This window comes from Grus americana, chromosome 13 (assembly GCF_028858705.1).
Source record: "Grus americana isolate bGruAme1 chromosome 13, bGruAme1.mat, whole genome shotgun sequence".
In the NCBI taxonomy this organism is placed as follows: domain Eukaryota; kingdom Metazoa; phylum Chordata; class Aves; order Gruiformes; family Gruidae; genus Grus; species Grus americana.
In genome coordinates, this window is record NC_072864.1 from 3,676,407 (window position 1) to 3,820,585 (window position 144,179).

The 144,179-nt window shown below is 42.5% G+C and overlaps 3 protein-coding genes and 1 long non-coding RNA gene across 8 annotated transcripts; 1 reads left to right on the top strand and 3 right to left on the bottom strand.

The window, feature by feature from the left end:
- Positions 1-23,327: 23,327 nt before the first annotated feature.
- LOC129212442 (uncharacterized) lies at positions 23,328-34,246 on the bottom strand. The gene is made up of 11 exons (XM_054841018.1): positions 33,773-34,246; positions 31,459-31,593; positions 30,086-30,210; positions 29,700-29,768; positions 29,120-29,233; positions 28,307-28,422; positions 27,971-28,026; positions 26,449-26,501; positions 25,665-25,792; positions 24,987-25,143; positions 23,328-23,856 (listed from the first exon to the last, which is right to left on the bottom strand). Exons 1-11 carry the CDS (start codon positions 33,977-33,979, stop codon positions 23,754-23,756), a joined length of 1,263 nt encoding a protein of 420 aa, XP_054696993.1. The 5' UTR covers positions 33,980-34,246; the 3' UTR covers positions 23,328-23,753.
- Positions 34,247-38,851: 4,605 nt separating this feature from the next.
- Positions 38,852-62,020, top strand: ZDHHC7 (zinc finger DHHC-type palmitoyltransferase 7). 2 transcript variants are annotated; one of them, XM_054840572.1, is made up of 9 exons: positions 38,852-39,040; positions 41,343-41,419; positions 45,277-45,362; positions 48,227-48,549; positions 51,328-51,452; positions 56,711-56,807; positions 57,285-57,366; positions 58,601-58,731; positions 59,784-62,020. In XM_054840572.1, the coding sequence occupies exons 4-9, from the start codon at positions 48,244-48,246 to the stop codon at positions 59,958-59,960; spliced, it is 918 nt and encodes a 305-aa protein (XP_054696547.1). In that variant the 5' UTR covers positions 38,852-39,040; positions 41,343-41,419; positions 45,277-45,362; positions 48,227-48,243; the 3' UTR covers positions 59,961-62,020. The 2 variants fall into 2 exon arrangements, with proteins under 2 accessions (XP_054696547.1, XP_054696546.1); XM_054840571.1 differs by lacking the exon at positions 41,343-41,419.
- Positions 62,021-63,574: 1,554 nt separating this feature from the next.
- LOC129212407 (hepatocyte nuclear factor 4-beta-like) lies at positions 63,575-89,477 on the bottom strand. 4 transcript variants are annotated; one of them, XM_054840957.1, is made up of 10 exons: positions 89,274-89,471; positions 82,567-82,771; positions 80,580-80,674; positions 72,643-72,749; positions 71,380-71,535; positions 70,741-70,828; positions 69,768-69,920; positions 67,807-68,043; positions 67,024-67,137; positions 63,575-65,797 (listed from the first exon to the last, which is right to left on the bottom strand). In XM_054840957.1, exons 1-10 carry the CDS (start codon positions 89,386-89,388, stop codon positions 65,733-65,735), a joined length of 1,335 nt encoding a protein of 444 aa, XP_054696932.1. In that variant the 5' UTR covers positions 89,389-89,471; the 3' UTR covers positions 63,575-65,732. The 4 variants fall into 4 exon arrangements, with proteins under 4 accessions (XP_054696932.1, XP_054696930.1, XP_054696934.1 ...); XM_054840955.1 differs by having other exon boundaries at positions 63,575-66,008; XM_054840959.1 differs by having other exon boundaries at positions 63,576-65,797; positions 82,567-82,738; positions 89,274-89,477.
- An 862-nt stretch (positions 89,478-90,339) lies between these two features.
- Positions 90,340-101,083, bottom strand: LOC129212459 (uncharacterized). The gene is made up of 4 exons (XR_008579174.1): positions 100,967-101,083; positions 97,902-98,013; positions 92,950-93,115; positions 90,340-90,587 (listed from the first exon to the last, which is right to left on the bottom strand). It is a non-coding gene; the product is annotated as an uncharacterized LOC129212459 (long non-coding RNA).
- Between the last annotated feature and the right edge of the window lie 43,096 nt (positions 101,084-144,179).

The window sequence follows — 144,179 nt, forward strand, 5'->3', positions numbered from 1 at the left end:
TCTACTCCACTAAACATCAAGGTAGGATGGGTAGGTAGGAGGATTCGTTATTTCTCATCCACAAATGCACCTTAAAAAAAAAAAAGTAAAAGAAAAGAGTTATGCAACTTTAGTCTGAGTAGTTAATTGTTTAAGGAAACAGAGTTTCCTCCAAGACTGATAAATACCATAGGCTATTTCAAACAACTGATAGTAAATCAAAGAGAAGTGTTGTTACATTATACAATGAAATCAAAGTGATTTGCAGAACTCTAAATGTTTCTTCATTGCCCTTAATCCTATGCCATTAAAGTAATGAGGAACTCTGATAAGGTTTTCAGACAGTGACAAGGGAACTGGAAAATTATAGGCATTTTTATTTAAAGCATTTTCTCTCAGTTCTTTTGGTTTAAAATATAATGAAATATTGTAAATACTTTTATGAAGAAAACCCCTGTAAATGAACCTAAAACTAAACTTTGTCAAAATTTGAGAACAGGATCGAGTCATGCTGCTGTCCTGGATAAAAAAAATGAGTATTTTATATCTTAGTATGCTTTTTGCATGGTAGAAATTCAGAATATGTAAAAAACCCAAGCCATTACTATTCAGTGGCACAGAAAACACATTCAAAATGTAGATAACTAAAAACTAGTTTTTCGTAACCCGTATAGAGAAGACAAGTGAATGAGTTACTTCTTTCCTTAAATCACCGATGCTGTGTGGGCTTTTGGCACAATCCATAATACAAACATATGTTACACTAGATCTCTGTCATATATAGACATGTACAGAATGACTTGTAAAGGTATGAAATAGTTAATACACGTAGTGGATGTGCTAGGATAGAGATCGTACCTATCTTTATATAGTCTAATCACGTGTGCTGTCATAGTGGGAATAAATACACGTTGTGCGCACTTTATGCTACAGACTTAATGACATCTGTACTGCATTTTCATCTATATGATTATACACACACGTGTACAGAGACACGGAAAGAAATTCCAACCATCAGGCATGACTCTACTTTCCTTTTTTCATGAAGCTGGGCTTACTTCCTTGCTTACTTTCTGGTTCAGTTCAGGCTTTGCCAACTCCTCGGAGATTTTCATGATAATTTTTTATTTTCTCCATCAAATCAAAGTGGGGCCGCACGTGTGATTAGGTCTGAGCATCTCCTCTGCACGCAGCAAGAGGGGACCGCGAACAAACCCTTGCGACTATTTACCGGCAGCAAAACGCCGCCTGGGCAGACCTTAATCTGGATAGTTTATAAAACGTCACGCTCCCCAATGCGGGGAACACTGCTTTAATTCTTCTGAACTGGATTAAAAGAAACATATGCTAATAGAGGGGTTGCTGTTAGTGCAGCTGCTGTATACAACCCCGCGTAGCAGTGACAGAAAAGCCATAACTCACTGCTACTAGTGAGCTTTCCGCTATTTATTTATTGAGTTCAGCCAACAGACTTCTAAGTGATTTAGATGTTCCTCTAGATAAAAACAGTATAGTAGTCAGGATTTTTTACAAATCTAGCATTGCATCAGCAACGGAAAGGGACCAGGCGGGAGGGCAGAGAGGGGGAAATGACCTGGGTGTAAATGGGTGCAGTTTAGTCTTTCTGCTGACCAGCATTAGCAAAGACCAGGAGGTTTTACTGCTCTTCAGGCATGTCTTTTATTTGTTTTCAGTACAGCAAAAGAGACAGCATATGTACAAAGGGACGGAGTAGCAGACTAGTGGAATGGCGACAGTTCTACGAGATGCCAAGTAAAAAGAAAAGTAATAAATGGCAAGAATCAAAACAGGGGAGGCTCTGGGGAAAGGAAAAAAAAAATCAATTACTAAAGGGAATAAAAATGTCACTGTCAGAGGATGACAGGAATTCCTAATATAAGAGATTTAGCAGTGAAGGACAGATTCTTTTTTTTTTTTTTTAACTTAGAGGCAAAATATATGTTAACTCTGACGAGCATTTTTGAACTTCGAACTCTCTGACCTTTAAAGCCTCCAAAATAAACCCTGGCCGACTCTGAAGAAATGGCAACAAACAGCAGAGTCGGTCCCTTGGGTGGCTTTGGCCACGCATCCGTGACATCGTTTGGCTGTGTCCAGCACCACCGCGGTGGCAGCGGCTCCTGCGGACAGACAGATAGACAGCGGCCAAACTCTGCTCCTGCACCCCAGCCTCCAACCGGAGTTACCCGGTGGATTTTTCCAGGATTATCCCAGCATTACAGCAGCGGGTGAAAGAATTAGGCTGGGGAGACAGACTGCTAGTATCTCTGCTTTACAATGGGTACCAGAAAAGTCACGTTTTGCCCCAGTTTGTACCTTTCCTCTCTCCTCCAGTTTGCCCGAGTGAGGTTACAGCACAGTGTTAATCACAGAATAATTTATGCCAAGGTATAAAACACCCAGAGCCATTTTACATTAGTGAGACCTTTAAATCCAGCCCAGCTGAATAAAAGCTGTTTTCTATCACTCCGCAAGCCACTGTGGGCCTCACAGGGATAAAAACATCACCCCTTTTAGCCCAGTTTTAGCAAGTTTCTGGGAACAAATGAGACCATCCACAGTGGTTTGCACTGATCCAAATATTTTCGGAGCATATTTATCTAGAGATGTTTAATTAGCACATGAGCGCAGCTCAGCCTTCACGTGGTAATGGGAGCTTATCATCCCCAGAACCCTAAATGACAGAGATCGTCCTTAAACCTTAACTTTTGCAAAAAGCTCAGTACAAGCAAAGGCAAGAGAGGAAATCACGAGAAGCAAACCCCTCACCTTCTTCTGCACTGATCTTGGTGGAGCAATTTTGCATTGAGTGAGAAAGAGGAAATCTGTGTTTACAACATCTCCCGAGCTTAACCGCTCCCTCCCTACCTGCGCCGTGCCCTCATACAGTATAAAATAGTGCCATCTACTGACATTGCATTCGAACACTCTCCCCAGACGGTTGAAACAACTCCTGTGTACTCAGCACGAGACCTTGAAAGCTGATTTTTCTCTCCCTTCATCATTGTATTAACCCTCTAACCGGGGTACGCTGCTCAGATGGTACCAAAGCAGCCGTGAGCTGATACTAGAATAAAATATACTAGTGCTAGCAGGACTGTGGCAAGGGATTGAACCTACTGGTGTCAATCTAGAGGACCTAATAAGGCGGCAAAGATATTGTTCAGGTCTGGATTTTCCTCTGCATAACGCAGGAAGGTGTAATGGGGAATGCAAGGATGGTTAGTTATCTTCAGCAATGCTCAGAAGCTCCCACGGAAAAGGCACGTTGTTGTGCGAGGTGCGCGTGAAATCCCTCGTCTCGTTATTTAAGACGAGAGGAAACACCTGAAAGGAAGGACCAGAGACAAGGCGATGTGGCTTGCGGCAGTAACATGAGAGCGGCCACCGGTGTCTTAAATATGGGGGGAAAAAAAGCCTTTTTGGGAGCTGCACACCTGCGCAGGAGGATGTGTCATCTCCTGCCATCCGCTGTCAGTTAAGGCACGTTAGAGAAAGTTACTTCATAGAGTTAACATCTCCCAGATAGGTTAAAAAAAAAATAGGAAAGGGAGCGTGATTTCGCTGGTTTGGAGATCTGTGGTTAGAACTGGTCAGTGTTGGTATTCTGATAACACCAAAGTCACTGGGTAAAAATGAGATCAGCCCCAAAGGTAGAAATACTCTGCATACTTTCACGTTACTCATAATGTCTCTACACCCAAATGCCAATCATGAGAGGAAAAACAATGCGCCACGTGCATACCTAATACTGCTGAGGAGGGTTTATTTTAAGATATACGCATAACCCAGGTTTTCGAAGCATATAAACTGCATAGAAAACCTGTCCACATCTCAGGACTACCTTGATTTGGGAAAAACTCAGGCTTGCAGCACCTACAGTAGCTCGTCCCAGAGGGTGGGGTCCCAGTTCCCAACAGAGTTCCTTAAATCCGACATTTCCCGCATCTCCCCGTGCTGGGCGAGGTGCACCCCACGCCTGCTGGCACGTGGTCCTCCTGCAAGCCATCTACGTTACTGCTCCTTCATCCTCCCACCCATCTAATTGCAACAGGCTTTGGCTCCTTGTCCAGAAGTCCCCGAGTGACAAATGAATCTGTGTAACTTTCCATTTACCAGCCTCCTCGAAGAGGATATGCAAGCGCTTGATTACAGCACGTTATCAGATACCAGCACTGGGATTTTTCCCCTCTCCTGTTGTTTTTACGATGACGATAAGTTGTTACAATCTTTATTTTACAAGACAGCACTCACTGGCCAGGCCGACTGAGCGGGGTCACTGATTGCCGTGACTTCCCTGCAGGTATAAAGGCTGGTGATTTATGGCAGGGGAAATTCATATTAACCATAAATATCTTAATAACTAGCCATCTGGGAGAGAGAGCGGGCTATGCATCCAGCACAGACTAATTGCTGTTTAATGGGCAGCATCTACAGCACTCTGTAAAACAATGCTCTTGGCAGCGGGTGTTGCAGAGGTTATAGAAAGGGCTTTTAATCTGCAAGAGGAAATATGCCACAGTGGTGCCGACTGCTGCTCTCGGCTCAGCCCTGCTAGCCTGTGTCCCACAAGAGCTGATTATCTTGTATTAAACAAAGAGATACGTTCTCCCACCCCTGACCAACAACAGGACCCAAAACACCCAGCCAGAGCTGGGGCTGTGCGGCCACCCTCCAGCTCCCATGTGCCCAAAAGGGGACTCGCACCTCCCAACCTCAGGATGAGGATTGTAACCTCAGCTAAAGGCTCGCCAATATTTTGGGTCTCCTTCATCCAGGAAGGCTTACAGGTAGTCTGCTGCTAAGCTGGTAGGGGAGGTGGAAGGTGGACACTGGGACACCATGGTTTTCTACACGAGCTTCCTGCACAGTAAGATGGGAGGTCTGGAGACCTCTCAGCTCTGTGTGACCACCCTGTGGGCCCCATGTCCAAAAAGAGCTGCTTCTCGCCAGCTCACCCATTGCTATTTTGTTCTTTACCCAGAAGAGACCGCTCTTTGGAGCAATGCCTTCCCCCAGATATCGACCTCCCTGCTCCTCTCTTAACTCAGACTTCAAAGGAACCGAATCCCTGTGGCACTTTCACTGCAGGCAGAGATAAATGAGTCTGAGGATAGTTCTCATTTTTTTAACGTAAAAGCCGTAGCTTTTGGTTCACAGGGTCTCTTTCAACCCATAGGGAGGTTTCATCTGCATCGCATCCTCCACAAAGGTCTAAGCCAAAGGACCTCCTCAGGGTTTACACCCAACTAAGGTATGAATGAAAATAAAATGACTGCGATGGAACCCATCACTCTGCCTAGATGTAGGATCATTCAGAGTTTCTTTGAGATCAGCTGAGGTCTGGCGGGAAACACTGCTCGTGTATTAAGTATGTCTCCTGCCTTTCTATTCGGGATCATTGTTGTGAGAGAGTTCTGCGCAGGAGTGAGTGATGAGGAGCCACAAAAATAGTTCAAAGATCTGGTCATTTCCCTTTTTAGCCTCACGATTTGATGGAGTGTAGCTGAAAACATTATTAAAGTACTGTACTGTTTTAGCAAAAGTCTTCAAAGTTCCCTGGACCAAGAGGAAAATAGCTTTCCACCAATCTTCCCTTTCCTCGCTTCCGATGAATTTAAAAGCAAGAGCTATGAAATACTTGTTATGAAATTTTTTGGACTTCCAAATAAATTTAAGGTTCTGGAAATTGTCTACAAAAAGATTGTTTAGGTTACCTATGGTACATGAATAGTAGACACTGAAATAACTACATCCCAGGGTGACTGGAAAAGTCCCTATACAGGAAAAAAAGAGAAAAAAGAGTGTATCCCTGGAGAGCAGACCATGCCCTGCGAGGCATTCACGGTGCATCAGGTTTCTTTGCACTAATGGTCAAAGCAAGATGTCACCAAGGCATAAAGCAGTTCGTGAAACACTTGTGAAAGGTGACAAATGCCCCATCGTGCTGTATTTATTTCGCAGCCCTGCAGCTAGTTTCTGCTGCTCAGAGCTGTCCTGGGGCCGGGCAGGCTCCTCAAACATGTCGGAGCAATAAACCTGGGCTGCAGATGCTGCTTTACGGGACACTCGCATACGCCCAACAAATCCCTTCTGAGAAGTACAGAAAGTGTGGAGGTGTTGCTCCTCCTTCTCCATGCCTCTCTTTTTTTTGGTACTTGTCACTCCGTTCTCACTCAATGCTTTCACTTTGAGCATTGGTATCGACAGACCACTGTGCTGGCTGCAGATAATTTTTGTTGTTTAGGTGTTTAAATCCTCTCACAGTCTCCTCGGCATCAGCCAGAAGACTTTAACATGTCAGAACCTGATAGGAAAATTGCCGCATTCATCACCACGACATACAGAACCAGCCTCTTCCACAACCACCTGGAAAAATAAAGCCCAGATCCAATCTGCTCAGCACAAGTCAGCGTTTCCTGCAGAGATATTAACGCCTCATGTTGCAGAGTGAAACTCTGGCACACGGGATGATGGCAGATGCTGCCACACCTCAATGCTGCCTTTCATGGACTAAAACGCAGCTTTTTCAACTTTTCTGGATTCAGGATGCAATGCAAAACCTCACCAAGCTCTGACTTCTCCAAGTGAGGTGACTTGTCTATACTGAAGGTCAGTTACTGGCGTGAACAACCGCTCCCCTCAAAGCCATTTATTGGAAGTGAACACATCACTTCCCTATTTAGATGATCAAACTGGAAATGGCTCCAGTGCAGTTGCGTATTTGCCTTTTGGAAGCACTGCTAGAACACCAAGAACAGAATCAAATCACCTGACGTGCGCAGGTGAAACATGCTTCTGCACCACAGCGCACACACTCATGGGCCAGGAATCAAAAGGGCGGTGAAATCACACAGCTTCGTGTCACGACTTTTTGGCTCGGCACTCCTAGACACCAGGGAGGATGTGTGGTCCCACCCGGCTATAAAACCGCAGTGGTATCTGTGCCTGGGAGGTGCTGTGATTGATGTCACACCCTGCCACGGTGCATCGCTGGGAGCGCTGGGTAGAGGACACACAGCAGTGGCACCTTGGATCCACCTCGTACCTAAAGCCTGGATGAAAACCCAGTAAAGCACAGCAATGGGCATGACCTGCACGTTAGCAAGTACGTCCTCGTCGTTTTTCGCTTTACAAAGCTACCACAGACCCGGCATCGAGCTGAGAGGAGAGGAAGTCAGTGCTGCCCGGGAATGCACAGCCTGTTTGGGGCTTCAATCCTCTGTCACCTGTCCCCCTCCTGCCTCCCTCCAGGCTGACCTTCTCCTTCCCCTCTCCAAAGGCCACAGACGACCTCCAAGAGGCAGGTTTAGGCTCCAGCATTTGGAAAAACCTGATTTCTGAGTTGTCTTCAGCTGCACATTTCCCAGTTCTTACTGGGGGCAGGGGATCCCACAAGGCAGAGGCACATCTAGACCATCATGTGTTAGCAGTGTCCTCTTGGTCAGTTTTGGTTTTAAACACTGAGATAACACATGCATTTTTGCACTGTAACATCTGAAATGGAGGTGGAGAAGGTAGGGTTTGCGGAGAGAAGAAACGGATTTCATAAGACCAAGCGAGGAGAGGTGAGGCTCCAGCTGTGTTGACTGTGAGCTCCATCTGGGAGATGGACTGAGTGCCACCATAGCTGAGTTTACTCCACAGAAACACTGAATTTTCTCATCTCCGTTATAGTTTTGCAGTGGGACAGCTGATGTTTAACCCAAGGGATTGGAAAACCAACGACACCATCTTTCCCAGCCAAGACAAAGACTGTGAGGTGGAGGTTTACCAAGCTGTTGTTGTTAGGCGTCCTTCCAAATCTACGTCTCAGTAGATCTGGAGGCTGCTTTTCAGCACGTTGCCTGAAGTTACAGCACACCCAGCTATCTTCACCAGCTTTTCCTCTGTCCTGCAATCAATGCACAGCAAATGCATGAGGCAATGCCATGTCCGCGCAGGGTGCCCGGTGCTGTGCATTAACCTTCTCCAAAAACCTCACCACAATTTGAGCAATTTGTAGCCCATACCTTGTTTTCTTCTTTGAAATAAATCTGATTTGAAGAATTTCTATGATAAATGAACAAGTAGATTCATGACATGGAGGGCAATCCCTAAGAGGAATGGAAAGAATACAGTTTGGCATTGAAATGCTGGGCAGTCGGTACATAAATTTCTCACAAGCATGAAGACAACTGGCAGGCAATGTCAAATGCATTAACACCTACCGTTGAGTGCAATTATTTCAGTCTGTTACCAGTCTCAGGGTTAATATGCATTTCAAAAACTCGGGGAGAAATCAAAGCCTGGGAGGTCTTTGCAAGCCATTTCAGGAGGCTGTAATATTTTTTTTTAAAAGGAAGAATTTAGAATTGCATAAACAATGCACCTTTTTCTACTAAAGAATGGAGCATTACACAGCATCAGCTTTAGCCAATAATCAAGTCATCTTTTGCATTTAAAAAAATCTTGAAATTCAAAATAATACGCACATTTCCAGGAAAAATACCCACAGTGAGTCTGAAACACTAATGGAGAAAGCTTCAGCAAAATGTCTCTTCACACACACGTTTTTCCCTTTCAACACAGTGTGTGGACTGTGATAAGACCCATTTGTGGATGCTTTACTCATGCAAATCACTCCTCTTCCCAAACAATATTATCCTCCGATACAGCCATCTCAGCTACTTATGACCACCAGGGACACCATGAGCAGCCAGCTCATGAAAATGCCTTCTTCCAAATAACAGCACGTAAAACACTTCAACAACAGCGGGAACAGGAAAACCTCAGTTGGTGGATGCAGGGAGGATTATCTACACTGAATATCCCCGCCGCAGGGAAGAGCTACTCTGCTGTTGGTGTTTTGCGCTAGTGTTTCACACCTGGAGATCAGCTATACTTAGCTATGGCAATGTGAAGCTCAGAGCAGGCTTTAAAACTCTTATGAGATGTAGGGTAGATATTTTGGAGTTTAGCTAGTGACCAGTTCAAAGCTGACACAGTTACAGCTAACTACACCATGGTCACATCCCAAGGACTTCTTCTGTGACTGTGATCTCAGAGAACTTGAGCATCCGTCTCTTGGAAACACAGAGAAATGCCCCGTGGAAATCCCATTTCCAATAAGATCTTTCTTCTCCTTGCATTGCTTGTATTGACATTTTGAGATTTTTAATGACTGGGAATATTTTCTGTCAGGTTGTAGTCAATCTCATAAGAGCATTCTGCCATTGCAGCTGGTGTGCAGGGAAGAGGGGCTAGATGCTCATCAGGTTCAGAAGGCAATGGAAAACATTTTGTTTTCTCAAAAAAAAAAAAAAAGGAAAATGGAGACTATCCTTAGCTCTGAAGGATGATAAGGATGATTTCTGAAGAAGTTTCTACTTAGAATTGACACAAGCCCCAGCAGGGATGGGAGCGGAGTACAGGAGCTCCAAGCAGCAGTTGAAACAGTATTTAATAAGCATGCACATAGGGGGAGAATGGCCAGTGGTCAGAGGAGACTATTGTTTTAAATAGGGGATTAAAGAAATTAATCTGCTTTGGTTTTCCTTTGTGAATTTGCAAAAAACACCCTGACACCTTTGTTGTAAGACACACTGCTCTTTGCCTTCTGCTCTAAAAACCACATTTTGTACTCATGAGGGAAAAATCCATCAATTCTCTAGCAGTGTTCCTGCACTTTGTCCTCTTGGAGTGAATAACCACAGAAAGGAACAGGAGAAATTTTTGTCATCCTGCAGGACTCTTACCTCAGTTTCTCCACTTCACTTCTGACACATCTCTGCCCTTCAGCATCTGCAGCCCCAGGGATGCCAGTCCAAGGCTGCAGCACCACCAGTTGCAAAAAGCTGTATTTATTATTCTCCACATAACTTAATTTCTCAATGCCGAACACAATTTTACACGGTTCACAGACCACTTTTCCAAATTCCAGTTTCATTGCTTTTTCTTTTTTCTCCCCAGCCTAGGACAGCAATCTGGCTGCACTTAAAACACTTCGCTTCCCATCTTTTATCCCTTAGAAGGGACTAGGGAGGTTTATTGCATGCTGTGATCTTATCACCAGCTACTCCAGTCCTTGGCAGGAAGCGGGGAGGGTGTTCGGGGCATCCCGCGGTGGCTGCAATTGCACCGTGGCATCCATGCAAGGGGACCCTTCCCACCGCGAGCTGCTGCAAAGTATGCCTGCACCTATATATATATATATATCTATCATCATATTTTCAAGTGATGTTGCCAGTTATTTCAGCTCCAAATGGTCACTGGAAGATTTTGATGGGATATTTATGAGGGCTTTAACCTACTCTGTCATAGTAATGGTGATGTTATACCACACGCTGAAAGCCCTTCCAGCTAAAGGCTGTCGGGCGCTCGTAGTGCTTATGGCAGCTACGGCAAAACGAAATTAATCTCCCTTTTAAGTTATCTGTGTCATTAATTGTCGGCATAGCCAGTGGGTTGGGTAGCCCTAACGTATCAGTCACCCATGAAATAGGTTTAATGTCTGAGGAGCAATGCTCAGAAAGGTAATAAAGCAATCTGAAAATTATCTTCTTTCAATGTGTTCAGCGCCTACCAGGATCTGTTTATGTGTGGGAGGATATAATTTCATGTTTTCCAGCGTACAAATTCACCAAGATTAAACACCATGAGCCAAACCCTTGTCTGACGGAAGCCAACTTCTGTGGGATAATGTTGATTTACACCTGCCCAGGAGCTAATCCTCTGAATCCAGCCAGAAAGCTTTCTCAGATCCTTGAGAAAAATAAAACTAACAACAGAGATTTGCTCTATTTAAAAAAAAAAAAAAAGGATAAATAGATTAAATGATATATGGGAGGAGAAAGAACTCTCCCATCCAAAATCAAAGCGTAAGGCAATAGCCAAAAAGAAACAGTATCGTTTAGGGGCAGATGAAAGAACATGTAAGTTCAGCATGATGTCATGGCTGTTTATGCAGTTAAATCGCTCTTTATCATACACCAGACACATAATGACTTTCTAAGGCTCCCACTGGACGGATGGTCCGTCTCTGTAATAAACGTTGACAAGTTTTATATAAAACTGTATATCATTTTCAATTCCCAGTGTAGCCATTTGAACCTGTGATTAATAACCTCGCAAATCTTATCTGTTTGAAAATAAGAGGAGCTGGGTTTGTTTCCTTCAGATTAGGGTTCAGGGCTTAACAACAGGAAAATAGCCTGCTGAGATCACTCTGGTTTTCATGGCACATAAAAGTAAAAACCAAGAAAATAGAATTTAAAAATACGCTAAACATTCATATCGCAAAACAAATAAGATACTTCACAAGTCGTGATAACATTGATTCATGAAGTCTGTAACCAAACAATTGTTTTATATCAGGCAGAGTAACTGTGAACGGAGAGATAGGCACTTGTACATTTAAATTAAAACACTAATTGGCCGATAAGATGTACCGCAAAACATAATATCTAGATTCAAACTCCTTGGTGGTTTGTCAAACTGAAATGAGAAATCTTTAAGCAAAGATAGAGAGCAAAATGGGGCAAGAATTTAGGATTCCAGATCCATGTTTGGTCTGGGTACAGCTGATATCCAGGATTGCAATAAAAGGGAGAAAAAAAAAAACAAAAAAAATAAATTAAACCCCCCCGCCACCAGATTGCTCCAGTCTTTCCCTGATGCCTGAAAAATACCCAGAATTTTGTTGCGAGAATATGCTGGTTTACAGTCAGTGCAAGGACAAGAAGAAATTAAAAAGTGGTGTTAAAATGACACAGGTGTAGGAGCTGAGCAGAGCAACCCGCTGAAAAGAAAAATTTCCTCTAAAATCCACTTAAAAATCCACTTAAAATCTGCTTAGAGCACAGTATTTAAAGCACAGTTTGGGAAAAGGAGAGCCAGCTCTGAACCTCAACAGCTTTATCCTCTTCTTCCCAATTCTGCCACTAGAGCTTTGCACCTACAACCAACGCCATGAAGGATGACGAAAAAATATTGCCGGGTCCTTTCCCCTGCAGAAAAATGGCAGAAGGGAATTAAAAAGGGAGCACCCAATCTGTGTTTTTCCCCCAGCAAAAATCAAAGCATTATTCAGCTGAAATACGTCCCGCTCGTTGGGTTTTCAGCTCTCCGGTACATCGAAATTTTCCTGTGAAATCAAGCGCTTCCTGCCAAGATTTTAATTTATTTTTGAAATGTAGCTTTCTGTCCAAAATTGTCAGCAGATTTTCTCTTAAAATAGCTTAGAGTTATTGCTATATTAAAAAGAAAAATTACTTTGTCTTTGACTTCCACACAGTGGGCTGCTCACAGAGGCTGGAGATAAGCACCGAGAACTGAGTGCACTCTTTAATTGTATCTCCTTAATATAAAACTTTTTGTCTGCCTTTAATTTTACGGCACTTTCATGCAAAGCCAGGGCGGTGAAGAAAACAGCCGATTCCCCTTATGCTTTTCGTTAAGTGAAAACATCAAGGGTCACCAATAATTCACCTAAGTGAGGAAAGGATGGAACTGGAAAATGAGGCGGATCATGGAAAAAATTGAATAATCTCTGGAGAAAAAGCAATTTATCCTTGCACTGGCAGATGGGTACAGACATGTGGATTTTCCTGTAACACTCGTCTCATAGGAGGCACTTCACAGGGTCTGGACCCAACCAGGTTAACGCATTTCTCAGGGGGAAATTTTGATTTTTTTTTTCATCTGTAAATAAAAATTCAATCACCGATTTATTTCTTGTTTAAGAGTGGTGGTTTTCAACCCTGGGACACCTCCTGCCAGCCTGAGAAATGCTCAGTAACCCCAGGTTTCTCTCTGGTTGATGGAAATTTTCTGCTTTGTGACAGAGGAAAAAATTGTCGATTAAAAATGGGGGGGAGTAAAAAAAATTCATGAATCTTGATAGGTTTTTAGGATGAGGAAAAAAAAGCACATTCAAAATAATTTCTAGTCAACAGTAAGTATATAGGAATAAAATTTAGTGTTGCTTTTTTAATTCTTCCTCCTGTAGCATCTATATTGTCTAACAAGTCAAAATATTAAGAAAAAAACCAATGCATTTTGGTCAAGAGCAATAAGGCAACTATGTGAATTTGAATGATTTTCACTGCCATATACCACTTCAGAATACAAAGATCATAACACAAAAATAAATTGCAGAACAACGCAAAGCGAGAAAGTAGATAAAAAATATTCAAAATATTATTTGCTTGATCACGATCATAGGACCGGAATCAGACTTTGCATCACCACGAACAGATAATAATATCACATTTGGGAAATAAATGCTACTTATCTCTAATGCAAACATGTAACATGAAGGAAACAAATGTGTTTGTCCACGAGAGGTCTCTAGAGCCTTGTATAATCACAGGATATTTCCGTGTATTCCTCTTCTCCTGCTTTGAAATGAGACGGATGTTTGGAGGCTCATGTCCCTTCACCAGCTCATGGGAACCCCCATGTGTGCCCCCCCTGGATCCGGTACATTTTGGTCTTCCTCAGCCAGGAGGAGGAGGAGGATGGATGGGGCATCTGCAGGAGGTATGGGCAAATGTCTCCAAAGTGAAGAACGAAGTAATTTGTGGCAGCAAGAGGTTGCATCCATGCTCTTCCCCTGGGCAGAAAAACCCATACATTAGCCCATGGCTTATGAGAACAGCTAAGGCAAAGAGCAAGTATTGCTTGCTTATCCCGTAGATAAACAGGGGAAAAGGTATTTTTCCTCATGAAAACATCTTATCTAGTACCGAGTCACTGGTCAGTCAACGGTGGCACTGAAGGCACTGCAAGCTGGGGGGAGGATGGGAAAAGTGTAGAGTCCTTTTTTGATAGTTTTAAGTGGAGACCTCTAATATGCTGGAGGATATTTGCAAAAGATGCTGTCTTAGCAAAAAGAGGTTACTTTAGCCATTTCTCTGCTGAAATAATGGGAATTCCCTACAAGATGTTGACCATTCTAGATTGTCAATGTTTTTAAGGGTTTGCACAACTTTACTATTGAAACATTAATACCGATTCTGACCTCCTCGCAAATATTTGTCCTATTCTTGCAGAATCGTTATAGGAAGTACATTTTGATTCAGAACATTCAGAAATCAAATAAAATTGCATTTTGGTTATACAATTACCAACTATTTCTGCTTTAGTCAATTACTGACCAGGAAACAAAAGAATTACCAGATGTTTACAGCACAAACACTTTTATATGTAAATCCCATTCCAAGGAGACTTTGTAGAACAAACATATTCTGAAAGTATTTATAGACGATAGTGGATGCATTTGGAGAATCTATTCTTACAATCACACAAGAAAAGATCCTGTTTCTTTCTGTTTGTCTAAACGATAAGTTGCAAATTGTCAGCCTGCCCCATCATTTACTTCCTGTGGGATATTGTTTCTTCAGTTTCACTAACTGCTCTTCTGAGTACAGGCAAGAACAAAATCCAACACACACACATATATATATATATATACACACACACCCCATTCCCACAAAATATATCTCCTTGCTGAAGAGCTGGAGCATTCTCAACACCCGGTGATTCCTCTTAACGCCCTGTGACCAAAGACTAAAGCAGAAGACGTATATTAAACAGCTCACTTAAAGACAGCAGAAGACTTTATTTTTGGTGCTCTTCAATTTTCTGTGTTGGTCACAGTGACTGGGATTCGCCGAGGGTACGAATGGAGAACACGAAGGGAAGACAGAAGCTGCAACATGCTGAATTAGCGCTGGTTTTACTACTTTTGAAAATCCCAGCAATCATTTTTGGCTTGGCCTCGGTAACTTTTAAGTCTCGTCAAAGGATGAGCAGAATTCTGCTCTAGGAGTTCTAAAGAGGAATAAAATAAGTCTTTACCTCTTCTAACACACATTTCACCAAATCCCTGTTGGCTGGCATACGCAGGGCATAAATCTCCATAGCTAATACCTTAGCATTTTCTTCCTTGAAAATCTTTTCGCTTGCTTCCTTTACCAAAAATGGAAACAAATCCCTGAAAGATAAACACTGTGTGCCTGAGAGCGGCACCCCCACCCAGCCCTGGGCGAGTGGGGTCTCGGAGTCGGATCTCGGCGCAGACTTCCTCAGATCACAGCCCCGTGGAGCCTTCGTGAAGACGGCGGCCCCCAGAAGATCTGGGCTTTGAACAATGAATGCCTTAAGTGTGGTTTTCAACTTTTTTTTTTTTTTTTTTTTCTGATTTGTGGACCATTAAAAATGTTCCAGCGGGGATACAGGATACCCTTTAAAATATGGAGATTTCTGTGTAGCATATGTGAACTCTTCTTCCTTACTCCCCTTTCATGGAGCCCCAGGGAGCTGCTGGAAACGCCGGCCCTGGGAGATCAAACAAGCTCAGGCTCTGTGAATCAGACAGGGGAAACAAATTCAAGAGACAAGGTCCTCCCGGAAACACCCTCTGGAGTCGTTTGAGAAGACAAATTGGAAGTGCAAGTCCCAGCAGACTGAAGGGGGAGAGACAGCAAAACCATCCCGAACTCATGAAAGAAGACGGCAGCAACGTGAAGAGAGCAGAGGTGGCCAGGGTGATGCTTTCTGCTGGGACTGCATCGCCGGTAGATGCAGAGGAGCTTTCCACCAGGAGTGACTGTGCTGTGTTAACACAGCTCCGGCGAAGGTGGAAGGGAATGGGCACGTCCGGCTGCTTTCCTGCTCCCAGCACACGTTCGTCCATGCACTTGTACAAAATTGCTCAGGGTCTTTGCTCCTCAGTCATTGAAATATTGCTAAATAATGCTAACAAATAGCATTTAAATCGGATGTCTGGTGTGAGTGAGGAAGGATTTAAATAAAATGCGGAAAAGAATCTCCATGTAATGATTCGATATTTTTTCCTTGAGACAGAGTCGGTCAAGCCCATTTAAAAGAAGGTGCGGAAGCACAGCTCATCAATGAAGCTGAGAAAGCCTGAGGCAGAAAGAGATGGTTAGCAGTGGGTCTTCATCATCCAGCTTATACCAGTTACAGAAGAGCCTCAAACATCAGCAGAGCTTCTCTGTGCTCCAGCATTTCCCAAATGTCACATGAGCCTTTGAAGGGCTTAGTGTTGGCCAAAATCAGGATCCAAGAGCTGAAACCAAACTCCATAACCACTTCCCACAGCAGAAACATTTAGTATTATGGTTATATCAGGACTGGCTTGTCCATGGGAAACTACCATGTTTTGGAGATCATAAGTGTGAATGCAGATCCTGAGTCTTCTTGTGAACATCACTCCACACCTGTTTGTTGTGTGTAGAGCTGGATTTCTTCTGCATGCTTTGCCGCTATGCCCTTTTCTCTCTGAGACAAATCTAAAAACATGGAAATAATGTTTTATCCGCAGTTCATTAAGGTGAGGGATAACTGAGCTAATCATTACTCATTTCAGTGCTTTCCCATCATTTCCAGAATACCAAATTATCCAGGAACAAGGTGCTCCACTACATATCCAGATAATGCTAACTGTGCTGCTTGAGCTGATCCAGTCATCACTACAAAACCCAAAGACTAGCAGTGATTTAAAGGAAGAACCTTGGTACTATCATCACTATATTCATAATGTATATTAAAACTGAGGATTCTTCATAGCCTTTGGATTCTTCACAGTCCAATGCAACGATTTCCAACCGAGAACATGCAACGCAACTTCTGTAAAAATATTTCATCATTCTTTGCAGTCACAGTTTTAACTATTTTACTGGGGGTGATTACACAGCATTTATGTGATGCAACACACGTCAGGTATCTACAGCGGGTGCTACCTTGTTCCGTTCATGAGTTTGACTGTGTTTTGTTTCTTTTGCAGACCTTCCCCCCCTTCTTCATCTTGCCTTCTCCACGTCCCAACCCAAAATGCGTAAAGGCTGCTGTAGGTCTGGGCAGAGCTCACAACAGGCTGCGAGGGCATATGGGAAGCTGCGACGAATGTAAAGTAAACTCTGGGGTTAACATTTAAAGAATGCTGCTATAGAACTGGCCGGACGATTTCTTCCCCAGAGTTTTCCCATGGGTAGAAGACAGACCATAGCTCTTCCTTCCCATGAAAGGCACTTTGATCTCCCTTGATGAAATGCTTTATGTATTTTGGGAGTTTAGTGTAATTGGCTCTGATGGCTCAAGGCTCTTCCCCATCCCCAAAACTTCTCTGTGTCGGTATTTGTTCTGAAAGTCTCACACAGCACACGGCTGTACTAAGCGCACCACAGATCAAGAGGAGCATATTTATGGCTTTGGGAAAAGCTCATTACTGATCATTTCAAATACTCCTTCTTCATTATGAAAAGTGTTTTGTGTGGCTGTTTTGTCTTCATGGGAGTCAAACCCCATGTCATCAGAAAGCTGCCTGACATGTACAATTATGAATTGCTCAACAGCGGCTGTAGAAGAACGCAGTCATGTCTGATGGGACTTAGATATTGTTAGATATTTGGACTAAACATTAGGTCACCCCTCCTATCACAGTTGAGGGGTGCCAGCCCAGCAAAGCAGTGGGGTGATACCACGGCTCCTGCGAGGAGAGCGGGTCGGGAGAGCAGAACATTTCTCATCAGCGCTGAGATGCACAGCTACATCTTACATCGGCATTTACTCCGAGTGACTCTTATTTTCTCACCTCTCTGTGAGTTATGACACTTATTCACAACTATTGTTTTGGTGTGGAGAGTATGGTAAACAGGGCTGTATCTGAAAAGTCACTTATTTTGTTAATCTAATAGAGGAAGGAAAACATTCCTGGCATTATGGTTTTATCAGCTTATAAACATGTGGTAGAAGCCTACATGCCTTAGAATAACAGCAGAAACAAGACTGGGAAAGGAAACATTGAGATCTGGATGCTTTAGTAAAGACAACCAGCAGCACAACGTATTGTGTAACCTCAGAGCTTTTCCCACTCCTCATCTCTGCAAAAGGCTATTAAATATTCGTAAACTGGGGGCCTGGAATTAATTTTTTTAATCCTTATCAACTGATTAGCTAGCACTTACTCGAAGGACATTTAGGATTGACAACAAAAGCAACAAGCAATGGAATTTCCTGTGCTTCATCCGAAAGGAAGGTTTAAAAATTTAATCAAGATCTATCAAGTGTGCATAATTTGGGTTGTTTTGCAGAAGGAAAAAATTGCAATTTCCAAGGAAAAGGGATGACAGGACTAAAAAACATCATTGTCTCCTTGCCTGAATAGTTACGACTTTCCTGGCCTTAAGAGCAGAGAAAAAAATATGAATAGCATTTTTGACCTACGCAAGGGTGTAAGTCGGGTCGCAGATGTCCTCTGTTTGTAGATGTATACGCAATATTGGCTGATGTCACCACAGACGTGTGCTTGGCACCATGCCTTCAGCCATGACATTGCTCTTGGCCCTGCCCTGGCATCGCGGCTCACTGGGCTTTCTGGGCAGGCCAATTTTTATCATTTTTTATCGGCGTTCATCTGCATAGTCCTGTCCGGATGTGTGGTATCCCATCCCCCTTGCCATGGGACCTGACCAAACCTGGCCTCGATCAACTTAGATTTTATGATGAAATTCCTTCTGAAAGAGATAATCACCATTTTCTCTTGCACCCAGATATCAGCATATTTAGCTGCCCACAACAGCACTTCCTCTGCACTGGATGCAAAATGCAGAATGCAGATCTGTCCCTTCAAGGTGCAAACAGGGTGAGACCAAAGGCCTTTCATCCTTTTCCCACCCTTTTCATCCTCTCATCCAAAAGCCTCCTGACACATGGAAATTTGCTGGGTTTGGTGAACAAACTCAAATGACAGTCATATGAGGGTTGAAACCAAGGCAGCATCTGTGCTGAGGTTTATTTGCTTATGAAAGTATCCATGTTTGGTGGTTAAAGGCACCACCTTAAGGCTACTGTAATTATCCAGTGCTGTTTTCTGCTTGTGTGGGTGTTTTTTTCACCAATGGTGGAGTTCATGCTTTGGTGGAGATTGGCTAAGACCCCCTTTCAGCCCTATTTAGAAAAGTTGAACTGTAAAGGGATATGGCCAGTTATTTATCCTTTCAATTTAAAACTTCTAATTAGCGTTTTATAAAGCCAGTTTTATGGGGTAAGCTCTCTCCGTGCTGCAGAAAGTTCCTCCATAATCATAGGAGCACAAAGGCTAGAAATTTACAACATGTTGTAGGAAAAAAAAAGGCAAACAGATGACAATTAAAAAAACCCCAGAAAACCAAGAAGATGCTTCAAGCCAATGGGACAGGTGGGAAAACTAAGGTCAGCTCTCAAGCAGAAGGAAAAAATGAGGCCATAGTGTCAGCTGAGGTCATGGGGCCCAGATATGCCAGAGGTGGTCACGTGCAAAACAAATCTCCACCTTGTTGGGTCCCTCCAACGAATACTACCAGAAAAGACAGTCTGTAGAGGTAAAACTTCACTCCCCCATGCCCCAGACCTCCAGGGCTGGCATAGCCATGGGCTGCACCCAGACCCTCACTCCTGTCAACATCTTCTTGCTCAAATGGCATCTGATGGACCTCCTTCTGCAAATCACATTTCCAACGCCTATAGCAACCAGAAGTCCCTCACCAGTCTCCAGGGCTGTGACAAGGACTTCAGCCATGAACCATTCCCAGTTTATTGTGCACAGGGCCATTTCTAAGTTACTTTGACCAAAGCATTTGGGGTCAGCACTTAAGACATGCTGTCCCATGCACAGCAACCAAGTGATGTAGGAAGACACTCCAGAAGAACATGGCATTCCTACTTTCCCCTCTATATCTTTCCTGGAAAACATGATAAATATGTGAGTGAAGATGCTGGGACATGTCAGATATGCATCTCCACCCCTCTGCTGCGGATTAAAAAAAAAAAAAAGTCATTCACCACTCAGCATATTTGGAAAGTCTTTTGTGCATGGAGCAGACACCTCCAGACGTCTCCATCGGTGACGTTATTTATAAGTGGACCAAACAGCTTGTTAGGCTAATTGCTCCTGGAGGGATTTAACTCTACTGAGAAAGCTTGAACAGGGCTCAACTGTTCCAGAGCATTAGCTGCCACTCCTCTCTTTGATTTACATCCCTTGTAAAATTTTATGGCCAGATTAGAATGAACTTCACTTGCACTGTGTTTTCAGTCAGGGTTTTTTGGGTTGGGTTTTTTGGGGTTTTTGGCATTGTTTTTTGGGTTTTTTTGGTGGGTTTTTTTTTGTTTTGTTTTGTTTTTTGTGCTGAATAAGACCAAAAATCAATGCTGTAACTAATTACAGCCTCAACCAGGAAATGAAAATACCTCAAAATGGGGGGGGGGGACACACCCAAAAAGCCCCCCAGAAAAGATCTCTTTGGAGGCCCTTCTTCAGACACCTGAGCTCTGTGTCAAAGTATGTTAGGAGAGCAGCAACAATAAAAAAGCCACAGTTTATGGAAGAGCAATTTTGGATGGGGAAAGACCGATGTGGCTTTTTACGGTAAACAAGAGGGAGCGTGAGGTGGTTGGCGTTCCAGTAAATGGGAGAAGGGAGTGGGTGATTATCAGTTATTTTCTCTGGAATGTCTTTGAGTCATTTGATTGCTGAGCTCCTTCTTATGGAGGGAAAAGTCTACTTTTCAAACAATTGGTTGCTTTGCAGAGATAATTCGGCTATATAGTGCATTTTTTTGATAAATTACAGAACTCCCTGGGCTGCGTTTTGCTTCACCAACTGTAAAGCTAGGACATAAATCCAAACAGAAAAAAAGATTTTTTTTTTCTTCCTTTCTTTCTGCCAGTGAAATACAATGCCGCTGAAAATGGTCTTTATATCTATACTATGAATACATGAAAGATTGCACAAAGGAAGGAGAATAAATAAGCCCAGTAAAATATTTACCGTTCTAGACATCAGTAGCCAAGACCAGATTGATGGGAAATGCTTAGTTTGGGGCTGACAGCCTTTAAATGACCTCTTTACAAGTGCCTGAATCTTGACATTCAACATGCACGTGAGCTCCAGTGGGACGTGCAAGTATTTTGTGCAAGTATTTTGCCGTGTCAGGCGCTGGCCCATTGACAGCAGCAGGAATTACAGGTGTTCAGTTCCTCCCAGACGTGCAAAACGCAGATGCTGGAAAGCAGCTCATCCCGACAAGGCTCCAGCTGCCTCCCTTCATGCCAGACGAGAGCAGATCATATGCTACATTTCATTTCTGGCCAGGACTTACCTCCATTTACTGCTTTTTTTGCTCAAAATTAATGCTTTTGGGCTGCAGAAGCATTTCCCAAGATGGATTTTTCCACCGAGGAAGGAGCCGCAAGAGAAGGACCACTTCATACAGTCAAAGCGTGGAGCTTGGTAGATTTATTTTAAATTAAATAAGTTATTCCATGTGTCCTGGACACAAGCTTACTATAAACTAATTTGAAATCCAGGGAGAAAACCCCCGACAGTCAATTTTTCAGTCCTTCAAGCTGAAATACCGTACCAGTAGTTCATCACCTGGCAAATAAACCTGCCAGCTCAAAACTGTATTAATCATTTTCTGTACCCTGCTTGAACTTTTCCAAACTGAACTCAGGAGTGCTCTAATTCTCCATCCACTGGTACCAAAGGAAACAAGTAAAGAGCGCAAAAGGGGAGCGATGAAGGCTGCGTCATCCCCTTCTGCCTCCTCCACTGTGGGGACGTGAACTTGAGACTACGAGTCGAGGGAGATACCGGCCGTTTGCCCCGCAGTATCCCTAGCTGTATCCCAGTTTCTGTGAGTCAGAAACAGCCAGACCAAGAGATCTTCCTTGATGGGATGGATTTTTAATTTTTGACCTCGACGGAATTTTTTTTACACCAATTTTCTCAAACTATCATTCCAGAGTAATAATTAACAATTTTTCTCATTATCTACATTCTCTGACACCTCCAAAGACCTCGCTTGATTACGTGCCTGTATTCCTTCTTCTAAATGTTAATGTTTTAGTCTTTAAGAAAAGAAAAAAAAAAAACAAAAAGGGAAGAGATGACAAAAACTCCACCAAAAAAAAAAAAAGAGGAACAGATGTTCCTGAGATCGTAGCAATACAAGCCACATACTTTGTAGGAACAAACTGTGATGTGTAACAGTTATATTTCTAACCTTTCTAAAATTACCTATTTGACTGATTTCTTATGTGTAAAAAGAGGCATAAGGTCTTCCCTTCTGTCAAAGTACGATTGTCTCGAGTAATTTAGAAGCTCGTTGTTTCGGTGCATTGAAACTTCCAGTGCACAGACAGATTTAAGACATCTTTAAGTTTGTGCAAGACTCACAAGAATGTGTTTTAATACCACTGTAACTAGAGAAGTTTTTATAGGAGAAGTCCGGCTAAAATCCAAAGCTCTGAATCAATGACTATCCCAAAAGAAATGCAATCATCAGTCTGCTTCGCACATACAGCTGATGGTTTGGGGTGCAAGGAGGGGCACGGCACTTGCACCCTAAATCCGTGCGTTCAGCGGGGTACAGCTCAGATGCACAAATGCAGAATGGGGACAATGTTATAAATTAGGGAGCGGGAATCTCTCCACCCTACTGCACAGCTGTGGAAGAGGCTGCTGATAAAATCAGCCTGTTGCATCGTATCAGGCTGTTGCTTGCATCACCCCAGCCTTGTTCATAATGCGTCCCAAATTTCAACATGCAGTTGTTGCTGTCATATATATAGGCTGAATAATTTTACATTCACGCACCTATTCTGCATATAATGCTGTTACAGTAATAAGTGTAAGAGCTAGCTCAGAAAAGAGAAAGTCCCTAAAGTCTATTAAATTCTCCTCCAGTGTCCACCTAAGCAGAGATTATAAACATATACATATGCACCCAGATTTCACTACTTTCTTAAATGGGGTGGAGGTACCACTGTAACATATCCTTACGATGCTCCCAGCAGTTGCATTGCATTGCTGCCTGATATAGAGAACGAGGCATCCTTCCTTAATTCCTTCTGTCCAGATCTTCCACAGTTATTTTTTCTTGACATATCGTTAAGTAAGCATAATTTTCAGTACTTAATGGCAAGATGCATCTAAGTAGGGAATAAACTGTAGGTTACCTTGGGCCAGCAACTATCAGGGACTAACAGGGATGTTGTGATGCATACGGCATCTAAGTTCAAGTGAATGATGAGAAATTCAGATTGTCTTCTAAATCAGACTACCAGTCCCTGGCTTCCCTTCAGACAAGGGGAAAATGTGTTTGTATCACTTATTTCATTGGCCGCTAATGCTATTCCTAGAGGACACCTCATTTAGACGTGCTTTGTCCTGCTTCTGCCAGTTCAGCTCTCATACGGTCATAGGCAGGACTATCAAATCAGTGTAGTTTCCTGTAATAGCTTTTTCCCGTGTTTTAATGACTGTAACAACCAGAGGGTTCAGAAAGATAGTGCTTTTATTTCAAAAACAAATATGAAAGAACAGAAGAACTGCTAAATTGGGTCAGAGATCCACGTAGCCCAGTATCCTGGTCTCCACGGTGGGGAGTAGCTGGCAGTTTAGGAAAAATACCAAAAGACAGAGCGTGGAGCAATCCTTCCGAGCACACCCTTCCTGCGATCAGCTGTTCAGAGGTTTCCTTTAAATTGCCTCCAGACCACCATGGTTAGCAGACCACTAAGAGCTGCACAACTAAAAATGTATCTATATCTCATTTCTCTCCAAGTCCTTTCATACCCTCGACCTCCACAGCATCCTGCGACAATGAGTTCCACACACAAAACTGTGCCTTGTGCAGAGAATAACTTTTTTTTTTTTGGAAAGCTGCTGCTTGCTAACATCACTGGGACAAGCTTGCAAACGCTCACCGGGGAGAGCCATTGGTCGCAGGGCGCCAGGAGGAAAGGTCAGGTCCTTCGGCTTTTGAACCAAGCTGCAAATTTGGAACCAGCCGGGCAGTTTCGTCCCTGCAAGAAGAGCAGCGATGCTGAGCTGGCGTTCTGCGGCGAGGGGGAAGAACCAGCCACCCACCCTTTAATTTCTAACCCGGGTTTGATCTGGAAGCAGATATGAGATGTGAGCCTACGGGAATTTTGTCAGCATTGCCCAGTTAAGCCTTCCTGGGGCAGATCTAGAAACGTCCAGGACTGTCTGGACTTGCAGAGGGTGCCTTGTTTGGGTTTTAGCGGAGATTTTCCGTGCTGGGTCATTTCCTCCACTGTGCAGGTTTTGACAGCGGGTGAAGGGAGTGGAGCAGGTACTTGGCAGCGGCTACAGGACAAGGTTTTCATATTCAACCAGTGGGCGTTTGGCTGTTCAGTGGCCTATTTTACGTGCTTTAAATGTCTCTGGTTTTCAGAAGAAGCTGAGCTCTCAATCTCCTGAAAGTCATCTATGGCATTTCCTCTGACAGCCAAGAATTAGTGTTTATTTTAAAAAGCAAGCTAAATGTAAAAAAACAAACTTGCCTCTTTTTCATGAGAGAAAAGACTCAATAGGGAAAAGGCCCCAGTAAAAGACTGTGATAATCATGTGGCAGGAGAAACAGCAATTTGCTGAGAAGCACATATTTTGTCGATATAATCCTTTCCCCTAGAAGAGGCATTCCTGTACTGATTTTCTGATCATTTATCTGTTCTGTGCTCTAGTCTGACAATTACTTGTGTGAGCAAATTTCACGCTGTAAATGGTTAGCCTGCTGTTTGGGGTACAGGATTCATTAGTTTTATAATCTGATAGATTGTCTAAATAGGACAACCTCCAGAATGGACCATCCACCAACTCATAAATCTATACGGAGACCTATTAAAAACCCCCTACATAAACATATATAAGAACCAACTGAACAAGTGCCCATGGTTTGTCTGCATGCATGAAGTGCTTGCACAATAACTCTTTTTCAAATTATATACATCATGTTTGTCAAGTTAACAAACACATTACGCATTAAATGAACAACATTTCTTTACATCAGATAAAACATCTGTGCGTTTATGCTTCAAATATCTATGGAGCTGTAGCCACACAGGTCAATATAGGAGTATAGGGTTTCTACACCTTTTCTTGCCTGTAATTATTTTGCCTGTAATTATTTTACCTGTAATAAAATTCAACCACGCCCCAGCCTTGCGTTAGCCCGTTCAGTTGGAAATTCGCAATGCACTCATGGAAAACGCCGCTGCCAGTCAGGCCATTATACACCACGGGGCAAGCCTGCTTATCCAGCGTTGCAGAAACATCAAAGTACTTGCCACCTTTGATAAGAGTAAAAAAGGAAGAATGTCTCCAACTTTTGATGGGATTTTATCTCAGAAATTCCCAAGATCTATTATTTTTCCATATGGTTTCTTCTTATGCTTTTCTAAAGAGCAATAGTTTTCCTGTCTGCTTTGTAAGTTAAGTAAAATCTTTGATCGAGGTGTATTTCCAGAGCAGCTGAATCTGCCTCACAACATATGAAAAAAGCACCCAAAAAAGTGAAAATCACATCATTTATCTGGATTAGCATAAGCAACAGTCACCACAAATAGAAACGGTAACTCTGACAGAGCTGCCTGTGGCCCTGATCCTGCAGAGGACATGCACCCCGTTTCACCCACGACACCCCACACATATGCCTTGACTTAAGCACAGGAGTAAATCTCCCAGGGTGTAAGATGGTGCATTTAGCTTTTAAATTTGCTCCAAGGATCACACGGAATTTCACCGAATAGTCTAAATTAACTGCATGCCAAAAAAGCTGAAGGCAGATACAGTCGGGCTACATTTAGCTTACCAGCGGTAAAACGCACTCCATATTCATCCTTGATGACACCATCATCAGCCATCTCGGCCAGCGAGGTGTTGGACCACTCAATGCCAGCCTTCCTCCCATCGGGGAAAAAGACATAACCTACGGTGAGGCTGAAAGGGAAAGAAATGGAGCTGAATTAAAGTTCAACTAAAGCACAAAGGGACCAGCACATTGGTCTTCAAGGGGAGCTCAACGCTGAGCATGGCCTTCATCCCTGGAAAGCAGCAGGAATAAATTAAAAAAAAAGGTTATATTGGGGGATATTACAAATGCTGAGCAGGGGAAGCCATGCATGTGGGAAAGATGAGGCTTCCAGGACGGATTGTGGTGGGCAGGTGGGATGGAGAGGTGGTTTGGTCCCACTTGGTCAGAGGGCCATGAACGCTGGTCTGTAAGGTTCTGGATGCAGAGAGCACCAGTCAGCAAGGCAGGGCTCCCTGCCTAATGCCCCGTCACAGACGGACACACCTTCTGAAATAGCTGGAAGTGCTCCATTTGTACCTCTAAATCATCTAGACAGACAGGCAGCTGTGTCAGCCAAACAGTAATTGAATGGGAAGGAAGTAATTGAAGGTAAAAGCTGTCCTTGTGATTACTTGCAAATGGAAAACTGAGCGAAAACAGGGAGTGGAAAGCAAGAGGGTGTGGATGGAAATGGGGCTATATAGGTTCAAAGGAAGGATGTGCATATAGGCATCCTGCAGAGCAGCTTCTGCCACCTTTAAGACGTGTGGTTTTAGGAGCATAAACTTCCTTGGTTACTTACTTAGTTGTGGTAGCTGGCATATTAATAACTGTTAAATGTGCCGCAGTCCCATCCTGTAAGAGAGTGATAAAGGAAAAGCAGTCTAATTTGTGTGGACTCATTTGCGTGGGTCATACACTGACTTGACCGAGAAGACATTGGATACAACTCAGGTTACGCAGTGTGCTATGACTTTACACTTTTAAATCTTCTCAATACGCCTTCCACGAAAATCTGGCTGCAAGTGAGAGTCCAGGAATATAAACCCGACACATTAAGGACAAATTACAGACATTAAGGACAACAGAAAGTCCACAGCGAACAGATATAAGAGGAGGAGGGAAATGATATACGCAGAGATGTCAGCTAGTCATGTCCATAACTGATGGGCAACCTATCAAAGTTGGCCCTGCTTTGGCCAGACATCTCTTCTAACCTATATTATTCTACGCCTGAGAGCAGCATACAGGAAAAATGTTAAATAAGGAACTGGAATCTCGTGGTTTTATTCATTTCTCTTCCATCCTTGAGTCTGAATGCCTTCGTGCTCCACTTGGGCTGCTCTAAGGCAAATATAAGCCTATGCTGAGACGTTACATATGTATAGAGACTCGGGATGTGAGGACTCCAAACTCCAATTAGTGATAAACTTTAATTCCTTCTTATCAAACAGTCAGATGGCTTTTAATTGGGAGAGGAAAAGCCACAGTTATTTTGAACTATGAAGAAAAGGGAGAGGTTGCTACCTGATTATACACATTGCAGTGCAAAAGCACAGTCTTATTAAAAGGGACACAGGCATACGTTAAATCACAGCAGCTCCTGGATCTGCACATATGTGGGATTTTTGTGTGTGTTTTTGTGCTGGCCAACAAATATCCGGGAAAATAACTTTTATTCTGGATTCAGTCTTAACTCCTGTAACGTTGCCTATAACAGGGAGTTCAGATTTCTTCACGCCTGTGTGGGCAAAGGAAATGCTTTTTCAGGAGCATCTGCTTGGGTTGCATGCCAGCTCCTAACGCCACCGTTCAGTGTTTCCCCAGGCTGCGTGCTCCCAGCAGCCACAGCGCTGACGCTCCTCCAGCACAGCCACAACAGCAAGGCACAGACTTAGAGCTCAGCACAGGCAGAAATATTTGCTGACTGCTGTCATGAAGGCTTAGGACGCCTTCAAACACCTCGGGCTCTCAATTAGTGTGAATCAGCACTGCATCAACCCCATCGAGCGCTGAGTATTTGCGGCAGCTGAGAATCGGTCCTGTAAAGCTGCCTATCTATTTTTTTTTTCTTTAAAAAAACCCCAAACCAAACAGTTTCAAGTTACCAAAACAACTTTCGGTTCAACCAGTGTGGCAAAATCTCAGTTTTTACACGCACAGCTCTGCTTTTGAGAGCCGCTCCCAACACCGATATGTGCACTTCTGATTGCACACCGTGGATGCTCCCAGTGCCTTATTTCTGGATACTTAAACATGACCAACAAGTTCACAAACACTTCCAATTTCGTGGTTAAGTAGCACATTGCCATGTTAATACCTACTTCAAAGTGTGCCAAAATCATGACATAACGGTAAATCTCAGACCAGTTCCGGATACCTGCAAAAAAGAAGAAAATCACCCAACTTAAAGCTCACCATTGCCGGAAGACATGAACTAATAGTACCTGATTTGACGAATCAAATATGCGGTAATTGATAACATGGTAAGCATATGCACGTCCCCCAAAACAGTAATGGAATTTCCTCCAAAATGTCTTAACTTCATGCCCAGTCATGAAATTGGTTATTTTTTAGAGATAATCTTTAGTCCCACTGTCCTGCCAGTACCAGCTACAGTGAAGGCAGCCAAGTGAGTGAATTGTTTCTGGTGCTGTTACCGTAAGAGTGGCTCCGAATGCCTTTGAGGAAAAGTTTGGTTTTCTCATGATTTTCTATTTCAATTTCTCCAACGGACTGGCCCCACTGCTCATGTCGGAAATGTTGTTCCCTTTGTCTGGGAGAAAGAAAAGAGTGAATCGACAGGCAAAATCAACAAGGTAAAATCAAGGCGGCCCCAATGCCAATCTGATAGACTTACATCCCAAAATGAAGGAGAGATTTCAGAGTGTCTGGATCACGGCTTTTACACATTAGCCGCCACTTTTACATTTCCCAGTTATTGCCACATAATGTCTATGAGACACCTGAGAATGAAAGAGCAGCAAATTCCCACCCTGATAGACTATAAAAATGCCATTTGTTTGAAAAAATGCTGTACTACCAAACTGTTGCTGCTTAGAAGTCAGCAGGTACCACCAAAGACAACACACTGTTGGTATACGTATTTTCTACTTGTATTTAGACAACACACTATTGATACTCGTAGTTTCTTCCCATATTTTCAGCTCTCCGAAGCTTGTGTAGTAATTAAAACACCAACTTTAGCCCTCCTTTCACATGATTATATTTGATCCTTTGCTTAGATATACCTGCACCATTGACTTTTTTTAGCAATGAAAAAAGACAGAGTAAGAAATATTCCTAATGCTCACGGTTTTAGAGACTAAAACCCTCCACGCACACATCAGGAAGATCATGTCTGTGTGCAGGACCCACCTTCTAAAATCACCTATAATAACACACAACAGACCCTGAAGAGATCTGTAGAAAAATCACTATTAATCCTAGAAGAAATTAATCTCGCCTCTCACTTTCTGACCCTTTGGAAGAACTCGATGGTCCACGGTTCCTGGGCAAAAGCACGTGCAAATGTGCTGGGGTGACTGTCGACACTGAAGTTAAAGACATCTGTGAAGTTCTCCCAACTAGGAAAAGAGGGGGGAAAAAAAAAAAAGACATTATTTGCTTTCAGGTCATACTAGGCCAAGTTGTGCACTTGCTACTCTGACAATGGCAATCTTTGTGTTTATCATTACTGGAAAATTCTGATTTTTGTCTTTTTAAATATGTTAACTACTTTTCAAGAAAGCAAACAAAAGGAAACTGAGAAGAGCAACAATGGCCTGCAAGGGTGAACAGATTACCTAGGAAGGGACGCTGGCAGGGCAGAGCATGCGGCTTTCTCTCCTGCAGTCTATTCAGAGGCACAAATGCAGCGTTACTCCAGAAAAGCTGCGCTACTTTGACAGCAAATCATTTTTTATCAGACAAAGAGAGTCCATAAACAGAAAGCAGAAGCAAGGGTTTCATGTGTTACCTTGTGCACATGACCCTTTGAAAACAGAAACCATGAATTCACTATACATCCCACAGCAAAAGTGAAACACTTACTGGAAAGAGAATTTAACTGGTACAAGTTCACCGTCCTCTTCACTCCACTGCTGTCGGTAAGGTCCTTTTCTGTAAGGCAAAGCACTATGATTTTGTATCGCTCCTAAACAAACAGCAAAATGTTTCTTACATGTTTGGAAATGGGTGCAATAGGAGACACTGCAGAAGAACGACGTTATTGTGTGCTAAGGTAGAACAGTAATGCTGTATTACAAACCTACACTGGACGCAGATATTGCCAGCTGTATTTTCATTCCATAAAAATCAATGCATGCTATTGTTAGCAAATAGCTTTTGGTTCAAGTTGGTTAAATATATTTCCAGGCGGTGTTCAAAAAGCTTTGGTCTCAAATGTAGATAAATGAATCTACAGAGTGCTGCAATACCTGAGTAATCCGTCGAAGCTTATTTTCCAGCGTGTTTGGGGCTCTAAGTATTCAATAGTGAGTCCTCCTCCACTCCAAATCTCTTCGGATTCATCACTCACCATCATGTTTGGATGCTGCGGGTGCTAAAAAGACATTTCAGGAAAACATTTGCTGAATTCAATTGTGAGGATGCAACATGGGTGAATTCCTGCTCCGATGGTCCTCTGCAGCAGGAACATGTGATTGAAATGGCTTTTCAGTTCTACGTGCTTCTGGTAATCAGATTATTAGAGAGGGAAAATTGCATCTAAACCACTTGAGCTATCAGATAACACGTTGTTGTTTCAGGTAATACAACTGAATCACTTGTGTGAAGGGCGGTGACTCCAAGAGCTCAGCTCCTTATGCCCGTGACTCTGCCAAGCTCATAGCCAAGCTGATGCAGGGCTTCGAGAGTAATTTGGTTTGGGACTGAATTTGCTGAAACTCTAATTGGGGAATTTCTGATGCATGCAAGCTCCCAAAGTCTTCAGCTGCTCTTTGAAATATGTGTCTTGTTTTCTAAAGCTGCCACCTTGCCAATAGAGAGCTTATGCCTGCTGCTGTAGGGGAGGATCTAAGAAGGTCCTGAACTCGGCTGGCAGTTCTAAGTAACAAAGCCACAAAGTAGTATCCTTGTACCAAATATTACTAGAAAACCAAGTAACCCACACCAATCTTCTTTTTTTTTTTTTTTTCCTGCAAATAGGGTGTCTCCTGCTTCTTCTGATCATGGCTACTGAGCAAAACAAAGTTGTGAGCACCAAAATAGTTGAGTGCAAAGGGATTTATGCCAGATCTTCCCTCCTTCTTTACTATGTAGGCAGCTATTAACAAAAAAAAACCCCCACGGGCAAAATATATGTTTAATACTGTTTTCTTCTTAGCAAGAATGAAGCACATATTAACTCCCTAAAAGCTTTCCTTTCTCTTTGAAAGAGGCAATTCCCCAATGGTTTTTATAGCATTCACTCATTAGAAAAGGGGAAAAAATCAACCGTAATCATGCAACGTAACTTATTAACCATGTGCTGCACATTATCAGAAACACTGAATGCTCAAATTCTTCCGAGGAGACTGACCAAGACATTTTTTAGAAGATACGCTGTATTTTGTGCACATTACGGGAAAAGGGGAATGAGTGTCAGATACCTACTCAAAAAATTAGACATAACCAGTAATCTGGCCAGTTCTACCACTGTTTTTAGACACAGTACCGATGTCTTACTGTTAAGACATTAATGTAGTGAAGATGCAGAGAACATTAATTTTTGCTTGGGATCCTAACATGGGTTCAGAATAGGAGTTATGCACCACTCTTGAATGTCATCCCACATCCACCACTTACTTACTTCAAACTGTCCTATTCCATCCACCCTCAGGAAGAGCCACATCTCACAGATCCCGTTAGGACGTTTGGCAAGACGAGCAATCACAAAGGTCTTGTTGGTCTCTGCAAAGCCGGTGAAGTAAACTGAATCAAGCGCCTAGGGAAAGGGAAATGGGTTTTCAGCTCCAGGTGGAGGCAGGAAGGGAGGAGGAGAAGGTGAGTAATTCTTCATTTTCCGTAGGTTTCTTCTCAGGAATCCAATTTTACTTTCACTTTTTATATTTAATAGCAGGCACCCCAGCGAGCAGCCAGAAAGTTTTGCTAGCAGCAGTGAAGCCTCATTTGTAAGACAGGACAGTGCATGCGCTCAGAAAATGACTGAGAACCACAACGTTTAGTCAATCTGGTGTACGATGTTCGCATCATTCATTGACACAAAAGCCGGACTCCTTTCTTGTTTGCCCGTTTTCTCACCAGGGCAGACACAGAAAGCAGAGAGGAAACAGCTGAGAAGCAGTTTTAGAGAGGGAATATAATTCTTACATGATAGCCGTGGACAAGGCAAAATACTATCCTGAATTAAGATAATTATTTTGCAAGGAGAAGTTACCTTGACCAAAATCCTAACAAAATGTATCCTCAAAAAGAGTGTCTGTGAGGGTGAAATTGAGCCACAGTCATGCTGTTTCCCCATCTAGCTCCAAACGGTATGTAGGACAACTTATACTTAGGGGAAACATAGAACCAAAAAGGAAAAATGAACAGAAAGAAAGTAAATCATAGGAAACTCAGTACTTTACTACCTTGATTAGCAGTTGGGCTGGCATAGGGCTAGTTAACAACTCAAATCTCAAGAACTATCAGGCACAGAAGTCCAGAAGTTCAAATTCAGATGCGCGTTTTGTGCAGAACTCACTCAAAGTGAAGTTTTAAAAGCTGGAACATGGAAATTAAGATTTATGTATGCATTTTTGGGCATGGATGAAGTTCTGCTTCTGAAAATTTCTCCATCATAAAATGCAAAAAAAACACTAAAATCAGATTATTATTGCCCTTATGCATACAGATAAGGGGGCAGTGCGAGGGCACAGAGTCTGGAAACACACGCAGAGTGAGCCTACTGGATGCAATGCAAAAATTCAGAGATATGATTTCTGGAGTATTTTCCAGATCCATTTTTAGACCTCCCTTGTAAGTGGTGCTCCAGTGCTGCTGCTTGGAGGAGCAGAGAGGAAATCACAGACCCCTTGGCTACATCTCAAACCACCCTGGATGTCAGTTTGATCTGGAAGATGGGGTCGCTCCTGCCCTATCGAATTTGGTCAAGATTGGCAAAACACTTCAAAACGCTCGAAGCAGCAGCTTAATTAGTAGAAAGGAAAAGCTAGAGAAAAGAGCTTCTTTTTTTAAAGGCTAAGCAGAAGCCCCAATGCATTTGTTAAATAATATGACTTCAGGATTCCCAGAAAGCTCCAGGAAATGTTAGCAAGAAGTTGATTTTTCACATAAAATGACTTAGGATCCAAAATCTCAGCTGGCATCTGCAAGCTGAACCGTGATGAGGCAAGGAAATCCTGTCTCATCAGCCTTTCTGCTTCCCGCTCTCACCGAATAATTCAGCAAAGCCCACCCAAATCTCCCTGTTAGGCACACTGAGTATTTTGACAGGACAGTACATGAACACAGGCAAGGTACAGGTTGTAGACAGAGAGTTTATGATTTATTAGGCAGACAAGTACACCTGGAAAACTCGATTCAATTCACCAAGTGTGCGAAAATAAAAGGCTTCCATGTCCCATAGTGTGTCTGCTTTTTCACACCCATTATCAGCTGGTCTGATTTGAGGCAATCCTTTTCCCTGCAAGGCGACATCCCCCCCCTGCCCTCCCTGTGATGTTTGCGGTGGGGGGGAAGGATGTGGGTCCTGAAGCTTCAGGGGCCAGGCAGTGGGGAGTGTCTTGCACCAAGATACAAGGGATGGGTGTTCTAAGGGATCCAGGGCTCAGGGGGTAAGGTGCTGGGGTGCACGGGATGCAGAGGGGTGCAAGACCCTAAGGGATGCGGGTGCTGCAGATGGAGGGGGGGTGGGTCCATGGGGGTATGGGTCCAAGGGGAACGGGTGTCATGGGGAATGTGGGTCCCAGGGGATGGGGCTTCCAGGGATTGGGACGTGGGGATGCTGAGGATAGGGGGACAGGGGAACAGGGGTGCCAGGTGTGCAGGGGGATGGGGGTGCCAGGGAGACGGGGGTGTCACGGAAGGGGATCCCGGGGAAGGGGCTGCTAGGGAAGGGGGTCCCACGATTAGGGGTGCCAGGGGGGCGGCGGGACACTCACGTGGGGGTCGGGGCGGAGCGGTCGCGGTCGCCGTGACTCCGCGGAACCTCCGCCGGCCGCCCGCGGCCTCCAGGCGCCGTGGAAAAGCAGGAGGCAGCCGAGGGCCCAGCGCTTCAGCGTGGCCCAGGCACCGGGGCCGGCCGCCCGCCGTGCCCCGAGCAGCGCCAGCAGCGCCGCCGCCAGCAGCGCCAGCAGCCCCAGCAGCATCGCGGCGCGGAGCGGGGAGCGGGGCGCTGCGCGGTGGCGGAGCGGGGAGCGGGGCGCGGTGCTGGGCGCTGGCTCCCGCCGCCGCCAAACCCCGCCTCGGGGCCGCTCACCGCCGTGTGCCGGGGCCGGTCGCGATCATTTCCGTGAGGGGCTTGTCCCGGCTGTCGGCGCTGAGGTCACTCTGGGAAGTTGCATTTGCTCCTTTTACTTTTTTATTTTTTTTTCTTTTTCTTTTTTTTTCCCGCCCCGAGAAAGGCGACCTCAGCGCGCGTTTCGCCCGGTTGTATGGAAGCGCTCACGGGGAAGTTCAGCAGCTCCCCTGCAGAGGCACGGCCAAGTTTCTAGGAAATTCACCCGGTTAAGTGCTGTGGTGCAGGAGAGGCGGGTTTTGGGGTCTCCTCCTTGGGGCTATCAGGGGGCTTTTCCCCGAGGTTGAAGGTTGTGGCTGTTTCCGTCTCTGATTCGGATCGCAGTTCCTGGTTTAGGTTTCTGACCCTGTTTTATTGGGCTCAGCGTTAAGTGGGTCCTCGGCTTGTTCCTGCTGCCAGCTACAGCCAACGGGTAGGGAAAAGCCACAAAAAAAAAAAAAAAAACCCAAAAAATCGCAGTGGGCATCCATCCCTTCAACATCTCTTGTAGGTACCATTTCTAGAACCTGTATTTTTGATGGCTTTTGGCTGGCTGCACAATAGATCTTTTTATTCCCTTTTGCAATTAGCAAGCATTTCATCTCGTTTGCCTACACTAAATTAAACCCAGTCTCTCAGGAGCAGTTCAAGTGTAGCTGATCTCCCTTTGGAGAAAGATGGGGTGCTCAGAACCCGTGCTTTCTTTTGCTTTCTGAGTGTTTTGGCTCCCTGTTAGCTCTGCAGACTTCTCAGACTTCCTGTTACTTGAAAAAGCATTTATTGTATGTTTTTATGCCTTTTCTCAATTGTGCCTCAATTTGGTTATAAAACCACCCCTGCTGTGGTTTGTGTTTAACGGATCAGTGCTTATGGCTCTTTCCATTTTCTTCTTTGAATGCAACTTGGTTTTAATAACCTCCTTGGCTCTGCTGTTTCTTTTTGCCCGTTATCTAGTCTTTTCTGATACTCATGTGCACTCACTCTGCCTCTGTGATCATATTTCTATCTATCCTTCAAAAGCCTTTAGTGCCTTAGATGTTCGTTTTACCCTCTTCTTAAAAAGCTTCCTTATTTTTACACAGTTCCCCTTTTCTGAGACCAGGCACAACTGTTCTGTATTGCTTTATTGCTATCCATGGACCACATCAAATCAACAGAACGGCAGGAACTAAAAAGCAGAAGGCACCGAAGATTAAGACAATGAGGTTTAGAAATTTATTTCTGTAAGTCGCCATTGCTGCAGTTAATATTCAGGGGGTACATCTTAAAGTTAACCACATTGCGTAGGCAGAGAGCCAGAGAGATAATAAGGTTATTTTCTTACTCCAGATTGTGTCGTGGAGGGACTGAAAATGGTCTAAAAATAGGAGATGTGTCACAGTGTTACCACCCTGCACCTGCAGCCCAGCAGACATGGTTCAGTGCAGAGAAAGGCGGCAAAGGAAATGGATTATGAAAACCAACTTTTATTTGCAGTTAAAATTTAAACACAGTATTGACACAAAACAATATTCAATGGGGGGAAATCCACATAGATGACAAACCTTTGGGACTTCACAAACATGCGCATAATTAAACCTGCAGCAGCTCTAGTCTGCTTGAGCTGTAAGGGCCTATGGCAAATGACATATTCTTGTACACTCTTCCTTTTTTTCCCAGTGTAATCCACGAGCAGCTTTACTGCCCTTTGCCAAACTGTTGGGAGTCCTTATACAAATCGTTTGAATTTCAATATTTGCATTTCTGAGGGCAGGATAAATGGGGCATGAATATTTCATATGTTCCTCTGACATGTGAAGTATTCAGAAACTCTCATAGCCTAAACAACGCATTGGTGAAGGTATTGTGGCTGTGTCTAAGGAATCTAAACCAGAGATAAGCTTCGTTCCTTCCTATGAAGGCAGGAAGCATGGAAACAATTTGCTTCATGCAGCATTATGTTTCAACATTTCTTCCGTAATTTGTTTGAGGACTTGAAGTTATCTCTGGCAAACAATTTATCTTGGCAGTATTGTTTGCTCTGGAAATGGGTTCCAAACCAGCAGGACTCGCAGAAGAACCAAAGTCCTGACATGTCTGGTAATGTTTTTAGCATGGCAAAAACAGTGCTGTGCATATTAAACCAAGTCTAAGATCTGCTCTGCACACTTTGCAAAAATGTGGGGAGGAAAATATTTAACTGATTTGTTTGTTTTTAAGTTCAGGAGGAAATGATGAACCTGCGACTGATGCATAGCACTAAAAATACAGAGAACAAAGCAAGCCAAATTTAAGAATATCTGGTTAGCATAAATTTGCTAACTTGCTCTTAAGCATCTGCCATATTGAACATCAAACTTCTCATGGCATAGTGAACACTTTAAACAGCTCTGCCTCTTTTAAATCCAGCTGCCTGGCAAAGGAAATCAGTATGTTAGGACTACATTCCATCAAGAACAATATTTTGGCACCCTCAGAAATCAAGGGCCTGCAAAATGAGGTTAAGTGTAGCTCTGAGGTCCTAACTGGTTCTCAAGGTCTTTGCTTTGCAGTGTGCACTGACTGTATTTGCTGTGCAAAGCTATCCAGTCTCTCCAGCAGTGTTTGAGCAGAAACCAAAGCCAAGAGGAGAAAAAAAAAAAAAAAAAGCCCCATGGCCTCTCCTGAGAGAACTGCAAATGTAACTGGATTTTCAGAACTACATCCGGAAATTATGGCTAGACTCACATCTGTAGTATGAAACCCAGACGTTCTTGTACTTCAGGAAAGCTCAGATCTGGGAGAGAATTTCCTGGTTTCAGCCTATATTTAAGCTACAGGTCATTATAGGTGATGTTTCTTTAAAAAATGACAGAAAACTGCCTCGTCTATACACCTTTTCTCCCTGCCTTTGCATCTGGAGCTACACTGTTTGCCAACGTCCTATGACTAACACAATTCCGGATGCCCCAGGGCTGCAGAATAAGCGATGCACCATCCAGTGGACAAATGCACTACTTACACCATGCTGACAAGTTACTAAACATCAGTTCCACTGAAATCGATTGCAAAACTTCTGCTGAATTAGAAGCTCTCACTGATAAAGCATGCGTGGGAACTGCTGAAGTATACAGCCTCCTGGGCAAGACAACATGCAGAATCCTGTCTAGTTGATACTGTTAAAAACACGCAACACAGTACGTAACTCTTTTGTGACTTCTGGGTAACTGTCATATAGCAGCCACCCTAAGATAAAAGCACAAGGAAGATGATACATTCCGGTTTTCTCAAGGGTTAAGCTCACTATAATAAGCACTGCACGCCCATAAGTATGTACCCCCCAAAAATGCTTTTCTTCATTTTGTTTTTATTCCTGGATAAATGGCATATTAGTTAATTTAAGAAAAAACATGGAGGCAGAAGGAAGTTTTAGACAAAGATCAGCTGTCATGATTTTGTGCCTACAGATGTTTACATACTTTCATTTGAATAGCAGAGACATTGGCATCGACTAATTTATTTTAGTACGTGAAACCCAGCTGTTGACAAATACAAGACTACACACACACAAAAGCTTCTCTGAAGTCCCTAATATTTCAGCTCAGAAGCAGAATAAAATAATAAAAACAAAAGTAGAAACATACAGATATGTGGGCAGCTGTATTTTAGTTGTACTTACCAATATACACAACCCCGTATGCACTTGCTGCCCATGTCCCACTAGATGGTGTTCATGCTACAAGAAAAAAACAGGATGCGGCAGTGTGCCCGAGCTGTCATAATTTGTTTGTTGTCCTTCAGCTTTTTTATGTGTTTTAAATGTATCCTCAGCTCACACACTGCAAGGTTTGCTATTTTGCATCTCACTTTTAAAGCTACTGGGTATATATTTTTCCTAAATGGAAAATTCTGAATGAGTGTCGTGCAGTCATTATTTCCATATAAAACAATTTGTCTAATTTAACTACTGCTGTTGAAGCCTAGGTTGACCAAATTTCATAAACGGCCACGGAACACGCTCTTGACTTAGGTGTCAAACCACCCTCCTGAGACTCCCTGAAGTAACTGCTACCCCCTGAAGGGGCTGTAACGAAATATCACCAGGAAAACATGTGCGGACATAAATCAAAAACCCTTCATGGAAGAACTGAAGTAACCCCCAATGGAGCTGTATTCAGTTATCGCAAGTGCAGGTAGACGTGCTGCTGCTGGATTGCAACGCTGCTGGCGGTGAAGACCGCAGAGGGATGGCAGCAGGACTGCACCTCGGGTGTCCGGTACCCCACGGAAGCAGTAACGCGATGGCTTTGGGCAGGCCCAGGGCTGTGCCTCACCCCAGCGACCTGGGTGCTGCCTGGGGAGCGTGGGGCAGAGGCCGCTGTCACCAGGCCCCACTTCTTCACTCTGCGACGGCTTGTGACCGAGGCGTCACCTCAGAAGGTGAATCCAATTTTATCCAGAAATCATGATTCTTTTGGAAATCTGAGAAGAAAAACGTCTAGCTGCAGCGGCCGGAGGGCGCACGGTTAGCGAACGTGGCGGAGCTCCCGCCTCCGGCGCTCAGGCCCTGGGCCCTCCGTGCTCGGCGCTGCACACCACCCGCGCCGCACGCATGCGCACCAACGGACCTTGCTCCGGCCGGACAGCCGGCGCCAAGGACGTCCCGCTGGGGACGCGCATGCGCACAGCGGGCCGCGCCCCCCCTCCGTTCGTGGGCGCTTGCGCAGCGCAGCTAGGGGGCGAGCCCCTCCCGACGCGGCGCCTGCGCAGTGCGGGGTACCCGGCTTCCGCCTCCTGCGGCGCTGCCCTTCCCGCTTCCGGGAGTCCTCGGCTCCGCGGAGCGCCCGGCGACGGGCACGGTGGCGGCGACGGTGGTCCAGCGGCGGGGGCTCGGGCTCGGCCCCGGCTCGCCCCACCGCGCCGCCGGCACGGCGCCGGCCGCAGCTCTGAGGGCAGCGGGGCCGCCGCCGCTGAGGTAAATCCACCCCCGTTCCCTCCCCGGGCCACCTTCCCCTCACGGAGCCGGTTCCCCTCAGGGCGTCCGCCGCCGCTCCCCCCTCGGCCCGGCCGCCGCGGGCCTTCCCTGCGCTTCTCCCGGTCCTCGCGGAGGCGGGGCCCCGCGGGGAAGGAGCGCGGTGTCCCGGTGAAGCCCCGGCGAAGGACGAGCGGCGAAGGTTAGCGGGGATCTGCCTCGTCTCCGGGGGCAGGTCAGGCTGGGGGCCGGGCGCCCCGTCAGTCCCCGCCGGTGTTCGGTGTCAGTTCTTAATGGGGTGTCTCAAGGTCTGGGCTGTGCTCCTGCCTCTTTTCGGGTTATTAAAAGAAAAAAAAAAATCCTAAAACTATTTGTCAGCAGCCATGGAAACAAGTGCATGGAAGTGTCCCTGTGCCCCAGCAGCACGGTTGTGTTGTAGAGTCTCAGCTGCCGCCGTGGGAAGCTGAAAGGGGAGGGAACAGCAACCATTTGTCACACCACGCTTTTGGGTAACGTCCTAGCACTTGCTCTAGGGAGTTTTGCTGATTTATGTGGTGCTAGTTTTCCTTGTTTCCAGGAGGGAAGAACGGCGCTTTAAGGAAGTGGGAATGCAAATAGCTCACACTCAGAAATGAGAGGGTAGATTCGTACAGCGTGTATGTGATCGGTGCCATAAAAAAAGGGCTGGGAAATCATTGGCTAATTTCTATACTACATATACAGTTGTATAATGGTATCAGGATGCTGAATTACAGTGATGTAACTGTTCGCTTTCCTGGAGACATACTTAGGTTGAAGTCAGTGTGACTGTTCACATTAACAGACTTAAATTAGATCTTTTGAAGTGGATGCTCCCAGACTTTGAAATGTTACAGATAAAGTAGAGCTGTACTGATTCGTTAGTAGATGAAACTGATGTAAAATTTTAGCGGTTTTAGATCAGAGTTAAATAGCTGAAAGCTCTTTGTGGCTAAAAAATTGATAATACTTTTCATCTTTCTAAAACTTTCTTGGTTTTGCTCTGAAGCAGTATATGTTGTATCGTATGTACCTGATGGATTTCTTTTTTATGCCTTTTATGAAGACATAGAACTTTTAAGGAAAGTAAATTGATAGAATTCTGTAGCAGTTGAAAGGCTGAAGATGAAAAAGATAGAGGAAATGTGAGGCTTTATATGTGTCTGATATGGGGAACCATTGAAACAAAAGGCTTTAACACTCCTTTAATTGGTATTGAAAATCGCTAGTGAAAATAGCTCAGCTTTGATCTACAACGTTACTTTTCGGAACCTGGAAGGAAGAATCATGTGTGGATATGGAAATAATAACTGACATAAAAATGTGCTTGCCAGCCTGATAATGCAGTGCAATCAGTAAATGATACGCAAGCTGTTTTTAATTGAGTGTGAGGATATAGCGTGTACTGATAAATGCAAAAATTAAAATAAAAAATTATACTCTAAAGGAGAATGTGATGCATCCAGTTGCCATTGGCAAAGGAGTAAAACTTTCAGTTCCCACATAACAGTACTGATACTGGTTTAAGCATCTAGCTTTTTGGAGTCTAATCTGAATTTGAGTTTGTGGCCCTATTCCAAAATAGGTAAGATATAGACCCCAGCCATTACTCACGTAGATTGTGTTCATGTCCTTCTCTCAGGTAGAGGTTATTCATTAATTCAGAAGTGTTCTGTCCTTGCTGTTGTAGCTCAGTGAACTCTTCATGTATCATCTAGTGTATATCTTTGCTGAGTGCCAGTGTCTCGTGAAATATATTTTGACTTCCCTATCTGTGGGGGAAAAAAATCTGTTTTCAAAAAGATACCTTGTTGAACATCTCAGATGTTATTTGATACTTATGGAAAAGTGACTTGGTATCACAAATCTATTAGGTTTATTGCTGATAGCAAAGCTCTTTAATACTTTTTACAAATACGTGTTCTGAAGACATGTATAGTTTTTTCTTTTATTTTGCATAGCTTGTTTTAACCTGAATTCCCATTGCTGGGTTTTGAGGATGTTTATAAAGATGCTACTGGAATAAAAACATAAGTAATTAGATGACCAGCTTCCCAGTAAGACATCCATATTTATGCTTTAGCACTTCTTCTATTTACCCTTTTTCTGAGATTATTTAGAAGAAGCATATCCCCTTTTCAGAGCTGAAAAACAATTCCAGTGTCGTCTTATGGCCTAGCACATGCTGTTTAGTAAGAGACTGGCATAAGGAGAATCATTACAATAGCTTAAAACTTGGCTGTGTAAATATGTACTTACTGAAGATTGTCTCTTGAATTTGTTGCAGGTGTTCGTGTGCAAATAACATCACATTATTTACGTGTTTCCACTGTAAAGTGTCACTGTATGCATGCAGTAAAGCAGGTATGGGGTCAGTACAAAGGAGAACTACAAGACACAAACAGGAAATTAATGAAATAAATATGGTACAAAATATATTAAGTTAGAGCAAAAGCAACAAGGATTGAGAGAGATGATGAGCTATGCCACTGAGGGTATGGGATAGATTTGGGGATAAGTAACAGTTCGGGGTTGTATCATGGGTTGCCATCACAACTTATTTCAGCTGTTCTTTTCCAAAGTTGTATGCACTGTGTTACATATGTCCCAGATTGTTGAAATTTGGCATATCTCTTTGTAATTACAGATAAAAAAAGTTGAGTCTGTCAGAGCTAAATTGGGAGCGTAGTTGATGGACTAGTTCTTCTGAATACTTGCTAATCTGGCAGTTCTTACAAGTGCTATAGTTGCTGAGAAAGTTCAGCCTTGAAGCCCTAGTACCTAGCAGAGTTTCCTTGTACAGAGCTAGGCTGTTGCTGGGGGCGAGCTAAAGGGTTTTCAGTACAGCTACTGGTTGTTGTAGTTACTGGAGTAGTTTTATTTGTTTGCTGTGAGGTTGTTTGCTAGACCAGTCACTGAGAAGTTGTTGAAACAAGCCACAGTTTATTTATTAAATGGGTTTGCAGTTTGGATTGCATGTATCTGTAATAAAAGGTAGGTTACTCACCTAAATTAGGTGTGATTATGTCTAGACGTTATCTGATGGATATTTGTCAGCAATGAATGGTCCAAGTTGCTTATGGAATTGGATGAAGTAGTAGATTTGCCCACTTGGTTTACATAAAATTTTTGTAGTTATTGAAATTGATCTTTACACTGTAACGTTTTAATGAGACAACAGTTCTGTGATTTTGATTTGCCATCAATGCTGTGCTTTCTAGGTAGGATTTAAATCTATTGTATGTAAGCAGTGCAGGATTGTTTTTCTAGTGTGCAATAGCTGTTTAGTGTCCTTAGAACTACTGATTTATCGGTACACAATCAGAAATTTTGAAATAAAAGTATTCTTTTTACTGCGTTGTAACTGAAATATGAGGAATCTTAGGAACTGTCCATTGTATAGCGTGAAGGAAAAAGCGACCAGAAAATATTTACATTTTGACAGCTGATGAATTTTTAGCCTGTATATAATTTCTTGTCTGTATATCTGCTTTAAAAAAAAAAATCAGATTTTTTTCTTTTCCCACAATGTTTTTCCTTTCTTCCTCAGAAATAGCAGGGGAAAGGACTTTGCTTAACCCTGAAGTGCCCCCTTTTTTTTATTTAATTGACAATGAATGCAGGGGCCTCATGATACAATAGTTGTATTGTATCATTCGTCTTCCTAATGTCCTTGATAACCTTCTTCCAGTAAACTTAGAGAAGGGAGATGTGCTGTTGCAGTGGATCTTCTTTAGCCCCATTAGAAAACTAAAACCATCTCGGGAACAGTCGTTTTACAAGACCATCTTTGCAGTGATCATGATTTTGTAATGTAACTTCTTTAAAAGTGGTGGTTTTTTTAATTATTCCAATATCATATCTGCATTGTGGGCCTACATTTCATTACAACGAGGTGCAGGTCAGATGAGACATTCTCAACCTGGGAATTTCAGATAACACCTAAGAGGAGAATGGTATTGGATTTGGTTTAATATAATCACCTGTGCAAACAGATAACATTTTGCATGAAACATTGAATAATTTAGATTTATCTTCTGATGCTAGATAAAGATTTTTAAATAGTCAAATTAAAAACTGTTGCTTGGCATATGAGATATTAAAGTGTCGTGCTTTCTCCTGGAGGTTTGTGCTTTAAGTATACAACAAAGACTCAATGTCAGTTTGGTTAGGACAGGCATTGAAGCAAATAAATTAATAATCTAGAGGAAAGCTGTGAGCATCTCAGTGGGGATGCTTAGCTCTTCATAAAGTCAAAGTGCTTTTCAAACATTGATCCCCTTCCCCTTGAAGGGGACCGAGGTGGGGTGTAATGGTGTAGGCAGCTGGAAAGGAGAACAGGGAGATGGACGGGGAGGGAGAAATCACATGAGACTGACTAAATCTATTATTCTTGCAAAAGCTGAACCGTGGTGCCACTTCCACGTAAACCAGTAACTGATGAGGCTATGATAAACACTGAAATTTTGCATGGAATTGCATTTAGAATTAGGGAACTGACTGAACAAATCATGTCCCTGTCTTGTCAATGAATTCTCTGTTAACAATTTCAAATTATTACTTTGACTTTAATGTTTCACCTGCAGAGGCTTAGCATGTCTTTTTCTATTGCTTGTCATCTTCAACTCAGAGAATGGGTGGGTGACATTGCAAATTAATGTGATACACTCAACCCGTCGTCTTGTGTGTTTCTGCTTAGCCTCCACAAAATGCCATGTCAATGACAACTTAGTGATTGTGGATTTCACAATATTGTGAAAACTTGTTTAACAGGAGTATAAAAACTTATTTATAAAGCAAACCAGAAAGCAGTCAGTAGCTTCATGCAGTTATATGTGCATAATAAGCATTCACATTACCTTTTAGGCTTGCGATAGAATATGAGAGCTTGTTTCAGACAAGAGGCTTCTCATTTTCAGGGAAAGTCTGTGTTGTCATAATTCCCTTTGAATTGGGGAAATTTGAAAATATGTACTGGAGAGCTCTCTCAGTAATGCTGTATTTGGAATATTTTTTGTAACAAGCTAGTTTCAGAAGCTTTCCTTTAGAAGTGCCTTCATATTTTCTATAGCTGTTAAATGTCAGAAGCCTTACATTACTCTCAAAATATGTTGATTTAAATTAACCTTCCAAATAAGAGTGAAGCTTCCATGTCACAAAGCTTGTGCAGGAGTGCTTTGTGTGCAGCATGCATGTGGTCACTAACTTTCCCAGTCAGAAATTCAGGCCCACACCTCTTCTGTTCTCTTCCCCAAATAGACATCTAACTCAAGGTTTTGTGCTGCGGTCCTGCTCCAAACACCATGTGGTGATTTCCAAAAGTTAACTGCTAAAATTTTAAAGCTTTGAAGTACATGGTTTTCTAAATAAAATAAGTTCCTCCTCCTGTATTTCATTATGAAAAAGGAAATCTACACTTTTTAAAACTACTTATGCTCACTTTACACAATCTGTTTTGGATTTGAGTATTATGTCCTGGTGAAAAGAAAGGAATGTGATTCAAGATCATGGAACATTTGTATTGTAAAATTCAGCATGGTTAGAATGGCTTATGCTGGCATTTCAGCCCTTAATACTGATTTGTATATCCTAAGTTGTATGGTAATTATTTGCCTATATGGTGGAATTCTAGCAAGGAGAACTTTATTCCCTTTAGCATAGTTCTGGGCCATTTTCTTTTATATACAGATTCTGGAATAAGTAACTTCTTAATTGTACATTGGCCATAGCTTGATCTAATAATTAGAGTTAAAACAGTTTTTCCTATCTTATCTTACAATTATAAAAACAGTAGTAGGCATGTATACTTGTTATTAATAACCTGCTACCAAAAACCTTGCTGTAAGCTCTGAAGACAATCAAGTAAGGTTAATATTTTTTTGCATACTCTGTCTCTTAGTCATACAGGAGTGGCAAACAGGAAAAAGAGCTAGATCTTTAGATACATTAGTTTGTAATGCTAAAATCTGGATATCCAATTCATCTTAAAAAACAATGAACAAGACATATAATGTTACTTGGAACACTGTTCAGAGTTTTTTAGTTTGTTCTTTGATAGCTTAATCTAGAAGGTTTTTTTCCTCTTGATCAGAAGCTTGTTTGCTGTAAGTACATGCAGCATATTTCAAAGTACTACTATCTACGTATAGTTGTGCTTAACACTATTTTCCTGATGAAGCAAGAGTGCTTTACTAATGAGTTTGTTGATGATGTCTTTTTAGGTTACATCAGATATGACTATGTGAATAGCCTAGGATAGCCCAAAGGAAGGACATGATGTCAGAATAACATACAAAACATTTGCGAGGTATGTGGGTGTTTTCTGTTATGCTAAAAAAAATAATTTTGGTTGTCTTTAATACAATTAAGCAAAACAAATACAGTAGTTTTATGCTATTTCATTTGTATGCTAAAGGAGTTGCTTGCAGAATTGATCTAAAATTCACATTTGTCATGACATACACAAATAGTGATATTTTTTTTTCAGAATGTTGGTGTCTGTTCTGATTTAAGGTAACTTGTTGATTTGAGCAGCTGAAAACTTGTCTCGATTGAAAAATAATTGTATATTTCTCCTTCTAAGGGTATCACACCCTAGCTGGATGGAATTCCAAATTGGTGTTCTATAGAAAGCTTCAGAATTGGGAGGTTGGTTTTGGCTTATTGATTCCTCTCAAACACTTCGAAACATCTATGCAGCAGGATGTCTTGAAGGGGAGTGGGGATTCTAAACAGTCCTTTGGTTTAAAAAAAAAAAAAGATTGAAAAAATGTTCCAAATTACTTACGTATTGTCTTTTTAAACAAAAAGATAAAATTGGGGAAAAAAATATTTAAAAAATGGAAAAAGCTAGTACTTTTGCCATTGTGAATTTGGTTGAATTTACCCTAAATTTAAATTAACAAAACCAGGATTTGCCAATGAAAAAGGATTTTGACAAAATACTAACATGTGAATGCACTGTACTTGACTGTTTTTCCTGTACTGCCAATTATCTCTTTAAAGAGCCAAACTGCTTCTAGAGCATTTGTTGGGTATTTTGTGCGTGTGATAACTTTGCTTGGCTGTCAGCTCTTCATATACTTCAAGGCTTAGTTAAAAGTTTATTATACATACCTTTTTTGTGGGTCTTTTTTTTTTTTGAGAGAGAAAAAGTTAGACAAGAACATTTCTTAAAAGTTTTATATGTCCATTTTTGTTGAAATAATAGCTGATTTGCCTAGTTATCTTCATGTTCCAGTTCCTAATTATGTAGTTTTCGTGCAGCTTGACTTTTCTTTTACAAGTTTTAACCACAGGGAGTGGTTGATGTCCTAAAGTGCTATTGAAATTAATTGCCATAGATTGTAATTTTAATTGTAAATTTTTAGAGAGATTAGAATAACTTCAAGTAGCTGAAAAGAAAGGGCCTTTACTTATCCAGGTTAAGTTTGAATTGTTTTTGAGAGAGGTGAAGTTTATTCTTTTCTAAGGTATTTTTCGAGTTTGTGGTTACCTTCATCCATGGCTTAATAGATGGAGAGGTGACTTTTGTGTAAAAAACCAAACAAACAAAACCCATCACAAAACCAAAAAACTAAACCCAAGCAAAAAAAACCTCAAGGCATGGATAGAAAACACAATGTAACTACTAGAAATTGTAATATGGTATTGTTAGCAGCTAGATCTGAGCACCAGAGCTGTATTTCTGTTTGTTCTGTTTCACAACCAGAGAACGTAGCCCACACTGAACTGTCTCCTAGAAGTACCTCTGCCAGCTATTTTAACTGTTATTCTGGAACTTCTACATTGCAATCTGCATATACTTGTTTTCATTTCTAGTCTCTTGAATTATTCCTGCCTAGTTCTAGCATTAAGACTTAAGTATCTGAAAGATTTACTGGGCAGAATATGTTTATGTGAATTGATCCCTGGTAGATAGGATTGAGAGGGGTTTTTTAAAGGATTTAAAAATACATAGCTTTGTCTGAAAACTATCTCACTGAGTCTCTCTACCTGGTAATAGTCACTTTGACCGTTTTAGACTATCAAAGTGATTCTATATTCAAGGTCTTGGGATGTAAACTGAAGTGCCATAATTCTTACCAGTCATATATAGGTTACCATTAATAAGGGGAAAAAAACAGAGGCTTCTGCATGACTGTCATTAATCAATATAATGCTTTCAAGTTTCTCTCAGACACGGCCTTTAATAGCATGAATCAATACAATTTTTAGAACACGGTATACTTTTAAAGTTGCAGGTTATCCTTAGTGCATAATGTTTAAGCTTTACTTTGTCTCCTGTTTGTTGACAGCACTTTAGTTCTGCCATTTCATATCTTTGCTTATTAGAGACATCTGGAAAATAATTCTGTTTTCCTGAAAACTATTAAGGTTTCAAGTCTTGCTTTTGTTCCACATTGGAACAACAACAAAGCCCTAAAAGAGTTTTCATGAAATTTAATTAATTAATACATTCTTTGAAAATCTGGTTCATGTAATCTGTTGCCATGCTAATTTAACCACTACCGTTTGTTTCCCTTAAGTTTGGTCTGATCTGAGACCATTTTGTAAGTTATCCAACATATTTGTAGCGGGTTTGTGTTGTTTTCAACACAATAGCACTTTTGTCAACAAATTTAGCTGCTTCCTATCTTGTTCTGTTTTTTGTTGTGAACAATGTACTAGAACAGCTTTATTTGCATTCTGTTTTTTCTTTCTGCTCTTCCCTGGGTTGCTGGAGCAGTGTGAAAAGTCAACAGTCTGGTGCCATAATTTGTTGTTTTCTGAGAGACATGAGCTGTAATTTAATGAAGACTTTGCCATTTTAGTGTAAGATAAAAGAAAGATGGTACATTTTAACAAAAGGGGAAGAATGGCTTATGGGCACAGCAAGGTGGAAATGAAACCATTATAAAATCCCTTTGTCAAGCATTGAAGTTGCATAATAAAGTTATAGGATTATAAAACTCAGTAAATGGCTTACAAAATTGTTGATGAGACTTTGTAAATTAGTATCTTTTGATTACAGAAATATTTCATCTTTATGTAGTCATAGAATTGTTCAGGTTTTGATAAAAAAAATCTCAGTAATCTATTTTGAACTTGGCTGTGTTTTATCTTACAGAAATAAAAAACCTGTGTTTCCAGTTTCCCTATGCATAGCAATGGTATCTTTGCTTCCCGCAGGGCAAGGCCAGAAAACCATGCAGTCATCAGGGCACAGATTCCGTGATGTTGAGCACCACCCGCTTCTTGCTGAAAATGACAGCTACGATTCCTCTTCCTCAGAGGCCGACATGGCAGAAAGGGTTTGGTTCATCCGAGATGGCTGTGGTATGGTCTGTGCTATAATGACATGGCTTCTGGTTGTCTATGCAGACTTCGTAGTGACTTTTGTCATGTTGCTGCCTTCCAAAGACTTTTGGTACTCTGTGATCAACGGTGTTCTCTTTAACTGCTTGGCAGTACTAGCTTTGTCATCGCATCTGAGAACTATGCTAACTGATCCAGTAAGTATGCGATCGTTCCTTGACATTGGATTGTTCTCTCCTGTAGCTCATCATCTGCAGAGAAATTTGGAGAAGTGTTATCATTCTCCTGCTAGGAAAAGTAGTGTTAGAATTGAAAACCCTCAAGGTAAAGGGATGATATCTGTACCTTTCCTGTTGTTCTGTTCATGAAACCATAAATAATTTTTGACTTGAGGAGCAGGCAGTATAAAATTAACTTATCAGGGAGAGGTAGGCTCATGAGAAATACAGTTTGTTAAATATTAACTGAGGTTCTGAAGAAGCTTATGAAGCTTTAGTCTTTTCTGTTTTAATTTTTCTTACTTTTTTCCCTTAGAGGAGTATCCTGTATCCTTTGAAATGTGTCTTCCATTCATGGCACATGAAAGAACTGTAGGTAGACATTCTGAAAAACCTCAGTCACATATTGACATAAAGTAACAACTACTGTACTACATCATTCATGCGTTACTGCATTTAGGTATTTGGAGTCAGTCGGAAGGGAGATTTAAGTTGAACCTACATTGGAACAGTGTAGGTGTGAAAGGTCTTAAACATACTCATTTCTTAGGACTTTTACTCTTCAAGAGTTCAAGAGATTAAATTGTTTATTTTGTACTAAAATCTATTAGTAAAGTCTTTTTAGGGAAGAAATCTGCGGAGAGACGGGTGAGGGGAAAAGCATTATTTTCTCCAGATTTTTGAGACAGTAACTGTGTACATAAAACTGATGGGAGTGTCCGAAAAACCAGCAGGGTGTTGTAGTTAATGGTTTGCTAGGTCTTTGATTTACTTCTGAGTCCACACCCAGTGATGAAATGTTATGACTTGTATAAACTGTGACAGCTAAGAAAGTTAGTGGTTTAAGTTGCTTAAAAATACGTACTGGTAAAACTGTGTTTCTTTCTAGACCTATGTTGTTCTTTATGGATAAAACATGATAGAAATTGAGATGAATCACTACTTTTTTTTCCTCCACTCCTCTCCTGCTGACTCCCAGAATGGAAGACAAGACTATGTGATAGAAACTAAGATTAAAGGAAAAAGGAATAAACTGCCTCAAATCATGTGTGAACTAAATGTACTCTTATAACTATAAAAATATTTGTTTTATTGAAAGGAATTGGTGGCAATCTGAGATTATTTTTGAAATAGAGTGTATTTTTATCAGCAAAATGCTAAAAGCATGGTCTGCAGTTATCGTCCTTAGTGAAAGGCAAATAGGTGAATTTGAGGGAGATGTTTTGTAAGCATAAATTCGCCTGGAACAAGATAAATTTGTACTTTAGGAGTTGTCTCTGAGGTAATTCACCATGTCTACACTAAAGTATTAACTTAAATGAGAACATTTATATTGAAAAAAAAAATACTTCAGCAATACAACATGAGTGTTTAAGCAACTCACTCTCAGTTCGTACCTCGTCAAAGGCCAGCTGGTTCAAGTTTGAAGCACCACTTAGCCAAAAAGTTCATCTGGGGCAGAACTTGGGCTGTGTCTCAGGCAATACAAACACAGGATTGTTATTGTAGGCCGTAGGCAACAAAAACGTTCTGCCTAAGTAGAGAGATGTTTTGCAATTGAATCTGAAGTGCTTGCTGGTTTCTTAATTCTGTCCCGAAAACTTCCTTAGAGTGTCTATGTAAAGTGATGATGTTGCAGTGGGCTTTTGTTTGAATGAGAAATAATTATAGAATGTTGCAGATGATTTAAGCCAACCTGGAGAAGGTTATCCCTGTGTGAAGTAAGTGCTGGCTTGGAGGAGTTGGTACAGAAAGGCCATTGCACTTTGATTTCATATCCCGGTTTATTTCACAGTCGCTTCCTGTCATAGATAAACCTTTAGCTCTATAAATACGCAAGGTGACAGTGGTACTTTCCATTATTTTCTTCTTACTAATCCAAAGTTAGATCCTGATCTCGCAAGGCTCTAGATTAATATTGTTACTGGAAGAAGCAAGCCTGCCTACTATTCCTGCCTGTTCATCATCTTCCTCTTTGTGTTGAAACAGCTGCTAACGCAGGTCTGTGGTGAACAGCTCAGAGAGCTAATCACTAAAAAATAATTTCTTTTCCTGATGGATTATTTTCCTTCTGGGTCAGTTCTTTCAACTGTTTACCATGTAACTACGCAGACTTTTACAGTAGCAGGAGGCAGCAGGGGATAGTAGATGTAGAAAAAGAAGCCAGTAGTGATTCCTGCTGACAGTGTCCAAGCTAAAAGCTTAAGAATAAAGGAAAAAAGAATGATTGGTGGTTCTCAAAGCTTGTGTACGTGGGGCAGTTGGCTAAATCTTGGATTCTGAGAGTTGAAATAACATCTTTCAAGTAGTTGTTGCTGATTTAACTTTTGTGGATGGCTTGGCTAATAGTTGAACGTCACAACAATTAACTTATGCTGCTGTAAGAAAGCACGTTTCTCTTCATAGTGCTTGTTCAGAGTAACTTTTCAGCAAATATTGTACCTGTAGTGCTTGTATCTGCATGGAAAGATGTGTCTTCCTCTTCATTTTATGTCTGCTGGTGACAGCAGGTCCTGTCAGAATTGTGCTAATACTTGGTCATAGATGAGTCCTGCTGAAATGAAACTGAATTTGAGGTCAAGCAGAGGTAGTTTATTCATTTGGAAATGACTCTGGCTTATTGCAAACCAGCTTTGAGTAAATGAACTTATTTCAGCAATTATCCTGAGATTACTGGTATGAAGTCTATAAAATGTATTTTTAAATGCTCTCATTCCATTTAGGAAGCTTTCTCTACTTTAATTTAAATGATTTCAGGGGGCTGTACCCAAAGGAAATGCCACTAAAGAATACATGGATAATTTGCAACTGAAACCAGGAGAAGTGATCTACAAATGTCCGAAGTGCTGTAGTATCAAACCTGAACGTGCACACCATTGCAGGTATGCTGTAGTTTTCTTTAAAGCAGTTATGTATATTGAGTCTTGGAATAATATTCCTGATATTTCTGTGTTAATTTTTTTCCCCACAAATTTCTTTTGCTATCCAATAAACTTTCAAATACATACATTGCAGATTATTAATAAATATAATATACTATGGCCAAAAATGAATGTGGATGAGGGGAAAGAAGAGACTCGAGTTTTTAGAAATAGTCATGCTGTGGTGTCTTAAATACTTTTTGATCTGCAAATATTTTTTCCTGTGTATCACACTAATTATTGTGCCATACTGTTGATGATGCAGGGCAAAGGGAAGAATCTCAAGGAAATTTCTGTTAGAAGCTGATCTAAGAAATGAATCCTGGAGTCTTAAATTAAGAAAATACAGATTAGTTTTAAACTATCAATTTCATTTGTGTCATCCTGTCTTTGTAGTGTGTCATTTAAAGTTATATGTGAATTGGCAGATTATTTTCCCGAAGTTGTATACACAATTGGTTAAATGGACTTCTGTTTATTGAAGATTCATTTTAATAAGGACAAAGTGATGATAATTTGAACTAAATATGCTATGGAAGAGATAGTAAATATATACATTTTTAATTCTCAATCTTTTGAGTTTTCAGGCACTGTGGATCTGCATTTGTAATGTTTATTGTGTGACTGTTGAAAATAGATATGCTTGCATAATTAAGACTTACATAAATATGTAAATGTTTCTCGTGGCTCGCTCTAGGTGTGAGGAGTGACTTGTATTGAATTGTGTGGCGTATTAAATTTAAATCTCTAAGTTAGTGCCCTTCAAAAGAACAGAGTGAAGTCTTGTCAGGACTCTCAAATTTTTCTGTAAATTTGTGGTTTCTAAAATAAATGTTTCAGTGTATGTCACTTATCTGTGTGAAAGTTATGGCTGAGAAGCTATTTCCATTATAAATACTCAGCCTTGGCACTGAAATCTTGTTCTTCTCTCAGATGTGAGTGGGTTTTTGTATCTGGAGTGTGAAGGGAAAAGTTTCATGTATAAATAGTCAAGTATAGAATTATCTTCAATTAGTTTATCTGTGTTGTAGGTTAGCTTTTGCATGGATGCACATACCAGGCCTGCCTTCGTGTGCAACGAGTTTGGTTCTGGCTGGTGTTATTAGCTGTGGTAGAGCGTTAGATGAACACAGCTATGCTGATTGCTCGGTGGGCCTGGGGGTGGAAGCAGTGCAGCTGCTTTCCTGTGGCAGAATCTAAGCTGTTAATCTCTGGGGATCCAAAACAGCTTTGTGCCGTCTGTTCAGACATCCTGGCATTGTGTTCATGGGATGCGGTAAAGGGACACCCGAGAAGCTCTGCTGAGTGTAGGTTGGGTCTTGCTAATTTTCTCATCTCAGATTTAGCCTGGCTCCTACAGAGACTTTGCAGGTATCTTTGTAAAGTGTTTCCCACACCTTCAGTCCCGATTGGATTTACTAATTTGGAAGTAGCCCTAAATGAAGGCATTTTATGTTGAACTCTACATATGAGTAAAGAAGCTGGAGTATTGGAGAGCCTAGAGTTGCTGCGGCTCCGTGCCCTGCAGAGTCTGTTGGGTACATCTGGGCCATCAACCTCAGCAGGCACTGTGTTACCTTGGCTGGTCCAGTAGCCTGTGATCCCAGATAAGGTGGTATTGGTTGAAAAATTATTGTTTCTTTGTGGAAGAAGAATAAAAATAAGCTAAGAAGGGACTTTGAACACATTGTTTATAGCAAGCATTTGAGTGGTATTTATTGTTAGAGCAAGAATGCGGAGTTTCTACAGCGAAGGAAATCTGTGATGCTTTCAGAGGGTTTGTTTTCACTGACCACTGGTTCAAGGACCTGGCTTTGCACGTCTTGTGAATTGTTTTACTTTTCTATGCCTTGGTAAAATACACTGCAAGATGTTCCACATAAGGACAAAGGATGCATTTTAATGCTGGCACAGTGCATAACTGGCTTCACAGAACATCTGAAAGAGAAAGCCAGAGCCTGAAAGTCTATGTGCTGTCCTTTTGTTAGCCTGCTGTCATGTTTTTCTCAGCAGTTAGATTTAATCTGGTTAAATCTCAGCAGTTAGATTTAAGATCTGGTTTAATTGCCTTTGTTTCTGCTACTCATACAATACATGCTACTAGTAGTTGCTGTTAACTTTTCCTAAGTAAAACAAAGGATTTTTCGGTAATTTTTCAGATGTTGAATACATACTGCATAGACCAGCTACTAGAGTCTGATTCTTTGCCATAGATTTAGCACTGCAGAAGTGTACCGAATAGAAAAAAGGTTTGTTTGATTATACTGCCAACATTTTATTGGCTTACAAACCCATTCCAAGGACATTAAAAGGATGGTCTAGTCCCGAGTAGTCAAAGTGGCAATTTGCTGATAGAAGACACTTGAAAATGGAAATTGAAGTTGGTTCCTGTTGGGAAATAGTTATGCTCAAAGCCACAATGCATGTTTTTAGTAGTAAATTATTAACAGAAGAGGCTCTTATGATGTAGTTATGAAAATTGTTGTGCAACACTGCAGCAGAAGTTCTTTTGAGGAAGAAAAATAGTTTCATAATACGCATTAGTGATGGGAAAAAGAACAAGAAACCTTTATTTACAGCTAAATATCTAGCTTCAGTGAAATATATTAAACTGAGATTTTACTAAGCAGTTAACATTTTCAGCATAAGGAAGAGGCTTATCCTGTGTGAATGCTATTTCGTTTTCACTGAAGGAGCACAGCTATCATTATTTCGAGCCTGTTCTGAGTGCCTGCGTTTGTGTGTCAGAATTGTTATTCAGAATCAAGTCACTGAGATGAATGTATCAGTCAAGTGTGAATCCACACCAATTTCTCTTAAGCCATTAGCTGTGTCTTTCTGAATGTTATCTTTGGCATTCAACACTCTAATGGCACCTGCAGTTGCCTGAGTACATTCAGCAGCAGTGCCAAGCTGGAGAAGACCTTTCTTTGTCCACAGCTGCTTGTTCTCACTACCATATCGCTCCTTCTTCTTGTGTAGGCGTGAGTGTTCATGTATGGTGAAATGACCCTGGAACACAGGAAGTTCCATCTGCATATGAGAAAAAACTTCTTCACTTTAAGGGTGACTGAGCACTGGAACAGGCTGCCCAGAGAGGCTGTGGAGTCTCCTTCTCTGGAGATACTCAAAACTCGCCTGGATGCCATCCTGTGCAACCTGCTTTAAGTGATCCTGCTCTAACAGGGGGGATGGACTAGATGATCTCTAGAGGTCCCTTCCAACCCCTACCAATCTGTGACCCAGGTTGCAGCTAATGGAGTGACTTTCCCAAAATCTTGTCACATAAACATCTGTGCTTGAGCAGGGGAAGGAATAGAATACAAGTAACGGGGGGTAGGAAGAAGGCAGGACCGCTGTTTTCAGCATTGCTGTGAGTTTGTTGGCTGGAAGTATTCGTTGAATCTTGGTGTGAGATTAGAAATGAAGGCAAGGTTCCAGACATCTGATGTCTTGGAGAGCTCTGTGTGGGCTTGTGAGAAATACTGAATGAGCAAAAGTGTGTCCTGCCCACCTCACATCCTCCAGTGTTTGGCTTGGTTGAGTCTGGATATGATTTTACTCAGTACTTCACATTGATATTCTTTTTAGAGTGACAGTATATATTCTGTGTTACATTAGGAGGCTTGCATGGTTGTGGTGACTGGAGTTAGCTCACCTTCCCACAGAGCTCGGGAAATTAATGAGAGGCTGAACTTAGAGGCAGCAGGCTGTGAAATGAAAATCTTTTGGAGAGTCTTCTGAATGCCTTCTCTTGAGTGATACCTGTTTCTTCTGCACTAGAGAATGGTTGCAGTGTTTAGTTATGGTATTGGGATTTTCATGTGTAACTGACTCTAAAAAGTAATTTGCATCAGAGGATGAATCTTCTTTAATGTCCATAAACAAGAGGCAGTGGGAATGTAGGGGGGCTGCCTTATGATAGCTCAGGGCAAAGGGAGTTTCAGAGCAGCAGTGACAGGTTTGGGATTCTTTCATATAACCTGCACGGGAGTATGTACTGCCTTTTGCTGAATTACCTTATAATCATGCATATGCAATGACTTAAAAATTATTTTATGCCTTGTAGCATTTATTTCCCACACATGCACCTCCCTTTCTTCACTCTAGTGACAGTCATCTAGCTTTGCTTTGTGGCTTGTCACTGCAGCACTCATAGATACCATACATAAATAAGCATGCATTAAAAATGAAGGGTTTTGAATAATATTGCCTGCATTTTTTAGGTTTATTTGGCTTTATCACTGCTGAAATGAAAATGCTTAATATTTTGGATGTTCTGCAGGAAAATCTGGAACACTTTGTGTGGCTATCTTAAGTACAAAGCTAGGAAAATTAAATACCAGCATTACTTAAGTTATTGATTTATGGAAGAGCTTCTCAACACATGTTGCAACTGTTCTGTTTCTCTTGTATAACTGTTCATGTTTGGCTGCAGATGGCCCTGAATGTTAGAGAAATGAGTCCGCTGGTGCTGTATGGCCTAGCAGATGTAAAATGGAGTTATTAAGTATTTGACTTTTCTTTCTGGAAATAACCTTGACTCAAAACTAAGCAATTACTTGCAGAACTAGCAAAGAACAGTAGTGTTTGAGTGTTCATTAACAAAGAGGCAAAGAATGTGTGCTGCTTATAGTTTCAGTGGTTTTGGTTTATGTTGAGGAGGTGAGGTGTGGCATTGTCAGCTGTTCTTTAGTTGAGATTTTGATTGCATATGTTTAGAATTGTATGGCCAGTTGAAATCTCAAAAGTGACAATTTCTCTCTGAATTTCTTTTTTTTTTTTTTCCTGATTCACAAACTAAATTTGCAACTTGAAAGTCTGTAAACTTGACATAATTATTTTGTCTAAAAAAGCTTCTCCAGAAGGGAAGGGGTTTTTTAAATACTGAATCTAGAAAGAACTGAAGCTTTGCTCCTTCATTGCCACAAGTGTCTAAAACAAGTTACTGGATTCAGTTAATTGTGTGTTAGGATATGCAATGATTCTCATATTAATAATGTTTTTCTTATGTGAAGAATATCTTATGTACACAGTCAGTTTTGTAACAACCAAAAGCTGAGTTGTGAGCAAATAGTTTCTTTAAAGCAAATAAGGTCATTGTTTGCAGTTTGTCAAGAAAGATTTCAGCACATCATCTTATGACCACTGGATACCGTTGTTTCTACATGAAAATGCAAAGTATTGTTTCTCAACAGAAGTCTTTTCTTTTCCTTCAGTATTTGCAAACGATGCATTCGAAAGATGGATCACCACTGCCCGTGGGTGAATAATTGTGTGGGGGAGAAAAATCAGAGATTTTTTGTTCTGTTTACGGTAAGTGAAAATCAACAGCAGCTTGATCTCAGTATGAATCTACCTTGATTATAACAATTTTGATTGTGCTTAGTAGTGAGTACTGGCTTAAGGGGCACAATTGTTTTGTGGTGGTGTGGTTTTTTTTTTTTTCTCCTCCTAAACAAGATATTCTCCAAGCAGGAAGATATTTCTACCCATGCTCATTTTAAGTTTGTAAAGTGGTCTTAGTTTAAACTACCTTAATTTTGCTGTGTTTTATGTAGTAACAATTAGTGAAATGATACTGTGATTTAGGGAGCTATTCCTTAAACTTTCATTGTTGCCTATGTTTTTAGATTCAAGCTTAATTAGAATTTGGTTTTACCTCATTGCATTGAATTAAATATTGAAATAGGAAATTTGAAATTCGCTGTGCAGTGGTGAAGGCTTGCTGAAAGGAATGTCTGGTTTACTACCTGGCAGCAGTCAAAAATAAGCACTCTCTCTTCTTTCCAGATGTATATAGCCCTAATTTCAGCTCATGCGCTCATACTGTGTGGGTTTCAGTTTTTCTCCTGTGTCCGAGGGCAGTGGACTGGTAAGCAAAAACTTTCACTGTCATAATCTAGCAGATATTAAGGAAAAGTCATAGATTTCTACCTATTTCAGTCTCATGTATGAAATATGACAGGACTTTGATAATTTTAAAGTGAGGTCCTGAAAAGGTTTCAAAATGTTTCATACCTGTGTACCCATATCTCTCTCTCTGCCCCCACCTCCCCCTTTTTTCCCTCTTTATTCATTCACTGTAAGAGCTGTGGCTGTCAAGGCAATTCTCACTCCCTTTCCACATAGTAAAAATTTACCATGTCTGTGATGGTAAGGAAACAGATAGCTGGTCCTCAACCACCTCAGCACTGTATTACCTGAAGCTGCCAGCTGGGCTTTGTGTGTGCTGCCACAGTTCTGTGAACGACAGCTGAAACTTAAACAAATTTCTCCCTCGTTCTGTTACTGGAGCCAACTGTGGGGCTCCTGTAGAAAACAAATTTCCTAAACTGTCCCAGTTACTTGTTTAGGGCTCTGACTTGCATTTCATAATGTTCCTGTGTGCCAGAGCTCATTCTGGTCTTGTGCTTTTGACAGAGGGTGGCTGATCAAATATGTTCTTCCTGGTACCTGAACTAACGGGAATCCATGTGACTGTTTGTTGGGGTTTTTTTGCTGAATATTCTGTTAAATGGATGGAATCTTAGTCCTTTTTTTACTTTAAACATTCTGCTTCCTGTGTACTGTCCCATTTCTCCTTTGTTCGAGTATAATTGAGTTAATCAATTGATCAGAGAATCTGCAGAGATGTGAATATAAGTGTAAGTCAGGACTGATTGCTTTGTGTGGTGAATTAAAAAATAATAAAGCAGTTGCAGCAAAACGGAACATCTGGATTAACTGGCAAGTCAGAGCTGACAGTGGTGATGGTTTTTACCGTGTTTGTCACGCATGAAACTTCCAGCTGCTCTCATCTTTATATATGTGCAGTTCTGAGTATTTAAATCATCTCATGTGCAAACAGTTATTTGATATCCTTGAAATATTGAGGCAGGATTGCAGTAATGCAGTACCACGTGTCAAAAGTGTTACTTCCTTAACACTTCTATTTCCTTGGGCAGCAAATAAAGCTGCTGCACTGCTAGAAAGTTTGTGAAATGTTCTTTCGAGCGTCAGATATTTAGCTTTTATTGCTGTTTGCCAAAGAGGAGGTGTCTCAGTATGACCATGCTCTATAGATTTTTGATTTATTTTTTTTATAACTACATATGTTGTTTTCACAGAATGCAGTGACTTCTCCCCACCTGTAACTGTGATCCTGATGATCTTCTTGTGCCTTGAGGGTTTTCTGTTTCTCACTTTCACTGCAGTCATGTTTGGCACCCAAATCCACTCAATATGCAATGATGAAACGGTAAAGACCTCTACTTTTGTATGCTATAAGAATTATTCTAGGAAGATGTGATTAGATGTTGTTTTATTTGCGTGAGGGGAGGATCTTACTTTGGAGAAAACTCCAAATTTGAAATAGCTCATAATTTTTCTTTTCTACAGTTGTAAGGATTGAAATACTTTTATTGGGGTTTACTTTCTAACAGAAGTTCTTGCATTATTTACTTTTCTGATGTAAATTTTATAATTAGGTTTTCAATTACAAATATTGCACAGCTTCTGGCTTCAGTTTGGACCTGCGCTTCTCAACTATCATAAACTCCTGATATGTCAGAAATGTCTGCTTTTCTCAAGTTTACACTTAACCTAGCTATCTTGTATCAACCCTTCACACTTTCCTCTACTTTGATCCACTTTATTAGAGTATAACTGTAGTTTGGATGTTTGACTCGCCCTTAAATATGCAGTATTAAGCTTCGAGAGGATGTTTTGTGATGGATAATTGACTGGAAACAAGGAATTTGAATCTTGTGGCTGTTCAGAATTTTCTCATATGAGGCTGTTTAAAAGTGTAGTTCTGTACTGAAGAGTAACTGTGGAAAACAATTGGTAAATATCCAGCCTTCATTAGTGGGAAGTACAAAAAATGATCATCAGAATAATGCATTTGGGAGAGTAAGCCTAGCTTCAGTAACTGCAGTACAAGGGCCTTCTTGGAAACCTTATTGTCTGGTTATTAACTGAGTAAACAACTTCTAGTGTAGGTATGTTGTGTGCAGATCCTCTACTGTAACATCAGCTTTTCTGGTCATTTTGTCTTTTAGTTTGGGGGGGGAAGAGGTAGATCGACCTTCTTGTACGCATTTTGTGTTCTAAGTCTTGTGCCCTGTACCCACAGGGCTAAATCAACCATTCGTATTTTTTCCTTACTAAATAAATAACAGTAAGAAACTAATCAGCTCACTAGCTATACGTTATAAGAATGCAAAATAGTCATCAGTTTTGATAACTGCTATTAGACTTTACTAAACTTTGGACTTAACAGTGTGTCACTGCATGTCTGTTTATGTACAGGAGATTGAAAGACTGAAGAGTGAAAAGCCAACATGGGAGCGGAGACTACGTTGGGAAGGAATGAAATCTGTTTTTGGGGGTCAGCCTTCACTCCTGTGGATCAATCCTTTTGCAGGGTTTCGAATCAGGCGACTTCTACTGAGAGCAAAGAAAGGAGGACCTGAGTTTTCTGTTTGAGTCTAATTATGCTGGAACTTGCAAGAATACTATATAATTATTTATTTGGGGCCAGAGAAGGCTGTCTACATATAATCTGTGACCAGGTGAAACTGATATCAGACATTTGCTTGTAGCAAGCAGAGTTTTATACATTTATCGTCACAGACATCTCATTAACTTTAAGAGACGCGAACTGGATCTGTAATGGTCTTAACAGCAGGATAACAAAGGAAAAGCACGCGGTCACACTAAGGAAGCCAAATGTCATGCTACTGTAATTTATTTTGAGATTAATTATCCATTTTTGTTAAACCCTTTTTATTTGATAAATGTTTGGGGAATTACCTGTGTGTTTTTATAAAAAGTATATACTTAGGTGCAGTTGTCAATCATAAGGAGGAGTATTATGGTGAAAGTTGATCTCAAATGAGACCTAGCCTTCTAAATCCAGTTTTCAGGGAATAGTGGTTTGTTCAGTTTTAATTTATATTTCAGCTTGTCCTAATAAGCAGAGCTGTACTCGTGTCCCACTTCAGGCACACATTCCTCATATGCAAGTGATTCAAAGGACTGGTGCACACAACAGCATAACACATCAGAAGCACTGTTACACCCCTGCCAAATGTCTTCCCAGGCTCACAGAAGCATGTCTTGTGTTTGGCCATAATGTCATATGGCATTTAGGTAAGTTCTAAATCTTCAGTAAACAACATTTTTAACTAATGGCTGTGGGGCAGTTTCTGCCCTCAGGCATGCATCTCCAATTCTTAATGCATTGATTCTAGAGGAACTGAAGTGTAGGTGTTTGAGGATTGCATCTAGTCCTCTGTGCAGGGGTAAGTGGGACCAGTGACTGTATCCTCCTGTGCAAGATTATAATGAATGTACTGCAGATTGGAGTTTATTGACTGAAAACAGTTGTCTTTGTAAGGTCTTGCTCTGCCCCTTTTTTACTGTACAGACTTCTCATAGAAGGAAAGCTGTTAACTTAATGATCCCTTGAACAAAGACATCAGAGGAATGAGGGAGGCTGCCTTTTTCTCAAGTACAACAGATCATAAATGTAGAAATATCTGCTATGGAAGGAATTCTCTTGAATTTAACAATTTTCCAACCAAAACTACTTTCAAGAAATGAGAGCAATATAGATCTAGAACTGCTTTATGTGGGCCTGACAAACAACAGTAGTGCTAAGAAATGTTTATAAATCCGCAAGTAATGAAATACAAGCTGCAAGTAATGAAATTCAGCTAAAAGTGGGTTCTTAAGAAAATATATTTAGACTATTTTTTGTATTGTTAATCTGTTCTATAAATTACCAACAATATAAAGGATAACGCAGGAGCCTTGATGCATAGCTTGAAATCGTGCCTAGAAAGTAAATAGCTCCCTGTTCTGGGACTTGCCTTAAAATTGTCCTGTTCTTGCTTTTGCTTTGCCAGTAGCACTGATGATCTGTCCCACTTCAAGCAGTTCAACGTGCTGAAGAATCTTGCATTATAAAGTTTATGTACTACAGAAGCTATAGTTTCTTTTTTCAGTGACCTGCTCCTCCATTTCTTTGTAACCGTTTGTGGCATCTTGATTCCAGCTTCATCAGGTTTTATACCATTGGGTGGGTGAAGTTACTAAGGGATCCATTTATTATCTATGGCCCTACGAACAAAACTGTGCAATACTATGTCATACGTTCACTTTGCTTGGGGGAGATGATGTGTAACACCGGACAATTTCTAGGTGGACACATCCAATGAAATTGCAGTCAAATGAACAAAACTACGTCTCATGTAACTGAGGGGAAAGCTGGAAGTTCCACAAGAATCTTTGCATATTCAGTTGCACATCTTAAAGATTGGGGAAAAAAATGTGTCTGGCTTTGTCATGAGGCTCTTAATGTGTATATTGTTTAATAAAATATCCTGATGAAAATCAGAAGATATCACTTCAAGCGGTTGAACCCTGTGACTTAGCAAGTGTGTGTGTGTGTGAAATCAGGTTTACTCGGCTTTTCAAACCCTTGTTACGTTGTAATTTTTTTAATGTAAAAAAAATAAAGTAATGAAGTCTTAGTTGATTAACTTCTGCTCTATATGTCACCTTTTTTTTTGAACATAGATGTGCATATTTGCATATATTTAGATTACAACAACTTCAGGGTGATGGTCTTGCATCCTTTGGCTTGTAATTTATATGTATGTGTATATCCAGTAACAGATGATTCTGCTCCAAATCAAAGATACTACTCTGCTTACTAAGGGTTTGAAGCTATGCTAACTGCTCAGCTGTTCTTAGGTACTCCTCTTCTGCATCCTCTGGTGTAACTGCTTATTGTATTAGTACCTGTTTGTCTAAGGCGAGTGGGAAAACATGGTGAATACTTTTTGTTTGAAAACTCTTAAACGGGGCATCTCAGGCTTTGCACCTTCAAGGTATTTGCGTAAAATACAGGTTTGGATTCCCTAGTTTCTCTGCACAAACGTTAACTTCCCTCTAGTTCCATAGCTTCAGATACAAGGACAGCCAATTACGCAGCGTAGAAAGCAGCAGTTCAGGTAGCTGTCAACACAACTGACCCACCAAGGGTGAGGGCGAGCAGGAAACAGGGTTAACAGAGGCAGGAAAGGATGGAGAGGCTGGAAGTGCTTTATTTCCCGTTTGCAACAATTCTAAAAAGTACTTTGGTACCTTTCCTGGGTATAATACACATTTGTATACTGCTGGGTCTATGGAGAAAATAGCTCCACATACATTCATATCAACTTTGTGCCACTGGTTCTTGTAATGGTTAATGATTTGGTTATATTTGTGTACCAAAAGAGTTAGGCTGTGCTGTGTTTACATATATTTTAGGGAAAAGCTGGTTTACTTTGCAAATGGAACAGGCATCTCTGCAGATGGATCCTGCTAATTTATCTCCTTTTTATTTTCTTGTTTAATTTCTAGTAGTAATGTCAGGTTGTTTCATGAACCCTTTCTGAAGTCTTGGAGGGCAGCAGTGACATACTAGAAGTCATTTATGGACTTGTCTATGCCTATCCTGTGGGAAGTGTGGTGTTTCTATGATTGTTCTCACTTCCTTCTATTGGCGCTGTGTTAATATGTGAATGTATTCAATGCTGTTGGAGAAAGAAAGTGGCGTAAGAGGTTTGAAACACAAAAATTGGACTATAAAATGGTTCTTGAATCTGTTAATAACACTGAAATTAATCCCACCAGCATTACAGTTCTGTGTATTTTAAAGCGTTATTCTTCTGAACAGAGTCACGGTTCAATTCATGTGATGTGCTTTCTGGTTGACTATGGATTGGTGCTTCTTGACTGATTGCTACATTTTTTTTACTTGTGTTACTTATTCCTTTTTTTTTTGTTCTGAATTTCTTCATGTAGAAATACTATGATTTGGGTTTTGCAGCATTTTCTGACTGTGTTGCAGTAGCACATATGCCACTCTGATGCACATTACTCTTGTCGTACCCGACTAGAGCTCTGGAAAATAGCCAGCATGCATCAATCATAGTTTTAGTTTCTTAATAAGTGTAACTTTGCACCTTGTGAGTATTTCTGCAGTTTCTCTTAATACTGTAGTGCAGGATAAAGTTAAAATAAGACCTAGAGTCAATGTTACTAAGGCCAAATGTTATAATTGTTAAGAAAATTGATAACTTAGAGAAACAGGTAAAGCTTTATTACCTGAGATGCACAATTCATGTTGATCTGTCAAACCAGCTCGCATCTTGCCAGACAACTAAACTATTTTTAAATGATGGCTTCGAACCTCTTTTATTAACAAAATGATGATTCCAATAAAGCAGAAGCTTAATAAAATAGTCACTGCCAAGGTATGTTTGCATAAAAATAGTGGTTTAATTTAATACCAGCTCCTGTAAGACAGTAAATTATTCTTGCTGTAAACCTTCACCAGACTAGATGAACACTGGAGGCAGAGTCTGATATCTACTTGTTCCTGGGCAATTTTATTTTCTTTTATCAGCTAATATCTTAGATTGTTAATTACATCAGTCTCAAGTGAAAGCTGGGCTTTGCAGGCATAGATGATTCTTTTCCATGAAAAATAAATCCCTAGGGCATTGGAGAAATCAATAAACTTGAAAACTTGGCTTTGAATTAAAGAAAAAAGGCAAAGTGTCCATATGAAATATGAGAATATGGAATTTATTTCCCACAGATTTATTTTCTTACCATTAATGAGTATAAATGTACATTTAATTTCTAGAAAAGTAATGTAATTACATGATGGAGGAACTGGAAGCAATGTTAGGTAAGTGCAGTTGCATCTGCCATGCAGCAGGAATGCTTGCAGTGGCACCTGGTTTCCAGATATAGCTGTTTCAAATCAAAGTTATCGGCATATAATGACAGATCAAATTCATCATAGGCAGTTGAAAAATAAAACAATGTGATCCTAGGTGAAATTCAACCCGGTCTTCAATGTTTTTTTTAGATCTCTTGTGCTGTAGAATGGTCACTCTCAAATACTTTGTCAAAGTATTCCCCTTTTGATGGGGGTTTGGGTGCTCTTCCCAACTTCTCCTTCAGTCAGTGAGATTGTATTTGCTCCGTCTGAGGATCTCAAAGTGCTTCACGAGTGTCGGTAAAATAAACTTCATATTTTTGCTGTGAACGAGTGCACGTGGGTTGAGAGCTTTGCGCGATGTTGCAGAACTAAGAATTCTCCATTGTGTCCTACGGGTCAGTACGGCTGCCCGTACCCCCTCGGGAGCTGTCTGGAGGTCATCGGACTTCTGCAAAACTCGTGCTCCTCTGGACAGAAGTCCAGCGGTCTGCTTTCTAATGAGGTTCAATTTATGCAAAATAACTTTGGGGAAGTTTGAGGTTGTATAGTCATCTATTGGGATTGTTTTAAGTAGCTGTAACATGGTTAATAGTTGGTCACTTACTGCTGATTAAGTTCTGTATTAAGTGCAGAAGCACCTTATGTTTTAAACACAAACATCTTTTAAAATACATGGCTCACAGAAAACCTGCCTCTCCCTTTTTTTTCTTTTTGCTAATTTAGAGCTTTGAAGGTTAGATGGCAGGCATTACAAAGACACATAAAGCTGCAGCAAAATCTTATCTGTGCACTGGGAAAAGTAAGAGAGAAACAGTGTGTGTGTGTGTGTTTGGTTTTTGTTGGGACCGTTGCTTCTTCTGAATGTCTTTGCAAATATGACCCAGCAGCCATGGTCTTATGCAGAGATCCTTGCTGCCATCTCGGAGCTGTGTTAGATGTGCACACAAGAAATGTGCACAACTGGACTCTAGATATACTGGAAATTACAGAAAATAACAAAATGTTGCCATTCCTGGTCACAAATAATAACTGACCAGCATTACATGTTAGTTGGTCTATATGGAATCTTTCTTACTCCACATCTGTGCGGAATAAAAGTGTTGGCTTGCTAAGGGTTACGTAGGTGTCCTTCCTAAAGCTTAACATGCAGCAGGAGAAATGGGAGTGTAATTAAATTTTTAATGGGAATAGACCTTTTCATACTGACAATTCAAGACCCGCTGTACTCATTAACGATTACCAGGAGCTGTGCAAGGCATTTGGTTTTACGAAGATAGCGGCGGAAGGCTTTAAAAGCGTCGTGATTGCACTGAGCTAGGTGATAACACATGCAATCAGAAGCCCCGCTTCAACGAGCTTACAGTCTTGGTCCTACTGCAAAGCGCATTAACCCCAATCACGTGTGAAATGAGGGTGACAGTGGTGGGAAGACCCGTGGTGAGGCTCCTGCTGCAGTCCGGTACCTGGTGCTCGACTCATGGACGGGAAAGAGTGTGACCGACAGATCCAGCTACGTGCAGGGGGTTGCTGTGCTTTGCCTCTGCAAAGAGAAAGGGCCCATTTCACTTTCAGCACGGTTTCCACATTGCTCCCAGCTTCTCCTTCCACCTCTCCCTATAAGATCTCCTGCTTGGGTATCACTGTCTGAGGCAAGAGCTGCGCTACGGCGTTGGGTCCTGCGCTAGAGCCTAGTTTATAGTCTTCACTGCCTGTGCTTGTAGAAGGAGATGGAAGGGATGTTTCAGGAGATGCTGTGGGAGAGAAAAGAAACAGGATTAAAATGGACTTGGATGCTGTTCGGTAGAGCAGTGCCCAAATAAAATCAGCAAACCACCCTATGAACCAAGGAGTGGGAGCTTGGGGGATGGGGAATCCATCCTAAATTCAGGCATGTTCCAGTAGATGCTTCCTTCCTTCCTTCCTGCCTGGATAAGGCATAGGGTGGACTGATAGGCATGTGCCAACTCTTTTCAATGTTTTGCACTTGGGAAATGTCCCTAACTGCTTTTTAATCCTTCCTCTCGTCACAGGAGAGCTCAACCTGCTGGCCACTACGCTTCATTTACAGAACACAGCATCTTTCGAATCTCCCTTGCTGCAAGGTGGCCTAAAAAAACCCCAGAAAGCTAAAATAGATGATGCCAACATTTATACAGCTGAGAAATAGCAAAAGACGCTACAAGAGGTAAACGATCGTAACTGGCAGAAGGAGACTGTGTGTGCAAGACACTGATTACATGGCAGTGGCTGTTGCATTGCAACCCATGTTCTACTCTGTTTTTTAATAATATAGTCTGTTTGCTACTGCAGAGGATAAATGCCTTAACAAATAACCATTGCCTAGCAGAGGGGTTGGAGATGGTCTTGTATTCAGGTCATAGTGTGCTCCAGTTGACAGCAACCAAGATGCTTTACATAGGGAAACTCTTGCCACTAATAACCGTGTGTGCTTCTTTGTGGTATTTCCCAGTGCTGCCCACATTCGTAGAAACACACTGTCACCAATCCTGATTCTTTTTAATCTTGTGCCGTTTGGTAGCATCTCAAAATCCCTTTGGATCGTGCTATTACGTGAAAATCTCAGCTTCTCTTTGGAAGCATGTTTCCAGAGTGCATAGTAAAGGAAGTCAGCAATGGGGGCTCTGAACTCTGAAGCAAGTGTAATGCTTAAACACATAAATAGACCTAAAGGTCCTTTTCTTAGCTGCTTCGCCTATCCAGTCCCTTCATTATGCAGATGCTAATAGAGTAAAAATGGACACGTACGGTCTGGAGCGGTGTGAATCACAGAGCTCATGTTGCTTGGGAGGACGTGTCCTGGCAGCGGTTCCAGGTTGAGGTTGGGAGGTCCTGACTGGTACTGGAGATCAATGGTGGTTCCTGCAGTGGAAGTGGGAAAAGACATCATTCTTTGCATAGTTACCGAGAAGCCAGATGCTCTGGACCAGGTCTCTTTTTTTTTTCAGAGACTGTGGGAGACCTCTGTGGGTGGGGGTTAATGTCCTGGCTCATCTTTGCTTCCTTCCTGCTCCGCTGTTCTCTTTGCTCTCAGCCTTCTCACTATCTGGGGACAACCTCCTGGGATGACTGGGGTTTCACTTACTAACCGACTGCACCGTTCATCTGTCTCTGTGTGCGTGTGTGTCTCAATTACTGCTCGTATCAGGGTTTCCCATGTAGCTATAACTTTTGCATATTGCTAACAAAAAAGTGTGGTGTCTTCTTGCAAACTGCATCAGTTCCATAGGTTGCCTAAAAATTCAAGTGCCCTGCTGGTGTGAAGCATCACAGAGTGTACCCACTTCTGTAAAACTGTCCCTGGGTCACATTTTCAGAGATAGGCTGGAAAGAAATGGCTTGGGGATTGGACTGGAGTGAGAAGGACCCATGTTCAAGCTGCAATTCAACCTGAGCCTTCACCTCCCTCCTCCTGAGAGCAAGTTCTCTCTACCATACATCTTCCAGAGAAGGACACAAACCCAGAGACGAAGTCCCATAATGGCTTTGAAATAAAATTACTTTGCTGTCCTTTCTTAGCAGGGTTCGTACCTCCAAGCAGCATCTCCTGCAGCAAGCTGTCAATCCTGGCCACACCAAAGAGCTTCACGAACTGGACCTGCTCTATCATCTGCCAGGTGATGCTCTGCAGCGGGGGCAGCAGGAGGAGGATGTCGCTGAACCGGCCTCGGGAGTCGTACTGGCGATCATTGATGTAGTCCTCCAGGTTGACTTGGACCTGGAAGCGCATGTTCTTCACCTTCCCAGGCTCACTCAGGCCTTTGCAGTCTGCAAGGGGGAAAAAAATGAGGTTAATTGCTGGTCTGTGTAACCAGAAAGTGTTACCCTGTCAGTTGGGCTCTGGAGAGGGAAAGGGATGAGATGCTGGTGATCCTCTGACAATTATCTCAGAGTCTCCAAGTTTATCTGGCAGATTAGCATTGGGCTGCCACTATGTTGTGTCTCTCATAGAACAGGGCAACAGTAAGGGGAATTTGAGGGGAAACAGTAAGAAAATAAGAGATGGATATGTCTGGCTACTGCCATTAGTGAAGAGGAAGCATTTAGAAGTTGAACCATAGTTGTACGTCCAAGGAAACAGCCTGGAATTTCCCCCTGAAAACTTAAAGTCCCAACTACTGCTACTAAATCCGTGCAGGTTTAGTGTCCATCTGTTGCAAATACACCCACTGCAGCATCAGATTTGTGTCTTGATTCCCTGTCTTTGACCTGTGGTTGATCCATTTTTCATGGACCACTGGTCCAGTTTTGCTTAATCATCAAGTAAATGTGCACTTTGCGTAGGGTGAAGTGCTGGGATTTAGCTTTCCTCTCCTACTGCCTAAAACTGAGATTTCTCGCTCACTGGACCATTTCCTGCACTGCTTACAAAGAATCCACAAGCACCACATTTTAGAGACCATCACACCAAGATGTTAGACAAAATGGTTAACAAATTGTTGTATGTTAGTGTGTAACTCCATGGACATGCCTACTTGTTAGCCTGAACAAATTTCACCTCTGTAGAGCTTCACACTTTTGCATTTTAGATGAAGTCACAGTCCCTCACTGTCGCAATGATCTAAAACTTCACTGAGATACTGATCAGCCGAGAAGGTAATTTGTCAAACTCCATTTAATAATGCGAACCCTGTTCAGATTTGCAGCAGGCTTTTTTGGCGAGCCACAGTTCATGATGTCTGTAAAACTCCTGTATCTTGATTTCAAATCAGTGAACACAGCAAAAAATAACTAATGGAAGATGCTCTAATTTCTCCATGCTAATAGATACCAAAGACAAAAGGACATTGTTCTGGACCTGGGATCGTTCCCCCATCCTCAAGGGACTGGACCATTGTACCGAGGGGGGGTTGTGTGTGAGCTGTAGGCATGTAGAAACAGGAGTGTTTGGGGGGAACCTGGGCTGAGACAGAAACCCCCCATGTTTGTGCAATGAGAATACAGCAAAGGTTCAAAACACACTTCTGTTTGCCTCTGCGAGTTTCCCTGTTCTCCATCCTGTACGGACCAGCCCTGCCCTCGGTCGGTACTGACTGCCAGCAAGAGCCATTAACAGACGTCCTGGCTATTTCTGGGTACTCTGAACTAGCTCTCTGTGGTTTTTAATGCTGTTTTCTGAACTCTGATGGATGCGCTACACTGCTGCTCAGTTGACGCACTTCACATGCATAATTCACTATGGGTGCATATGTCCTTAATAGTCATCTCCTTCATTTCAGACTGATGGGTTTCCTGAAGCTACAGAAGCAGCAGAACTCCTCTAGGGTCTGCAGAGTCTTGCCCGTTGGTCTGGCTGGAGTTAATACTTGCTAAAGAGTGAATTGTTCAGGAATAGGTCACTTCTAACATGTCCTTGCTACACTGCTAATTATTGCTCATTACAGCAGAGGCAGGGTGAACTGTAGAGCTGCTGCCAAGAGGGTTTCCTGGTTAGTGGAGAGCCCTCAACTCCTTTTCAAGTCCCGCGTTTGGCAATCAGGAAAGAAGCTTACCTGGATCAAAGAAGATGATGGCTTTAAGGCAAGCGTACTCATTGTCATCGATCTGGATGTCCCTCAAGGGCTTCACCAATTCATCCAAGATTCTGGTGGCCACACGAGCGATTTCCAGTTCTGGGCAGTGCATTGGGATGATGAAGTCATTCCCTGGGGAGACAAGAGAAGCTCAGCGTTGGATTTTCATTCTAGCTCTGCGGACACGGTCTCATCCAGCACTTAACCCAGATACATTGCCAGACAGTCCCAGTGCCCATGTGCAGCAGATTTCCAGCATGCAGCTTCATACTTGGATTCACGACTGAGAAGCAAGCCATGGATCTCATTCTTTGGTCCTTAATTATCTCATTTGCACATGTTAGTGCACCCACACTGTACACAAAGCCTGCTCCACGTTCTGCTCTGGTTTACCCTCTGTTATAGCTAGCATCTGTTTGCAAGTGGTGTTGCATCTTTATTTTTGGTGTGGGTTTTTTTAAAAAAACAAAGTTCTCCCTCCCTCTTTTCTTTAATCTGTGGTTTTCGATGTCAGTATTCTCATTTTTCCAAGAATAATCCTGCCTGAGTTTTTGGTGTCAGAGAGCTACATGAGAAGGAAATACCTGTTGGCACTATAATTTTTAATAGATCTTTCTGCTAAGTTTTTAAGCGCTGATACCCAAATACCTCATTGCCTGTGTCCTGGCAATTTCAGTTGCAAAAAACAAGGCAACACAGTTTGAGATGCGATTTAAATACTGGGGGTTTTCTGATCTACAATTTCAAAGCAGTAAGGGAACAGTTGTGAAAGTCCCAGTGAATTTTCTTGCTCTTTTTTTATACTTCCCCAGAGATCTTCTCAAGCACTTAGTCTAAAGCCAGACGTGCAGACCATGACCAGGAGAGCAGAGAGGATTTCAGGCAGGCAGGATACTTGGCAATGACTCGGGTGTGCAAATTATAAAAGCAGGAGTGTATTTCGCTACTTTACCTAATAACAGAAAATCGGTGTATGGTATGGACCGCTTGGCTACCCCGAGCAGCAGGTGTTCCCCTGCATGGGCTCTGAGCAAGGCAACCTGGAGATGGCACAGAAGAAAGCAAGAATATTACGTTTGAAAAGCACAGAACAGAAGGGTGAGCTGTTGCTGTTTAGATTAAGCCAAATTGGATGTTTGCTTAGATAAGTCAGATCTGCAGACAAAGTACTATGAAGAGCTAGAAATTATTAGTATATCTTCACTTTTCAGAAGCGCTGCATTCAAGGCAAACTAAATAAAAAGTTGTTTTGAACTGAAAGAGCAAAGAGGAGCTTGAGTAATTTGAGTTCTTGGGAAATAAAAAGGGGTTATATTCGACTATCAGGCACCAATAAAGGGAAAACCAGTCTTTTTTTGACTGGGTCCTTGTGCAAACTGAAGTGACCAACTCTATTATATTCTGGGGGACTTTGGCTACTCGATTTATTTTTAATCGATCCCTTGTCCTTTATTATTCTTTCTCACCTGCTAGTTTGCTGCTCTGCATAGGGTGATCTATATGTTAATGTCAGATTCTCCCGTTGAAAGGTACGGCTGGGAATTCCTACTGAAGGCGGTGGGTTTGCAAGGAAGAGGCATTTGCATTTTACCTGGTCGTCAAGCGGGAGCTCACAAAACGCCGGGATGTATTTTGCCCATTCAACCAGCACCAGAAGCTGCTGTTTCATGGATTCACACACATCGTTGATGGTTGCAACTTTCTTCATTGCAATGTCCACGCTGTGCACCGGGCTCAGCGATGAATACTGAAAGAGAAACAACCCGGTTGCACTGGGACCAGATCTCTGCTGTTTTGCCATTCTCGATAGCAACGATCCATTGATAACGTGGGGAGCCTTCGCAGACATTAACCTCATCAGGTTGCTGAGAAGGCGTTTGCCACTGTGGTTGCACACTTATTTGCTCAGTGGTGTGTGCTTGACCGACCCATGGCGAAACCTCCACGAGGTGGTGCTCGGTCCCAACAGACACCCCTCCCTCCTCTGCCTCCTTCCCCACTCTCCAGGCTGGCTCAGGGCAAAATCTGATTAATCTTCCCATTCCTAGCAGTAGCCAGCAGCACCGAGTCTCAGCTTACCATCAATCATTTAAACCAGCCAAATGCATGAAAGGCACCCAACCTTCCTCCCCCAGGTAGGTGCCTGGGACACAAAACACCCATTTCAGTCTCTACAGAGCTGCGTGGGGGGGAGAGGGTTAAAACATAATAATTTTTTGAAAGGAAATGGACGCATTGCTGCATGTAACACGCAACATCTGGACCATATGTTTCAGTGGAGAAAGGATATTTGCCTAAGAATTTAAAGGACGCACAGGGTGAAATTTGTTGTGGAACATGAAATAAGAAAGCAATCAACGTTAGCTGAAGCTCAGTGATTTTATTAGCTTTATTTTTCTCCCCTAAAATTGTTGCCCTGGTAAAGAAGTTGCAAGAAAAGGTATAATTGGCCATGACGGGAACATTATGTTCTGAGCAGGGCAGCGTGTGCAGCAAGGAGGGATAAATTTCTGCATGAAATGCAATGAGTTTTTAGGGGTGTAGCAACAATTTAGGCTGGGTGCAGAGGGGACCCCGGGTCTGCAACTTCCCTCAGCCCTTGGAATTTCAGCTTTGCATCTCACACGCCAAAGGCTGCATCTGCTCATTGCATGACATGTCTTGATAGTGCACCAAAGATTTTTACTGTCTGCTTTTGGATATCTCCAATGCATTTTCTTCCCTGTAAATTTGTGCAAGAGCCATCCAAGGGCCAAAGAAGATCCAGCCCTGATTGGTTTAGTGCATTCATAACCCCATATGGAATAGCCGAAGGCGACGTACTCTGTTGCAGAGCTGTCCTCGCATTTCATACCTGCTGTGCCATGGCCTCGGCCTGAGCGAGCACGTTGATGGAGAGCGAGCCGTTGTCCTCGTAGCTGCTCCTGCGAATGCTGATCCTGTCACGCTCGTTCTGCACGGCTGAAATGACAGCGAGCAGCGGTATTGTTAGCAAGAAACTTCCCACGCAACCGATGGCTGCTGTTACCTGTGGTCCCCAAACAGGAGTGGATGGGGCTTTAGCGCCTGCAAGAGCCTCCACCCTTGTTAGATGCTGGAATAAGATTAAACAGGTCCCTGGGGAGAGGAAAAGGCCACCAGAGAGGGAGAAGACCAAGCACAGGAGCAACAGAGGGAGGTAAGGGTGTTTGGCAGTCAGAGCAACCTGCGGGATGTTAGCTGGTCCCACTGGGTTTGATGCAGCTCAGGGGAATTTGGGCATTTGACATTGACCCTTTTCACTTGGCCATGCACCCATGCTGCTGGAGTCCTGACCTCCAATACCCTTTTCGCCACGTCTGCACCGAGGACTCCTCTCCTGAGCTCCCTGTACAGCAAGACGCTCTTGAGGTCACATCTTGTCTTATGGCAACACTGGATAAAACATCCTCTGATCCCACCTCAAAGCAGCCTTGAGGCATCCCCTGCCCCTGAGGCATCGCAGGTCACCAGGGGACATCTCCACCACTCAAGGGGAGCAGGAAGAGTCACCTCATTAAGGAAGCGCCAAAGAAAGGAAGCACCAAAGAAAGGAAGCTTAACTTTGCTAATCCCCCCCCCTTAAAACCACTCCCTCAGCCTTGCCCATCACCCTGCTGATTTCAATGAGCCCATAACCCCAACGGTGATGCCGACATGCAGCTGAGGGAACAAATCAAGCCAGGGTTTATCTCCAGCTCTGCTAGCACCTTGTGCAAATCACTGCTGCAAATCAGCTGGGAGTGTCCTGAACTCTTAATAACAGTGATACAACACACCCTGGACATGCTGTAGTGCCACAGCAGAGTGAAGATCAGCCCTGGGCTTTTTTCAAACAGAAAGGTATGGCCATGCCACGGTGAATTAGGAAAAAAAACACTGATTTTATTTCAGGTCCATTCCACCCTTTAAACCATCCTTTTCCCTGAAGCACAAGCCACATCTAGCCCCATGCTCCATCAACCCTGCATGTCGAACGCAGGGGATTTAGTGCACTTCAGCAGCTTAGTTTTGCAACACAGGGTCCAAGAACTGACTCATCTCCACTGCAGCTATCAGGTAAAACAGCAGCAGAGAAAAAAAGCAGAATTTAGACTGAGTCCAACCTTGTTTTCAGTGTTAGTTTCTCCCCTGAGCCCTATTACTTCCATCCAGCAGCAAACCAGCCCACATGGGGTTGGACGTAGGAACCTGAGCACAGACTCAGCATTTTCCTGACAGCTCGTATGTCTTGGTTACGTACAGCTCGGAAAGACAATTGTCAGGTCCTTAAAGCAGAGGGAGTGGGAAGATTTAGCATGTGGTGATGATGCAGCACATCCCTTCTCCTTCACGCGGCAATTCCAGACTTCTTTTGGTTTTATTTAGAAGGAATAACTCAGACATAGCTGTCAGAGCACAACTCTGCTTTAACCCCTTGGATGTGAAACAGTATGGTTTTGTCTCAAAAGTGGCCACTGGAGAAGATTTTTCCAGCAAATACTTTTTTTTGCAGAGTCAGCAAAATGATTTCACCGTCATTTTTCAGAGACTTTGCCTCGCTGCAGGGCCGTGCTTTAGAGCAAGCATCGCTCTTTGCACGAGGCAAGTTTCTCTGAATTCAGGCAAAGGAGGAGACATGGGCACCGTTCTGCGCACAGGGTGGGAAGGTGGGGTTTTTTGTCAGCTCAGGTACAACCACTGCTCTGTTTTCCTAACTGACCTCTGATGAACGGCCAACAAAGTGAAAGGGCAGAAAACAAGCAACAGTGACAAAAGTCAATATCTCCCATTATCAGCAGGAGCACAGTATTTGTTTTCCAGGATTTGGGGCTTAGCCTTGCTGTCAGTCGGGATCTGCTCGCTGCTCAGCTGGGTGTGCTTGGGGGGGGTCTGCTGGGATCCAGCCACCAAAACCATTTTGCACCTCGGAGCCAACCTCCCATGAATGCCTGCAAGGGGCTGGACGGGTACATCGATTTGTAAAAGATGCAACGCACATACATATTACTGGAGCCTTTTCAGGCTATGGGTACTACATAGAGGCAATTAGACACCGATTTAGAGAAAAAACAACTACAGCCTTCAGGAGGCTCTGCTAACCCTCCTTAGGCAGCAGCATGTACTACCCTATGCATGGGGGCGGCGATGGAAGACGCTGCTCAGCTGGGGTTCCCCACCAGTTTGAAGGTGACAGTGGTTATAGGAACCATAATTTAGGATTAATCTTCAGAATAGATTAACCTTTCACAGCTTTTTTTTGGTACACCAGAAAGACGAGCAACAGCATCCAGCATCGAATAGAAACAAGCCCACCTGAATCCATGTCATCTCTGACGTCCTTGGAAAGTCCCCACCCAATCTTCTATGCCTGGTTTCATATCAGACGCTCCCTCGCATAGCGGTTTCATATCAGACGTGCCCTCTCTGGGCGTGATGGGGCTCTTTTTGCCCACTTACAAGAAAAGGTACAAATTTTGCCTTTCCAACCGATCTACGCATCTTATTTTACGTAAGTCCTGCAAACCCAGGCAGACCTGGTCCTACTCCCCGATGACAGACCCCTTTAAGAAGCTTCAGACTCTTTTTCTCCCGGGTCCTTTTATGGCACATATTTCAGTGCTTCCCTCATGCTCTGATAAGCTCAGTCTTCAAGTGTAAGTGGATGGTACAGACTGACTTTCTCAAGGTGATTTGAGTGTTATCGCCGAAAGTACCCAAGATGCGATAGAATTAGATACAAAAGGGAGTTAATGTTTTACCTGCCACAACATTAATCTATTACTGTGTGGTAATTATATTGCTATATTTATTGTGCTTGTAAAAGGGAAGGGATAGGTCACTTATGGTGAGGCATCGGGAGTGCTCGAGGGGTGTGTTGGTGCTGAGGGTGCTCGGGCTCAGATGTGATCTTGGCTTTGCAGTCAATAAAACTCAGCAAACTTGCAGGAAGGACTCAAATCCCAGCGCTGGATCCCACTGCCTCCCAGGGACTGCTATTTCCAGTATGTGCCTGGCAAAAGCTTTGCTCGCCCATTTGTTTTCTCTAATCCTGTCCTCTGCACAGCGTTCCAGTTCCCAAAGCCAATAAACACTGGGAAGGGCCACTGCAGCTCCGCACGAGGGGACGTCAGCAGGAGTGAGCCCCCACGATGCTGCCGGCCAGGGACAGCCCCGACCCGTGCTTTCCCCCGAGAAAAAGGGAGGGAGGGCAGGATGGTGCCCGTATCTCCCTCTGGGGAATTATCCACGGCTACGGCATGTCCTGACTGTGGGAAGCAGATGGGAAAACAAACATATTCCCCATCTGACGTAGAGGAGATGTCGGAGGGGTTTTGTTATTCAGAGCAAGCCTGGGCCCTTTTGCCATGAGCACATCAAGGATGCCGGCAGCCGGGCGGGCTGCGGAGCGCACGTGGCGGCGCTTGAGCAAACAGCGGCCTGTTTGTGAGATTGCAACAAACCCACGTTTCCCAAACATTTTGTCCTTGCTGCCTTGCCACATCGGTACAGAGCATGTGAGGAGGAACTGCCGGGGAGTCCAATAAATACGGGCACAGACATTGATTGGAAGGGAACAGCAGCAAACCAGTAACTTTCCACAGTAACTGCAGAGGCTAAAGCCCTGCCTACATGGGAATTACCGTTTCCATTATTATTCCACTAAAAACATCCTCATTTAATGCCGACGGGGTTGGAAATGTATTAATAAGTGGCACAAAGAGAGAGCAGGAGGAGGGAGGTGCGAATGCCCCAGCGCAGTGCTGGCAGTCACCAGCGCTCGCTGTATTTCTCTCTCCACCGATACTGCTGCCTGGTTAAGTTACATGCACAAATAATCTTTTTCCCCCAAGCTACTTTTGATTTTGTAGGTGTGGTATATTTTATTTGCAAATAAATCCCAATGGTACATGCACATTTAATCATTTCATGGGCTTCTGGCCTCATTTATGGCTATCACAAAATGGGGAATATCCTTTAAATTTTCCATCCATCTTTGCAATAAACTGCAGTCTCAGCCTTTTAAAAGCTGGCAGAAGAGATGTGCAAACAGAAGGTACGAAACAAGATAGAGGTCCTGTGAAACACTAATAAAACTGTCCTATAAACCTGTCCAATTTAACAAATAAATAAATAAATAATAGCCTCAAATCCTCCCACTGTGTTGTGGCCATAAGCGATACAATAATTCTTTTTAGTTCTGTGTAAAACTGAAGGAGTTCATGTACATTCATAACTTACTTTAAAGGGGATGAGAGGTTAAATATTAACCCCTCTTTTTTTCACCAGCAAACTGAATCCTGACAGTGCAGTGCTGGCATTTCAAAAGGCTTCCAAGTTTTCTATGTGAGTAGACAACCCGGCTCACTTGAAAAATCACACCCTGCTAATTTATTCAAGGTTAAACATGATCTCAGTAAGATGCTAAAAATAGTATCCCACTGTTTTCTTTGGATGTTTAAGTATTTGGTGCACTCTTCATTCACTGATGCTGTAGTGACCAAAAACCTGTCTGGTAGCATTGTGCAAAACAATAGAAATCAAAACTTTTTCTGGGCAAAGAGAGAAAATCAGAGGTAACAGCCAGAAAATCCCCAAAGCACCCAGATGACCCTGCAGTATAGTCCCAGCCTTAATCACAAAACAAGAATAAAGGAGTGAATCTTTTGTAAAAATCTTAAATCCTGATCATAGTGGCGTTTCAGGAGACAAGAAGGGGTTTGCGTTCAAGGAAGCCTTTTTCTCTCCCCTCATTCCAACTTTAATGATTGTTTACTTGTAGTTAGTAAAGTGAATTATTGATACCAAAAATTTAATTAGGATAGGAGTGTTTCCGAATGAGCTAATTTCTAGGAAATCAGAGGACTGCACTTTCCACAAGACTCAAATTTTGGCCCTTTCTTGCTCTCGCTGCTGCCGATGGGACCTGGATCCCATCTCAATGCACAAGCCTGGAGGGGTAGGGCTCATGTGCGGGACAGTGCTGGTCCTTTCCGAAAGCAAGATCAAATTCAGAGTGTACAAACCAGACAATCTAAAGGACCCTGGCTGATGCTTTTCCCAACAACCTCAGCCCAGCTGCCCCGAACCCATAGCGAACCTATAGCCCTGTGCTCCCAGGACCAGCCCATGCTGAGACCCTCAGCCCCACACCTACACTGCTGCCCCTCTAGACAGACGCTTGCAAGCTCGCTCTGGTATTTGCATCATACGGCGCTTTTTTAAGCAGAAATTTCCCTTCTACCAAGCCAGATAACATAGCCCCTCTCAATCTTGTATGCACTGGAGTTGTTTCCAACAGTGGAAAAAAGAGAGAAAGAAAGATCCAAATGTGTCATGTCACGTCTTACAACACAGGAAGATTGGGAAAAAAAAAAAAAAAAAAAAAAAAAAACCACTCTGGATCCCAAACACCAGTTTATCAGTTTTGCTGGGGAACAGCAAGCTTTCCGACATTGCACGCACACCCGTCAAGCTGTGGGTCAGTGGGGTGCCAGCAGCGGGGAGCAGACAAGGGTGACACAACCCTGCTAACCCCACCCCAGGTGTATTGTCACAGGCTGGGAAAAGGATCGTTTCCAGCTTCTTCCCCTCTGCTGTGAATAAACAATGCTATTACCACACCCTGGAAAGTCTGATTGCTGTTATATGGGCTGGCTGAAAAGTGGCGTGCCAGAGAAAAAGAGTGTCAACCTCTTGCGTGCCAGGGCTGGGACAACGGGACACAGCGAGTGTGGGTGTCGCAGCTGTGGCCTCCCAACGTGAATTAGTGCGTGCTACCAAAAGATCTTGTACAAACATTTGTATCCTCCTAATACTGCTCTATCCCAAGATATGGCTTCTTTTTCACCCTAATGCTTCGCAATACTGTTTAATATTAATCTAGAACCATCCTAAAGCAAATAACTGTGTTCTTTTTGTGCACACAATTGTGCAAGAAAATTTCTTTCACAGTCCTGCACACATGGTTTGGATACAGCTCTGGTCAGCTAAGCTAATTTCTGCAAAGCAGTTGCTCAAGGTGCTTTAAAATCTTCCTTACCAAACACATAAACAGTTTGTGAGCACACAACCTGACTGTGCACTCATAAAGAAGTTTCAAAGAATGTGACTATGTGGAACTTGAAATGAGTCATCTTCCATCAGGTTGCAATCAATAATGAAGGCATGAGCCAAGGTTTTATAACTTTTACCATAAAACCAATAAAAATCATGCTTCAGCTCAAAGAAAGGAGCTGATAACCAGATTTCAGCCTCTCCAAGCTGTGGAGCTTGCTACATTGGCAATTTGGCTTCAGGCCCATCTAGAACTGACCAGATCAGCTTCGGTTTGGTCTTTATTAATTTGAGGGCTAAAGTTTTTTTCCATCTGCTGTATTTGCTCCATTTCTCCTAAATTAAACCAACAGACATTTTTTTCTACATCCATGACTTATGCCAAATTTCAAGACACTCTTGTTCTCCAGGAAAACATATGGTCAGAAGGTTGGAAAGATTTTTTTCATCACCAGTGAAATCTTATGAATTACCAGAAATCAGTGACAAATTTCCCCTTGGTTTCACTATGACCATGATTTCACCCCTTGGGTAGGGGATATTTAACTTGGTGTCATGGAAAGAAACTCTCAAGTTCCTTTCTAGCTCCCTCATCCTTTAGCTGTCAGTGGCTTGGAAAACAGCACAAATGAAGGGTGAAGAGTGTTGAAACCACCACCCAACTACCTGCCCATTGGGGGATGTACCATCTGTTGTGGGTTGTGCCCCCACTTCGCTAAGCACTCAGCGCACAAACACAGTCTCTGCCCAGAAATCTTGGAGTAAGTAAAATAGTATCATCCATGCTCTCCCACTATGAGCGTGCTGAATGAGCAGAGATCAGAAATGCTATGATAGGTCCCAAACTTTCCAAGGGAAGGTGGCCATAGGGAGGTAAGGCATAGGTTAACAGAAGTGGTTTTTCTCTTGCTTAGCATTAGGTACTGTAACACCTAGTATATCCTTTAATGCGTTGGAAGGGCACTTTCCGATGGTCACTGGTACCCAAATGCTCTACAGCGCTTCACGTCCCTCTTCATAGAGCCAATGTGAAGTGCAACAAAAAGCATCAACCAATATTGGATTGTCTTTCAGTACTAGTGCTAATAGTGGCTCTATAGTCGTGCAATAGCCACCACGAGGACAGCAACGCTGAAAGGTTTGACCCTGACTCGGGTCCCAACTCGGGGGACACGGGAGTCGGCTGCCTCTAGGAGCATTGCCTGTGTGCCCTGTGCCATGGAGGAGCAGCTCTCACACCATAAGGCATCGTGTCCAGGCTGTACCTTGCCCTAAGGGTTGCACTGAGATACATGCGCATCAGCCAAGTCAACAGCCAAACACTACTCTGCAGTAGTCAACTGCTAGCATTTATGAGATTGAGGACGGCAGGTCCTTGCTGAGATTGTCACAGCTGGGATGAGGAGTTGCACTAGCAGGTATGTAGTGAGGGAATTGCTGTGGTGAAGCACTTAGAGATCAAAAAAACCCTGAGCAAGCCCATCCTTTTCCCAGTATAGACACCCAAAGACACCAGCCTCCCAGGATGGGTGAATACTGTTGCAAGACTCTCACTGAAATTCCCATCTGATAAGATGGAAAATGGGGCGCTCAGCTGCAACAACAAGAAATCTCCCACTGCAAAATATGAGCATCACCTCTCCAGGCCAGGGCTGCCACTGCTCTCCACCATGCTCTGCAGTGGGAGTAGGGCCAGAGACAGCAGCAGGCAGTTTTGAAATGTCTCTTTGCGCCTACCTTCTTTCTTCATGCCAGCTCTGAAGCACTTCTTCAGCCTGCAGTACCTGCACTGGTTCCTCTTGTCTTTGTCTATCACACACTGTCGGCTGAACCTGGGAGGAGATGGGAAATAAAACATGGATCAACCAGCCTGGCATCTGCACCCACTCTCCCCGAGCAGCTTCAAATAGAGTCCCAGACCTCATGAGCTACGCCCTGCATGAATGTAGGGAAGAGCCAAAGGCTTGCAAGAAATTAATTGAATCAACGTTGGCTTGGCCCAGTTCCTCATCTTCTCCACTGCCGTTCCTGCCAGCTGGGAGCGCAGCCATTTCAGACCACCCACCCTGCGAGGACTGTGATGGTTTTGGCTGTGAAAGCGTGACTGTGACTCAAGTTGTGCTGGTGCAGGAACTCCATCCCCCACTTTCAGACAGTTATTGGGTGTTCGGCGTCAGGGCTCATTTGATCCTGCTTGCTAACGCTGTCCTACTTTGCGTAGAATAATTACATTATGGACCACAAGCCCTTCTGTGTCTGCAACCTCGTTTTGAGGCACGTGGCCTCCTAATTCTTATTCATTTCAAGAGAGGATTTAGGAACCCTTGCTGTTCAAGGGGTGGCCCACGTAGACTTGGCAGCTCTTGCCGTGGCAGGTGAAGCGATGGAAGAGGAATGTGCCACGCAGAGAGGAGATGATGTGGGGTGCTCTGTGACCATCGTCAGGTTGTAAAAACTGAGGCACTTTCCCAGAATAGTAAAAAGCCAAAGGTACAAAGGCCCGAAGACTTTCCAAGGAATTCTCATCTGCGATAAACAACAGAGCTCCGAGCTGGGCTAAACGCAGCGCAGCTCACCAAATAAGGATTTGCAGACAAGCAAGCATTTGCCATTTGCTTGGCTTCGATGCTGTGGATCTTCCCTGAGCTGCCAAGTATCACAGAGATTCATGGATTCCTGGGGAGGGGCAACAACTCCTCTCCCAGAAGACTGAAGCTGAAATTTCAAGGAAATCAGTAGTAGCTGTTGCCTCCTCCTGCAGGGATCCCACGGTCCCTGGGATGGGCACCAATGCAGGTGGACACTGCTGTCACCTCGTGTGTCTTTCATGGCTGGTGTGTCCTGGAGTGATAATGACCCCAGCAGCATTTTGAACAAACAGGGTGACTCGTGCTGCAAAAATTTGGAACACCCTTAAAGGAGGAAGAGCTCTGGAACAGAAAGAAAACTTCCAGGCTTTAATTAGAGATGAAGGGTTTGAGTGTATTTGGGTTTTTTCCCCCCTTCTTCCTGTGCTAAAATAAACACCATTTTTCTAAGGTCAACCAAGATAGCTGCTGTATAACTGATAGCATCCTCCCGGTAAAAAAATTCTCTCAAATGTATACCTGTGTGCCAAAGTGGACATGAATCATCGCTGATCCACGCTAGGTTCTCAGAACAATTGTAAAATCATCAGTGATATGTCAGCGTATATAGTTTAATGATTTCAAACCAAAAATGGAGAGACTGTGGGGGAGGTGGAGGCTTTGGAGGTGGCAGCTTCTTGGATGCTTGTTGCTTTTTACTGGGAAAATCACTGTATTTGAGATGAAATCTCTGGATCTTTGGTCCTTTGCCACCTTGGCTTTCCCTTGTTGGACTGTGATAAGTTTACGGTGTCACTCCACACCCAGAAGCTGTACTTACGCATTATACACCCCAGTGAAACCACTGGTCTATAAGTTTCCCTTGATTTACACCATGGGGAACGCCGTGACAGTGAACTCATGAATGGAGTGCTCGGTGTCACAAAAGGTATCAGGGTCCAAGATGAGATAGGACTTAGCTTACTCCTTAGCTCCCTGTCTTACAGCCAGAAACTAAACTGCACTATTACTGTTAGCATTCACGGCATGGTAATGCAGCATTTGGGATAGGGGCCCCCTTGTACAACCCGATTTCCACCCCACATTATTTACAGTGTCAATAATTTCTATTTATTTATTGCAGAAGGGGCAGGTACCTGCAGGAATAGACATGGTTCTTGCGGACGCTCCTCCTGAAGAAGCCTTTGCAGCCATCGCAGCTGGATGCCCCATAGTGTTTGCCGGTCGCCCGGTCCCCACAGATGGAGCAGAGGGAGCTGATGCCGTTGGTGAGCAGGTTGGTGTTTGCCGATTCGGCTGCGATGGCCTCTGCCGGCAGAGAACAGGGACCGTTAGACACCTCTGTGATGGAAACCAGAATCAGCTGACAGCAAGTTGCTTTTTTCAAGCTAAGCACACACTCAGCCAGCCCCCCCCAACACGTGTGCGCTCACACTATGTGCTGCTAGTGAAGCCTCCAGATTGATGGTCATGCTCTTCTCAACTGCAACTGAGAATAAATCAGCTGCTTTCCTTCTGCTGTTGGTGTTTTCCTTTGCTTCAGTGAACAGAGAGATTTCAAGCTGCATGACCCAACATGCTCATGAGAATTTAACCATTACCACTACTTTCTTGACAGATGCAGAGATACCTGGATGTGAGGTGTATGCTTTTGAGGGATGGGGAACCACCTCCTCAGTTAGACACCTGGAGAACATGGTGCAAAGCTGGTGCCCACAGAGGACAATGGAAAGACCATCATTAACTTGAATGAATAGAGAACAGAGAAGAGACAGCAGAGGCAGGAAGATGAACTACTCCATGCATACGGCAGAGGTGTTGGAGATAAAAGATTGCTCTTGAGAGCTCCTCTGGAGCTGGAACACAGAGACAGCCACTCTCACAGGGGTCACTTTAGTTCTCCTAAGTCTGGTTCCTGCTCTGAACTGCCCTCTGAAGAGGCTCATTGCTTTCCACTGGAAAGCAGTAGAAGGGTGCAGGAAGATCAACCTTCTAAATTAGGGACCTAAAATTAGGTCATATGAATGCCCTCTGTCATGTCCTCTGTTTGCACCCACTCGTCTGGGGCAGGAATAGCTCTGCCCCTGCCTGGCCTGTGTATACACTGCTGAAAACTCCCCTTTAAACTTCTCCCTTGGCCTTAACCACCAGGCTCACTGCCCTCTTAATCCTAATTTGAGGCACAGCTTGGGGAAGGGAAAAAAAAAAAAAAAAAAAAAAAAAGAGGAGACACTTGAGAAGACACAGATGACAGTGTTTACATCTCAATGAGAGAAGGAACGTTTGCAGAGTCTGTCCTGACCTGGGCACTCACTGCAGGATGGTTTTATGAATTTATCGCACCTCTGGGAGTGTGTTCTTTGCTCCAGGGGAGCCAATCTTGTGGTACAGCGACCTTGGCAAAGGCTCTGGGACAGGACGCATCCTGCCTCGCAGGAGAGACGGGCAGTGATGAGAAAAGCTCAGCTGCTGTTGTGTTGAGCGGTGACAAATGTTAGAGAAAATTACTCGAAGGGGAGGAACTGGCATCTGATCTGGACAGTCTAAAGAAAGTTTTCTAATGCATTGTGTAAAAATAGCTTCGGGTAATCCACACACAACACATATATATATACACAGAGAGAGAGAAGGCTATTTTTGTATATGAATACACAGCAAAAATTTATAGTGAAAATATTTGCTATGCAATGAAAATTGTAATCAAAAGCAAAAAAAAAAAAGCCAATAAAGCTTTAGTTTTTCAAAAACTGGAAAGTTTTTTAGCTAAGGCTAAGACATTTTTAGCTAAGACTCCAGAAGTGCAAAGGTCAGACTTCCTTTCACCCCCTCAAAAAAACCTTTTGATCTATATTTCACCTTCTAACATATGGATGAATAAATAAGTAGGTTGTAGCAATATAGGAGCAACATGACAAGAAAGAATGACAGCATCAACATCATTCTTAGGTCATAATGACAGGAACTGAGATTTACCTGTTCCAAAAATCCGTGTAAGATGTTCCCAGTTCTGACATTTGTCAATAAGTGGCACTTGGGTCCTTTGGGAACATTGTCTGCGTCAGAGGTGCTTAATAGTAGCTTACATTGATTTTTAGTTTTTTCACATTGATTCTTAATTTTATTTTGCTCGAGAACTCAGTATTAAATGAGCTGTACTAGAATATTCCTTTGAGGTAACTGTACTGCTAAACATTTGTGCATCTGTTTCTCCATCTTTTTTTTTTTTTTTTTGAAAGAACATATGACCATAAACAAATGTACTGAGCGTGCTGGATTCTATTTAAAAAATTGCACAACAAAAATAAAGATAAGGAGGCCAATTTTCTCTTCGCTTCACTCATGCTTTCTCTACTGGCTTTAGAGGAATCAAGCTGAGGTCATACAGTTTGGGTCCCCAATGGACCCTTCGTCCTTCAGCTGAGTCCAGATTGCAAAATGTTCCTGATGGTGGAGAGCATTCACTCACCAGAGAAGACTTTTTTCCCTTATGTGAATAGGATGTGTGAGGAGCTGCTTGCTGATATAAGCAAGAAATCAAACATCTGGCCTTAAACCAAGTATTACTGGAGGAAGGACCATCAGCACTGAGCGTGTGAGGGCCCATGGAAGTTAGCAAACCAGATTTTGCCCTCACTTGTACCCATGAAAACGCAGACAAGCCCATGGGCTAGAGCCGAGCTGGTTAGTTCTATGTCAGGGCAGATTCATAGCTAAAAGTTCAGTGGTGTTAGGTAGCCACGTATCCTTTTCAGCTTGGTTGAACGTGAACAGAATTTTAAAAAAAGAAAAGGAAAGCCCTAAGCCAGTATGCACATGTTAATTACGATGATTAAATTTAATTACAAAATCCTCCTACCAACTAATGATGAGTTCCAAATGAGAATTAGCTCAGAGAAGAGCAAAGGCACAACCAATATCATGGGCATCAGAAGAATGTTTCGATGCAGCTTTCAAACCTACCCAGTATTTGGGGAATGTCGGGGTTTTCCCTGGACTGATCACTGCTAGGAAAGGCAGAGGAAAGCCAGGATCCCTGCCAGCACAGTTGCCTGCCTGTGAAATCAGCTGAAAACTGCAAACCATTTACTTCAGCCCTGCCTGACACAAGACGATAACCTGCTCAGAGCTTCATTTAACACGTGGTGCCTCTCTAGAGGGGTTGCTACCTGGAGCTCAGCACCACACTGAAATGGGCTCGAGGGCTGCTAGAATGGATCTGGTCAGAGTCCAGCTGGCTCACAACAACTGGAACAAGCTCACAACTGTCCTCACCACCCTAGAGAGAGATGCTCAGAGATGTGGATTGGTTATAGATGCTCATCACTGTGGTGTAACAGGACAGTTCCTAAGCCGTGCCACAGTGCCCCTGAAATTTCTCCTGGACGTGCAACTGATGATGCTCACCAAGAAGAGACCATAACTCATCTTGACCTTGCACGGATCCCAGGCTGAGCTGAAGACATGTGGTTGTGGCCATACTCCTCACTAGGACTGTTCTGGACGTTCACTGGCAGAAAAATCTGAAGTTTCAACCATCTTTTGCAAATTACACATAAGCAGCGTGCAGATTTGCAGCTACAGCCTACCTAGTGCTGATGAGAGTATCCCAGTGGCTTCACCAGCTTTGGGATCAGCCAAGCTCACAACCGAAATGCATACAAATTTTTGTTACCGACTGCCTCTGTATCTAAGTCATTACCTAACCAGGGCTGAAATGAAGATGCCAAATTTTAGAGTGGCAAGAAATGGCAGTGAGGATGCTGCTGGGGAATGGTAACTGGCTTCCATTCAGAGCCAGTCTCTGCATGATACCTGACCACTGCAGACCTTTTGCTGCTTTTCCTTTCAGTTATGTTACTGGCTACATCTCTTCTAGATGCACATCATATGGAAGAATCACCATGCAATATTTTCCAGAATGGCTTTTGTTTTTATCTACCCAGAAATGCAAGCCGGTCTTGGTGCACATAATTCGCAGCTAATAAATTCCCAAATTACATGTGCGGGATGAGAGCGTAAAGAGATCATATATGCGGGTTTAGGGCATGCACACGCAGTCAAACTTGGTGGCCAAAGCCAGCATTGCGAAACCTGTGCATACAAATGTAGGGCTGGATGGAGGTTAGGACTGAAGCCCTGGCCATGGGCAGGTCAGCCACTCTCTACATCAGCTTTTAGCAAATAGAGGGGGAGTTTTTAAGATATAACACATAGCTTTGATTTAGCGTCCCCAAGTCAGACAGTAACAACGATGAAGAGGCCAGCCAGAAAGGCCAGAGCTCCTCACAAGCCTGCTTGCAGGTTGAGGGATGGTCAGGCACTGTCAAAATATCTTTGATGGCTTTTTCATGGTCTGAATTGGGTCAGCCTGCAGCGGGGCTGGGAAAGGTGTTTCACCAACCTTGTGTCAAAGTCCCAAGGATCAGCGTGGTGGTTGAGTGCTGAGACAGGAAAATGAGCACCACCGTGGGAGAAAGTGTTCACCGACCCTTGACTAAAGAATTAGTGCAATATTTCAATAATGCTTCGTATTTTAAGCAAAATGACAACTCTGACAAGAGCATGAGGAAACGGATATTAACAGCACATAAAAAACAAGTGAGAATATGGCTTGTAATGCCAGCCAAGGTAAAGGAAACAAGTTTGCACAGAATGAGAAAATTTCTGCAGTTACAACACATATTTTATAAAGGAAAGACAGGATTAACATTCATTTTTGTTCATTTCCTTTTGCCATTCCTTCTATTTAAAACAGACGGCTTTTTATACTCCTCCTCCACTCCCATAATGGATCCTATTCTTTATTTTGAATTAGTCTCAAAATATTTGGCAAATTATGGCCTACTTACAGGTGGAAAATCCAAAATATATATCTAGGCAAATCTCAAAATGATAGCAGCTTCCTGAAGCAGAAAGCTTAGCACCGGAAGTGCTCCACGTCATTAATCAACCCAAAATTTTGATGAAATAATATTCCAAAGAACGAAAAAGTTAATTTCAAGAAAGCATGACCTTCTTTGAAAATATTCAAGCTTTCACTTTTAAAATTGTATGAATGTAAGAAACAGTCCTGAGTCCATTAAAACAAACATTGAACCCCTTCCTATTCGTGTTTATAGAAGGCAAAACTGCCATTAGATTTAGTAGGGGAAATAATACATATAAATTGTGTATAGTGGGTAAGATACAGCTTAAAACAATCCAGTATATTATTAAAAATACCTAAAAGGAGATTATTTCTTGATTCTAACAATTTTAAAAATATTTCTGAAACTGCAGAGTATCTGTGTGAACTGTTATTTTGGGTTACCTATGGGAACTGAACTCAGCTGGTTAGCAATATATTTCCATGCATGGACATTTCAGGTCTTTTTTGAAGTTATTTTTACAAACTGTAGAAGAGGACACTTACCCAAGACAAACAAGCTAATTTCAAAACAGCTAGTTCCTGAGAGAGCTGGTTACTCATTAACAGCTAGACAAATAACACAATACTGATCTAGATAAACTTCAGAAAAAAACTCAACCTGTCAGTTCCACTGCATGAAACAACAGAGAGCCCCAAACAGGTTTTAGTAGTTAAGTTGCAAAATGATATTGAATTTTGAGGAATTTTGTACCACTTTAAAAAATAAAAAAATAACTTGGTGTTCAGCAGCAAGTGACAAAGAGCATCTGTGTTAAATAACATTTCTAGAGTAGGACGGCAGATGGAAACCTTTCTGAAAGAATAAGAAATAAGATTCAGTCTATCTGCAGCTGGCAAAAAAATTATATTGAAAATCCTTTATTTGGGAACAGACAGAGCTTTTCTTGAAGTCAACATTAAATTCAAATTTCTTTGGGCCTTTTAACTTTACTTGTCTCCTGACATCCCTCCATGTCCCACAATAATAAGTCTAATCATTTCATATTGTAGACCATATCAAAAGAAATCAGTTTCAGTAGGGCTGAGACAGCTAATGAGCAAAAGTGAGACCCTGAAAATCCCATCTTAATTTCACTAGCTTCCTAACAAATTAAATGAAATTATGCCAAAACTCTCCAAAGACATTGCTAATGTTGGATCTCATTCAGTTACATGATTGGTTTCATGCTACATGACTAAAACGTCCTTTATTTTTCACACAGCGAACAGTTAATTTCACAGAATAGCATTCGCTTTATGTCCAGAGTACTTTTGACTACTCGAAACCTAACTATCACTCAATACACTTTATTTCTGTGAACAAAGCGGAAGTCTTTGCATATAAACACTCATGCCTCGCAGCCAAGTTCTTTGTGTGCTGTAAAGGCTTTTAGACCATCTTGGAAGCCAGAAAAAGAATATAAGGCAAGTAACGATTTGGATATTGCTTCTCAATCTAAGTACCTAGGAACAAGTTAAATTGGACACATGGTGTATTGTTCGAGTAATAGACAAATGCCATTTGAGACGGCATTTTGTTCCAAGAATTAAATACAAATCTAAGTCATATATGGGAACGAAACACACATTCTAAGGAAGAAATATTGGTAACAACTCCTCTCATTAAGTCTAACGGGGACAAACCTATGGTGTGCCATGAAGATCTCTACCAACACTTGCAATATCTCGTGAGCTCTTCAGGACATGGCGCTCAGCCCACCAAGGAAAAGAATAACTCCAAATAGGACCGGCAAGTGAAAGGGTCCCATTTGAGCCCAAACATAACTGCAGATGCAACAGAAGTTGACAGGTCAGCTGCTTAAATATTACCCCTTCCACCCTTTGCCCCACACCTCCTACCTGCCTTTCCTAGGTGTTCAGCTTTATAACAAAGGTAATGGAGGTTATTCAAGAGGAAGCGAACAGAAATCTCACCGGTGTTATTGGGGAGCACCCGAAGGTTGTCAAATTCCAGCATGGTATAAGAGGAGTCCAAGGAGTCAACATAATCTGGCATATCCATGTCCATGATGGACTGACAAAGCTTCATTATTACTTGTCAACAGCAAGGGAAGCGGCAAAAAACAGCCGTGCTGTCAATCACGGCCAAGGTTTCCTCCGCAAAGAGAGACACCCCAGCCCTTGCGATGACAAATCATTACCCAGCTCTGCCCGCAGTCCCCTCCCCGTACCAGGAGAGAAGGGAAGAAGCCGTTCCCTCTCGCGCACGCAGTCCCCTCCCTTCCCGGGGTGCATCTGTGCTCCCTCGATCCTGATAATATGATGTAGATAAGGCCTAGACTCAAACGACTTGGATTGCATCTTTGGGTCAATACAGCCTGTTTTATGGCTGTTCCTGCACAAACATTTTGAAAAGGGCTGCGAAGAGGCGTTCACACACATGCGCCACTCTTCCAGGGCAAAGCAATGGTCACGTCAAATAACACCCATGCCGATGTCACCTTGCTCAGCTACCAGCCCTTGGGAAAAGAGCAAATGATGTCACTTGACACTGGTGAAGACAATGAGTCAGCGTCACCACTGACTGAAGACCATCAAGATAGGTCGGCATTGAGAACATGAGGCATTGCCATGAGACGCAAACAGCGCTGCACACCGGATCGCATCCTTGGAAGGAAAAATGGGCTTCATTACAGCCATCCGCATGGCTTCACACTACCCCATAGACAGAGGGGAGGTGACTTCTCCCACCCACCATCCCTGTCACCTGCATCTTCTCCCTCCTAACTCCAGGCAGCCCCAATCTCCCAGAGCTCCCATTGAGAAGAGCTCACTTGTGGCTGCCAGACATTAGGGCAGATGATTTCAAGCAATGGCAAATGTTGAAAATGGAAAAGGCTGGAAGAGACTGGGCAGACTCCCTTGCAGATGGGTGGTGTTGCATTTCATGCTGACCCATGCCTGGCTTTTCTGGGAAAGGGATATGTTATGGAAATACAATTCCAGTTTTTCCCCACAGGACTGTGGATTGGTGGTTTTTTCAATTTACTGAATTTTGCACAGAAGTTCTTTCCTTGTTAAGACTCATGAGCTGTACTGCAAAAGACTGGAAATACAACACAGCCATGCAAAGTGATATAGCTTGAAGTGCTTGGTTTGTTCCTGGTTTCATCTTCCAGATGCTTTCCCTGACATTACAGTTCCCTCTCCAGTGACGTTGTTTTGTGTCAGAGGGCCTTTCCTTTCCATGAGCTGTTCTGCGAGATCCAATTCAACATCCTGTTGAATCTGGAGGAAAAGAAGAGTCTTGAGAAATAGGGAGACGTGTAGCCAGAAAAGGAGCCTTGGCCAAAAGAAGAGGATTGCCAGACTGCCTGAACTCTCACTGAACCGAGGAGCAGGGCGGCCCCATGTATCTTAGCAATCTCCAAATAGCAAGAAATACGCCAAAACTGAGTTTTGAAATGTCTTAGATATACTCATTTTGATTTCATTCCAATTTTACTTCTTTTTTTTAATGGATTTTTCCATATCCCAGGGACTTACAGTGGACATTGCAACGGGTTAAATCGAGATAGGCTTTTCCCCTGTAAAGATTGGGTGCAGGAACACTTAGCTTTATTTTCTTATCATTTCTAGGGCATAATATAATTTTTTTTTCCTTCTTTCCTTTTTTAAGAACGTGTCGTAACTAGTGGTGCACAAATGACTCCTTGGTTAGATAAGACGTTATGTTTTTATCCTTGGACTATGCCCCCAAGCTTTCAGCAATGCCAGCATCAGCTAAGTTAGCATCTGATTAGTTGTTCTTGCCTCTTACTCAATGTCAGTCTTGATTATACCTATTAATCTAACACATTTTTTTGAACTGAGCTACGGGCACAATCCTGACTGATTCTCAGCACTCTGCTACTATCGCAGCTAAGATTTCTCACATTTCTACAATTCCAGGGGGTTTTGTGTGGGTTTCTCACCATTGAAATAGCCATATTCACCATGGTTTTGGGCAACTGTGGCCCAGAGAGAAGAAATCTGAGCTCTTGCCCTCATACTGTTGGCCTTAGAGATCCCTTAACGTTCTCAATCTCTTGGTCCGAATTGAGGGTTAAGGCTTATTTCCAAAGAAAGCTCAGCTATGAGGACACGCTTGGACAATTTTCATTCTGGGAATGAGAAAAGGGTATTGTGAACGAGAAAAGGTTATAGAGCAAATTTCGTAGTTCAGGACCAGATTTCAACATCACATCCATATTGATAATCCAGACTGACTTGTTATGGAAGGTGGTGTTGGAGTGATACTATATGGCATTTCTATTTCAAACAGATGTCAGCACCCTGTTCCAAACCACTCCAGCACAAAAGCAGCCCTGAAGAGTACCAAAACTGTGCTGAGGGTTGAACAGTTTCTTCTTTTTCCTCTCCCCACTTTCTTACATCACTTTCTGAGTCACAGCTGCAATTCAGCTGTGATCTGTTTGAGGCTGGGTCTGAGTTTTATTAACACCAGGAGAAATCTAGCTCACTTCAAGGTGCCCTCACTGTTCATTATCACATTGAAGTGGACACCTGTCCCAACCAGGAGCCAGAAATCTCTATCTGGTTTCTTCATGAACTTGCAACGATTCTACCTGACAGAGCAGACCAGTTGGGGAGTTAGGGCAAGATCTCTCTCCAGCTGACCTCAAGCAAGTGTTAGACATAAAAATCTGCCCTTGAAAAGCTCCCTTTGACATGGGAAGCAGTCTGGCGGCAGGTGGGAGAGGGCTGGTGTTGTGGGGTTGACCAACAGCTCTCTGTAAGACACTCTTCCCAGGATTTGAGCTCCCCATGGGGCACAGACATGACAGCTCTTGAGGAGCTACTTCAGCTACATCTGTGTGTGTCTGTGGGCTGCGTGCAGATGTTCTGCCCCTCCCTGCAATGCGCCAGTGCTCAGAAGAGCTGACCAGGTCAAACAAGGGCTACTACATTGAATGCACAAGGCTCTGGGAGAAACTCCTGGCTTCTGGGGTGAGAGGAGACCTGATGGGACCAAAGCCGGGCTCTGATCTTTCTCCACCACCAATTTCTAACCTTCTTTCAGTGCAGAGAAATGATGGGGCTGCTTAGGTCCCTGCATAAGCCAAGTACTGACTACAAGCAAAGATAACTCCAACATGATTCAGAGATATTAACCCTGGTGAGTTGATCTATGGGTTTGAAGAACTTTCACCAGAACAGATCAGGAAAGCAAAAAAACATCTACCTGTCTCATATTGCTCCCTTTTCTCACCCAGAGCAGGAGGAAGAGGAGGAAGATCGTGTGCTCAGCACAGATGCCCGTGCTGCTGCTGGGGCTGTGAGTGGGGAGCAGCCACCCAACTGTGGGCTTCTTGAGAAACTCTGCTGGCAACAGCAGCAAATGCTCCTCCTTGGGGTTCCTACATCCCACATATCAGTCTTAGCAAACAGCCTTACAAGAGGGGAAGAGCTTCTATGTAAGAGCAGTCCCTCTGGGCTGCAGAACTGATGCTTGCATGGGTGAGTTGACCACAATGCATTGCATACAGAGATAACTGCATTTTTTTGCAAAATGCCTTGCTGGTTTTCCAGCGAGGGGACAGGACTGGGGGTGTCTGTCCTTTCCTTGGGTGCTCAGGCATTGACTCACCTGCACAGGCATCTGAGTTGTATGGATAACCAAAGGCAAAACTGGACAGTATAACACGGTCTTCCCAGTTTGAAAATTGATGTCAGTTCTCCTCCATATGGACATAATCCTCTTTTTAATATGTTTTCCATTTATTCCTTTTTTGACTCAGTGAGTCTGGATATAGCTGGAGGGTGCAGGGGAAAGGGGAGAAGGGAGAAAAGAACAGAGTTATGTTTAATAAAAATAGCATGAATGTTCAAAGATAGTGCTCCAGGAATGAATCAATGTGGTTTCTCATATGTACTGCAGAGAGGACAGAGAGCAGACTCTGACGAACACATGGTCCCAATAAGACAACGTGCTTATTCCTAGAAATAAAATTCAGATTCTTTTGGGAATGCCTGTTAGACAAGATGAAGTGCAGAAAAGATAAGAACTCTTTGATTAATTAAGAGGGAACACAAAGTACCACGAGGAAGCCATCAGAAACAACATTTCTTTGGTGAGGTAAGAGGTGGGAGAAGATGTTTGCAAGCTATGGCAGCTGCACATCGGTCTCTGGAGGCTGATTTTGAAAGGAAAAGAACTCTGTGCTGCGTACGGGGAGAGGTCTCTGATACACTAAAACCTAACAAAAGACTTGTTGCTATGCAAAATAGTGAGGCAGACTTAAGCCACTAACTGTATTTTTGGCACAGAAGTTTTCTTCTTTTATTTTTAGAAGTACATTTAAACACCCTACCACTGTTTTGAAGATTTTCTCCATCTGAAATGCAGCAATAATTATACTCTTTCCTGAACTTGCAGGGATTAGTGAGCATAAATCTGCCAATGTTCAAGTGATTCTCAGGTACCACAAGCAAAGGTAACATTAAAATCACCTACCTGGGGAGAAGGTGGCTGGATAAAAACAATAATTGAAAGACAGAAGCCAGTAAGTTTTTTTTTTCTGGGTAATGTATAATTAGAAACAGTATGCTTCTGAGATTATAAGCAGTGTGAAATCATATCATTAGCATATAATTATAACGGTAGACATGATAAATTTATCTGGACCAGATGTCTGTTAAATCAGTTCCCTCCTTTCATGAATGCAGTTTCCTTTGATATATATCGCTGAATGATATTTGTGATATAGTTAGCAGCAAAATCTCTCTTTATATTTTCAGGTATTTCTTATTACAATGAATGTTACATTTCCACAGTGCTGTGACTTTCACAGTATAGTGAGGGGCTGCTTGTTCTTCCAGCTGTTATCTCCTAAAACTTTTTTGTCTGGGTAAAGATTATTCATAAAATAAAAATAGTTTAAGAAATTTCTTGGGTAGCATCTTCCTATTTTTCCAAAAAGCATCAGGCCAATTAACATACTTTGTTTTATACTCACTGTATGTTTAAAAAGCAGGTGTCAAGGTCACGGCAACCTAAGCTGAAGGTCACAGGACTGATCATGGAGGATGCTGATGAGGTTGAAAGCTGACATTCAGCATCCTGTGGTGCTGGGCAACAGCCATATGGACCACCATCAGTTCCAGCCTCATCTGCTCTCTGAATAGGTGGAGACCCAACAGAGGCAAATTACTCCATCAGTGACATCGAAGCCAAACAATTTATTTCTTCCTTCCAGTGCTGTGAAAGAGGTATGTGAACAAGGAAGGGGACATGAGATCTGGCTGCAGTCTTACCCCCTACTCACTTCTCTACAGTCCCCAAAAGGCCCCTCCACCCCCAGGTAATACCATTCTCATTAAAGCTAATGTTCCTGCACCCCCCCACCCCCCCCCCCCCCAAAAAAAAAAAAAAAAAAAAAAAAAGTTGAGCCAAAACCCTTGACACATCTCAAGTTTGGCTTGGTGGCAGTTTTGCATTAGCGTGTGTTTCATCCCCTGCTGGAAACCATCCTTCAGTAGCTGTGCCTCAAAGACCTCCAGATATGACAGAGATCCTTTAGAGTCCAAACCCACTAAATCTGGGGTTGTTTAGAGACATACCTAATTTCTGGAGTAGTTATGAGTCACACTCTGAGGTGGGGAACAAAATCTGAGTAAGGACTCTCTGCAATGACTTGACAGCATCTCCATAAGGGATGGCATTAACCATACAGCCTTCTTCAAGTCCCCATGACGGACATGACAGGATGGACACGGGTTAACATCACCCATCATACAGGAGGACGGAGAGGAGAAAAGCAAAAGGTCAGGACTTTCACCTCTTTTCTCTCCAGACAAACTTATTTTGCTTTACTGCTGCCAAACACATTCATTTAACATTTAGTCCTTTTGCTTTTAGATCAATTAGATTCTTGCATAACAAGCCTTTGGGGAAAACAGAAAGTTAAGAAAGCTCCAATCACTATGCTGAAAAAAATTTCTTTAGGATTATTTAAAAACAAACACACACACACACACCAAAAACCACCCCCATCAAAACACTTTTTCCCACCATGTTTGAATGACAGATCTTTACAAATCACCAAGCACAAATCATGCAAAGACCCTACTGCCAGCAATGACTTCAGGTTGGTTAATTCATGAAATTCCCAGTTATTTCACTGATGTACTGACTGTTCAGTCCAAATGAAACCTGAATTGGATTTGGGGAATAAATCTAAGATATTTTTCATTCTTCTGATGACCAAAGGTTAACCTGATGGCTTGTTCTTTCTGAGTTCATATAACTTTTGATCTTGGCTACAGCGCATTTGGCCAAGGCCAGATTTTCAGAAGCGCTAAGTGCTCATTTAGGTTTCTAAAAATGAAACATCCTGATTTTCAGATTCTCCAGGAGAAACGGGAGCTCCCACTGGGAATAACAACTGGATTTGCAAAGATATTTTCACGTAGCCACAGGTCACTGCTGTTTTAGAAATAAATCCCCTTTTTTGGACACCTGAGTAAAATCTGAATAAACCCCAGTCTACATGGGGTGTCCTGGAGTCTGATGCCCTTTGCAAACCCGTCCCTTACTGGCGAACACTTTGTAGCAAACACCTGATGCCTGCACACACCAGTTTGAATTTCTCTTCTTCATTTTCCATAAGCAGGACTAAGTTCTCAGAAAGAGGAAGTGCCTTCGATATTTTTGAAATGGCATATTTTTTTCCCCCCACATCAACAAATACCTCTATGAGTGGGTATTCGTTGGGGATATTTCAGAGGACTTCTTGTTTCTTTTCTTTTCTTGACAGAGATCAGCCGATCAACACTTGAAATAATTATGAAAAAAAAGGGAATAAACTTCATTAAATACTTTTGGGGGAAAAGAATATTTGTTGGTTTCAAAATTATTTCTCATTTTTAATTGGACTTTGAAAGTCACAGAAGAAGGGAAGAAAATTAAAACATTTAGTAATGAACAAAAGGAAAAGTACTGAAAGGATAGAAACAAAACATTTTAGTTCTTATTTTTGTTTGCAAACATCAGTCATGGTACCAACTTCGGCCTTAAAATTGAGATCTTTGGTAACCTGCTTTCAGCTCAGTGCGTGTGGCTGATATTTCAAAAGTCATAATCAGCTTTATTTTACCTTCTGTAACTAAGAGGAAAGTTATGTCCCAGCTAGTAAAACCAACAAATTTGAGGGAACACATTTTGTCTGAAAGATAAGAATTTCAGAATAGATCATATCTGACAGCGTCAACTCATGAAAGCATTAACACGTTTGTGAAACTCCAGCTCAGTCACCAAAATTAACATGTAAATTATTTCAATGAACTTATTTTAGTGTCTCACGGGTGAGACTTTTCACAATGTTTCACACTCTGGCAGGGAAATGTTCTGTTTCCACTTATTTCCTGCAAAGATGACATCCACTTCTTTTCCTCATGAGTCTTTCCTAGGCTGGGCTTACATGGGAAAATCCAGACTCAAATAATCACCAGAATTTGGGCCAAGCTCTGCTCTGTCTTAAACCAATCCAGCCCAAACTCCTTCAAACTGTCAACATATTTCAATGCTGAACGGAAAGCGGAAAACACACATTGGAGCAGGCTATCCAGAGAACCAAAACATAAGATGACGACCAAAGGAGAAGTACCCAACCTTCCAGTCCTTGCCTCACTATCCTTGGGATGAGGTGTTCCCCACACACTAGTTCAGATTTATGCCAGTCAGAGAAATATAGGATTGCAACAGACCATCTGCTCCAGATCACTGCCTACCACACCGAGCAACTCAGTTCTCCTAATTTTCACCATCCCAGATTAAGGCTTCATATCTGGATTGGAAACATCAGTGTCTTTGCAGCCACTAAAGAAAAATTGACATGTCATAGAATCATTTAGGTTGGAAAAGACCTTTAAGATCATCAAGTCCGATCATAAATTGAACACTGCAAATTCCACCACTAAACCACGTCTCTAAGCACCACATCTACACATCTTTTCAATACCTCCAGGGATGGTGACTCAACAGCTTCCCAGGCAGCCTGTTCCAGTGCTTGATAACCCTTTTGGTGAAGAAATTTTTCCTAATATCCAATCTAAACCTCCCCTGGCACAACTGTGAGGCTGTTTCCTTTTGTCTTATGTCCAGAGGGTGATTCCTCCCAGACTAAGACAGACCTCCAAGGGACCGGGAATGAATTGCATAGCCATGCCAACCTCTCTAAACAGAGCGCATGGGGACCATAGGTGACTTACACTCAACCTGCAATTTTTTTTGGAAGGTGAAGTCATATAAGATGAATTCCTCCTGCCAACAGAGAAAAATGACACAGAAAGCCATGAAGAATTAGGCTGAATTCCTCGACTGCGGCTGATGTCGACCTCTGACTAAAGCAAATACCCCAGCCTGAACCAGGGCTGGCAGCAGGAGAGGAGAGCGGAGCCAGGGAGAGGGGAGCAGCATTACCTCACCCGCTGCTGCTTGGAGTAGGCATGGGACTCATCTGGAGCACTCCGCTGCCTGTGGGCAAGTTTTTTTGGCTTTTCTTGCTGAAAATGACATGCCATTAGTGAGGAGTAACCAACCTTGAAAAGAGTATTTGCTATGACTCCCATCTCCCCTGCGAACGACATTCCTGCCGCTTCGAGCTTTTTCGGTTGCAGTGTTGACACTTCTTCAGATCTGTCATTAGCTCGGCTGAAGAGAAAACAGAAACGCTATTCAAGACCCAGATCCAATGTGGGAGGTTAGGAGTGCAAATTCTCACTTCGCACCAAAAGCACGATGAGTGTTTTATGTTGCTGCTGTTCTTTCTATTTTAGGGGCTGTCCTTATTATTTTATAAGCCCTTTTCTGTCGTATAAAGAGCCCTTTTTAAGGTATTATTCTATCAAAGTCAGGCTCACATATCTTAAAATGTAATCTCCCACATTTCCAAAAATTAACCCAGGACTTAGATTTTTTGGCTTGTATTTTACAAATTCCTGGTTATGGGTCTAAAAGCATCTACATTTTTCCTTGATTTTCTTTTGCATTTTAAGACTTCTGTGGTGGAATCTAGATCCAGCTTTATCACCATGAGGATTCTAAATTCACCAAAATCCACCTTTTGCAGTTTTAAGATTTTGATTCCATTCCCCTCTGTATCTTTACACTATATTTTCAGTACATTAGATAAATAACAGCAGATTTTGGTTCAGTTCCAGAGAAGCACCCAGAAAGGGTTGACCCTTGGCTGTGATCATCTGAATAGTCATCTGTGTTACAGTAAACAGAGGAGCTCAAGCAAGGTTTCTACCATGGAAATCACGCAGCCTTTGCTTGGGTAGTTTTGGTTTCTGTTCTTGTCCCCTAGATTTTCTAGCTTTACCATTCTTCATATAAATTAATAGTTCAGGACAAATGTGGAGTTCCTCCAAATAATTCCTTTCAATGTTGTCTTCTAATTAAACCAAGTGCAAATATAAAAAGCTCAGAAAAGATAGAAGACATACCATGTAAAAAAACCCAACAACAACAACAACAAAAACCCAAACAACCAAAGAAACAAAAAAAACAAAACCAAACTAACGGGTCAAGTCCACTGAGCTGCAATAATCTATCCTATATTTGCACATCTGATCTTGTAGCTCTTGCACACATATGAAGATCTTGTTGGAGCTCAGCGTCAGGGTAAGAAGGGAAGATCTTCAACCAACACGCGTAGAGTGCTCTGGAGAAAAACCTTCCACCTATGCAAGGGACTGGCAAGCTGAAACAGGCACAAACCTAAAGAAATATTGATTTTTTAAAAAATGATGGATTATCTAAAATGTTTATCATATTGAAATTCATGAGGCTTTGGGGACAATATTTATGAGTCTTAATGGATAATGTCAAAGGGATGAGCTAAAAAGAAAAATGAGAAAATCAATAGGAAAAGATAGTTTAGCCTACAGAACTGAAGCAAAGGAGGAGCCCCTATTTAATCTGTTTTTAAAACAGGAGATGAGAAAACCCAGCAGTTCCTAGGAATCGCTGCCTCCCTCTGCTCCACAGCTACGCATCCAGAAGTATTCATTATAAACCATCCACCTCAGCTAGACATTGAAAGATAGAAAATGAGTATCATCAGCAAATATTCAATCCAGCACTATCATTCAGTAGTTTATCCTGTGGTTCCTTCACAAACCAAAGCTCTGAGTAACGTTAATGACACTCCAGTCTGTGTGACTGCGGGAAAGAAATGCTGGTATGGGTTGGGGTGCATATTTGTACACTTACAGCCTTTAGCATGCACCAGTGTACGTATCATCTGTAAGAAGCTATCAGTCCTACACCCCACGGGGACTTTTCCTTTTCTCTTATTTCTAGTGGGCACATCTTTTAAAAATGCCTTAGTGACCATGAAGAAATCCGATATAACATAGTGATTCAACAATGTCCATAAACCAAGAAGTGGTTGTTCATCAAAATCAATGATACCAGATGCATCTTACTCAACTCCTGGAGTTTCAGGATTACTGCATTCATCTATAGGTCGATATATTCTGCCTTCCTTATCCAAAATGAGAAGCTATTTTAAAAGTATTTGGGGCAAATTCAGACAGATTTTTTTTTTCTAAAAGATTCTCCCACAAAAAAGTGGTAAGTAGGTATATTGACGTGTTGGAAAGATGCTTTTTATGACTTTAAATTGGATAAATTATTGTAAATATCAAGCTATATTTTCCCCATAATATCCATTTTTGAACACTTCAGTCTCTTCCGGACTGCCTTACTCATAATTGCTGCTCTCTCAGACCAGTGGGTATAGTAAAAGAAAGTGACTGTTTACTGAGTGACAAATACACACATATACAAAACTCCTAGTTTCACAGATGTTTTCAGGAAACTATAACCCCCGATAAATCTTTGCAGACCACTGAGATGAATAATATTTGTGGATGCATTTTTGAGGCTACCAAACTGGAGAGGTATTTGTGGCTGTGGGCTTTACCACTCACATGGAAAAGTATGTTTTCCTTATATCCATCATATAGGCTATATTTTTCACATCTGTCTTTGGAGCAACTTCATATCTTAAAGAGTACGTGACATCAAATGAATCATTTAGGAATCAGAGTTAACCTGCAAATGACACAGTCCTTCATTCACAAGTAGCCACAGCGTCAAAATTCCCTCAAAGCAGAGTTTTTAGCAAATCTTTTGAACCCAAACATGTAGGAAATGTCACAGTCTCAGGGACAGATCTGATGTGCTTTTTTTATGCCATATAGCAATTTACATGACCAGTTTGGAAAGGGATTTTTTTATTATTATGATGAATATGACCACAATGATTTAGGCTGAATGAAATATGGAGCATCCCGCAGCACCCTCCAGCCAGTTCTCTGACTCAGAAGTGACCGTCTGCAAGCTTTCAGATGTTGAAAACATTCTTTACCTGAACCATTGCATGATCACATGTCTTTGCCCAAGAGTAGCAGGGGGGTGAAAAATTATCTTTCCCACCAAACTTTAATTTCTGAACACAGAAAATATTTTGGAAAACGTCTCTGTCAATGCTGAGCCATGCTATTAAACAGTGAATAGCGGGAAACAAAAAAAACCCCAATTTTTCTGCTTTCCCTTTTCCCCCACTCCCCAGCTTTGGTCATTTGGCACTCACTTATGTTGACAATCAGAGCAGTTACACTTTAGTTGTTGGTAGTTCTGCTTGTGCGACAGTCATCTCAGGGGGAAAAGTCCCAACAGACTCGCAGAAGCAGCGTCGCTGGTTTACCTGCTGTAAATCAGGGGAAAAAATGGAGAGGGGGGAAAAAAAAAAAGGCAATGGCATTTACAACATATTTTGAAAGAGAAAGGAGAGAATATATACCATGTTACAGCATTAAGATTTTGCAATGTTTTGAGAATTAGCTACTGGCTTATATGCGTGTGTGTACTCCGTGTGTATATATTGCATATATTATATATAACGTGTATATATATTGTGTATAACATATATAATGTGTATATTATACATGTATCTAAATATACACATGGGATATAAAAGTCACCTTTCCCAGCCTTTCTTTGCCTATTTCTTTATCTGATCACGCAGAGCAGAAGGGACAGGGAAGCCCCCCCTTGCCCTGTCCTGGGTTTACCCTGTGGCCGCCAAACTCAGCGACAAGCTGGCACGTCTGTCGTATTATTTTCTATCTAACCTGCATCGATCCTGCCTCCTCACGTTACGTAAAATTTTGAAAAAGAGTGAAGGAAAAATTTAACAGAAGAAAAAGTAACGAAAGAGAAATGGAAGGTCTTTACCAGCTCTAATAATAGTTGCTCTCAGGAGCCCGTGCACAGAGAGAAGGAGGGGCAGCATCTGTGCTAACAGGATGCTCTGTAGGGGCACAGCTAAAGTGCAGTACCAGATAATGCACTCAGACTCCCAATACTACAACTCTTTTTTCCACTGCCTTCTGGAATAACCTCATCTCTGTCCTCCTGTTTGTTTGGGTTTTTTTTTCCCCCAGATATTTCAGGGGGGGAAAGGGGGAAACCAACCGTAAATCCTGGAGGAGCTCTTAAACCCAAGCTTCATTTCTGATTTCAGTTATGTTTAGAGCATAACGTGGGTTTGTTATTCTGTGGTCCCTTGCTGAAATAGGTCAGCGTGGCCTCCCCAGTTAAAAGCTGCCTGCCAATTATACTGTGCTCCAGGCCAAAATTCTGCATAAAAACACCAATGAAATATTAACACAGGGAAAAGGCTCTTTATTGCTCTTATTTATATTGCAGCAGCACTTAGGGGATGGATGCTTGTAGACCAGGTGCTGTTCAGAAATGCAGTAAGAAACGGTCCCTGCTTATAATAAACAAAGTAGACAAGAGGTAGGAAGGAACACTGAAGAGTGAAAAGAGAGGCCAGATCTGCTCAGTCCCAGATGCACATCTTTCCCAATGGATCATGCTGCTGCTTTGTGAGATGCACCTGAATCTGGATGTCACAGTGTGGGAGAGAGTTTAATCACGCATCTAATTGATCTCATTTAAAGAGGCACCAAGGAGCTGATCCACAGTACTGATTCCTTCATGCCAAAGAAGAGAGACTGTGGCAATTACTGAAAATTATTGAGCAGCGTCCTAGGAGCCAAGAGATTGTCCATGAACTTTAAGTGAAATGCCATCACCATGGACTGAAATCAGTCCATTTTGGCCAGGATTTCATCGATGCTTACAGAAAGTGCACATAAAAGAAGATAACTGTCACTCTAGGACTCTGTTTTCCCAATTTTATAAAACAGGTCATCTCATCTTTCTCCAGAACATCTCCAGCACCGCTCCTTGCTTCCAGTTAGGATTTTCTAACTGACATTAGGCCCATGAATAACCAGTCTGACAGCAGTAAGCCATTTACACTCCATAGTTGCAATATTCTGTGTATGCATGTAGTTAGCCCATTTTTCTCCTTAGAAGAATATGCATCACTTACTCTTTTTTTTTCCAGGAGAGTGGATAGAAACACATCCAAAAGACATATTTCCCTAGGCAATAGCCTGCTTTAATAAAGTCTTATTGCAATGGAAATATTTGTATTTTAATCTGTAAAACAGAGATTAGACAAAAAGAGTTCTAATATTGCTTAAGCACTTCATGCCAAGCAACAATTTCATTGTACTTTACATTAAGAAAGAGCGTGTTTCGTTACTTTTTGTCATACTAAAGGAGGCTGGATACATTTCTTCACCAAATGGAGTTATTCCAGTCGTATACTGGCATAACTGATAGATGAGTTGAAGTCAAGATATTAAGAAACCAACCAACATTTGCTGTATGCACAGTAGATGACACTCTGATATGCATTGCTAAACCTCTCACTTCTGCTCAAGTATATTTAATCTTTTTACAGAAATTTAGTTTACTCCTTGCTTGAAAAATAAATCCCAGACAAGAGCAATACGATAAGGGGCTTTCAGAGAAAGCAATGCTTACTCAGCCAAGACCACAAGTTGGATAAATTAAATAATGAAGAAGTCCACACCTTCAAAAATTATTTTATGCCTGTGTTGTGTTAGCAGTCAGATGTCTATACATTGTAGTAACCTCTAGACAACTAGATTCAGGCTTCTGGCTAGTTACCCCAGGAAGAAATTACCAAAATTAAGGGGAAAACCATTCTCTTAACTATACACATGTGGGTCTACACCAGCACTATAGAAACCGGCTCTCCTAAAGCAGGATTATTCTGGATTGACCATAATTTTGAATAGAATCCAACCCCATTAAATCCATCCAGAGCATAAAGAAATCATGCCTGTAATAACGCATGAGGCAGGCACAAAAAAGCATGCAAAGTGTAGCATTTACATTTCATTTGCTATTAGTTTTCACTAGTAAAAGGACACTTAGCGTCAGCCACGGATACCCCGAAGCACTGCTGAACATGGTAACCTTTCCTGGTGCAAACAGAGACTTTACAACACATTGCACACCAGATATCAGTTCAGCCTGGCTAATTTAACAAAATCGACTTTGAGCAACTTGATCAAACAGGAAAAGATTGATCCGATGCTCAGACTTTCCTCTTACTCAAGATGGCAGCAGAGATATTATGAGTCACTTAGCAGAGCTGGCTCCTGGATTTATTTTCTGCACCTCTAATAGGACTGGTCTTGAGTCACTGGAAACAGATTCACTTTGGATTGGAACAAGGCAGAATCCGATCAAAAATAAAACAAGAGAGTCGGGAGTTGTTTCCGGATGTTACTTACTGTGTCCTGTTGCTCCTGGCCATCTCCACTTCTTTCCACAGAGGAACACATGATGTTTGCACAGCTTCATTAGAGAAATGACTTGTCTCCAGGTTGCAATATCAGAGAGACAAACTGGAGGAGTATCCTGGAAAAGAAGAAATGGATTATATGAAACAGCTGTTTTCCTTTAATTGCTTATTGCAGAGGCAGCCCAGTAACTAATCCACCTGCTATCTTCCCATAGGGATAATTACTCACCCCACGATCCCAGCAAACTGAATTTGTTTTCCATGCCTCATTATACCCATGTCTACTTTGCCCAACAATACGCACTGAAGTGCTGCATAAGTTCAACGTTTTTATAAACAGCTACATCTTTCTGCATCCCTATGTACAGTTAGGAAGCTTTTCCTAGCTTTCCTCATGTCATAATTCAAACATAAAGCCTCTCCTACATCTCTTCTCCTAAAGTGTTGCACCTGGTGGATCATCCGGGTTCATGAAGCTTTCAAAAAAACCAGGAAAAAGTCTCGGATAATAAGTGATTTATCAGTAAGTACAGGCATTTTCAATGTGGTTACTTATATACATAGATTCATATGGCAAGTAGGGTTTTCCAGAGAACCTACAGATGTTAATTAAAAATAATAGTGGCATTAGGATAATATATGTGAGAGAAGAGCTTACGTGTCACAGCAGTAAATGGTTCATGTCTGAAATCCTTGTTCCTTCTAAGACCACTTTTGTTCTAAAAACTGACCAGTAAGACACAGTGAAGGTTTCTGAATATCCAGGTTAAGTTAAGGCTGACTTTTAATTTACTCATATTTTGCTATTCTAAAACACATTTAGCATAGAGCAATGGCCTGTGTTTGTCTATCACTCTCCCTACACATTTCAAGACTTGCACTCAATTAAGCTGGTCTGTGAGGACAGAAGCAATTGGTAGCGAGTTCTCATTGTGCTTAGCATATAATTAAAAGTTAAAACCAACTAATTGAATCAAGAACAACATAAGCTTCAAGGGATTTCTACTCACCACTACACCAAGACACCCTTGGAAGCAGGAGCAGCTCATGTCACCAGTGCTCCAGTGGTGGGACAGGCTGTCCTCACTGCCAAGGAAATTTGGCTTTGGGGAGAGGCTGGCGGGTAAGTGATGGGAGCTGAGAAATTGTCATTGACTGAACTTGCTAGGACTGGAAAAAGAACGTGACCTGAGGTACAAGCTTTGTTATGGTCCTCATTAATGCAGCCTTCATCTTTTCTTCTTTTCAAGGGAGCTACTTATTTCTGTGCCTCAGGCAAGAGCCAGAGCCAGCTGGAGATAATTTAGTCCTACTTCACTAATGTTGATGTCTCTGGATTTAATATTGGCTTTTCTGGAACTCTGCTATGACTCTTTGGCTTGGCAAGGTGGCTCAGGTAGTTATCCTGAGCATAATATTTTGTTAACCAACCGGCTGCAGATCTATTTCAAATATGAAACAGGAATCTGGTCGTCCAGGACTAACAAACCTCCTCAAGCTCTTCCACTACTTGATGCTCAGCAGCCCCCAGCTCTGGGGAACATCTTCAAAAGCCTTTCAGTGAGCAGCCTAACTAATGCCTGCTGGAGAAATACACAAAAGCAAAACAAAGTCTTCAGAGAGAAAATCCGGTGGTGGATGCTTCTGGGAATGGTGGAGAGGGAGCTGCAGAGAGCAGAGGTGTGCATTGAGCTCTGTCAACGGAGGTCACCATGGACTTTGCTCAGCTGAGGTGACATCCAGATTCAGCCTGCCTGAATGCCAATGCTGTCCCCATGCCTCATGTGTCCCAGTGCCCCTGAAGGTCTGTGAATATCTGATTCAAAGGACCTCAGTGATGGCCTATGGAGAAGCTAGGAGAGAGCCCAGATACAGCAAGTCTTCAGAAGAACAGACAGTGAAAAGCTGAGACATGTCACGACAGCTCTCGTTCATGCTGCCCTGCCTGGGGACAGGCATGAAACCATGCATTGAAATCCCTGCCAAAACAGAAAGCCAGAGTAGGATTGAAAAAAAGTCCTGTGCAAGACTGCTCAGGTAATATTTTACCTGCACCGTGGCTCATCGGCACTATCCAGGGATGGTGTCAGCCTTGTGTTGCCCACTGTTCCTCGTGTGCAGGACAACTTGGTACAGAAAGACATCAGTGACGGAAAGGAGATACTAAGTGTGTCCTCATCAGTGTTATACAGACCATTGGTGTTATCAGAGCACCAGGACAAAGCAGGAGCGTGCAGAGACACTGTGATTCGGATCCTGTTGAAACCAAGCCCCTGTAAGGTTGCAGTACCTTTAGCTTGACCTAACAGCATCTAGACTTCCCTCAAACATGTTCAGCAGAAGAGTAAAGCCAAATTTAAAATATCTTTTTTATTTAATTTCAAGCAGTTCAGTTCCAATTTGGTGCCCAACTTACACACAGGTCTGGTGAGAAATGTTGCTGTGATAACAAATTGAGATTTTTTTATTCAAGCACCTCAAAATCTCATGTTACATCGGTGGCTGCTATTACATCACTTACACAGGTAACTGCAGTCCCATTACTTGCCAGCGGAGTGGAAAAGCCCTGGACATAACCCAGCAGTTTTGATGTCTGCAGTAACTGTACTCTACCTTCTCTTTCATGAAGAAAAAATAGCTACAATGCTTGAGATAAAAGAGATAAAACCAATATGAAAACCTATCTGATTGAAGTAAATGAAAGTAGCCTTTCAGACTGCCTGTTCTGTGAATAACCTTATCTTCATGTTTACTGACTATTTGACAGAAATCTAAATTATCCCAAATTTTATCAGAATAAATCAACTAAACAAAAAAAAAATCCCTTCTGAAAAGGACAGACATTCTTAATAGCCATCTGGAATACATTATTCCTTTCCAAGTAGCATTGTTGATACTGAAAGTGTTGTAACAATATCCATTTCTAATGTGGTTCTGCTGTGGCTCCATCCAAAATAAAACTAGTTGATGCCAAAGAATCCACTTAGCATGACAAGATCCCCAAAACCTGAATTATTTGTGTAAGACTCTAATTTAACATTCTGAGTTTCATGGTTTGATGAAATTTCTTATAATATTTTTAAAGGAGACGAAAGAATGAGTATCATCTAATCTGGGGAAATGCTTTTGCTGAACCATATACCCCCAAATTCTTGTAAATCCCAAATCCCACTAAGGAGAAATGGAGACTGAAAATGAGGAAAACCTTCCCTAAAATAATAATACCTTTTTTTATTTTCTTGTGTATTTGGTCAGCTCTGCAGTATGGCTACATTCAAAGTTTACCTGAATGCTACAGGAAAAGGGCAATATACATTACTCTCGTGGATAAACGCCACTCGAAGCACAACACCTTTATGCCAAGGTACTTAGAAAGGTCTAAGAATATTGAGGGCTGAAACAGAGGCAGCTGAAACAAAACTACCCAGCAGAAAGAATTGAACGCTCACCATTTTTTAGCTCAAGTGCATCAAAGAGTGGCCTGCCAGGTTCCCAAATAAAGGTATTTTTACCACATTCATGGTGGTCAGTGCTGGGAAGGTGTCTTTTTTTCCTGCAAACCCTCTCCACTTCTGCCACCTTGCAGATATTTATTTGTAGCTATATTGCATTTCCCAGCACTGGTCTGTCTCAATCCTTAAAGTGAGCAGGGCTAGAGAGATGGGTGCTGCAAAACTGATTTCCCTAGGAAATTAGACTTAAAATGATAGAAATTCCATGGACTTTGTTGCAGCCAGGTTTTCACCCTGTATTTTCACTCTCCCTTTGCCCACTTGCTGATGCACTGTCTGATGCTGGCCTACATATATAACCTCAGTTTATCTACCTGTACACATTCATGATTATGCAAAAAATGGTTATCCTTTGTAATGACTTTTCAGAGCTTCATGGGGAAAAACAAGGAGTGATTGAAAAAAAAAAAAAAAAGAAAAATCATCATAACAGATCCTGTTAGATGCTGGAGATTACCAGTTCCAGCTTTTCTATCAGCCAAACGCTTCCAAGCAATTTAGCCCACAGCAGCAAATCTCAATGAAAAGCTGCTCAAAAAAGGGGATGAGAAGAGTCAGAACATTTCAGAACTTCTTTGAAGTCTTAGTCGTCACCATCAGTCTGCTCTTCCCTGAGGTCCCTTTGCTGTGCTTCAGCCCAAATGCCATGCCCTCGCAGAGAATTGAAGAGCCCTGGGTGCAACTTCACATTGTTGTTTGCCCACACTGAGAAACGAAGCCACACTTGCAAGAAGCCACAATACCAGCAAGAAAATTTTGTCCATGTGGTTGTTGGCCACCGCTGGGACAAAATATGGCTCGAAGTCATAACAGGACCTGGGGTCCCCTCCCTCTGCCCCTGCCACCCTTGCTGAGATCCAACTGTGAGCTTTTCTTCTTATTTTCTTTATTTTCTGTGTTGCCTGATAGTAGAGGTCCTGCCAATCTACAATTAGAAACAAGAAAGCTGCAGCTTTGTGCTCTGACTGCCCAGAGATAGGGCACTAATTTATCCAGCTGAAATGCCAAGGAATTGCCAACAAAGTCGAAAGCAAATTTGTTATAAATGATTCTTCTTGGGACATTTCCTTCACTCGCTGATGGAGGAAAGGCAAAGAAAAATGACAAAGAGCCCTGCTCCTTTTCTTCAGACAACTGTGATTTATTACAGGCGAACCGAGGAGGATTCCAAAAACATTACTCCTATAAGGGAAGGTAACTCAATCTCTAGCAAAAATAAACAGCCATGTTTAAATAAACCTTCTTAGAATTGTTACTGCTCTTTTCCCCAGAAGTTGGGGGAGCATTTCTTTGATATTGTGCTACTGCGCAAGATGCTGCTAAGTGCCTGCTCTGAAGACCCAGGGATCTCCTCTGGTTTGGGTGGCCTGGTAAGTCATCAAAGGATAAAAGGCAGAGAACAAAGGAAAAAATTAAAGTATTATGAGCTGCAGTTGAAGTGCCTGACAGATGTTGGTTTGCTGCTTATGGGAACTGCCTTTCTGTATTGGAGCAGAGGTTCACCCGGCTCTGTGCCCAGGCTCCTACCCAGATAACGGTGTGGTATGGAAGGGTAGATGTGCAAGGTCTTTCCCCGATACACACTCCCTGAGGCCAGTGGTCAGTGGTTTAGGGGCTTTCCACAGCTCTTCCATGAGTAGCGAAGTCAATAAATCACACTAACATTGAGGCCACATACCCTGCTAGCATCTGAGGACTTCACAATAGTGAATGATGTCCCTCATGGAAGCCTTGGGAGAAAAGTTCAAGCCAGTGAAATAGTAATGGTGTTACAAGTCTCTCATTTCACTGATGCAGAGGACTTAAGCCTGCTTTCAAAGGGCACATAACACAAGTAACAGCAAGCCCTACACAATAGCCTTCCTGACTCAGGAAGCTGGGCACCTTCTTTTAACTCTCTCCATAACCAAGAGACAAGCATCTCTTTCTGCTCATTAGAACATCACATCATTTTCTGGCCTCTGGGCTCTTCTGGGTAACACCACATAAAAAAAAGTCAAACTTCACTAGGCCAGAAAAAGAGCATTAGCAAGACCACAACTGCAGAGTATCAATTGAGGCACTCACTGGGGAGACAATTGTCCTAATTTCAGGCACCAGTCCTAAGATTCTGTGTTTCATATTGCTCCTTAGTCATAATTCACTAAAGGAAAGGAAATATCTACATTTTTTCTCTATGGAAGGTCAGTTCTTCAAGCTTTGCTGCAGAGATACACCTCACACTTTGATTTCCAGGACCCTTAATGTAAGTCTTTTCAAAGTATCAGGGGCCCCACAGACAGAGCTTTCAACAATACTAAGAAACCCGGTGACAAAAACCTTCCCGTGGCTCAGAGGACAGCCCCTCTGCATTGAGGCTTCCAGACTTTCTTCTCTCTCTCCTCTGAGAAAATGAGAGGGAGAAGGTTAAATGTCACCCCTTTCTTCCTCTCCTGCTTTGGCACCACAGGGGCAAATTGCTCAACATGACCAATAACAAATGGATTAATAAGAATTGAAAATAAATGCAGACATTCAAGAAATGACAGCTCATAGGCATCCAGCCCAGTGAAGCTGACAGAGAAATGGTGCCTACCTGTCAGTAAAGACTGCCCACTGGTATTTAGGTCATGCTTTTCCTTCTTATCTTATACACATAACCCCAACCTCTGATCCCATGAGGCGTGGAGAGCCCCAGTGAATTGCCATGTTCCTCAACGCCCCTTGAACACCCCACTGTGATTTATTGCCTTGAGTGAGTGTGATCTTGTTTGCAAGGCACGCCTTGTGACTCCTCTCTTACTGGCCTTGCTCTTTGCTTTCTTTTTTCTGAACTGTTTTTTTCATTAGCATGAGCTATTAGGAAAACACACTGAAGTAATGTGAATCCCATTCTCCCCACCAAGATAAGACATAATTAATGACACAAGGCAAATTAGTCATATAGTTACTTGGCATTGTTGTTCTCTTAGATGCTGTGAACCTGTCACCTAGACAAAGAGCAGATTTTTTCTTGTTAAGCCTACTGTGCTTTATGAAGTTTATTCCTTCACAGTTTGTCATCAAGAGAAAGGTAATTACAGCAGCCCTTTTTACTGCACTTAAAACGCTAACAGGATAAAGGAGTGGCGAAAAAAACTGCAAGTCCTCTCTTCATGGATTTCTGTAATGATGAAAAGGTTGGCAAATATAATTTACTCATGAATTAATAGTGAGCTGAGCTCCTCTGGTCAGCTGAGAACCAGGCTAAAGACCAGAGGTGCCTCACACATAACTTCAGGCAAATCAGGCAGTGTTAAATCCCCTGACGAGCGAAGGCAGCCGGGACATCCTACGATGCAAAGCAGACTGCTGCTGCCAAGGCTCCTTTTCCAGTCTGTGGAGACAGCAAGACACCTTGGCCCGTGATCTAAAAATAGCTGGCATGGGAAGCAGGGAGCTGCTGGCCAAGGGAAAATGCCAGCAGAAGTATGCCTTCAGCCACAGCTCTCATGGGGAATTAGGTCCTCCAGTTCCTGGCTCCCAGTCTCACTGTGAGTCTCACAACTCCATGGCTGGATAAATGCCTCAAGGCAGATGCCTCAGCCGAATCGCTGCCCTCACCTACACATTCACTGAGCTACGTTGTTAGAGGACTCACCTGTGAGGCACGAGACATCTGTCTCACCCCTGGGCAAAGAATCACTTCAGCATCTGATGCTAACTGTGTGCTGGATCCTGGATGACAGCCCTTGTCTCCATGTTGGCCGGGCAGTGCAGTCATGCTGACGGTCATTTTCTGGCTCAACACACAATAAATTTTCCACAACTGAGTTTGATGACTACAGAAGCCTTGGTAACACACTCTCCTTGTAGCCAGATACTTCTGGAGAAGAGAGGACCCAAATGCTTCATGGAGGAGTGCCCATGGTCCAAGGATGGGCATGAGGAAAGACGGACATCTGTATTTCTTCTTCCACCTTTCTTGAGGGCAGTGATAGTCGGTTTGTTCAGAGACACCAGCAGGCAGGGTTCCAGAAGGGGACATCCTGATGTGTCAGGATCCTCTCTGTGGACATGGAGGTGCCAATGGACTTTCAGGGGCTTTCCGACTGGGCAGCAGCCAAACAAGGGGAGATTAAGGTTCTATACTTTGGACTGAGACATGCTGAGCTAAGCCACAATCAAGCAACCATTTCCTTTTGTGGCTTCAGCCCTAAGTGCCTAAATTGTCTGCTTATGAGATTCAGCTCATCATCCCAAGCCCCTGTGAGACAGGGAGGTAACACCTGAAACCCTCTGCAGTGCTCCTAAACCACACAGGCTGGATAAATAACCCTGCAGGAAAGCTCCATTTCAAAATATTTTGCAGTGAAAGTAAAATACTTCAGCATGAAAGTACAACGTGTTCTTCGAAGTACATTCTTGTAAGTACATGTTGTTGTGATCTTTTTGTATCATTTTTCAGATTGATTAAGAATGTATTTATTTAAAAAAAAAAAAAAGATCTGCAGAGTGGTTAGAAAAGCCCTTTCAGAGTTATGCCCTTTTGCTTCTCAGTCTGGGCTCCCTTGATGGTTTCTAAGACCAGTATGAATTGTCTCATACAATCTAATGGAGCTTCAAAAAAACCACTTGAAAGAACTCAGAAACCATCATCATAAACTGACTAAGGGAGTATTTTAAGAACTCAATTCAAATATCTTTCAGAGACAGATATATCACTGAGCTACAGGGCTTTTTTGATCACAGGATAGGTAGTTTTATTCCCCCCAAAAAAGGAATGTTAATGCTTTTGATCCCAGTTCTCCCTGGCAGTCTTTCAAGCTTCCATCATTTGGCAACATAACAAGGACTAAGAGACTTCCTGATGTCCTCCTCATCTCTGAAATGGAACACATGGCTGACAAGTAATTTCGCTTGTATTTGCTGTAATATTTGGGCACACGATCAATGGGGATGTCTTACCCACTTCTGATTTGGTGCTACTTCTTTTACTTCGCTTGGTGCATTAATCTGATAAAATACAGTACCGATGGAATAGATTTGGATCAGGGAGGACTTTAGCCTGGCAATTAGCATCCTCTCCCCATATTGGTTCCCTGCTTCTAAACCCTTCTAAGCCTGTGAAAACACAGCATGGAGCTCCTAATAAGAACAAAACAGAGGAAAGAGAGCTTACAGCTACATGGTAACAGATTTATGATTTTGCTGGATTGGTTAAAACATGGAGCACATCCAGATTATTGTGAAGAGCTGGTACATCCTTAACGGTTCTGTTTCAGAAAGTACCACTTACCCTCAGCCTGTTTGGACAGATCACCACAGGAAAAAAGTGAATGGAAATCCACTGATTAAAGAGTGTATGCCTGCAACACTAGAAGATACCAGCCAGCCATAAAACTGCTGTAAATCATCATTTGAGCAAAGACTCAAATGGAGTCTTTTTCCAAATGAGTGCCCTTACCTCTGCATTCCCACCTCCTCTAGGTCACCCTTTGGGGCTGCTCTGTGGCGGTCTACCAAGTAATCCCTGCAGATGAGACAGCCTTCTCATTCTATTACTACGTTTAAAACTTCCAACTCCTCAACACTGCCATATTTTCAGCAATTTTAAGGTCCCAGGTATTTACCTGTTTAAGAACATTTACTGATGGAAAGTTTGGACTTCTTTGGCAGCTGAGCATGGGTTTTGAAGCTGTAAAGTTTAATTAAGCCACTTCAGGAGTGGTAAAATAGAATTCTTCTGCCCCAGTTTGAAGTAACTTGGCTGACATCACCTGGGCAGCAGACGGAAAAACAGGGAACTTGACATATCTCCCACATTTGGCTGAAGACTCTAGTGCAAGACAAACTCCCCATTGACCTCATTGAGACACTGCATTCTCCACATCATGAACAAGAACATTAAAATCTCTCAGAAAGCTACAGACCTGTCTGCCCTTGAGGGGACGATTTTTCCTGTTTAATTTGACTGCCCTAAAACTTGGGAGTATAACTGCAGTTTCAAACTGGTAATTACTTGGCAACTAAATAAACTATGGCATTGCTGGACCCTGAAAAGCTAGACTAGCATGTAAACTTTCATTGTATGCTTTATTCATACTTTTTAGAGAAAGTCCCCAAATTTGAAATAAAACAGAAGGCAGAGTCAGCACGAGGAGAAAGTGCAAGCTAAGTGCATGCTATTTTACTCTTAGTTGCTGCATTATGGGCAAGAAGCCAAGAGCAAATTATTCAATAAACGTTAAGCAAGGTTATGCTTTTGGTGTCTCAATGTAATTGTTTTCAGATGGATAGACATGAAATAATCCCACATCAAACTATAATCAAGATATGTGACATGTTTTAACTGTTTATGACATGCCTGCCATCAGGTATGGTCCAAGAGAGGCAGGTATGGAGGAAGTGGTGGAAAGGGTAAGTCATCTAGCCAATACCCACTCCCAGTTCATTCCAGCAAGCAGTGAAGGTTGTTATCATCTGCACCTTGCCACTCAGTGATGCTTTTCAGGATACTTCAAGCAACATCCCTGAAAGGTTGCTACTGACAAGAGGCATCCTGTTGTAAAGGCTGCCATCAAAATCTGTGAAACAAATGGTTTTCCAGCAAGATCAGGAGCTGGACTGGGCAAGAAGATGCAGCAGATGAGATCTGCTGTGCTGAAGATAAGACTGAATTGCAGGGAAGTAAATTGCAATTAGATGCAACCCACAGAGATTGACACAGCCATTGCTCCTCTAGTTGAAGAAACATCAGACAAGAGTATTCCTGCAGGTCCCATCAGGTCTTTGGCCAATCCAAAACTCAGGTTTTGACAGAGTGGCACCAGGAAGAGAACAATGCTGTAAATTGCAAGACCAAACCTCTCTTCATTTCACTATGAAAAAGCAACAGACACGCCAAGGTCTTAGAAGATCACGACTAACACTTTGTGATGTTAAAAATCAGCTTTCGTGCTCCCAGTTGCAAAGACATCTTTGGTCTTCTGTTTGTACTAACTTTTACTGTAATGATATAAACAAGAAAGACTGGCTGGAAATGCTGGGTTCCAGAACACTATGTTTAGAAACAACAAAAAAAAAATAAAAAAAAAAATGACCCACCCAGAAAACACTGTGGAGTCTCTTTTTTTCTTGTTGGATTTCCAAACATATTGTGAACAATGAACATGGTTGATGGAATTGCTGCATCTGCTTCTTGACCTGTTTTGCTGAAAGGCTACTTTAAAAAAATCAGAGTCTCTTTAATCGCACTCATTCTTTTCCAATATTAACAACGACCTATAAACTACAAATGACCAATTTTCAGCTGAAGCACAGAATATTAAAAGAACATATTCATCCAACGCTATGTTGCAGGTCAGATCTTTAGGGCAGGTTAAATGTCTCCGAAGTCCTCCACTTCCAAAGTCAGTTTTCTGCATTCACAAAGGAGTTTTATTGCTTTAGCCATGACCAGTAAAATGACCTGGACTTGGACCCAGACCTCCTGACCTGGAGGTACTGATTCAGAAGAGCGGCTGTGAATTCCAGCAAATTTCAATAGAAGAGCAAAATTCCTCTCCCTCCCAGCTACAGGAGGCAAAAGCCAAGCTCTGTCTATTCCAGATCATCGGTTTCAACACTTCTAGGAACCAAGTTACCCATAAAGCAAGGTAAGATACTCAGACACTCACTTCAATCCTGAAAAACAAACAATAAGGAGAAGGAATTTCTTGCCTTGCCTTTCCTGAAATCTGAATCACTGTTAACAGGCCCTGTTGAACAACAAAACCAGAGTCACATCACACACAATGTCTCTGGCTTCAGCAGAAAGAAGAAGGAAACCTGTGATTTCTGTCTCCAGAGAGGTGCCCACTTCTGACATTCTCTTGCCAGCCACACAATACACCATAATTCATGTTCTCTACCACAGTCCTTTTAGGAGCAAAGGAAGATGTTTCTCCGAGAATTCTGTCTTCCAGGAATGAAAACATGAGATCAGATTTATTTTGGAGTTTCTTCCAGGGATGGCAAAAAGAAGGAGAGTTGGAAAGGAGTGAGCATTCCCAGTAGGTGAGGTCCCCTCTGAAAGGTCCAGCATAACACATGTCAGTATTATCCTAGTAGCATAGCTTGCATTGAATATTTCCTTTTAGCAATGAAAGTGAAGGCTCAAATCTGAGCTCTTACGTCCCTGCTAGCTTGAATGCCAGAACAAAACCTCAGCTCTATATCTGCTCTTTACTTTTTCAGATAGGAATATGAAATATGAAAATTTGAAACTGCAACCAAAATGCTGACCTTGGTCTGTAGGTAGCCTTTCTTCTTTCAGGTGTAGAAAAAAAAAAACAAACCAACTCTCCTTGAAAACCTATCCATAGATAATTGAAGATTATCTAGCAGACCACCTCCCTTCCCTTATACTGGGATTTTGTCCTATGCGGTTGTTGAGCATGTCCTAGGGCATGTCGAAGGGTTGTTCTGCTCCAGCTGACATGGAGGACAGTTGGAGCTAGTCTCATTGCAGTTTCATGCCTCGCATGCCGCACAGGGCATCTGCCCTACTTGATTGGTCCATGTCTTCTGACTGGTGGGTCTCCATCTTGTGACATGGGATGGAGTTACCAACACGGCATCTTCTAGCCTGGGCATTCCTCTACCAGGAGTAACCACTTAGTAGAGGTGCTTCTTTGGGTAAAGGAGATTTTTTAGAGCACAGATTGTCTCTTCTTACTGTACTATGGACAAAATGAGTCCCAGGTCACAGCAATCTTCTAGCCACTACAGGCATGCAACAGAGTACATCCTTCATGTTATTTAACCTCCTCCGTGGGATGGCAGGAGACAGGAACAAGAGAACCACAGTGGGTGTACAGGAAGAATGAAGTGACCTACAACTCTTCTAAGATGGGTGGTTATTACTTTCCCAATACGATAAAGCTGAGTTCAGTCCCTTTCATGCCAGCACTACTGAACTATTATTGTTTCCTGCATGTGGAGGTGGAAATGTCATACTTTAGCCCTGATTTGCTTTTTTCTTATTTTGTGGTTTCCATGTGCTAAAACTGACTAAAAGGAGTAATGTGTCCTCTGTAATGGTGAGAAGCAGCTGCTTTCATGTGATCTCACAGCCCATTAAGCAATGCCAGTCTTGAAGGTGTTATTGGAGGAAGCATTTTTATTGCCAGGATTTCTCGTGTCTCTGGGCTTAAGGAACCACAGCAGACTTACCAATGCTCAGAGCAACAGCAAAAAACCTCCTCACAGTTATTTAGGCCAAAACTGGCAGAGTTTCATGTTAAAATGGCTTTGTGCACATTTATGATCTGCATGGGATTTTATCACAGCATGCGAGTCTTGGTTTTCTGCCTTAGTGCAGAGAATTCAAACCCAAACACACATCTCTTTCTGTCTACTTCATCTTTCTGGAGCCAACATTAGCACAAACAAGTATCTTCCTGTACTTTCCTTACCAGACCAGCAACTTATACCCTTTTTTAAAAAAACAAACAAACAAAAAAAAAAAAACCAAAACAAAACTGGCTTTGTTTTTCATTACAGTAAGGGCGGATTAACCTGGGACTCACTGCTCTTCAGGGCATGAGGTCAATAATGACCTACAGTAATAGCAAGAGTCATCAAAGAAGGTCCATGCAGAAACCAACTGCCCAAGATTAGATTTCAAACCTCAGTTATTCTCCTGTAACACATGGGAGTAGTTTAATGAATCTGACAAATACCGTGTAAGGGAGAGCTGGAATACAACGGCCCTGATCCAGTGAAAAAACTGGACCAAGTGTGACATTAGAATGACATTAGTCGTTATTATAACTACATCAGTAATTTTACTTAGGGAGATGATTTCTACTTCCTATCATGACAGATGCAGAAGGTGGACTTCAATTTATCTGCTTTCAGTTACGCACATCTCTAAAATGACAAGACCTTCAAGGATGCAATAGATATCCTCTTTACACATATAATTTGCCTAGAGAATGATCCACAGCTGTACCCTAGAGAATGATCCACATCTGTATCCTCACATGAGCAATTACACAGTATCTGGCCAGCCATATATCAGCTAGCCTGTTATCAGCACACCTTTACTCCTGGTGAATCCCGTATGAGCCTAATGGTGCTATGGAAAGAATGAATTGGCCCAAATCATTTCACTCTTTCTTAACTGAGGCCTCAGATTTCCTAAAACTGGAACAACTCACTGAACTACTGGATTGAGAAAAGATCAGATAAAAAAAGATGAGTCTGGCAGTTTGATTTCTTTAAGATGCCAGTTAGACTTGCAGTGGGGACCAGCCTGCACAGCAACAACAGGAAAAAAACCCAAGGGCTCCATAATGCAGCCACTGTTGTCCTGAAATAATGTGAAATTGTCTGATGGAGCTGAAAAACTTGAGTGGCTAAAGGCCTTTCTTGCAAACTTACAGCCCAATTAGAGGAACTCCAAAGAGACGAGTGTCCTGGGTTTTGGCTGACAGCTCTTCTTGACAGAAAACCTAGGAACTGGTAAACTCCAAGCAGAAACTACTAATTTTCAAAGTCATATCATGTAATTAAAAACATCTGTTTGGATACTGAGTGGGAGAAAATCTTCCATAAGAAATAGATCAGGAACTTCTTTTTATTCCCTGCTTTTTAGAACTCTCCGAGGAAGGGATTTTCCTATTATTCTTAATTTTTAAAGCATGATATCCTCATCAAAAGCTAGAGTGATTTATCTCTAAGTTTATTTTTGTCCGAATAATTCTTAAAAAAAAAATAAGGGAAGAATTTTATATACATAATGTCTGACTTCTTTAGTTCCTTTAATCTACCTGGGATGATATTGCAAGAGTAGTTTACATGTCCTTTAACATCTTCTAGAAATACAAGAAAATGAATAAATAATCTGTATTTCAGGGGGTTTTTTAAAACAAAAATAGAAATAACTCCATTTTGCCCTCTACTTTTGCCAAAGTACTTCAGAAACATAAGGCTTCCTACAAACTGAGATGAGGTGCTAACAGCAGAAATAAATAGAAGTGTGTTTATTACATTGTAAACATGAATCAAATAGTGACTCAGTGTTTGCCAAAGCGTCATTAGTGATGGGCATATCTCATGACAGCAGCATCATCAATGGGCTGATGTATAGCACTCAGCGTGGCATAACGCGAGGGTCTGAAGTCGTGACCAGCGTGGTATTGCACGGTGTACCCATGAGCTGTGGCACGAACATTTTGAGGGACACCCAGGCAGCCCTTACAGGAGGCTCCAAAAGGTCTCAGTGCAATCGATGCATCCCCCATCACTTCTCAAACTGGGCCTTCTGCCAGCACATAACTGAAGTCTACCCGTTTAAACCACAAGGAATTTCTCTTGGTCCAGCCAGGAGAACTCAAATGTTCCTTTTTTAAAAAATTTTTGGTCTGGAATCTCTCAAGAAAAACTTTGCAATGACAGAATGTCTATGGGAAAAAAAGTCAAGCCTGTCCCTGCCAGGACTGAGGGAGACCTGAGCAGCTACCATGGTTGTGAGGGTTTCCATGTCTTCTCACTGTCCTGTGTCTCCATACATCCCAATCTGGGTCCCCTCCCACTGCAGGGGACACACATCTAACTCCTGCAGCAACTGACTGTCACTTTCCAGAGCCACCAAGTTTAGGGGTGTATGGGTGCCATTCTTTCAGGAGCCAGAGATCAGGGATACGAAATCTAAGGTCGCTTTTAATCAAAGGAGTTTTAAATGAAAGTCTCATTTCTACAACTAGATAAATTAGAATTTCTTAGAGAATAGGAGAGGGCATCGCTATAGTCCCTTTTGGAAGCCAGGCTAGAGACACTACGGCTCTTTGCTGAGGCACAGCCTCCATCCTCTGCCGTTTCCCTGAAATAACACCTACCGAGCAGTAATTCATGGTTCTTGACTAAGCTATAGAAAAATCTCATGGGAATCTAGGAGATAAATGGCCTTTGGTTTTCCATAAATAGAAGCGATGGAAACAGTGCATTTATGTTGCCTTAGACACTGCCAGAAGGGTTTGCAGCTTCTTTGCAAATCTGTAGGATTATATTGCTCTGTGCCTAAAAACATATTTACACTGGGAACAACAGGCTGTGTGGAAATGTCGTCTTTTTATACTGACAAACCACTGGAAAATTAAGCCACAGTCTTTGATAGGCTTTTGGACCACACTGGAAACTAGAATTTAAGAAAACATGAAGAGACTTGAATTGACATCAGTAACAGTGAAAATCTCTGACTTTGTTAGCAAGGGTCTTTCAAAAGCAACTCCTAATTGTGTCCACCCTCCTGCAGCCCATCGCCTTACATCTCCTCCATTTGGCCCCTGTGGAAATCTGGTGCTGAAAGGAGAGATCTGACTGACGTCCTCTCTGGTCATTTTTATCTTTCTGGGTAATACTCAGATTCTTCCAGCTACATAGGCTGTTGAAGCAAGGTAGATCTATTAAATCCAGCTGCCCCTGTAGCTGCTTACAAGATGGGTTTGCTATTGCAGGAGTAACACTTCGTCCTTGTTGCTACAGCCTTACACTTCCTTTTGAATCCGCTATTTGGATTACAGACATAAAGGGTGATTTTTCCTTGAATTGCAATGCAATTCATGCGTGCAGAGTAAGTATTGGTGTGTGATCAGTAGTAGGTCTTGTAGACCTTCTGAAGGTCAATGTGTACAATGCAATGAGTAGCAATACTCACTTTCAATGTGGTGCTCATGACGTTCCACAGACAACCACACGAGACCAGCAAATTCTGCGTCAAACTGAAAACTGACTTCAGGTGACACCTCCTATCTCTTCAGGTGGTGACATGTAAAGGAGAAACCTGTGTAGGCAGCAGAGGACCTTTGGTGTCATCTCCCCTGGTCCTTTCTCAGCAGTTGTAGTAATCAAAGGATACAAGAGGTAGCAAATCGGGTCCTTCCAGTCCAGAAGCTAAAATAGAGAGCTCTAGGAGTAAAAAGTAAAGAGATTCTCAGCAGTGATTCATGCATGCAGCCTGGATGTACATCAACTCCTCCACTGAAAAAGCTGTGTTAGTCATTGTTTCCAGAAAAATAGATCTTGCAGCAGACACCACAAGGTACCTCCTTCTTTCTGCAGTTACTCATGCAATCGTTACTTACAGTCTTCAGTGCCTGACTCAAAAAGTTCAAACACGAGATTAATTATATCGGTCATTAATTACCCTGTTCCTGGACAAAACTCCCATATACAAAGAAAAGGCTACAGAATCTCGTCTGACATGACTGAGGGGTCCATTACTCCTTTATGTGGTTGCACAGCTCTCCCCAAGGAAAGGGGTCGAGCTTCCTCCAGGAGCGGAAAAAAACTTGGCATGAGGGCAGGAAAAACTATGGGTTTTCTTTTTATGTCACATCCCTCTCTCTGAGAACATTTCCCCTCTTCCAAGGGCAGGGCTGACAGTGTTTTGCTTCCAGGTTTCAGCTATAATCCCTCTTTGAACAAGCTGCCATTGCCCTTCACCAGGAATATTCTTCCCTGACACTGCTAACATTTATTTGTCATGGCTGGGGAAAAGTGAACTGAATCACACATATATCCATTTCTAAGAAAGGCTTTTAAAACTCTCCAAGATGCTTTCCTCTAAGTGTTCATATGTATCATCTGAACAGCTGCCAGACCACCAGCCATGAGGCACTATCAAGTGTAACAACTCTCTGTTATTTCATATATTCCTCCAGTTGGAAATAATCAAATATTGCTAGCGTTCTGTGGAAAAGCAGTCTTGAAACATCAGTGCCATTTTAAGAAAGAAATAGGACTTTCATCACATAATAATAGGCAAGATCATCTTTACATCTGTCATGTCTGCCACTTTTCCTGGAACACCACTGAAAGGAAACAAATTCAAACTTATTTTAGATGGACTAGATATCAACATCACCTTTGCTTCCATTACTGCTGGACTCGAGTAATGTTTTTTTCTGTGAGTATAGCTAACAGAAAAGATGAAAAATATAAAGATTTTCATAAATTCTAAGTGGTTTGGATCATGTGAACCCTTGGACCTTGATAAAGGTGCACACAGTTACTATTACCATGACAAAAGCATGACCAAAACTCCATCTCTGCAGGGAAGCAGACACTGTAAAGACCATTATTTTATAAATGCTTGCCTATTTCCATATCTCTTGATTTGCTTCTACTTGCATGCATTTTGCATACATATTTTACTACTCCCTCTGCATACCTCAGCGGCTGCAGTCAGAACAGCTCTCATTCTAGAGGCTCCGCTTTTGGGTAAGAATTAGAAGAGGTAAGTCTGTTATGAAGATCTCATCCTTGTCTAGTGCAGGATACTGCCAATTCAACACTGCATTTGCATTTTCAGCTCATTCAGGTGCTCTGGAGAGACTTCTTGGATGAGGGACAAACCACAGGTATCTCAATACATTCAGGCATTTAGTTGTTTCTGGCTGGCTGGGGAGATGACCATTATTTATTGCAAATAATGCCAAGAAAACATCTGATGGTGATGGACAGCTGCATAGCAGAGGGCTGAGGAACACTAGATTCTTCTGTCCTTAAGCCATCCACTTCTTTAAAATGCAAAATATTAAAAGCCACAGTTTCTCTAAATGTGATCTTGCACTGAGCGGAAAGTATCGCCTGCTGCTTTCATTCTTGGTGATCTAACCCAGATTAAGTCGATCATATCAAAGAAAGACTGACAAAGTGTAGCCCTCTTCTTCACTTTGAAGAATTTACAGCTTAAGCTAGCTTAGGCAAAAACAAGAAAATGAACAAGACAGATAAGATAGGCAAGACTTCCTTAGAATAACATGAGAAGATTTCTAGTGATGGCATTAAGAGAGGATTTGAAGGAAAGGAGAACATACAAGGTATTACAGCTGTTAGGGAAATGAACTGAAAACATTTCTTCCAGCTGTGAAAAAGGTTGGACCTTTGTTGGAAAACACAGAAATGAAAACAAAGACCCTTTTGTTTTCAAGCTGTGTCAAAAGCACTTTCACTGGTTTTGACAACCTTTTGAGAGAAAGGTTTTGGCAAATCCTGTGCTCAGCCTAATGAAGAGGGATGAGAGAGCAAAGGAGAGCAGAGGTGCCGGGGTACAACAAAGCCATTGATGGGGGGGGCAACAGCGAGGAACTGCAGAGAGACAACACCAGGAGGAGTTAGCGATGAGATCAACAACATAGGTGACCCACAGTATGCTTTTCCCAAAGATTTTTTTTTTTTTAATTGGAGTTTGGAAATCATCTTAAATCCTCCTTTTTTTTTTGCATTTTCATGGGTGAGTGGCAGAAAAATCCCCACAGCATCTCTTCCAGCCACTCCAACAGCCTATACAGTAAATAACCCTTTGGTACAACAGCCCAAACTCTTACACACAAAAATGCAACATGCCACAGGAAAAGGAAAAGCAGAAAGAGAATAGCTAAGTGCTTGGTTCCTTGCGACACGGAGATGTGAAGTTCCAAACCCCAGCTTTGGGGGGGTGCCTCTTTGCCACTGACAGCCCCAGCACCAACATGGAGATTGCAGGAGACAATAACTGGTCCTAACTGCAGTGAGTCTCATGGGGGTGATGCAAGGCAGTGATGGATGGACCGGCAGCGTTTTGGCTGCTGTAAAGAACACTTTGGAAAGGCCAGGTTTAAAGAAATAAAAAACAGAAGATAGACTATTTCTGGGGGTGGAGGATAGATGTGAGATAAATCGGTGCTGCCTAAAGAAAAATCCTTAAGCTGCTCTGTGTGCTGCTTTTCGTCATGAAAAGAAATATGCTGCACATGAGCGATTTGTTCTTAGTTCTGCTTCATGAACGGGCAGGCAACAGCCTTGAAGAAGTCACTGTCATTTTTATAGAAAGAAAATATTTTAACAAGATGTTCTGTTCTTGAACAGGGGCTATTCCCTGCATCCCGGGGCACCTGATCCCCAGAGCCAAACTGAAGCGTGTGGGACTGGAAAACAAGCAGACGAATGGCCACCGCCTCCCTGCAGCACGCCAGCTGTGAACAGGAGCTGCTGAAATGGACTTTCTTCTTGTCAAACACAGCGTAAATCTCTGCCTCTGAAACAGCTCCCTGAAAATCGGCTGCTCCTACCTCTGCCTGCCAGGCTCTGCAGGAAGGCAGGATGGTGAGCAGCTCCGTGGTAGCAAGGAGCATCACTGCCACGGACCAGGGCTGCTGACTTCAGGTGTGTTAGGCATTTGATGCATCTGCCAACTCCTTTACAATGTCCCTCCACTGCTGCTACCTCCAAGCACGCTCTCAGCTTGGAAAACGAGAACAGCCCACAGGATAAACTACGTGCTTTCCCATGCCGGGAGCAATTTCTGCCTCACTGACCACATCAGGTAAAATTTTGCTGGAGTCTAGGCAATCTCCCTCCAGTCACCATCCTCTGAAGGGCTGATGGACCCATCAGGGGATTAATTATCCCAGCAGGTCTCAGCAATATGCCTGTCTCTCGCCTTGCATGAAGGACGGGAGATGGATTATTCTATTATCAGGCATAACACATCCCCTCTGGATGGCCTGCCCTCATGATCAAGGCATCATCCCTTCCTCCCTCTGGTTCAGCCTCTCATTTCCTTGTGCTGTTGGTACAACCGCCATCCTTGCAACACCCCATGGAGATGCTTATTCCCCTTGAGGGATTAATAGCCTAAATTTCCACACTCAAGGGAAAGCTGGCGAAAAAGCCACATCCTGTATGAGTCAGGTGCAGCAGTGCATGTAAAATGTCCACTGGCCTTGTGGTTATATCAAGCTGTGATGCGACATCCTGGGCAGATTCCGCCCCCCCCCCCCCGCTTCTGCATATCCCGTGTTTATGAATATGCCAAAGGATAACCCTGTCCTAGCAGCCTTAGTCAGATCTTGTAAGGTGTTGAGGGTTTTGGAAATATAAATACACTTGTGTTTATTCAGAAATAAATATAAATAAGCATGGTGTTTTGCTTACTGTTTCTGGCTTTGACATGTGTAAGACTTTGGGTGGCACAGTATGATGCAAGGATGGTGATGGGACCATCCTATGGGACCCATCAAAGGCAAAGTATCAGCCAGAACATTTGGGCAAAATCTGTACTTGTCTCCAAGCCACAGCATTTATTGAAAGCACAGTGTAAAGGTATTTTTCTTTCCAACAGCTCATGATTTGTGCTGGGTTATTGTTGGCTACTCTGTATTTGTAGATATTTTCACATCTGTTAGCCTGTAAAGAGCAACATTGTTCTCTGCTCTTTCTGTTTCTGTAGATGAGATGATTGTTTTGGAAAGGACACCCTGTAGGTTAGCTAGGCTTCACCTTGACCTTTCAAAACTCAGGTGATCAATACAACAAATACACACACACACACACACACACACACACACACACATAAAGACCTAGTTTCAGTTTTGGAATTTCTAGGGCTACCAGCCCTTGTTTATTGCCGTCCATCTGTAGATTCAAAACCCTCTTGGCCATTTTCACCAAATTCTCTGTGATGACCAAGAGCAGTTAAAAAATGACAAGAGCAAATGCACTTTGACTGCAATATGGCTTAATTTTAACCAGCAGAAATTTCAGGGGGGGGGGGAAAAAAAAAAGAGAAAAAGAACTTGTTGACATGAAGCATGTGGAGTCACTCTTCTAGCATTGTGTAAGGGCTATAAATCTGTCTGGAAATGAGGCATGAAAAGCATCATAAAAAGTATATAATCAAAACTATAACATCAGTTTAAAATTTATGGTAGGTAACTTGTGGAGATCATTACGTCTGAACTTTAAATCAAATGCTCTGTATATTTCTGCAAGCTTTTGTATAAAACTCCTTTCTCTTATTTTCCTTTACTTGAAACAAGTCTAAGCATTAAAAAACCATACTATTTTCTATAAATTCAGCAGTGAAAACTATGTAATCTGAAAGGCAGTACAAACCTGGCACAGAATGTGAGTTACAGTAGAAAACATTACTGGCTTAAACTTTGGAGAAAAATGTCATTTAGTAACATAAAAGAGAATGCAAACTTCCTGCAAAGATTTCATCGACTCAACTAATGCATCTCTCCATTTTACTTATTGCTTTAAGATGTTCTTCTGACCTCCATACCCCCACTGTAATTATCTTGTTGGTGTTAGTTTCTCTCTCTTCCTCTCCCAAAAGACTACTATTGTCTTTCTGCGAACAGATGAAAACCAGATGGGGAGGATAGGGAGGGGATACCGTGATTTGGACTATCTACCTGGATTTTGCTGTGCCTGGTGAATATGGGTAAGCATTATGAAAATTAAATCATTAAATTACCCTCTCAAACCTAACAGAAATCTTTTCTTTTGGTTTTAATATTGTGCCAAGGGAGCAGTAGTCGTGACCCTTCCAAATTACATGGGGCCAGAGCTTTCACTCATCTAACTCTCTCTGCACCACACAACCAGCCAACAAATTGCCCAGCACAAATATACAGGAGCTCTGTTAGTCTGCAATGATTCACCAAGAAAAGGCTACGCCAAGCAGCGCAGGAACGATTCTCCTACCCATAGAAGAAACACAATATAAAAACAATTTCTAAAACAAACCAAAGGCTCATTTTCTTCTGCTGATATCTATTGTAGCTGTACTTGTTGACATTTGTCTGGTAGTTCTTGAAAGATTAAGAAGTGAACCACAGTCCTTGCACCCGATACATGGAGAGGTTCATAGCAGGTGTGTGTATATATATATATGTGTGTATATATATATATATATGAAACTGTTTCATCTAAATGCTAGTTGTAATACATCTGAGATGCTCTTTGCCTTTTCCCTGTTGTTTGGCTCACTGGGAGACAGCGTTGTGCAATCTTTCATGCGCAGTTACATTTCTGCCAGTTATAGTGGAAAAGTTCCTTGGCTAGACACCAAACGCTCTCTTAAAAATTAATTTTAGGGTTTTGCTAAGGCTCAGCATTCACTGCTAGAAAGAGCTGATGTGCCCTAGATTTCAGTGCGCAAAAGCAGACTGCTGACACCTTCCTTCATCCTTCCTTCCTGGCAGTGTCTCACCATGTGTTTCTTTGCAGGGGTTACTCTCTGCTTGCCCCTGTTCCCCAGAAGACTACGAGTGAAGTCTGGTTTTGGTTGAGTATGAGTATTTCCTTGCATTGACAGCCAATTTGTAGCTTGCAGCCTGATGTAATCCTAGCAATGAGTTTACGATCCCATTACCACCATATGGTAGCATCTTCCAAGCAAATAGAAACCCTTTCTGTCATCTAATCATCGTGCCAAAGTCAGGTTTGCAAGCCAAAGAGCAATACAGAAGCTTCTACCAGACAGCACAAAAACTTTGTGAGCAAGCTAATTCTGTGGCCGAAAAAATTTACCCGTGTTTGAGTTTGACAACCCAAAAGCTAAAGCTAAAGCCTGACCTGTTATGAGCATATGACATATGAAATAAATTCTGCTGAGTAGCTCCAGAATAAACCAGACAGTACTGCCCCTGGGCAGTCTAGATGACTGTTAGGATTAATGAGCCTGTAAGTAGAGCAGAGATTTGGAATTTATAGATGAGTAGTAAGTCCTTTGCAACCCCTGAGGAAGCAAGCAGTGTGTAGCTGTGGTGGCTCAGGAGCTGTGTGTCCCCAGGACTCACAGGCTGGTGCCAAGGTCTCTCCCAGCCAAGGGGAAGAGGACCAGATGCTACCTTCATCCGTTGCTCAGCTGCACTGATGGGCTTCTCAGTCTGGATACACAGGCAAAGACTTCCCAGCCTGCATCCACCTCCAGCTACACATGGGAGAAGCCAAAGCAGTTTCCCAGTGACTCTTCTTCCCACGGCAGTGGAAAAGCCTCAATAGAGGGGAGACAAACACCCCCGTGATCCCTTGCTTGGTACAAAATGTTACCCTCAGCCAGGTCCTAGAAAGAAGTTGGCATGAGCAGCCAGGGTGATAACAAATTTTGCTCTCCCTTGGAAGGCCCAGGAAGTACTAGAATAAAAAGAGGGTGAAACATGGAAGAAAAGCACAGAAGCACAAAGAGAAGGCAGATTCAGAGGGGAAAAAAACCCAGCCACCAAATAGCCAAGTATATGGTCTCTATATCTTCTTTTACAGACTTATTACATTATCTCCTGCTCTCTGCGTGTCACACCCTATCACTCACTCTCCTCAGATTTACACGATGGATTTTCTCCCCCTTGGTGACACAGTGTTTTGGCATTTGGACCGACAGGGCAACAAATATTGATCTCTCTGGAGCGACTCCTGATTCCAGCACACAATGTCCTGCTCTGCAGTCCAAGGCTCCGGCTGCCTCTTCTGCTCCACTTTATCACTGATGTCTTGGCTGCATCTTCTGTTGGGGTTTTTTTTTCTGTTTGTACTTTTGCCTAGTTCTTCTTTTTTTTTTTTTTTTTTAAGCAAGCTGTCCTCTAGAAATCTGTTGAAATGAATAACCGCTCTGCCATAGCATTGGAATTGTGTTGAACATGTAGCTGAGATTTATATGAGCTGAATGCTCAGACAGTTGTTTGGGATGGAAACTATTAACTGTCAGAGTTTGACAGGTGATTTTAAGCAAACCTCTCTATCTAATCTATTTATACGAACCTTCTCACTGCAGTACCTTGAGGTGTAAATCTCATCGATGCATTCACCCACAGACGCAGCACTAGGAGCTGCAGAGACTAGCAGCTAGAGCAGGGAGTTTGGGCTTCAGCCTTTTTGTTTGTTTGTTTTTTCATTGCAAAACATCTTCCTTGGCTTTCAAAGGAAAGCACGAAAAAAGGGAAGCTAATAGTGCCCCAAGGAGAAGGCATTGTCCAGTAAGATCATAAAAATTATTAGATTTTAAAAATGCATTACTTTTTGAAATCATTCATTTTGGGGGCTGGTACTAACGCTCTCATTACCCTTAAAGGTGGAAACAGCAGGCTCAGAAAATTCAGAGTAGAGGAAAGAGGAATAATGACTTCAGCTCTCTTCTCTCAAAACAGTATTGCAAAGCCAGGTTACATTTTTCCTCCTTTTTTCTCAACCCAAAGCACCTGAGGACACTTCAGCAAGTCTGAGCCAGATCAGATAGGAGGACATTTGCAGGAAAACAGCCCTGCACCAGTCACAGAGGAGAAAAGTTTAAGTAAATAGAAATTATTTGCTGCGATGTGGCCATGGACAGGGAATGAAGGGGGCTGCAACAGTGTGTGCCAAGGACCAGAACGCAGGAGCTGCTGCTTGCTGCAGAGCACCGGGAGCAGGAGGCATCCTGATTTCGGGTGAGGGATGCCTTGGGAGAGCTCGTTGCAGGGCTGTGAAGGAAAGCCTCATGTTTGTGATTCCCTTTGCATGAAATAAAAGACATCAAGTCTGACTCTGGCTCGAGCTTGGCTCTTTGCCTGTGGAAAACATAACAGTATGTAATGTTCCTCATGCCAGTGGATAGCCCAATAACTATTTTAATAACTGTTTATGGTAACTGAATCGCCATAGAGAATTCATAGCACATTTTTAGGTTCTTAACTCAGTCGATACATTTTTCCCCCTCCATAGCCTGGGTAGGATGCTGCATTCAGGAATATACTCGTTCAGAGGCACTTAAAAAAATTATGTCTAAGGGTAGTCATGGCACACTTGCCCATTCCCAAGCAAATCCTACCCAAGATTCTCGCAAACTAGTTTGGTTAGTTTGAAGAGCCGATGGGACCAGAAATACCTTGCAACTCCAAGCTTTTTCAACGAGCCCGCAAAAAGCAACCACAACGTTGTAACAACCGGTTGAACATCAGCAGAAAAATTATTTTAGAAGGATCACGGAAAGCATGACAGCTTTACAAAACTAAGGCAATTATGTCTGGTGGGGCTGGTGAAAAGGAGCCGTGAGGCAGAACTACCAAGCACCATCTTACCGCAATCAACTGTCAAAGCCTACACAGACAAACCCATGACTGACAGGTTGGTGACTGACATGCAGCAAACAGAGGACTCGGCATTAACCACCCCTCTTTTCCTACCACTCATCCTTCTGGCTGGACTCACCCTTTCTGATTTTATTGTTGTCACCCCTCATTTTAATTAATAAGAGCCAGCTGCAGTGCAAACTGTCCACCTGTTCCCCTCAAACTGCAGCAAAAGCCCATTCATAATCAAAATCCAGGACACACGTGTAAGCTTTCCAGCAATGAAACGAAAGCCTAGGAAATACCTTGATAACGTTGTCCCAGAGAACACTGACGTTCATTTCTGTTCACTTCTCTAACATCTGGTATGCGTTGCTGGGGAATGATGCTCCGTCCGGCCTTGGACTCCTTCCACCCTGCGGATTCAGTAACAGAGTCAAGACACCTGTACCTAAAAGCAGCCATCCAAGTCTGATCGGATATGCTGCCTGAGAGATATTATTCTTTTCAGATGAGAGGTAACTATTAGGCCCTGGCTATAGTGGAAAGACAACGTTGTAGTTCTTGCAAGGACTGGGATATTAATTTCTGGCACAATTCAGAGTCAGGACATTTTTGCTCTCCTACAGTTCCCCCACCCTGAGTTTACAGTTGGTGGTATTAATCTTTATTCCCCCACCAAAAAACACAAACTCAACTTCTGTTGCCTTGCCAGTATCGTCTGGCTGTCCAGCCCCAACGCAGAGTTACAACGGTGAAGGAATGTGCTGCAATGCCGTGTCTTGCCAAGCCCGAGGTAGGATTATTCTGGCCTCTCCAAGCCTTTAAAAACAGCCATACTTTGCTACCTACCCTGCTTTCCTGATGAAGGCATCTCTGCAGCGGGCAGGAGGCCACAAGCCCCCTCAGATGTGCTGCCAAGAAGGGGATGGATGTATGCTGCACCTCGGCTGCTGGGGGGATCGCACCGATCTCCAGAGAAGGCAGGATGGCACCGATGGATCAGTCCGTGCATTGGCACAGCTAAAACAATATGCATATTTTTGCAGTTATCGCTCTGGGAGTCACCCTGGGCTATCTGCTCACCATAGCCCCAGCGAGGGCTGACGCTGTGATGCAAAGACTAAAGAAGATACACAGCAGTGACAGCTCAGAGCATGGAGTATCTGTGATGGAAAAGCTTTGGCCACAGTCCTAGACAGGTGGGATCATGAGCTGAGAATGCCAAAGCGGTGTATTTTACAGATGTAATATTATCACAGCTTAAATAATGGTACAAATAGAAAACAGCTTCATATATAACTGTCAAAAGCGACACTCTAAATCTCAATCTGTCTCCAAATAAAACCTCTCAATGCCATTGCTAAGATATGCACTCTCCACCGCAGGCTTTGCCTAGTGAGCAAGAGGAGAGACTCAAATAAATACCACTGATCCCAAGCTCACAAAGCATGTCGTTCCAGTCCGGGGGCTGGACCACCCGGACCAAAAGGCAAAAATCATCTCAGGTAGACCTGAACGCCTACAGGCATTGAACAAACAGCTTTGCAAGAGCCGAGCGCAGTAGACAGAGCTATTTATCACAGGCAGGGGCCAGAAACAAATGAAGTGACCTGTAAAACCAAACACTTCTGTGGCTCTGATTGAAAGTGCGCGGATATTCCTGTTCCAGGATCCGACACAATGGCTGTGTCTAGCCGGACATGCCTTTAAGTGATTGAACTCAAGCTCTGTCTGGGCAAGACGTCAAACTCCACAAATCTCTATCCAAGCCTCACACCTGATGGCACTTTGAGCCAGTCCAGACAATAATCTGGAGTTTATGTTCCACTTCTTCAACCCCCTCCATCCCCACCACCAGCTGCCAGCCAGCCTGCCTTCCTTCAGGGGAGATCAAGTGCAAGCGGAGCATTTCAAAAAGCAAAGAAGCCCTGTGAAAAATCAGACTTCTGGCACCAGCGTGGATCTTAGACTGAGGAGGTGTGAAACCATGTGGCCGGCAAGCACCTCCAAGCACCGGCTGCAAGAAGCACAGCATCACAGAGCAATGTGGGCTCAAAGGGACCTCTGGTAGGACCAACTCCCTGCTGAAAACAGGGCTAACTTCTAAATTATATCGGGTTGCTCATGGCCTTGTCCAGCCAAGTTTTGAAAAAAAAAATCTCCAAAAATGGGGATTTCACAGCCTCTCTAAGACTTTGTTCCAGCATTTGAGCACACTTTTTGAGTGGTCACCTTTCGCTGCTGACTCTCATGTGGACACAGAATCAGTTCCTGCTGATTCTTATTCCCACTAGACGTTACATTACAAAGAAGCAGCAGAACTGGCCACTATTCCTAGGGGGACGAATTAACTAAAATTTGAAGTGAGGCCTTTATTGATGGACTCAAACCATTCAGAAGTCAAGAATATATTACTTTTGTCATGGTGACTCTTGTGGGGGTTTCTTCTCCAACATTACTGAAGTGCCAGGATTGCTGTCATCTTGGCAGTAATGCAGAAAGTCTGCAAAACAGCTGAACTGTCACTGCATTTGAAACAGACACACGACTTCAAGATGAAAGCAGGAAAACACAATTTCCCTGTTGTCTCATTCACCTCAGATATAAAGGAAAAACTGAAGTTCTGATTCAGGGAAGAAAAAAAAAAGAAGTAAATAAAATCAGCACCTAAGTAAAAGTTGCTCCTGAGCAACCTGCTCTTGTTGACCTTGCTTCGAGTAGGCATTCCCTCCAACCTCAAATATTCTCTGTGATTTTAGTGGAACTTAAAATAATTTTTCATGTTGTTTTGAATATAACTGTATTTAAATTTGCATTGACATGCATTCCTGAAATACAGCATCAGTGGATAATTTTTTGATAAAGCTGTGGACTAAAACCGAGACATTTTTGACAATCAGATTTTATGTAACTCCAAGCCTGGTATGGAAATTAATTTAGTTGTTTTAGCATTTTTCTGCATGAGCTCCCCAACTCCTACGTTTACCAGTGTGGCTGTATGGATTTCATGGGAGCAATGATGATTTACGATCTCTGAGGCGCTGACTCCACTTTGTTATGCCCATACTCGTATTGTCTACCTATCAAAGCCGTGCACCTTCTTTACTGAATTTATTACACTGAGCTCTGAAACTGTGTAACTCCTCCGGATTCTTTCTAAAGCATTCAAACAGATGACATTCAACAGGAAAACAAAAAAGCCAAATAAAAGGGAAAATACCCTTCTCATAGAGGAAGAATAACCTGTAATCTTATATATGTGGCTTCCAATTTTTGGCAAAAGCAAGCCCAAAATTTGCATATTCTAATATGCATCATTTAGATAGCAATTACACTGCTTGAGGTGCACTTTGGATGAACCATCCTTGGTGTCCTGACACAGTGAGTTTTCAGAGGAAAATATTGCCAGTTGCATCCTCAGCAAAAGAAGGCCCTTAAAAATGTCTAAAATGTTAAATCTAGATGTTAAGTGCTGGGAAGGAATGGAGGCTGAGGAAAGGGTAAGGTGAACATGGATACGGATTAAAAAAGGGAGAGAGGACCAGAGGGTGGGAAGTTAGGGGGTGTGGGCATAAATGCACATGCTGCACAGGCAGTGTTACTGCACCCAGGGACATCAGCTGCCCCATCTTCTGCTCCAAATGTCCCATCAGTCCCACACTTAAGTAAATTGCAGATAGAAAATGCAAACATTTCCAAAACATGCATCCTTCTGCAGCTCAGCTCGTGTTAGAGAATGATTTGGTTAGAGATGAGAAGGAGATGACTTGCAACCTGAAGGTCTTCTCAGTCTTCTGAAAACTGTCAGAAGGACCACAAGGAAACAGCCTGTCCCTGAAGATAATCAAGTTCTATAACTATGACAAAAAACTGGGAATAACACTGGCAACAGATCAGACAGTCTCTTCCTGGGAACGAGAGCCAGAACACACTGATTTATCGCAAGAGGAGGAGGGATTTTTTTTTTTTTTTCCTTTTTTTAACCAAGCCAATCTGAATCATTGTAGAGGCAAGAACTTAAAAACAAAGACCAGATCCCGTGTCCTTTCTGAGTTTAACTGCAGTCACTTTAACAGGATTTTGTTTGAACAAGGATGCCTGATGTTATGTCTACTCAGAAAAGAAGAAAATGTTTTGATTTCAGTATGGTCAACCCCAATGAGCTAGCCTGGGTTAAAATAGAGGTGAAATGACTACAAGAACACAAGAACATATGGACATGTCCAGATCAAAGGTCCTTATATGCTCAGGGAGGAACACATAAGCATGGGAAGCAGTGACTAATTCCCATACTGTATTCATCCCTTAGAAACCCACAGCTTCAGAAATGTTTGAAGAGGTCCCAACCAATGGACATGTTTAAGAACCTCTCATGGGCCCATGCTTCATATGAGAGCTCAGCCTTGACAATATCCCACAGAAATGAACTCCTCAGTTGGGGAATGGATGGCGGGACAAAATTCTGCTTCTCAGTTGATTTGAACCATCTGTGTGGGCACTCCAGCTTCTTCAGTTACGAGTAACAGCCAAGAGGTGACTTGGGGTTTAGGTTGGGGTTGAATACAAACTGCTGAACTGAGTGAGAGCCTATGCTATTCTTCCCTTCTTTTTTTATCCTTATTTTCATTAGCATTAATTAATATGAATTGGTTTACTGGCATAAAAACCATATTTTCCTGTTTCTGTACAGGTATAAACACACCATGTTAAAACAGAATCAGGATGTAGATATGAATCAAGCCAAAAACCAAGCACACTCTAACCTTAAGGAAAGCCCATGCTCCAATCTAAAGTTTGTGCTTGATATCAAGAAAAAAAAAATCAGATTGGTGAGAGCAGTTTATTAGTCTGCAGAATTTTAGTCTACCTGGTTTTTATTTTAGCTGACCCTACCTGATTGCAACAAGGATGAATGACTGATTTTTTTTTTTTCTAAGGTTCCAATCCAGGTAGCATACATCCCTTCATTTTTCTTGCTTTTTCTTTTTTTTTTTTTTTTAAAAAAAATATTTTTGGCAAATAATTTCCTTCTCTGGCTTCTTATACCATATTTTGTATAGGAAGGCTAAGGACATGTCTGGCTACACAAAGGGGTCACCATCCAGGTTACAGATTAGGAAATAGTACAGTTTGTCAACATTTGGCCCTGACAAACTTTTTAAATATAAATACAGATGGTTTTATTTAAAAGAGAAAAAGTCCAAAATCTACTAAAGGTTGAAGCTTGTTTTCTTTCCAATCTCATTTTTTCCCTGAAAGTTTGGTACATTGTGTTCCATTGTTATCAAGTTTAATCACATTTATAGAATAAAATGTAATTTGGAAATGGAAATAGAAATTGAGAGTCCTTTGGTTTTGTGGTTTATTCAAGAAATTCCTCGCCCAAATTGAGCAGAATTCATATATGTCAAGTATTCCTGGGAGTATATTCCCATGTTAGGAGGGAATACAAGCTCAAGTAAAGTAGAATAAAGAGGACAGCTGATCTAATTGCTACATCTGCGGACCAGACAGTTAATTCCCTTCATTCAGCATTTGCCCTGTAAAGTGATCAACCAACATCTTCACGTTGCTGAGCTGCTGCGGCTGAACCGCTCTTTGCTCTGGACTCTGCTCTTCCGTAAGTTGCACAATACCTCGACAGCAGTTCACATTTTACCAGTTCTTGATCAGGTAGAGATTTCAACCCCAGAAAATATAAATGGAAACCTTTGCAGTCCATCTCTGCAACATATCTCTCTGCATCAAAGTTCATAGGCTGACAGTGGGGTCCTGAATTACCGAAGAAAATTGCACAATAAATTTTGCATATCAGGAACAAACTCTCCACCAAATGCCTATAATTCAGGCCACCATAAATCATGCTGATAACCTAACATATAGCTTTCAATAAACCCCATGATCCAGCACTTGAACTTCAACAAATCAGTCTAACGTATATCTCAGGCTTGACACTTTCAGTGACCTTTGGATTCTACTACTTTAAAAATACCATATTGTGCAAACTTCATGCCCCAGGGCTAATAATACAATAAACTCACATCTTGTCATTGCTTCCTGTTTTGCTGAAGCTTTTCATCTCCCTCTCCCGTAACAAAAGCAAAGGGATTCATTCGCTATGATGTGAAGCGTAGAGTAGACGATAGCCCTGTGTTGAATAAAGTAAAAACAGTGCGATTGCTTGAAAAAGAGACACATTGAGAAGTACAGAATCAATATTGCAAAGAAAAAGTCTGGATTAAGACTGCTATTTTTATCAAGAGTAGTGAAATATTATGGCATTCCTTAGCTAAGAGCTAGATAATGTTCATAGTAGAACACCAGCGAGCATGGAGCAGAAACAAAGTTTTGGAGATTTATTTCCCTGGGAACCTTACTGTGACTCTGCATGACGTTTGGATAAGCTAACACGGGTAAATATGCTGGAGACAAAACCTCTTTAACATGAATGTGAAATTAATTAAAACATCCTGCTCAGTTTTATCAGTTCAGAGTCAGGTCTTTGGGGCAGACCCATGAATTTGTTCTAGGCAGTATTTGTGCTCAGGACTTGGATAAAGAAACAAAGAGTGAACTTGCAAAGGCTGAGGTTGTATCACAGTAGGAAGGTTTGCAAGAGATTTACCAGCCAAGATTAAATTCCAAATATTCTTGGAAAACTGGCAAAATGGGCCAAAATTAAGGTGATCAAATTCCACAAAGACAAGAGCAAAGGATTGTACTTAGAAAGGAGTACAAGGGTGTACTTGGCTGTGAAGAACCTGGGAACAGGATGGAGCCTCAGACCAAATGAATCGGTGGGACTCAAGTTGCCTGAGATAAAGCCAACCTCATGCAGGGATGCAGTAACATGAGTGCTCCAGGGTTGCTCCATCCTGCCTGTGCTGCTGGCTCTCAAACTCAACCATCACCTTTGTTCGGGAATGAGAAAGGTGATGAGAATAAACTTGAAAGAAGACAGAAGAGAACAGCTTGGGGCGGGGGGGAAAGACTTTGGAAAACACAGTATATGAACAAGAATTTAATTTGTCTAAACTAGAAAAGCAGCAACAGGAGATGGGAAATGTGTGTTCTCAGCTAAGTTTATAAAGATCATTATCAAGAAAACACCAACCAGCAGCTCTCCAAGACTGCTGCGAGGAGCACGTGAAGCAGTTGGCTTTATTTGCAACAAAGGATACTGAGGTTTGGTAGTACAAAACATTGCAGACCCTAAGGATAGCCGGGGACAGGCTAGTGACAGATAACTGTACAAGATAAGCCAGATGTATCTGATCCTGCCTAGCACCAAGCAGCATTTTGCCATCCTCCCCAGCCAAAAACACATTTCTGGAATTTCTCCAGCTGGGAACAGTGAACAAGTCTTTGGGCTTAAGCACTGTGTGCAATTGTTACTTTGTTAGAATTTTTTTTCCTCCCTTTACATCAAACATCCTGAAGGCAGTAGTAAACACATATATATTAACAACATGATAGCTTCGTCATCCACCCTACAGAAATGCTGGAAAAACTTTGTGCAGATGCAAAGGCACTCAAGAAGAACGTGGTCCATTTTGCCATGAGGACACCATTTGTTTTCAATGCAATTTTTGTACCGATCCCATAATAACCATGATACCTGTCCCTTCAGACCAGTAGCCGAAGAAGCAATGTTGATTTTTCTGTCATCAATAGGCAAGGCTGGTTTGTGTGCAGAACACAGGATCCAAATGCATCAAGCAGCATGAGCAATACTTCATGGTCAGGTTTTGATTCTCCTTAGGATTTTGAGACATTCATATTTAAGAAAATTAAAAGAAAAGTGGATCAAACAGCACTTATTACCGTGCAACTGGGAGTTGGAATGGCAAAAGCAAAAAACTTGCGTTTGTCTTTCCTGCTGATGCATGAAGAAGCTTCAGGGTTTGTGATTCAGCTGTGACTGCATGATCCAGTCTGGAAAGAGTTATTCATTTTTTAAAAGTATACACAGCTAGTAGCCACATTTGCTGCAACAAGTGCTAAAAGACAATGTGACAGCCCTGCAGCACACAATGGGAAGACTGTGAGCAGCAATGCTAGGTGGAAGAGCCAAGTGACTGTCCCCAGCGATGGTGGACACTGCCTTTCCCTTCACGCAATACCCTGCAGCATGTCCTGCTAACGCACTTGAGGAGCACAGTGACATTAGGGTGACATTTGCACCCTTGCTATACATCACTGAGGCAAGAGTTGAAACTCACCTGAAGCCCCACTAGCGACCTCAGCAACCTCCAAAGCTTCTTTTGCACAAGGTGCATCTCACCCCAAAATGCTGAGTTTTGTCCGTTGCTGTGCCTGCGCTTTGCAGAAGCAAAATTCTCGCACCACCTGCGCTGCTGCGGCGCCAGGCAAACTTCAGGGGACATGCCGAGCTCCCAGCATAGGAAAAGCTCAGCTTGCATAAATAGGAGGCAAATAATCAAGGTTTGACTGTATGATCACGTTGGGCAATGTTTCCTGAAGCAATCTATCCTCCAATGCAGACGGAAGGTGCTGTAAAAGCTGACAAGGGCTGCAGCTAGCAAATTATACCGGAGATTTAGGAGATTGTAGAAAATATTCCTGAAGCTTTCAACTCCATGTGCAGCTGCAGCGTGGAAGGCAAACAGGATGTCGGTTGCACTGATAAAGGAATGTAATATAATTGAAAAGATTTGGTTATTATTGTATGAGGAAATGATAAGATCTTGTGCAGAGTACAGTTTGGTCAAGAAACAATATGGGAAATAAATTATATCAGTTCTCCAGGCTTAATACAGGAGAAACAGTCAGGACAATGGGCTTATTCTCATTTCTAACAGCTTCTGGTGCATGGACCCATTATAACGTTCAAGAGAATGATGGTTTGTGTCCGCTTGCTTTGTCCAGCTGCCAAACGTGAAAAAACACTTTGAAGCAAACTGTCAAAAATCTTCCCGTCTGTCAGCACAGCTCTTCAGCCACACACCCAGCTTCACCAGTGCTGCCAGAGCCGGCTCCGGCGTCCAGCGCTGCAAAGCACCTCTACTCTGAGAAGACTTCAGTGCAGTGCCACCACAAACAGTCCCAAGAACAACCTCAGAAAAACAAATAAAAGGAAGAAGCTGCCTCTTAGCATAAGGTAACACTCAGGGTCACCTCTGGTGACGTGACCTCAGACAACTCTGGTTTTCATTTGCAGATGTCATGCAAGGGACTATACTCCAAAGATCTCTGACACAGCAAACCATTGCCAGTTTGGGCTTCACCGGGAGCTACATTTCACGCTTTGCCACATATAACCCAAACATTTTGTAAACATTACTTCAGCAACTCACCCGTGAAAGAGAGAAAAAGAACAAAACAAAACTGTTACTAAATCAAGCAAATGACGTAATGTTGATTAATGAAAGAGATGACTACTACACCATTGACCTTCTATGAGGTCAAAACCAGAATGTGTCTGTTGATACACCTTCAAAAATAGAGGTAGCAGCAAGAACAGATGTATTCACATTCATGAAAATACAGTTTTGGACAGATGTTAGCTTTGCTGGGTCAGCCACACACGATGATTTGTCAACCACGGCTCTGAAAAATTTTCATAAAGACACATACTTAAACCCATACATCTATAATAAAGGCAGGACAGCTATTGGATTTGGTTACTGGGAGAGAGCAGCAACGATGACACCTGGAGATATCAAATCCCACTTTTCAGATGGGATGACAGGACTGGGAGGGGTTTGCCACAAACCTTACATCTCCCTTGGTGCTTCTCACACAGCCACCTCCAATAACATAACCTCACTGGTGGCTGCCCTAAACACCAGTTTAAACTGGCTCAGCCTCCTTGTTCTTCCCATAGCACAGACTTTCCTTGCCTCAATTAAAAGCTGACCTCTTTAGAACAAGTCTTCAGGCCGCTTGTAAAAAATGAGACATCCCATCTAAGGTAACGAGCTGCGCTCCTTCTCCAGTCTCTCAACCATCAATAGAAGACCCTTGGGGTCCCCAGGGATATTTGTCTTTCTCCAGGGATGCAGAGGCAGCTCAGACGCTCAGCATAGACCATTTGACTCTCATTGGGTGCTAGAAGGTATGTTTGACCTCACGGATCCCCATCCAGGCCACCAAGCCATAGCAAGCCCAATTACAACACTGTCCTGGAGTCTTTGGTTATAAATGCTTCTGCTATTGAGTTTGCCTCAGGGAGGACAGTCACCACACTGTGCTCTGCTCTCTGTCAATAGGCATTTTTTGGAAAGGTTTGGTGGTTCAGTGAAACTCCTGAAGTCTGAGCTGCTGTCTAAAACTTTGTGTCTACGAAAGCTTGAATGGGTGACAGCTGCCAGATTTTAGATCCCTTATTTCACCAGGGAACAACTGACAATAATCCACAGAAACCAGTGGAAATTATCATGGTGTTGTCTAGTGCTTAGTGGTGGTGTAATCTGGTCAAGGATAAAAGCAAGCTTCATGCTTCTCCATCTGACCCAAGAACAACTATCTCTTTTTCTTTCTCCTCCGTATTTCAGTATCTATTTAGATGATAAAAATGGAGAAGAAAAAAAAAAAAAGAAAAGAAAAAACCAAAACCAAACCCCAGAGGTATATGTAGAGACACAGGTTTTTTCTCAAAGCCTCAGTAGGGTTTTTTTACTTAATTTTACTCGTTCTGAGTTTTACATATCAGCTCTGGTTCTTCTGGTGTATACCATGATTTCTTTACACATTTTCACAGTAGCAGAGATTTTACACAAAGAGCTTGTGTTTTCCAATATCTTCAAGAAAAGAACAAAGAGAAAACTATCTGTTTGTGATTTTTGAAAGTATCCCTTTTGGTCTAGCTTTGCAAAAGACCACGCCAGATTTCTGCCAGAGAAAAATTCAGTAAATGGGAGAGATTTGAAGGAAACTTGAAAGTGGTAGAACAGAGAAGGAAAATAAATTAAGAAGATTTATTTTAGTCTATTTTTTCATCTCTTAAGTTTTATAATTGAGCATTATCTGACTGTAGACATAGACACAGGTCATTTTTGCTAAAGCATTTAGCTGTTTATCTTTTCTGCTCTGTACACCATGGTATTTCTGGCCAGAAAAAGGCTATATATCAAATTCATACCTTTCTACTCATTTCTTAATAAAAAAATCAGCTAATTGCATCATCTCCTCTCCCTGCCAAATGGACACTGTCGTTTTATTTGGCCTACTCCAACTTGTTTTCTGTAGAAGTCATGATATTTCTGGATGTTTCTTTCTCATTTGAGAAAATAAACTTTGCAAAATGGCATAAATCTTCCACAAACACAAGCTGATTTGGACCTGAAAAATGCTGTGTTCAGACTAGGACATTTCTACTGAGGCCAGTGGAATTATTACTCAGTGTTTGCCAGTGATATATTTAAAAAAAAAAAAAACCACATGTTTAAATTCTGTCTAAATCTCCTCAACTTGTATTACACTGGGCTTCAATGCAGTGCTTCAATACTTCAATGAAGAAGCTGAGTAAAGGAAACAGAAATGCTTGCTGACTCAGTAGATCTTTTCTTGCAGCCTCACCAAATGAATTGGTGGAATCACAATCATACTTTAGAACAGAACATCCAAACTCAGCTAAATAGCTTCTAAGATTATCCAGTTTGTTTACCTCTTCCACACAAAGAACACATGGAATATTTTGTGTTAATCACTGTTACTGTTACCCTTCCAGCTAGCAGAAAGCTATGTTCCTTTCTGCATCTCAAGGCTTTTGGAGAAACACTCATTAGAATGTAAAGCAGTCTTAGAGGATGGGTTTTGCCTTGTACTGCCTTATGAATGACAGCTCAGCTACCCCTGAAATGTGGTTGCTTGGAGGAGCACAAAGTGCTGCTGAAAGACAGGGTCTTGCACGGATGTCCAGAAGAACACACGCGTTATCTGCATGTGCAGCTTCTCCTGGCTTTGCAGTCCCTCCAATCACTACCAGAAATACAACCATTGCAACCCTGTGATCTATTTCCCAATGAGCAACCATCAACCCTGACAGACGTCTAATTTGTCGTGCTTGATCTTTCATGTTGTTTTGTTGGTTTTTTTCTAACAACTATCTCTAATGTTGACACTTGCCTCACATGAAACATGACAGACATGGGGATTCAAGAGCCTTTAAAGACCTCTGAGGAGGTAAATGAAGTCAGGTTTGTGGGGAGACATCGTGGTTTCGTTAGACCAAGTAAGAAGTGGACAAGTGGCAAACTCTATGCTAACACAGTGCTTGAGATACAGGCACACAGGAATACTCTGCCTTCCTTACACCCCATCTTCTGGCAGTTTTTTGGAGAAGGAGGGGTCTCTTGCAGTGTGTACATACAGTATCTCCACCCCTCTTTGTGATTAAAGCATCGGTGGCCTTATGCGTAATGACACAGTTAATGTAATAAATTATTTCTCACCAGATTTTTAAGTGCTACTGCAAATTTGTTTTTGACGAGTATTTATTCTGGGAGGCCTCCCCATGACCTAGGTCTTCTGCAACTTCTATGTGAAATGGTGAGACATGAAATGGTGGCCATACCTCCCCTGCAAGGCGCCGAGCTTCTTTATTCAATTACACACAACTACTTTGAATAATGCGGTCCTGCTTTTTCCTTCGGGAAAGTCTGCTCCGCCCATATCCAAACAGGAACCCTTTGATGCTCATGGGCTGCAATGGCTTTGAGGCTGCCAAAGCCAACTGTCGAAGTGCAAACAAGAATAGACTCATCCGTCCCGCCACAGTGCCTCGTCTGCAGACATTGCCCTCAAAGACACTTTATTTGGGCTATGCTCTTCCCTTGGTTATGCAGCCTGGAAGAGAAGGGGGTTACTCACACAAGGGCTGGGTGACAGAGGCACCATCTCCCTCTCCTGCTGTAGGGCTGATGGCAGCCCTATATGAATCTCGCTAAAATTAAATGGGGTAGCTGCCAGGATAATGATAACAGGCCACACATCAGTGATTCCTGTCTGATAGTTTCTCTTCTCACCTTCCACTGCACTATCTGCCCCTCTGCGCTTGCATCCCACTGAAGGGGACAGGATGAGAAAATCCTCAGCATGGTTCAAGTGGGGTTAGGCTGCTTTTTCCTTCGGTACTGCCCTCCATGCAGACATGGAAGGCTCCCACCAGGCACAGAGCTGCAGTCCACGCTGATGCATCCTCTCCGTGTCTATCCCTTTGGTTCCCAGCCCTCTTGGCTGAATCCTGCATCCCCACGATCAAACCAGAGGACACCTCATTACCACTTCAACAGTAGGATCCAAGTGTACAAGCCCTGCTCCCAGGACAGGCTTTGTCCTGCAGGAAGATAAGAAGAAAGAATAACAAGAATGCAAACACCACTCAGCACTTCCAGCGATACTGGAATTATCCACTTTTGGGATACAGCCTTTCCTTTCTAACTCAGATGCTGAGAGCTTGAAAATGATCTGTTGTGGGCGTTTAGCCTGGTTTTCTAAGGAAATAACAAATCGAATATTGCAAAGGCAGTAGAAGTTGGCGCTGGGGTCGTGTGGGTGTTTGGCTGCTTCTGTATCCTCCCCCCCTCAGCCTCTCTCCAACTCCAGCTTCAGCTAACTCCAGCAATGCGACCCAGGCTATCTGCCCTGGTTGCTCTTCCAAATAACATTCTGCTTGCAGATATCCTTAAATTCGACTCTTATTGATTAGTAATGTCCAAAAGCTTATTCTGAGTTGGAGGAGCCAAACACCCCTGCAGCTTGGCATGGTCAGTTTATCTCCACAGGCACCTCCACCACCTCCAGCCAGTGGAGGGTCCAGCACCAGCCTCAGCCCTCATGTTGCGACCTCTTTGTGCTGCATGTTAGCAAGCGGGTTTGGCCCAAAAGTTTAAAGCAAAACTTTGCAGATGGCCGGAGTCAGGAAAAGCACAAATTGTTTGCATTAGCCTGCTGAAATGTTGGCCATGTTGTATAATTGTACCTTTGCACACCAGTTTCCAAGGAAAAAAAAAAAAAAGGAAGTATGCACATATTATTGCTAAGGTCAGGTTCCTGTCCTCCCAGTCCTGTTTCTCATTCTCTAATCAAATCATTATTCTTAATATAACTAGTTCCCAAGAGCCTGTTTTGCCATAAAGTGCTTTAACCTTAGAATCTTATTTACTATTATCTTAATTGAAGGGTTTATTCAGACTTAATCTACAAACTGTTTTGTGTAATCAGACAACAACTTCAGATCAGCAGCAAGTCCTGGGCTCAGAAATCAGCAGTGCCAAGCCCAGCCACTCTCAAGGTGATCTTAAACTGGGCTGAAATAACCCTCTCTGGAAGTGCAGGACAATACAGTGCAGCACATTTAGAGGAAACCATCCCAGCTACAGCAAGACCAAAAAGCCTTTCATGAGGATGTAAGGCTAACCTAGAATAAGCTGGGTCTGGGACACCTCACTTTCAGACGACCTAATTTTTCAAGTTCTCTCACCTTTCAAGTCAAGGAGAATCCCACTTCTGTGCCCCACCTGGCAAAAGGGACCAAGGGTCAGGCATGCACCCAGAAATTCTCCCAGGAAAAAGGCATGGGCTGGTAAATGAGAGGGTTTTGTGATCATTTCATGCTACTGGGAGCAACATAGCAGGGACACTGAAGTGCCACGGTCTGGTAGTTCGTTTCTGAGACATGATCGCCACAAGAATATCTCACTCCAGGCCACTGACGTGTCTGAAGGTACCATTCTTCCCTGTACATCTCAAGATACTGGTTTCTTATACAAGATGCTTTTTGCTGAATTTAATAAGAAAGAAACCAAGTGA

Excerpts from the sequence above, each read along its gene's own strand:
- LOC129212442 (XM_054841018.1), bottom strand. The coding sequence starts at position 33,979 with ATGCTGCTGGGGCTGCTGGCGCTGCTGGCGGCGGCGCTGCTGGCGCTG. Across the intron at positions 26,502-27,970 it reads TGATTTTGGCACACTTTGAA|GATGGGACTGCGGCACATTT; the intron begins GTAGGTATTAAC and ends ACTCTCTTACAG. Across the intron at positions 23,857-24,986 it reads GTGGTTGAATTTTATTACAG|GGACGAAACTGCCCGGCTGG; the intron begins GTAAAATAATTA and ends CTCTTCTTGCAG.
- ZDHHC7 (XM_054840572.1), top strand. The coding sequence starts at position 48,244 with ATGCAGTCATCAGGGCACAGATTCCGTGATGTTGAGCACCACCCGCTT. Across the intron at positions 57,367-58,600 it reads TGTCCGAGGGCAGTGGACTG|AATGCAGTGACTTCTCCCCA; the intron begins GTAAGCAAAAAC and ends TTGTTTTCACAG. Across the intron at positions 58,732-59,783 it reads CAATATGCAATGATGAAACG|GAGATTGAAAGACTGAAGAG; the intron begins GTAAAGACCTCT and ends GTTTATGTACAG.
- LOC129212407 (XM_054840955.1), bottom strand. The coding sequence starts at position 89,388 with ATGAAGCTTTGTCAGTCCATCATGGACATGGATATGCCAGATTATGTT. Across the intron at positions 72,750-80,579 it reads AGCTGGCATGAAGAAAGAAG|CCGTGCAGAACGAGCGTGAC; the intron begins GTAGGCGCAAAG and ends CTGTCATTTCAG. Across the intron at positions 66,009-67,023 it reads GATTCACACCGCTCCAGACC|CATCTCCTGAAACATCCCTT; the intron begins GTACGTGTCCAT and ends TCTCTCCCACAG.